The sequence below is a fragment of the Pleurodeles waltl genome, chromosome 6 (genome assembly GCF_031143425.1).
Source record: "Pleurodeles waltl isolate 20211129_DDA chromosome 6, aPleWal1.hap1.20221129, whole genome shotgun sequence".
NCBI lineage: Eukaryota > Metazoa > Chordata > Amphibia > Caudata > Salamandridae > Pleurodeles > Pleurodeles waltl.
Window position 1 is genome coordinate 1,448,861,470 of NC_090445.1, and position 144,179 is coordinate 1,449,005,648.

Here is a 144,179-nt window from a genome sequence, read left to right on the forward strand (position 1 = left end):
GTGGGCGCAAGAAAAGTTGTGCATCATTTATGATGCACCACTTTCTTGTGAATATGACCCTGAATATAAATCAAGGGGGAGAAATTGATGTTGCTACAATAAAATTACCCAAATAAAAATGTTTTGTTGTGTCCTGTCTTCACAATCTCTAAAATATTTACTGACTTAGTGCTTTTATTTTGGATTCAGATGGCCATAAATTGTAAGCCACAATGATAGAGATATCTCTGGCTAACTAGCTCTATGCTATGGACCAGTTATCAGTCGATCACGTTTATGCATTGTATACAGCCAGCAAAGAAAAAATCAGCAAGAAATCTAAGATGACCTGGTACTTCAGTACATCTCTTTACGCCCTCGTTCTCTTACATCTGGATGGTGGCATCGCCCTGTCCCATAAAACTCCATGATTGGCAGAGACATGTTTCATAAAGGCCCGGAAGAAATATGATCACATCCAAATTGATGGAAGAAACAGTCTTCCATTTCTGGCCCACACCAACTGCCAAAAACCAACTGCATTGTCTACTAAATTATCACAACATGCACTCTTTGCTTATATGGCGAACAAGCTCATCACATCAGATTGCTCGCAGAGACTGCAATAAGGGACTGGAATGAACAATAGTAAAAAAAAAAAAGAAAAAAAACAGCAGATTTTCTCCATCTATGCACCCCAGTTCTGGAATGCCATCAGGATTATCCTAATCCTCCTCCAATTTAGGAAAGAGCTGAAAACATTATCTCTTTATAGAACACTGCATAATGTTAATGACTCAGTAACAGTCCACTTCTGCTTTCAGAAACTAACTCTCAAATCACTTGTTGCTTGTTGACTGTATTTTTAGCCCTCATCTACAAATATCCTTTTGAAGAAATCGTAAATTGCAACAAATAACATGGAATGTACTAAAATGAATTTGGTAGAAGTGGTTGCAAGTTGGGCACCCTACTTCTACCGAATGCATTGCTATTTTGCAAACTGACCTATGTACTGATAGGTCAGTTCACAAAATACTGAATTATAGTGGGTTGTATTTCGATCTACCTTGTTCACATGCATAAGGCAGGTCGCATATTAAGAAATGGCTACAACGACAGGCATGGTGGCCTGCTGGGGTCAGCAGATCACTATGTTTATGATTGCTTTTTTCAAAGGCAGCCCATTTCCCTTAAAGGAAAATGGGATGCATTTAATATTTTAAAAATGAATATTACACAAACCTTTTAGGTCGCAGCCTATCAGACAGCACAGCTGTCTGGTTTGCTAAAGCCATCTTGGAGACATTCAGAAAGCTGGTGTAGGAATACATTCTGCCCGTTGCTTGTTCTGACTTTGTGGTCTGTAACTCACATTTTCTAGATACCATTTGCTGGCTTTATTTGTTTTAGGCTGTCCAGCTTGAGTTCATACCCTTCCTTGCCCAAACCCAATTTACAGTATCTTTCTGAGTGATCCCTTTCTTTAAACAGGCCTGTAAACCTTGTTCTTAGCTCCTCACATTTGCTGTGTATTCAATGACTAAGGTCAAATGTCAGGCACTGTCTTAGAGGGCCTTGTTTACTTTTTGTTCTCTGACTTCAAAGTGAGAGAATTATGTGGCAATCTTGCTGGCTACTGGGGGTAGGAAAGATTTTTTCTCGAGCACACAACAACATTTAAATGAACTGTGTAAGTATTTTGGAATATATGAGAATTAGGAACATAAATGAAGCACATTTTTGTTATTTCAGAAATGTTTTGGAAACACTTACTGAACAAAACAAATCATTACACTAGGTGATGCAGCCAGTCATTTTCCTTTAGTTTGATTCACTTGAATCACTTTTTTTCACTTGAAAAGATACAAACATACCAGATAAAAATACATAGATAAAGTAGACAGGAATATAAAACAAATCAACATAAATAGAACTGAGTGAAAATCAGTAGTATACATACTCTAAAATGTGATGAAACTTTAAAAGCATATAAACTCAAGCTTTCACATCAATGCAGTCTTTATCAGGGTGTCCTCTCTTTAACACCTAGGCCCAGATTTATACTTTTTGCCACAAAACTGCGCAAACGCAGTTTTGTGGCAAAAAGTACAGTGCCGGCTTGCACCATTCCACAGCGCCAGCCGGACAACATATTAAAGAAATGGTGCAAGCCGGCACTAAACTTGGTCTACAGTCCTAAAAAAGACCCTAGCCGGGTGGGTGTGGCAGAACGGAAGGAGGGGGTTGTGCATCAGAAAAATACACTAGCCTGATTAGAGGCATAAAAATGCCTCTAACCAGACTAGCGCAATTTCCTGGTGCACAACCACCAAAAACATGACTCCTGTCTTAGGAAAGTCATAAGTCATGCCCACCATCCCAATGGCCAGCAAAGAGGACAAGTGTCCCCTGGACAGGGCCTATTGCACCCTGTGCCATGCAGAGGGCCCAAAGTTAGGGCCCAGAATGGCAAAAAAAAAAAAAAAAAATACTTACCCTACTTACCTGGGATGGGTTACCCCATCCTCTGGTGTCCCTCTGGTGGGGATGCTGTTTAACCATGGAAATGGGTCCACAGGTCCTCTAGCACCTGGTCTGACACAGGTGTTAAATAATGGTGCAAAGCAAGCTTTGCACCATTATGTAGCCCCTCCTCCCACCTGTGCGTCATTTTAGGACAGGGGGATAAATATGGGGCTATGGAGATAGCACTTTCTTTTAGATGGAAATGCCTACGCAAGGTACATACACGCATCCAAAATATGGTGCAAACTCCTGTATTTTGACATTAAACGTGTCCCATGTCAAAATATAAATATGGAGTTAGGTTTGCGTCAAATTTGTGTAAAGAAATTAAGCAAATTTGGTGCAAACAGAGTATAAATATGGCTCATAATTTCTTCATCCAAATATACCAAAAAGCAGTTAAAAACCTAGCTATAGCACACACAACAGGGCCATAAGTGCTGGTTCTACAGACCCCCAGGGCAAAGTGGCCTCATTAAATCCCTGCAATTTACAAAGGGGTTTAGTCCAACGTGCCAGCTGTTCTTATAAGCTGCACAAAAAAGAGGACATGCTCAAAGTTCTCTTGAGTCGCACATCCCATAGGGCTAGTTCTGGACACTCTAGAATTGTCTTTACATTTGCCAACAGAAACAAGCAAAGGCTATGGGTCCTATTCTAAATTAAACATACAGTGCTCGTACAAATGGCTGGGAAACTGTATCGAGAAAATGTTCGAATTCAAAGGAGCATTTCACAGACAGAAAACTGTCAAACTTCCTGGGGGCACATTAGCTACCTTCGCACCTTGGACACAGTCACAATAAGCACTCTGAAGATTTAGGGGATCTGACCAATACATTCCCAAGCCTAGCTTAAAAATCCAGTTCTTTACATAATGGCACCAAGGGATTTTGTCACCATGTGAGCCATCCCATAATCCCATAAACCATTCCCTGTATAGCTCGAGTTCATCAATGGACCATACCCTTATCCAGTTCTGTAATGGCATTAGGGCAGTAATGTCCGCAATTAATATTATATTTAAATCTAAGCCAACAGGGAGAGTTGGCAAGCTCTGGGAATCTTAACTACCAGGTGATGCAATTTCCACACGATTTTGTCTGAGCACTGTATAGTTTTGTTAGTAAAACTGTATGTCTGTGCGAACATAATGGTAATTTCATTTGAAAATGGGTCTGTCTGTCATGGCGGTGTGGTACCTCTCCATGAATATGCAACTGTATGGCATTCTACTCTACTCTGCACCACTCCACGCCACTGCACTCTGCACCACTTCTCTCTAAGCCACTGCACTCTATGTCACTTCATGCTATGCCTCTCTACTCTACCCTGTACCACTCTGCTTCATGCCAATGCACCATGGACCACTGCACTCTTTGCCCTTGCACTCTGCACTACTCCAGTCGAGGCCACATCAATCTACTCTGCACAACTCCACTCTATGCCAATGTACTCTATGCCACTCTGCTACACTGCACTCTGAACCGCTGCACTCTATACAAATACACGCTACGCAAATTAACTTTACTCTGTAACACTTAACTCAATGTCCCTACCCTCTACACCAATGCACTGTATGCACTTCTAATCTACTCTGTACCACTACACTCTATTCCACTGCACTCTACACCACTTTACTCTACACCATTGTACCTATGCCACCCTAGGCAACTGCACTCTACCCTGCATCACTCTATTCTACTCTACTTCACTCTGCCCCACTCCACTCTATGCCTCTACACTCTTCACCACTCTACTCCACTCTGCACCACTCTTCCCCACTCCACTCTATGCTACTGCACTCTACGCCACTCTACTCTTAACAACTGCACTCTACACAACTGCACTTTAAGTCACTGCACTCTAGGTAATTGGACTCTGACATTCTACTCTGCAACACTGCACTCCATACTACTGAACTCTATGGCACTCTCCTCTGCACTACTCCACTCTATGACACTGCACTCTATGGCACTAAACTCTACTCTGCACTACTCCACACTATGCTACTATGCACTACTCCACTCTGCGCCAATGCACTTTACTGTACTGTACTGAGCTCTGCACTACTCCACTCTACATCACTATATTCTACTGCACTATACTCTACTCTGCGCTACTCCACTCTATGCCACTGCACTCTATGACACTATACTCTACTCTGCACTACTCCACTCTGCACCACTGCACTCTACGGCACTATACTCTACTCTGCACTACTTCACTCTATAGGACTCTACTACACCACTGCACTCTATCCTACTCGACTGCACTCTGCACCGCTGCACTCTATGCCAGTTAATTGCACTCTGCACCACTGCACTCTTCACCATTGCACTCTACTATGCACTACTATGCACTACTCTAATCTATGCCATTGTATTTTGCAACACAGCATTGAACACCACTGAATTTAATGCAACTGCACTCAATGCCCTGTATTATACACCACTATTCTTTGCAATACTCTATGCCAATGCACTCTACACCAGTCCGCTCTACTCTACGCCTCTCCAGTGTATGCAATTCTATGTGACCTCACACTATGCCACTCCAGTACATGACACTCTCTGCCACTCTACTCTACACGACTGTACTGCACTCTTTGACATTTCACTCTACAACACTCTATGCCATTAACTTTTAGCTGAACAGCAGCTACTCTGGTGTACAGCATGGCTAAAACACACTGGCAATGCCAACAGTTCTTGTATAGGCGAGACCTAGTGGCTTTGCCAATGTTATTTTAAGAGCACGCAGTGTCCAATGGATCAATGCCTACTCCTAAGAAATAATTTTGTCAATATTGACAAAGGGGATGGGGTCCCATGGTGAACCCTTACTGTTTGTGAATTTCCTGCCACTTCCTTTGTTATACAACTGGATTTTGGTCGCATTAGTACCTTTCTTAAGGAACCTGGACCTGGACCTTAACATGCCTCTTCTAAGTACTGATTCAGTATGTATTCCTAAACCGAAATTGCAATTCATAAATGTGTTACCGAATCACAGTTTGATTTTAGTAAATACAAAAATGCCATTTTGCAATTGTAAAAGCTCGAATTTTACAAATCAGAACGTTTTCGACCACAAAATGATTTGGACACGAGGGCTATGCTTGTGTTACACAAATATCACATATAGAAGTATTTTATATTTTGTCTGAGATGTCAGCTCTCTCCCACATTAGTCAAATTATGTAGATCAGATGAGGACATGTTCACTAGCACACAATATCCATACAGTGCAAGAGTGTGTGGAACTCAAATTCCCCTGCCAAAGTTGACACATCTTATATTTCCTGAAGTTGTGACTTAAGTGAACTTCATCCCCATTCTCTTGCGGGCAAAGAAAAGGTTTTATGGAGCGGATTGCCACACAAAAAACTCTGCATGCAAGATAGCTCTCCTGCTAAACATCGGTGTTTGCAGGAGTTTTCTCCCCCAAAACATACTTTTACTGATGTTTTTCACATGTTTATTACAAACCACAAAAAATGAGTAGGCACTTAAGCTTGCAAAGCTTTCCTTACGACCACAATGTCACTGGTTTCCTACCTTTCTTCTTTCTTACTCCTCCATGTTCTGCCTCACTTTCTCTTGGTGAAAGTCTTATAAGAAAAAATAAGTCATGGTTCACAAAATACATGCTAATTCCCATCATCTGCAAGTGCAATATACAATCTCAAACACCAAGTAAGCCCTTAAAGGGGTTAACGTTTATAGGAGAAAACGCAAATGGTGTTTATCATTTACAAACAAATAGTGAAATAAATAGAAAGACCAGAAAAGAGAAACATGAGAAAAGTAGCGTTGGGATTTTGAAATGTCCCCTGCGTAGCTCGCTGAGAATGTGTCCCTGCCTTGAGTTCATCAACCTAAACTTTGGATTTATGACCCTTAACTCAGCCGACAACTGTCATATGTCTGAGCTGGAGGCATTTTTGGAACACAAATTGAGGCCCTGAGCTGGGATCTGTGGTCTGAAGGGGCACTCTTTTTTCACCTTTTTTACACAACCGGACTACTATGGGCTCTCCAGGCTTTAAACGATCCACAGGAGTAGCGGTGATATAGTTTATAGTGGCAAGCCAGGCCTTTGTACCTGCCCATGCCAGGGAGACTCACCTACTGGCCTCTTCTACTTCTTAGGTGGAGCCTACAAGATAGCTCAAGTTGTCTGTTTGCTTAAGACCTGTTTTTAGCTTACCAAATCTCACAGTGGGCTTAAAGCCCACTGATTACTTACCATTGGTTTGAATTATTGTCACTCTCATTTGCTTCTTTTTTTGATGGGGTGAAATATTCATCTTGTGTCTGCTTCTGGACTGGAGCATAGCCTCTTTCCTTGTATCCTTCTACTGCTCACTTTTAGTTAACTACTTTTTTCTTTTTGCTTAAGCTCTCCATGAGTGTGCATGTGTTTTCCAGATGTCTCCCTCAGGAGTTCCTCTACCTCCATCGTGCTCTGTGTTGCTCTCTCTCGTCTGTGTGCTTTTCTCCCCCAATGCCACAGTGTTTTTATTTCTTTTTGCATAAACATTCCAGGAGTACATGTGGTTTCCATTTCTATCCCTTATGTGCGTCTATGTTCTTTCCACTTCAGTGTTTCTCTCTTTCATCTATGTGCTTCTCTTTCTCCATGCTGTCCTCTTTTATCTGCGTGTTTCTCTCCCCCAAACCAGATTCTGTGTTGTGCTCTCTGACCTGTGGTGTCCTCTCCCAGTTGTGTTCCTCCTGTCCTCTCTGTGCTACTTTTTCCCTCATTCCTCCACAATTAAAGTAAGAGCCAGCTGTGCCATTCCTCTGCTAGATGCATGTGCAGGTCAGTGGAATGAAATGACTGTCATCATTTTTTAAAAAGTTTTTTGATTTTGATGGAGCTGCAGAGTCCCGATGCTGTCCAGCAATGCTGTAAGCAAGTTGCAAAACCAACAGGTCCAAAAGGTGAGAACTACTGGCTTTAACAATGCTTCTTAAATTGGTTGCCTTTCCCCTGAAACCAATTCCTTCGCCCATCTGTGTGAAACATGGATGTCATGTGTCCATATTTAGGGAATGCATATGGAGTATGTGTGATATATGTGGCCATAATCAAAGTGGAATCTATTTTGTATTTGCAATAGCCAAGTGTTGCCCAAAGGGCAGGTTGGTAAGAGCCCTGATAGCAGATTTGAATTGCAGGACACCTCCAGGACTTTCCAGGAATCCTTTCTAATAAGACAGACTGTTGGGCGCAGAGGGGAGGAGGCAGAGAGCCCATTTCGAAGACTGCAGAGTTTCTCCTGCCCTTTCTTGGCCCGTTATTCACTGTAAGTGCTACCCCACACAGGTTAACAGGCAGTCAACTACCGCCTACAACTTTATTATAAAGATTAAATCATCAGACATGTGTCAAGAGGTCTCTACCAGAATCTGGGGTCCAACAACTGTGATCATTGCCAAGTTCTTCTGTTCTCCATGGTTGACACGTTCGGGCAAGAACCTGGGGTGTTTTGACAGTCTGCCAAAAAAGACATAGCCTAGGAGTCTGCCTTGAAGAAAGGAGATGACCAGCTGATGAGAAGAGACATTGGACATATCCTTTCACAAGAAAGATGCAAAGAAAAGTAGAACAGTGAAGAATATGGGAGAAGTGACAAACTGTTTTTGGTGATGTAGCCCTTGGATGACCTACACCACTAAGAACAATGGGTGAGGTCTGGCTCACCCAAGTGTCCCGGCAGCCTATGCTGTACTGTGGAAGTACCAGAGATTGAAGGGCTTTCATTGATCCTAAGATCAACAAAGTGCTCAATAGGTGACTCCGCTACAAAAAACTAGCATCCTGAAGGAAGAGGCACTGATCAACGTACTACCCCAGTCACCAGTTGCATCTAACTGAGCTGTGCAAGGAGGAAAGCAGCTCGTGTTCATGGATGAGGCCATCAGTCAACACCCTTATCACCCCTTCAACTGGGGACGGCTCCTAGATTTTTTTGAGGGCCTGCTGCTTTGGGCTGAGAAAGAATCCAAGGAGCAGGACTCAACAAACCTACAGCAGCATGACTGCCTCACAGACATTCTTCATGGCCGATACTACTGGTGCCTATGATTACATGAATGAGCATACCCTGGCATATCTATAGCAGACTGCAACCGGCATCGACTGGGCCTGGGAGAAGAATAGGGGAGTCCCACTCAGTGGGCCCTTCGCAGGATACACCACCTCAAGCAGTGAGATCACTGACTCATGATGAACTGCATAACCAGTGTGCCTGAAGCACAGCCATTGACTGAAAAGTATTGTGTCATTGTGACCCAGAGAGGGGTGGAAAAACAATTACAATTTTGGGGGGACTGAAGCAATAACTTTGGGGCAGAAGTGTTAACTAAGCAGCAGGAGCTCCCACAGACATTTCCCTTGAAGGGCTACGGGCCAATAAGCATTACCATTAAGACCTGTCCATAGGGAACTGAGTAGACTGTCCCACAGATTACCACGATTATTAGTTACTTTAGAGAAAAAAATGCTGTGTCCTCTGACAATTATGTACAGAAATTGCCTTGTGTGTCAGTGCTAAATAACGTTTCTTTTACAAACTAAAGTACTTGCTGGACAGTAGTGTAATACTGTCTAGAATTAGATATTCTATTGAGATCTGAGTCACTCACCACACACCACTTTTCCAAGGTTTAAATACTAAGGGGCAGATTTATAAAACCTAGTGCAGCGCCACTTTTCTTGTTCCCCTTAGCACCCCCGCCCTAATGCCACCATGTGTGTGCCATATTTAAAATATGGCTCACCATGGCAGTAGCCAGGGTGATTAGCATCATCATTTCTGACGCTAGTCTGGTGCTGTGCAGGATTAGTGTAAAAAATTATGACGCTAATCCTGCAAAGCACCGAGAGGCCCATTGAACACAAAGGGAGCCTCTTTTTAACGCCTGCACTTAGCAGGCGTTAAATAATGCAGATAAAAATGGCACAAAGGTATCTCATTGATTCTTTTGCAACATTTTTCTGGCGCCCCCTATGGTGCAGTCATAATGTGATGAAAGGGGTTACAAAGTGGTGCTATGCAAGCATTACTCCACTTTGTAAATATGGCACTGTGTTTTTGAATTTACAGCACCACATTAGCATAAAAAATTACACTAAGGTGGCGTTGGAATGGCGCTAGGCCACCATGAATCTGGGCGTAAAATTGTGTGTGGCTCAGTTTTCGGTTCAATAGTAAGGTTAAGCAAAAGAACAGCTTCAGTAAATAGCTGTGATAAACACACTCTTAACCCATTAATCCCTGACTGCTGTGGGACTGCTGAAAGAGTCCCCTCAAGTATTGCGAAAAACAACAAATAATTTTCAAAACCATCTTTCACTTATCCCATAGCCCATGTTTTTTTTGGCTTACAATCCAAACATAAACAGATGGCTATATTTAGACTATGTGTGAAATACTCCTTTTTCTCTTCAATAATTTTAAGGAGGCGGAATGTTTATTTTTGTGGCTTGCAACGCAGTGGGGAGTTTTCTCACTTTCTGAATCATATACTTGCCACCCGTGAATTTTCACTGGCCTGCAAGCATGCTGAAACCATTACACGGACGAAGCAGAAACAGGACTAAAAGGAGTGGAGGCGGATGACCAATTGTAGGAGGCGTCGGTCTTGTGCTGCCATATCTACACTGAAAATAGACCAGGTTACTGAGTTGCTGCTTGAAGAGCCTGAAGACCAAATCTAGACTTCTGGTCTCATAACTTACTGAAGTGTCTTCCTTTCAGAAGCAGGTTTCAGCGCCCAGCATTCAGTAAAAACGCATTGCTGGTCCAGACTCCTCAGTAAAGTATGTACTTTCCCCTTTACTCCTTTAAGACCTCCAACTCCCCACTATTGATTAGAAGATCTGTTTTATCTACTTGTTAGTTTTTTAAAGAGTGCCGTTTGTGCACAGAAAGGCTGGAATGTCAATGGAACTGCCAGACCTTCATTTTCCTGAATTGTGTTGCAGCAACACTGGGTAGGCCAGAGGGGCCAGGGGAGAGTCGCCACACAAGGACACTGGATCATTGAATCACTAAGTCTGGGCACTCATGTGAAGGGTCTGGAATCTGCTTAGAGTGCCATTTGGGATCCGATCTGTGGAAATGGAGCACTTCCTCCTCTCTGGCAACTATCTGGGCATATCACAGCATTTCTTAAGTCCATGGCTTCATAGAGCCCCTACAGATATCTAGGCCTCAAGAAGTCACCAATCATGACGTAGAAGGGGTAGTAGCTCCATGTCCTACTTAGGTCTCTGGGGTTGTGTGTGCTGGTGATGTTATCAGGGACTTTCTAAGACAGGATAAAGATTCTGGAAATGGGAAGCTTCCAGAGCCTGGAAAAGTAACTAAGATGTGGAGGTAAATTCACCATTGTGCATATGTTCGATATGCCCCCTGTAATTGGCAGGATCTCTGCCATTCACCCCATCCCCCCCCCCATGGAGGGCAGAATCTACTTAAAGTTGAGAGAGGAAAAGCTGCTCTTTCTTCTGATGTACCAGACAGCCAGAACGGAGGATAAAAAATATGTAGCTGAAAGGGTGAGATAGTCCTTGAAAGGCCTCCCATGAGCATCTCCATCTGCTGAATGTTTGTATATTGATGCTGAACCCTAGAAAGGGGGGCCTTATAGTACCCTGTTTTCTATTTACTAAGACGCTCCTCCACATCTCGTCCACGTGACTTGATCAGTAGCATCAAGTAAGAATTAATTTACCCCTCTTTTACCAGGAAAAGTACAGAGGGTTCCACTGATGCTCACTTGTCTATCTACTCACTTGGAGCGTGGGATAGTTTTGACTTACTTGGAGCTCAACATTCACCATTTGCTTACCCTGCCATTCACCCGGATATAGTGACTTTTAATGTTCAATCTACTCACCACTTTTATGCATCCTGCTCATTAATTTCTCCACAGACTTACCTCTAGTTCCTCCCCCTGTAGTCTTTGCCATCTCAGCTACTCCTCAGCTGCCATACTGCCCGGATCTTCATTTCAGGAAGCACTCCTTACTCTGAGGGAGGGGCAGAAGGGCAAAATGTCCACACAACAGCGTCTAACTCTGGGAAGAAGGAGTGCACTTTTCCAAACAGCGGTTGCCAAAGACATGAAGTTTCTGGTTTGCATAGTTGGGATGTACCTCTTTGCAACATATTGCAAAGATGTCTTCTCTTTCCTGGAATAATAACCCACAATGATCGGTATATGCACTCTGCAGGTTATCCCGTTGTTGCTAATTGTATTTTGTGCAAGCAAACGTTTTTCTACAGGCCATACACTGCTCAAAGTCATATGTAACTTCTCCCTCTCTACAGACCCATTCTCTTTGTATGGTAGGGTGGTACTCTTACTTACTCCATTCCACCCTAGGCTGAAGAAACCTGTATAACATCTGCTGGATGCAATATGCTTTCTATGGCTCTCAGAGAACACTGATATTTGTCTAGGCCATGAACTGCACTCTATAGAGGAGGTGGATCAAATGCTCCTGTCTGCCAAGTGTCAATTTCCTTGCATAGATCCCCTTACATCCACCTGTTCAATTTAGCAACCCGTCGGACCCATGGCTGTCACCTTTCTGCCTTGTTTAGGGTGGTACTCTTCATGGATATTTCCCTTACCTGTCCTGGGCAGGGAAACCAAACAGTGCCTCCCACAGTCATGGAGAAAACCTCTTGCACCATCTTTTTTTCTTTTTCAGATATTAGCCCCACTTTAGGGGCTTGTTTCAGAAAAAGAAAACAGAATGCAGACCTGGCAAAAAAAACTTAATGGTGCCCCATTGGGCATTCATCTTTATGAAAAGTGAATCTGCTGCACAGGCAGATTAACTTTTGGCAAAGAGAGGTGGAGATCTTTCTGTATGGTGAGCTGGCCTTCACGAGGAGACAGAGGCGAAGGCCTCCGCAGACATTGCAAAATGGCAGGCTACCTGCCAGGATCTAAAAGACTGTGCTACTAACACATAAAATTGCACAGTATTTGTGTAATTTTACCAAAGGATGTGGATGGATATTTTTTTAATACCAAATTAGAATTTAAACTCCTAAACAAAGACAATTGCTCCCCTGTGTTCAACTTAGGTAACAAAGTGCTTTGTAAATTAGGCTGTAAATCTTCATTATTTCCCGCATGCACAAACACCTGCTCCTTGATGTAAAATACCGATCCTGAAGTGGCATAGCAAGACTGACATGGACCTAACGTAAGCAAAGAGTAAGAACCTCCTAAAGTATTGTTAATTTGTAAAACACAGCCCTCATTGGGGCGCAGTGAGTCCTTCACAAACCTCGGCAGGTAATACCAGGTTTATATGTACATCACGTCTGTTAGGGTTGTGTAAATCGTCGCAAACACCAACAAATAACAATATAACTAGCTAAAATGAACAAGTTTTACAGTCACTAATTTTAACAGGAGTTGCTGTCTAGTTGAGACATCATGTGCTCTATGAGAGGTTCCCTTAAAAGGTTCTAGTTTAGGGATTAAAAACTCAGGAGAAACAGTTTTTATCCCACTTTTATTTAGGCAAGATCAATTTTATTTCTCCCCAGCGTCAAACTTAATCTGTTTTTTAAGGAGAACCCTTAGGGCAGTCACTCTCCTTACCAACTCAAGCCTATTTTATATAATGTTAGGTTATCAATACTTATTGATGCATAAGGAACATCTATTCCTTTCCTGGAAGAAGAGGAGGTTTAGACTTCGATGAGCTTGAGCCCCAATAAAGCACTTATTGCTTGAGACAAAGACAAGTACAACAACTTCCTCCTCTCTTGACGTCCACATTTTGATGGATCCCTGCCATCGACATGTGACTGCGAGATGAATGTTGTGTGGACAGGCAAAAGGTTACCAATGAACCTATGTGAAAATATGCAAACTCAGACTTTCTGAGAGCAAGGATGTAGGGCTGTGTGAGTGAGTGGTCATTCATTTCCACTGGTTAATATGTCAAAATATGACATCTGCTTGGGTTCTGTCAGCCTCATTCTTCATAACTCTCAAAGAAGTTCAACTGCTAGTGATGTTGGGTTTTGAATACCTGACAATGGGGCACAGATTGGTAGGGTTGTTGGTACCCACTGTTTTACTGATACCATAATTGTCCACAGCACAGCCCTGTTAGTTTTTGATGGGCAGATAGGTAGAGTCAAGGGCTCTCAGACAGACCTGAGAACCGTATCACACACCCTGGTTAACAATTGCAGGGCAAAGCCTGGATCATTTGCTAATATCACTAGTCTTGTGGGATGACAGAAACATTTAACAAAGACAATCGAAAGCTACCTTTTTCTTGGTGTTTGCAGCTATTTGTAACCCATAATCCAGTGTGAAGTGGTAGCTGTGGGCATGCACATTTTCACTTACAAACAGGGCCACTGTAATTATGTATATATGCAGCTTTTTACACATAATTAGGAATTTACCTCATGTGCCACATAATTCATCATCTGCTGCATAATCAACAGATTTTAACGAGAACAAATTTTTACTCTAGCTCAAACGGATCAAAAGTTACTAAAGACGTGGCAATGCACTTTGGAAGTCCCTTGGCAAAGGTTAACTGGTCATCTTTCAGTTGTTTATTTGTTTGTGAAACTGGTACTAATGAGGTGAAATATTTGCCAAGACAGTATTACCAAATGTAAACATTTCAAAACAATGAAGTAATACTATCAAAAAAATATGCTTCATAATGCCACGTATTTTGCTTTTTCTGAATGCATAATTTAGTCAACACCAGGCTGCATAATTTGGTGCTCACCTGCTGCATAATCCCAGTGCCCATGCTTATAAACAGGGCTTTAAATGGAAATCTAGAAGTGCAGTTTCTCACTATTTGTCAGGCACTCACCTAGTTCCATCCGCAGGTACGACACTGGAGCAAACATTGGACCTCCACTCCCTCACAATAAGATGCAGACCCATAGAATGGCACACCTAGATCTGCCGAAACAAAGATGCGGAAGGGGCAGGGACAATTTAATAAAAAGAACATGTGTTGTACAGGTTCAGCTCAGCGATGGTACAATTCTGCTTAACAGCATCATCACTCCTGGGTCCTTCTGGGTATGAGAAGGTGGACGTTTACGGGACCAACATCTCTGGTTTTGTGAGGACGCAATACACTGGGAATAACAAGAAGAGGCAATTACCATCAATACATCAACAAGTCTCTACACAACTTACAATGCAATGCTTCAATAATCAACACTTACAGATTTCTTCATAATCACAGCATAGAAGCAGGATAACCAGGTACCCGGGTGAGAATCTTCTGAGACTCTTGAGGAAGAACTTGAAATAATGATTTGGAACTCCTGGGGTAAAACTCAGGAGATAGATTGGAGTAACTAGCGCTCCCAAGGTTATACTCGGTACAAGAACTGGAGTCGGGGACACACCCAAGGGATAATAGAAACTAGGTTGCTCTAGGTACATATGTTGGAATTTTAACAAACTCTCAAGGTATGGTAGATACCAAAAGGGGACGGAATGACATGAGGCCAGCAAGTAATACCGAACGCATATAGGGCACAAGATAGAGTTGTGACACTATTTAGAGTATCAGTTTGCTTCTAAGAAGTGCAGGTACTCTCTTATTAAGTGTATTGCATCAGTGCTGAGAAGTGCAAGTACTCTCTCTTTCAAATGAAAGAAGTGCAGGTGCTCAGTTCCTGACAATTCCTGCCCATTTAAAGAATGGCTTATAAATACCCACTTTTTGAAACGCATACGGTCACCTGGCACATTTATTTTGTGACACACTACAGAAAAAAACATTTTTAAAACATATAAAAGTGGCCTTGACTTCCCCGCGACCAGGGCATGAATTTTTAGAACACATAAGGTATACTTAGAGTTAAAATACTTTATGGGCATTGCAGTTGGAGGAAGGGTGACGTCAAGGTAGCACTGGATGAATCCCGGGTTCCACCCCAGAAGCCTACAACAGCAGAAGTGACACTTGCTGGGAGAGGGCCACAAATTGGGGAGCGCGTGATTAAAAAGACCTTAACTTGGCAGCTGTCTTAATGAGGAGAGATGGCCCCACGGGAATCTCCTTCTGCCTGACCAGCAGCGCCATGGATCTGGCTCTGGGCTTCAGACACTCTATTGATGCTTCATATTCAGAACGCATGAATTATGCGACCGGGGCTAATTTGAATTCCTTCATTAGGCCGGGTTTGATTCCATCATCTCAGCGACATAAAAAGAAACAAAATACTGCAGCTCAGGGGCTTCGTCTGCATGCTGTTCTACAAGATGCACGAGGCTGGGCGATATTAGCTCCTTCCCCTGGCTGATCCCCTCACAAAGCCCGGGATCTGTGTCCGACAGGTTTTAGTGCAGGTTAAACATAGCCACAAAGTCCCTTCTTGAATGGAGGCCTGGGGCTGGGTGAAGGGGGCCCAAAGACGTTAAATGGGAAACTGATCCAAAAGAACCCAGCGTGGGGGGACCCCCTGCGGCCAGTCCCTGCCTTTCACAGGCCCTAGACTCCTCAGGAAAAACAGGCCAGAAACAAAGCGCACAAAGCCCGCGCTGGCACCCCCCTCAAGGGTCATGAGTGGGCTGCCATGGGGAAGAGACATCAAAAGGGCCGCAACAAGGAGGGATTGAGCGAGGACTCTCCCGCTGCACTGTCCCGGCTCTGCCAAGAGTGTGACGGAGGCCTAGGGAGGGATTCACAGTCTGGGGCATGGGAAGCGTAGGTAGTAGTTATGTTATCATTATAGCTTTTCAGCATTATTCAGGGCTAAATGTTCAAAATCATTTTATTAAGGCAAACAATTGGCCTTATAAACAAATCCACCTACGAAAAACAATATCAAAGTAAATAATAAGAAAATAACAAAAATTAAAAACTTTTGAGGTTCACAATCCACTTCAAAAAGCATCTCGCTGCAACAACAAGTTTCAAGGTGAATTGCCAGAGCTTTGTGCAGGAAATTTACATTTGTGAGACCATTACATTTATAACGGTGCAAGTAAGGCTTGCTGTCCATTCACAGTGACCACAGGTAAAACAAATGCAAATTTCAGGCAATTAACTCAGTTAGGCAGCCGCATAAGGTGCAGAAACGTAGGGAAATCGATATACCACACTTTTCTACCAATACCACAGTTTTAAGAGATGAGGTAATTCTACGACTGGTTAATACTAGCGAAAAGCTGGTGATAGTCAAGTGTGTCGGGTGTTATACGTGCAATTACCCCACCCCACCCCGTTTTGCACCTAAAAACTCAGCCTTAGAGTAATAATGACTGGTAGTTTTACCACATCTGGGTTTTACCTCAGGATTCATCACCATATCGCACGAGTCTTTTGGTGAAGAACAGATCCTTCATTTTGCTATCTTACTTCTACTTCCGAGCCACTGGTTCCTGTCGCACCACATCCAGTGTATTAGAACGTAAAGGACATTACATTGCCAAATTGAAGATTGAACACCGAAGGCCCTATTTAAGGAGAGGTTTGCATAAACTTACATAGTACACTGTCCGCTGTGCAATAAATACATTCTGTCTATCGGCACGTTGGTCTGGTTCTCGATTTCTACCGTGCACCGTTCATCCCCAGTCTATGGCACCTTATTGTCAGAATATCGTCTAACAGAAATATCATGTCCTGAATATTTTTTGCGAAAATATCCCCCACTGGAGTTCGTAATAGAAAATCTGTAATCCATGGGGAGATAATTTTGTAAACGAAATTTAGGATTGAATATTGAACGATATTTTTGAAAGTTATATTTTGTCATATAGTGTACCAATTACTTTGCATCACTGTTCTTGGAGTTTTATTGCTGTTTGTCATAAGGTAGGAGCAGTGCTTGATTTGTAAAAAATTAAGCGTCCAAACCAAAGGTATTACTCATTGGTACAGTGCAGCTGGCACTACAAATGTCACCTGAAACTGAAATTTTAAGTTTAAGTGTTACAATTGTTTTGAGATATATTAAATAGTTCAATGCTGCACTAAAAAACGCTGTTCAAATATACACTCACAGTGCCACCATGTAGTGATTTCTCCTACATATGTGCCAGTGTTTACAAAAATGTACTGGAGCTAAGCACCGTAAAGCCCCGGCACAAATTAAGCACTGGGTAGGAGTGCTGGTTTGTTTTAGGTAGAGCCAGAATGGGAAACAAAATCAGTTCTGGCACAAATATTCAAACCAAAACCTCAGTTCACTGTGTGACTGAGATTAGCAAGTGAGCCTGACTGTATCCAGTGAGTTTGTGGGAGGGGAAACTTATCTTCTAGGAACTTTTACTTTTTTTAGAAAATGGCGACAAATAGTGAATTCATTTTACAGCACATTTTTTCAAATTCATTAACTAAACACATTCGGGGCTAGTTCATGACAGGCCAATTAGTACTAAAAGCAGCTGCTTGGTTTGTATTCCACCAGAAAATATCATAATGCAGGAATGGCCAGCCACCCACGACTGCAGAGTCTGCTTTTCCAATTTCCCTTTTACCCCTGCCATTCAGTGTCCAAGGTGTCCTTCGGGAGTTTGAGCCACTGCCTTTGGCTTTGTGTGCTTGGAAGTGGGCCCTTATAGAACACTCACAGCTCCTGTTAAGGCTTTAGGTGGGCACCATGCTGAAGGGTTTCAGACCTGAAAGTAATAAATAAGCATTGGCAAAGCCAATAGGTCTTGCCTAAATGAGATTTATTGGTTTTGCTAATGCTTTTAGCGGTTTTGCAAATGGCTAAAAGTAATGTAAAAAGGCTGTATGACACAGCCAACATTGTCTGCATTATAACACTTTTTTATTTTCAGTTATGCTGCCCTGAAACTAACACTGCTATATAATATTGGCTAAAAAAAACAATGACAAAGCCAATAGATCTCGCATAAGCAAGACCTGCTTGGTATGGAAAGCCATATGGTAAGTTATAAGTATTTATATGGTGTTTACAACAGCTGAATCGCTAATGTTATAGGATAGAGAATGCCCTTGCCAAGGTGTTACTGTGTCCAGATTCAGAAGCATTTTAGGACCATACAAAAACTGTGAAAATGTGCCATATAAATTTGCTGAATGAAACATAAATTGTAGGTAGACAGAAAAGTCCAATAGGTTACAGATTATATTACACTGATGCTTTAGTTTATGTGTTACTTTGGGTGCAATGGTTAGAAACAAATCAATAAGGCACTTCTGACTGCTTGTTTAGTAGTAAAATATAGCAATAATCGGTGCTCAGTCGGTTTCCTAGAGTTCTTGGCCCCTGTGCCACTGCACCTTCTGCACCATCCAAATCATGACCCTAGGGCCTGCAAGGTAACTGTACCTGTGACCGCTTGTTCAGTGGCAACATATAGTAATAATTGGTGTTCAGTGGGTTTCCTAGAGCTTTTGGCCCTTATGCCGCTTCACCTTTTGCACTATCCAAATCATGACCCTAGTGCCTGGAAGGTAACTGCACTTGGGACTGTTTGTTCAGTGGCAACATATAGCAATAATCGGAGCTCGGTGGGTTTCCTAGAGCTTTTGGCCCCTGTACCAATGCACCTGCTGCACCATCAAAATCGTGGGCCCTACTTCCTGCAAGGTAGTTGCACTTGTGACTGCTTGGTCAGTGGTAACATAAAGCAATAATCGGTGCTCGGTGGGTTTCCTAGAGCTTTTGGCCCCTGTGTCACTGCACTTGCTGCAACATTCAAATTGTGGCCCCTAGTGCCTGCAAGGTAACTGCACTTGTGACCACTTGCCTAGTGGTAGCATAGAGCAATAATTGGTGTTCGGTGGGTTTCCTAGAGCTTTTGGCAACTGAGCCACTGCACCTGCTGTGCCATCCAATTCGTAGACCTAGTGCCTGCAGGGTAACTGCACTTGGGACTGTTTGTTCAGTGGCATCATATAGGAATAATCGGTGCTTGGTGGGTTTCCTAGAGCTTTTGGCCCCTGTGCCACTGCACCTGCTGCACCATCCAAATCATTGCCCTAGTGTGTGCAAGGTAACTGCGCTTGTGGCAGCTTGCCTAGTGGTCACATATTGCAATAATCGGTGTTTGGTGGGTTTCCTAGACCTTTTGGCCCCTGTGCTACTGCACGTCCTGCACCATCCAAATCATGGCCCTGGTGGCTGGCATGTAACATGAGGAAATCGTTAATCTCTAGTAATGTATGTGTTCTGAAAAAGCCACAGTTGCAGATGGAATACTTCATTATTATGTAGGTAAATAGACAGTGTAAATTGCCCAAGATCACCGTATGTTAGGCTGATGCTGAGGCTGAAATGAGGTTTTGTACTTTGTTCCTAAAAAGGCAGTTTCACAAATGAAATGGACTTAAAGAAGAAGAGTGTTGCAAAAAATGTGCAAGTGTTTTGTGCAGATGAAGAAAAATAAATCTTTTGAGATGGTTATGTCTAAAATAAAATAAAAAGGGGCATAAGCAGGCTCCAAGGAGGAAGGCAGCACTCCTCTTTCCTATAAAGGCTGTGCTTTGAAGTCAGCAGAAAGCAAAACAAAATAACCAGGCTCGCATGAAAACACAGCTTGACATTTGACCTTATTCTTTGAATGCCCAGAAAATGTGACAGATAAGAATGAGATTTAAATGCCTGTTGACAGAAAAGGAGTTTGTGGAAGGATTCAGTGAGCACAGCTTTCTCATTGGGCAGGATGAACTGAACCTGGAGAGTGTGAGTAACAAACCACAAAGACAATGGAAAGTGAGAGCATTGGCATCCCCAGGTCAACTTTCTGAAAGTCCCCGGTATGTCTTCTGATAGGTTGCAACCTAAAAACAGACATTGATATAGACCTCAGTCAGGCCCTGTTTTTATGCCCTTAACTTTAGATCCAGGAACACTGATTGATTTCTCAGCAACGACTGTAAACATCATTAAGGTTATCCAGGAGAGCAATGCAGTCTCTGTTTATATTTCAAGTTGTATTTCATCTTGCATTCCAAAAGACTATTTGCTTTCTTCAGATGTTATGTTTTTCTACCTTCATTTTTAAGCACCATTTGTCTTGTGTAGTGCAAACTGTCAAAAGAGTCACCTCAAGGTGTCTGGTTAAGCTCAGGTTATGAGTGGGTTTTCATGATGAGGCAAGATTGAGACCTAGGAACTGAGGCTCAAGGCAGTGCGAATTTCCCACAGTGCCTGTCACTGGGTCTTAAATGTAGACTGACTACATGCACTTCCAGTTCTTGGCTTCTCTGAATAGCGCATAGAGCCCTGATCGCATGTGTGCCAATTCAGACTGTACAAAAGTGTGTGAAGGTGGTCCACAGCTGTCAAAATATGAATAGCACCAAAGGAAAATAAAATGCTGGGCTAATAGGTGAGTGGGTGGTGTGTGTATGTGGTGATGGTGAAGTGGAGGAGATGAAAGGAATTATGTGCAGGAGAAAGGGAAACGGAAGGAGGTGTGGTGCCAGATATGCAAATTAATGATTTCAGAATTATGTTAGGAGTAAAAGGGTGTATCCAACAAAGTGAGCGATTGCAGAGGAATGCAAGACACAAAGGAGCTCAGGAGTGAGTGAGACCCTCCGAAGATCACTACCTCTTCTACAGATCTTAGTAATATTTAATTCATAGTCCCATGTTTTCAGAATTTAAACATTTTAAATTCTAATCATTCATAACATTATTACTCATTTATTTGATTCAGCTGTTATGTGCCTTTTTAGGCATATGTTCTTTGCAGCATGATCGGTAGCACACTTTGTGAAACGTAGCATTTTAGTTTACATGTTTTAAAAGATAAACCTACTAAATAGATCACCACTTCTTGGAAAGAATTTCTAGTTATGCTTCTTTGGCTACATCCCCGTTAGAGACCCTGCTCACTTTTTTAACCCTCTTAAAATCGTTGTTCTTGTGACATCCTTACAATGGCAAAAATGTTGGCATCATAACACATATGATTCAGTTGACACCAACTCACTGTGTAAGAACAATCACGTGTGTTGTATTGTATTCTAACATTTATATAGGGCCAGATTTACAAGAAACTGGCGCAGCACGGTCCTGCCCCAAAATTAGCAATGACGCACTGTGCCAGATTTGAAACGCAGGGATGCGCTCTATTTACAAGAATTTGGCTCACCCCTGCGTTTCCCCTGCACCGGCACTAAATTAAGCAGCCTGTGCCAACACAAGCATCCTTGCACCTTAGTGCAAGGGTGTCTGCGTTGAGGGGTGTGATTGTTTATGTGCAGGAAGGGACATCTTCCTACACATAAACAATCAATCATGGCATTTTGCTTCTTATATATGTGCTGCAGAATGCAGGACACATAGAAAAAGAAAAAAACGAGAAGGAATAAAAGTATTCCTCCTCGTTGTGCCATGCTAACGCCACCCCTGGGGTGGCAGTAGATTTTGGTGCTGCCTCAAATTTAATTTTCTTGTAAATCTGGGGCAGCATCAAAAGTAAGTGAGTGTTGTTGTGAAACACCAACTGCAACACCTATTGCACACCCCTCTGATGCAGAAAACTGCATTGGAGGGGCCCATATTTACAAGGTGGTATAAAGCCACAAAAAGTGGCGTTACACCTCCTTGTAAATATGCAGAAGTGGTTAGCGCTACCGGAACATCGCAAAAGTGACGCTCCGGTGGCACTAGGGCCTTGTGAATCTGTGCCATAGAGCTTACTACCCCCTTGTGGGGCACTGAAGCACTTGTGTACATGGGTAGCATGCTACATGTGTAGAGTTTGTAGTTGGGAGTGTGTTGTCTATGTTTTAATCCTATTTGGGAAGTGTTTCCATATTGTGCTTGATGACCACCAAGGTGTGCTTATTATGTCATGGGACTCAGAGCTTAGCAGTGTGATGAATAAAGGGGTGTGAGGTGCAGGCACGCAGTTTATGAGTTTCAGTAAGCCGACAGCTTTTATCAGCTTTGCAAGACCCTTTAGGTTACTTCTTGTAATCATAGTCCACTTAGAACACTGATACTCAAAGTACGGCCCGGGGGCCGCATGCGGCCCTCCTGACCTTTACATGCGGCCCCTGGTCAATAGCAGCAATGGGCTGCCATTTACCCAACTCAGCACTAGCATACAAAGATGTCACATAAACAGGCAATCATTTATTTAAAGGTTAACGAAGTAAAAGAAAGGGACACCTTCATTTTAAAGACATCTTGAAGCAAAAACTCACTTAAAATTTTAAAACGGGTCCTTTTATTTACAAGCAGAACCGTTTCACCTTAATAAATCAGATTATATATGTGCATTCAGAAGTATTTCTTTTTTAAAGTGATAGTTTCAAAAATGAATTTAGGAGCAATCACCCCCCACAATGAGACCAGTGAACTAAGACGCAAGCCAGTTGTTACGTGCACTCTTTGGTGGCCTGGGTTCTTATTATACATGAACACAATTATAGTTTATTAAACCAAACACCGGATAACGTTTTGTATGGTGCACATCCTGAAGTCGTGTATTTTAAGGCCCTCTTATATGTGAAAATGAACAAAAAGGAGGGCTATAGAAATAAAACAATTGACTAGAATCACACAATTTGGTTAAGTGGGGAAGCTGGGATTAATCCTAGGTTTTCTTGTTACACATTGTGCAGTTCAGCCACTAAATGTTTATGCTTTGCTTCCCCTACACCCTCCTTACCGACAACCCCCCTCTTCCTCCCACGCCGCCCCACAAGCCCCTCAATGCTGGCATGAATGTGGCCCTTGCTCACATCACAGACCAAAGATTTTGGCCCTTGGGAAAATATTTGTGAGTACCCATGACTTAGAAGGTTAAATAATGTGATGTGACTGGTAGAAGAAATTAAGAATACAGTAGCGTTTATCATGTATTCTTTGGCATTTGGCACCTTGAAGTTGATTACAAGTGAGACAAAATAAACTGAGATTTTTACAACCGACGGTCAGTACTGATTCCCCAAAGTGTGGTATTTACCAGGTTTTGGACAGTGCTTTGTGAGATTTCCGCTGGAATGAGAGACTAAATTTACTAAATAAATGCTTTGTACACCAAATTCTCCTTGTCTTAGTATTTCTAGGCATTCTTCACTTGATAAATTTCGGCACGTTTGACCTCCCGAAATATACCTGGGAAAATTGTGGAGGTGTGGTGATTAACGGGGGTTTGTGCACAGGTGTCAGAATTTCACAGCCCACTTGTAATCTGGACTATGACTATCCTTGATTTTTTAAACCACTACCCGTGTACTCTACCTGTATATTTCGTGGTTAGAGAAGTTCCAAACTCCATCTGTGAAGTAACAGAAAGTGAGAATATTTTGTAATGTACACAATTTGCAGTATTTGCAGAGTTTCTGAACTTCATCTGCAAAGGTCTTTTACCATATAAAAAATATAAACAAAAGGTTTTGCTAGAGAATTGTCTTGTAGAAAATAATTAGCAAAACAATTCTGCCGTGAAAGAGTCTATTTGCAGTATTTTGTTTCCAAACTTACTTTTAGCAGATCATTTCTCATGCAATATTTTTTTTTCATGAAGACTTTTTAACGTTTTTAATTAAATCTAAAAATCTTCAAAACGCACATTCGTTAACCTACTCAACTATGCTAACAACTAGCAGTGTCCAGAAGGGGATGCATTAAACTTCAGTAATAAGTTAAAAAAAGCACTGATAAATGTAAAGTGCTGGGATGTTATTGCAGGAACGTTGTAAGCTCCTTAAGAAAAATGTGATTCCGGATGTTGCCCAGGTTGCTCTCAAACACCTGATACACGTCCATTCTCACTACTGCCCTCCACTGCCCTCTTAAGTGAGACGAACGGCCTTGTTTCATCGCGGGTGGGTGAGCACAGGCCCACTTTGGTTAGAGGCTAAACGCCGAGGGGCCTTCCTCGGATACAGAAGTGCTTTAAATTGAAATATAGAAACGCTGTACTCCCTATTTAGAGTACTCGTTCGCCCCCTAGAAAAGCAGCTAGTCTCCCTTGCAAATTAAAGTGCAGGTATTCAGTAACGGGCAGTTCCTGCCCACTGATAGCATTGGATCAGTGTCCTTAAAAATTGTAAAGTGCCTCTCTGCAGGATTCATGGCTGTGCAAGGTGAGATTCAAACCCCGAGAGCTTCCTGGCAGCACCTCACCTTGAAAGAAACTGAGTGAGTGGACTTTGAACGTCCCTTGAAATTCACAAGAACCCCACCCCTCCAGGGAGCTGGTTCTGAGTGGTATTGACCGTCAGACTCCTTTCTCCTGAGAGCCGTTCACAAACTGAGACCTCCTTCTCCTGATATCCGAAGTCGTTCACGCCGTGAGAGACCCTTCTCCTGAGAACCATTCACACTCTGAGACCCCCCCCCCCCCCCCCACTTCTCCTGAGAGCTGTTCACATCCTGGCACCCCTTCTCCCGAGAGCCGTTCACACCCCGAGATTCTCTTCTCCCGAGACCCGTTCATACCCTGGGACCCCCTTCTCCTGAGAGCCGTTCATACCCCGAGACCCGCTTCTCCTGAGAGCCAGTCACACCCTGGAACCCCCTTCTCCTGAGAGCCCTTCACAACCTGAGACCTCCCTCTTCCAGAGAGGCCTTCACACTCTGAGACCCCCTTTTCCCGAGAGCCGTTAAACGCCCTGAGACCCCCTTCTCCTGATAGTCGTCCTCACCCTAAGACCTCCTTCTCCTGAAAGCCGTTCACATCCTGAGACTCTGTTCTCTTGAGAGCCGTTCAGACCCTGAGACCCCCTTCTCCCGAGAGTCGTTAAGACCCTGAGACCCCCTTCTCCCAAGATGGCGTTCAGACTCTGAGACCCACTTCTCCTGGGAACTATTCACACTCTGAGACTCCCTTCTCCTGAGAGCCGTTCACATCCTGAGACCCTGTTCTCTTGAGAGCCGTTCAGACCCTGGACCCCCTTCCCCCGAGAGGGGTTCAGACACTGAGACCCCCTTCTCCTGAGAGCCGTTCACACTTTGAGACACCCTTCTCCTGAGAGTCGTTCACACCGTGAGAGCCCCTGGTGATTACTGACCCTGTCCATTAAGGCAACGAACCCGGAGGGGCACCTGGCTTTGAGTGTCACTGACTCTCCGGACCCTCAAAGTTGCACGATCCTGGGAGCCACCAGCCTTAGGGCTGCCTGACTTCCATACCCGTCAAACATCGAAGGCGAGTGTCTTCGGAGCACTTACTCGAAGCATTTTTGACCTTCCGAGGCAAGAGCGCTGAGCGAACTTATAGTTACTCCGCCGGCACAGAGAGGTTTTGGAGCACTGGCCCTCAGTGCTCATGACAGCAGCATCCTTCAGTGAACGGACCCTCGGAGGTTTTTGGCCACGAGTGATCATCAGGGTGATTTGATTCTTAGTGCCCACGACATTGACAGCCAAGGGTGCCTGGACCCCGAAGCCCCTGACGGAATAGATACTCGCCCCCAGGCGCCTTTGACCCTGAAATCCGTGAGCTGAATAGGTCCTCTGCAGTTTATAGGTCGGAGTGAATATAACCTGAGATCCCCCTGAGTGAGTCTTCCTGAGATTGTGAAGAGTCTCTGAGGGGCAGTGTCTCATATTCGCGGAGACCCTTCCCGCCTCTCCCATCTCAGAGCACTGCACTTTCCAGCTCCCTGGCTGCGCTGGCCACTCACGGCCTGTGGTCGCAGAGGCCCCTTTGCCCCCTGCATTCCTTACATTTTGTGGCGGGACTGTGTTTTCCTCCCATCTCCCAGGATTGCTGCTGTAGATTTATGACTTGGGGCGAGGAAAGCTGTCCGGCCCAGGGATTTATCCCTGATTCATTTAGGCTATTCAATAGTTTACGAGTAACTCAGGAGGAGCCGACTCAGGCGCCCCGTAAATTATTTATTATCCTCGCATGAAATTTAGCAAAGCCGAATCCAGGAAATGATGTCTCCCTGGGGTGTTCGGGGCCACGCCCCCTCCCAGGACCGGCACCAGGCTCTGCTGCATTTTAATCTCTCTGATTTATTCGCTGCATCAAAATTTAAGAGCCGGGTCTCAGCTCTTGGCATCAATCACAAAGGAAGGAAGCTGCTTCGCCTCACAGCAAGAGAAGTGCGTGTGCCATCATCCAGTTCTCTCTTTACACAGTGTCCGAGGCTACTGCATGGCTGACCCCACACTGTACGCTGCTATTCAACTGTCTGTAGCATATATACGTTAGGCTGAGTGTTGGGAGGGGTGTTGTCTTGATCCTTTTTGGGAACTGTTTCCATGTTGTGCGTGATGATCACCGAGGTGAGGCTATGGAGTTATTGCAGTGCTTAGCTGTGTGATGAGTGAATAAGTGCCAGGTATTGACACTGCACAGCACCCCCCCTTGATCCCAGACAGTTTGCAAAGCTAAACCATACTCCAAAAACTACCCTCAAGGGGAAAAAATGGAACTCTGAAAGGATTTGTGGGGTGGATTGTTTGTTGCTTACAATACACCCAAAGAATACCCAGCATGGAATTAATGAATAGTTTTTAACATACAATACACTGTAGACATAACCGTGTCATACGATTCACATATTTGTATCCATTTATTTATACCAAACAGTGCATGAGAAATTGTGCATAGCTTACTTGTTCACATTGTTATTAAAAGGTTGATGAAGGATAGAATGACCTTGGGCAGTCTTTTGAAAAGTCCATGTTCTGTGCTATAGCTGATTTGATGTAAGGACGTTCATAATTCCATGGAATGGAGTGATTTATCCCAAAATTAATCCTCCCGTGTTATACCTCTTTAATTTGAATCCACGTTCTCATGTCCAGAAGGCTATCCTACGTGTGTTGACATGTTTTGGCAAAAGAAAAAAAACCGTAAACGCCTAAATGGCCTCGTCATGATGATCTCAATGACTTATAAATAAAAACGTGCATACACTTGGCTATTTGTAAGGATAAAAGGGCACAGCAGATGAGGACAAATTGCCATAATGATAGGACATACTTGGCACTACCATGCACAAACGGCAAAAGGGTGAGGGTGTGGAAGCCAGTAATATGGGCGTTACGGACATCAAGGGATTGAGCACCTCAAAGGTCCCACTACAGAGGCAAAGAATCCTAAGGCAGGTGAAGAAAATCATGGTTGTACCTGGTAATCTGGTGACTTAGTAACTACCCTACCGTCCATGAATCACAAAAGTAACCACAAGCACATCATTAAATCCATGGTTGTGGTGCATTTTACCACAACGTCACTCAGCTTAAATTAAAGACATTGGAGATAAAAGACTATGAGGCAGGAATGAATATAATAAGAAAGTGTTTACCAAGGGAAATAACTTTGAAGAGATTATTGGATACCGTTCAACCAAAAGGTATAAATGACAGACTGGAAATGTCATGGTTTCTATGAACTGACAAAACAAATTGTTTTGTGTGACTACTTGTGAACATTTTGCGGTCTAAGATATGTTGTATAGTAACAAATTTGCTACCTCTCATTTTGTCTGTACCACTACTGGACTAGTAAGCACTGGCATATCGCAAACATGAAAATCAAAGTTTTTTTTGGGGAGTTTTGTTGAGAGTAAGGGTTTACACCAGGACACACATTAGAATCAGTTAAAGATCAAGTCAGCAACAATATAGTTTTGCATTATGTTAGGGACAGTGTTGTCAACTTGTCATGTGTTTCTGTACATTCCTTAAGATGACTGGCACAATGGCTCGAATTCATATCTTATGAGTTCTCTTCTCAGAGCTTTCAAACTATTTTTTTACATTGCTTCTTACTAACTTACGAATGACATCAGAACTATTTTCAATCATCCCACTAACGTGGCACAAGTCAACACTTTAAGATGGCCAACTTAAGAAAGAATACAGTGTAAAAACTACCTTCTGTCATGAAGACAATGCTCAAACCCATCATATAGAATGAGTAGGGGGTTCTCCACTCCGTCACCTCTCACTGCAATGAGTACATTTATGAAAGGCATAATGCCGAAAACTGAAATTCAATGAGCTAGTGGTGACATCAGTTCATCATCTGTAGTATTTATACTTCACTAGCCATATTGTGTGGGCCAGAATGGTCGCAGATGACCTGCAAGTCACTAGTGTCAGATGCCACACCAAACAATAAGAAGTTATTGAGGGGGTTCCAGATGTCTCTGGCTCAGGACGTGAGAGGGAGAAGTTCTGCATAAAAGTTCTGTTTGCTCAGTACAATAGATTAAAGAATCAATTCAATGCTTATTCTTAAGGGACCCCCCGTGCCCCAAGCATGCAGCAGGTCTTTTTTTCAGTACTAATGCTAGCGCAGTATACCATCTATAAGGTGCTGGCACTTCCCATGCCCACCCAAGTATTACCAGTAGATGGCCATGAGGCAAACCATGTCCAATGATCTCTGATAAGGCCGCTATGATTTCATGCCAATAGCGCTGTATGTTAGCACACACTCATGCCAGATGGGAAAAAAAAACTCCAATTGCCCATGCCAGGCACAATCTGAGTTCTACTGAAGGCCACACCCTTGTAACATTTCTGGGATCTAATATGACTTAATTAATTGCTTAATCCTTGTTGTGAGTTCACATGCTAGTAGAGTAGGTAGGAACCTTCTGCTCAATAGGCCTTTATTTTATTTTTATGGTGCTTGCATACTTTTTTGAGACTTGAATTTTTATAGAGAGTTTTCCAATCGAAGGCCAACCAGTAAATGCCAGAGTAACACTAGTGATATGCTTTTGAACACTCCAAGATGGTGGTGGCCATTTAGACTAATCTCTGAACTGAATATTGGCTGGACAATGCTTTGATCATGTGACTTATGCTAGTTCCTAACATACATTAAAAAATATTAGAAGGCCCTGGTCAGAGAACAGGTGCTGCATCCATCTATCATTGTGCAGGCCAAAGGCAGTGTGCAATGAGGGTTGGCAGCCTGTGGGGTGTTGGTATCAGGGCCAACACCATACTGTGCACAGCTGAAGACCCTTTGCAGTTGGTGCTGGACAACAACTGGGTATTGGGCTCAGGTCAACCATGGCGGGTAGGGTGAAGGGCATCACCAGAGGTCAGACTCTTTATAGACCCTCTGCAGCAGAGGAAGGATTGGCTGTCTGCAGGGGGTTGGACCCAGGGACTAGCTGGAGGCCAAGGTTACAGTGATGTTTAGGGTGAGGTATGGTTTTAAGTTGGAGAAAAACAGAAATTAACTGAAAAGAATAAGGTGAACAGATGTTACAGTTCAGTGTTTAAATGAGATAAGGACTATCATTTAAGCCCCCCCAAAATATTGACATTCACCAGCTATAGTTTAGTCAACTAACAATAACTTGCACAACTGTCAGGCACTGCTTATGACTTGACACACCTGTTACGTTAAATGACATAATTGATGACATTACTGATGACATCTCAAATTACACCATTGATGACGTCACTGGCTGGAAAAGGGGAACAGTAGGTTTGTATTTGTGGTGGCTTAGATGAATGTCGTCAAAGATGAGGCCTATATTGAATTATTCTGTGATTGGTGGGAATAGATTGGAGCGATGCCATGGTTTGGGTTAATTTTGATCAATGTTGTGTGCCTGTGCTGAATATATGATTCATGCTATGTTTGAAGTAAAGATGTGTCTTTTTGATGGGTATGTTGATGTCTGTTGTTAAGAAATTAACAGTTGCAGTGAGGGGTGTGGTGTTGTTTAGTGGTGTTTTAGGAGTGCTGTTTGTGCAGTAAATAGTTGTGCTTGTACTGAGCTGACCGTAAATGACGCAGAAGCTTTCTGATGTTTGTTATCTTTAGGTGTGCTAGGTGAAATGTGTGTTGGACAGGTGATTCCCAGTAAAGGGTGGAGGTATAAGAATGCCATAGAAGTGGGGAGATGTTGATGTGATGGGATGTTGTGCTCACTTGTGATGACCAATCCCATTCTCCCATGATCTTCGACAATTTCTTGTTATGCTGAATCAGGCTACCACTAGGTTTACATGGTCTGTTTGTGGCAGGATGAAGTAGGGTATAAGATTCAAGGTTGGGTGCTAAGGGATGTGAACAGATTGAGGCGCTGCCATAAGGTAGCAGGGGAGGTGAGGTGACATTTAAGACATGAGTATACATGCTGGGTGTGAAGGAAAGAGGGGAGGGAAGGCACTTGGAGTATGGGATGGAAGGAGAAGTGGTGGGCAGGAGATTGTTAGTAGGGAAAACGGGTGTGTGTGTGTGTGGATGTCTGTGACAGGTAGGAGTGGAGTCAAGTGTTGCAGGGCAGAGATGAGTGGGAAGGGCATTTTAGCCAATGGGAAGAAGAGTGATGTGGTACAAAGAGTAAGGACACATTAGGTGGTGGGGAGTAGGGTGATGGGGAATGAAGAACAGGGTTGAAGTCGCATGGGGCTATGTGGGTGATGTTAATGGATGATTGAACAGAAAAGTAGTGTTTGGAGTGTATTGTGTTTGAGGGGAGACTTGGACGGGTCAGAGTTGGGGGTTACAGCATGTACGGTGAAAGGGAATCCTTGGGGTGATTATGTAGCCAGGTAGTAGGTGGTGGTGGTATGAGATTGAGAAAAGACGTGCAGTGGTGAAAAGAAGACAAGTGGTGGGGGGTGCTAGGGACAGTGGGGAAGTAGGTGTTTATGTAAGGAGGTAAAAAATTATTAATGGGAGTGTAGTGTGAAAAGGAATGAAATTGAATGTAGTGTTGATTCTTTGTAAAACAACCTGAATGTAAAAAGTAGGTTTTACAATTAGAGGTAAACTAATGTGGTTAACATGTATAGCCACTGAAAATTCAATATATTTGAGGTAACATAGATGACTATTACTTCTGCACGTGTAAATTGTACATAGACACACATTAACCTTTGTCCTGTGTCTTACCTCCTTCTTAAACCTAACCCTACATTTTCAATTCTTGCCTTTAAAGGGGAGATACCCCAATTGTGTGACACCTCCCAGCAATACTTTACCCGCGCCGTCTTCTTACACTGTTCCTTTCACCTTCACTTCCACCTTCCATTACTTTAATCCCAACTCTAATCCTACTCCTACGGCGTACTGGTATCTGGACATTTCATACCTTTTAGTTAAAAGAGGCCCTCTCCAATGATGGAGAGAACTTGAAGGATGCAGCAGGATGGCTTGCAGCATTCACATTACAGTTTTCCTCACCCCAGGTACTCAAAATGTACTAGTTTCTTTATCTGTTTTTAGCAGCAATTATTTGTTTCAATGTTATGTCGTGTCTTTTTGTTGGTATTTGCACAGCACAAGTCTGCAACTGGAGTGCAGCTCGGATAAATAAATGAGCCCCATTTCTTGAGCCAAAATGCTTCAGCCAATCCTGTTTCTAGGCCTCACCTAACAACAACCATAACCATAGCCATATACTTACACAAACCCATAAACCAATCCCATGACTAGCCCTTATGCCATAACTAATCATAACACCGTCCTTTACACTTTCTATAAGAAATTGGAATTTTTTGGGGATGTGCGACTGCCCATTTCAAGGAACAATCACAAACACTTTTCAGAGTGAAACCTTAAAGTCAGTAAAATAACCCAAGTTCAACACCTCAGTAGCACTGCCACAGAGTAGACAGGCTTAACTTAAGGCGATGTATGAAATATGTATGCAGAACCAAAACAGTAATAAAGTCGAAACACAAAAGAAATAAAAATCTCAAACCAACTTAGAAAAATGCAGGAAAATTTAATGAACATAATGACACCAAAACAACAAAAATCCAATAAAGGGAATCAGAGATATAATAAAAAATAGAAATAAAAAAAAACTTTGTTTATTGGGTTTTAACAAGTACAAAAAAAACAGTGTTGCAGTAAGGCACTTGTGTATATAAACGTCCCATAAAGTGCACCCTGGTCCTCATCACAACTAGTTTGACTGTACTCTTCCGTTATTCGTCCTCCTCACTCTACCTGCACCTTAGGGTATTGGAGTTCAACCCTACGGCTGCATCCCGATCTCCGTCACAGCACCACTCTCGTGATTTGGGTCCTTTCAGTCGATGGCCTTCACCACACTCTCCCATGGGCCCCAGACCCTGTCAAACTCACGGAGACAACCCACAGTCCTATAAATGGCCTCTTCTGCTTTCATGAAGACCTATTCTGACCTTGTAGGGATCCTTGTCCCTCTCCAGCAGTGCACTGTATCGTTCCTTGACACCATCAGCACCACATTGGTAAAGAGGAGCATGTACCTATACAGTGTTTTTCTCCCCCAGATGTTCAACATTACCAGCTGGTGGGATGAGTGTTATAGAGCAGTCCAGAGCAGAGGAGATCTTTCCTCGTACCACCTTCGGGTACTCCTTAATGCCGGGGCACACCCAGAGGACATGAACCAAAGATCCTCGCTGCCTCCACCCCTTGAGACATCGGTCATTGATCATCTTACACATCTTATATAATTTAGCTCTTATATAGTACGCCCTGTGAAGGACCTTAAGCTAAACCAGTCAAAATCCCACTGGAAGGCCACCTCCCAGGGGTATCTGCAAGCCTCCCTCCCACCATTGTCATTTAAGCTCCCCAGAGCTTGATCCCATTTGCTCCTGAGACCATCAATAGGGTTGAGCTACCCATAAGCAGAGTGGAGTATATCTATGAGTCTGCATGTTTATGGAGTGAGGCGTTCAATATTTGCTAGTCCAAAGGTGTGTCGTCCACAACATCCCTTAAGTGGTCCCCTTATCTCATATCCCAGCAGGATGTGCATTATCTGCACATAGTGAAGAAACTGTCTTTCTGTCAATTCAAAGTGTGCCTGCAATTCAGGGAACAGTATTATCTCACCATCCCATTAGATGTCACCCAGGTTTGAGATACCCAGAAAGTCAATTTTTTATGGAATTCTACCTGCTGCAGATGTGCCAGTACAGAAGGGTCCACAACGGTATCTTGAGCGTTGCCCAACCTTTTATCCCCAATATAGTCATTGCTCTGTGGCAAATCTTGACCACCAATGCAGTCCGTCCCAGCAATCAGGTGCACCACACGTCGCAAACTGTTTACTGGGGTATCCCCTCTGATCCATAGCCCAACTATCTGCGTAAGACAAAGGTTGTTGTTGAGTCACATATTCCCAGTCATTGGTAAGCAGCAACTGGTCCACCCAGTAATAAATCCTCAAGTTCCGTAAGGCCACACCGATCAGCTGGCTTTTGAGTAATGGTAGAGAGGGCGATCTGAGGCATACCACTGTCCCATAGTAGCTGTCTAATTACTACTTCTATGTCCCAGAATAAACTGTCCAGGATATCAAATGTGGTATTTTGCAGTACATATAAAAACTTGGGCAGGTAGGTGATCTTGTACAAGGCTGACAGGCCTAGCATGGACATAGGGAACTTTCACCAATGGTTCACCACTGCTTTATACTATGTCAGATCCCATTCTAGGTTTTCAGGGAGGAACACATCCCTCTTCATATGTATATACCCAGATACCTGAAGCTGGTTGACTCCCACTTAAGAAGATTCTCTCAGCAACTGGGTGGAGTCCATTCTGTCAGTGGGAATGTGATTTGTTACAGTTAACAGGAATCCCCACATATTCCCAAAAGATGTTTAGTATTTGAAGAATACAGGGGATGTAGACCTCTGGTTTGCTATATTTAGCAGCATGTCTTTAGCGTCCTCCCAGTCAGGGTCCCATCACAGGGCCCTGACCAGTGCATTACCTGATATCCACCTCACCAGGGGTTCTATCGCCACAGCAAATAAAATCGGGGACAAGGGGTTTGGGTGCCCCTGCTGAGCCGCAATCTTCCCATCTACAGGCCATAAACCTTACTCTGGCCAAAGGAACACACTATATTAGTCTGACCCATCCTCAGAATGACTGCCAAAGCACATCTTCTGCAAGATTGCCAGAAAGTATACAGCCACTCCACAGAGTCAAACGCCTTCTCGACATTGAGTGATAATAATACTGCTGGTTTCCCTATCTGGTCTTTGTGCATTTCTACACATCTTAATTTATGATGTGCCGACTTATATGTTAGAAAGCCAAACCGATCTGGGGGCTATTATGATATCCGCCACTCTCACTAATCTGTTCACCAGTACCTTTGCCAGAATCTTAGTTTCTATGTTGAGAAGAGAAATTTGCCTCTATGAAGCATAGTCTTCCGGCAGTTCCCCTCTTTTTGTGTAAGAATACTGTCTGCCTGTCCCAGGTACCTGGGTAAAATACCTCTCACCATGGCGTGCACGGAGGCCACAATCTGAGGCTTTACCCCTTCAAAGAATTCGGAAGTTAATCTATTTGGGCCAGGGGACTTTTCAGCTGGGACAGTGCTTCAGAAAGCTCGAAATCCATGATATGGCCTCCAACTCCTTACATTCCTACTCCTCCGATTGGGTAACTGGAAGGTCTCCAGTGAAATCTGTCAGTCCCACTGAATCTCTGTCAAATCTCAACAGGCATAGATCCCCCAGAAAAACGAATCTGCAAAGGCCTATGCAACCCCTGTGCTACTTCATGCTGCAATCCATGGGCTAAGAACTCCTGAACCAGGCCCACACGTGGTCGCTGTCATCTTGGAGCTTTGACAGAGTCAATCCTTGCTAAACCGAACCAGTGGAATTAAGGCTCGTCAGCCTCCCTCGAGACTCTGCTGACTGCTCTCCAGATCTCCGATGGCCATTGAGACCAGTCCTGGCCCAGGCGGTCAACGAGAACTATATCTGCAAGCAGTGTGGTACTGAAGCTCTGTTCTCACACAAACCCCTCCATTCATGTTCTGGAGACGTGTATTTTTTAAGATTTAAATGAAAATAGCACCACAATGGGTATAGCATCAATGGGAATCAATGGTTGTGGTAGACTGGAAACTAGACGCAAATTGAGGCCAGTTGCGATGGTTCTCTGGTCAGATACATCAAATGAACTGGTGTGGGTAAATGTTTGGAAGTCAAAAAGTTTGAAACATTTTGAAGTCCTGATCCAAAAAGGGACTTTGGGGGTCATTACGACCTCAGCGGTCTTTTCGCAAGACCGCTGAGGTGCCGCCGTGCTGAAGACCGCCAGTGGTGGTGGTCTTCCGCGCCACGTATTATGACCGCTGGCAGGCCGCCGTCCTTTTTCGTACGGTAAGCCGCCAGCAGCCATACTGGCGGACAGCGGGAAAGTGGAGGTTGCCCAACCTCCACCGCCATGTCAACAGAACACCGCCCACTCAATCACGTCCCATGATTCGGTGTGGCGGTGTTCTGGTGATGGTGTTCTGGTGGCGGAGCTGCCCCCATGGATCCCGTCCCCTCCCGGAGGACCAACGGACAAGGTAAGTTGATCGTCCATTAGTGAAGGGGGTGGGGGGATGTTGTGTGTTGTGTGCATGCATGGGGGTGTGCGTGTGAGAGTGTAGAGGGGGTGAGTGAGTGAGTGTATGCATGCGGGAGGGTGCTGTGTGTATGTGAAATGTGTGCGGGTCAGACGGTGTGCATGTCTGTTTGTATGTGTGCGGGTATGTGTTGTCGGGGTGTATGTGTGCGTGTAGGGGTGTGTATATGTGCATGTTGGGGGTGTGTGCGTGTAGGGGTGTGTATATGTGCATGTTCGGGGTCGGGGTGGGGCGGGGGGTTGTGCCACCTTTGGGGAGTGGCAGGGAGGTGGGGGTAAGATTTGTGGGGGGTAGCGGGGGTGGGGGAGACCCCTATCAGTGCCAGGGAAGGAATTCCCTGGCACTGATAGTGCCTACCGCCATGAATCTCATGGCGGCTCCCAACCACCCGAGATCCATGGCGGTATGCAGGGTCCTGATACCGTCGGCGGTCTAGTGACGACCACCGGGCTGGAGACCGCAATCTCCAGCCCAGCGGTCTTCACCGCCATGGCGGTCGGAATGGTGAAGTGGCGGATGACTGCGGCGGTAACCACCGTGGTCATAATTCAATTTTTTTTCTGCCGGCCTGTTCGCGGTCTTACCGCCGCTTTACCACCGACCGCCAGGCTCGTAATGACCCCCTTTGTCTTTTTGGTTTTTAAGAAAAATCTGTCCCCCAGGACAAATCAGTAATTTGTAGGTGCCACAGGAGGACTGCCAAACGAATACCTGCCCAGGTTAGTCTCACTGAAACCATGGTTACTTTGAGGTTTTTGCTTGAAAAAGTTCTTAAGTGCCAAAAGAGAAAGGAACTTTGTCCTTTTTTCGAGATAAGAGAGCTTTTCACTGGGACAAACATCAAATTCAATCTGGTGCCATGGTAATGCCGGTCGTGTACATTTTGCTGTAGGTGCCCTTGGTTTTGGGGCCCTGGAACAAACATTTTGAAAAGTTTCCATTTTTTCTGGTGGCCTCATAACCACAGGAATAAAATTCTAAGCCCTCCGGACCTCTGGGGATGGCACCTAGAGACTCCCTAGATTCCAGGCAGCAGCCACCAGAAAAGTCCAGTTCAAGACCCAGTTGCCACTGGTTTGCAGGATACTTCCAAGAAAAGGTTTCTTGCAGCTTGACGTGCCCCTGTGGCTATACAGGAGGTCAGTTAATTTACCTTTTGGGCTTACTTCCTTGTCCTGTGTGCAAGGCGGAGCTGGCCCTGTCTTTCAGGACTCTTCTCAAATTAGGTCCAGTCCTGCTCCATACTTTCACAGTTCTGGATAGTGTTCTCTCCAGGTGCCTGGGGGTGCCATATTTATTGCCTGGTAACAGCTAGTGGATGGAGGTGGTGGGGTACTCCCTAATCAATAAGGTGAAGGTTCCCAGACGCAACTAATATCTACATGTTCAGTAGTTCCTGTTTGCCTTTCTGCAAACAGTCACAAAATGCAAAATAACATGGCATTTTCAAGATGTCAAAAGTCTTCAACACTACTAAACTTGTACTCAGAGGGGTATGGGTGAGTAGGGGAGTGCACTTTGGGAATCACTTCTATCCCCCCACATCTAACACTGTAAGCCTGCTTGAAGCAGGCACACTTTACACAACAAATCCAAAGACAGAAATATGGGAGGACAGAAACAGGGCCTCTGAGCAACCCACCAGGGCATACAAAAGAATTGTCCTTGCATTCTGTTCTCTATTTCAAGTGTCCCAAAGTGTTACATGTGGCTCAAAAGACCTGTCAGGTAGCATAATACTCTGCAGAGTCAAAAAAAGTCCCAGAGCACAGTCCTGCATATTCCATTGAGATAACAGAAGTCATCTCTGCCCATTTAGGTCAGCCTATTGTGTGCTCCCAGGAGGAAATTCACACCTACTTCACATCTCTTGTTTAGCTGAGCACCAGGTGGGATTTGCTGGAGAGTTAATGTGAATTAGACTTCAGGAATGTCAGGCACAGAAAAGGTCACTTTTTAAAGGTTTTTTTCCTTAGTATTTATTATAAATCCTAATTCACAGTTGAATTAGATTTTTAATACCATTAAAAATGTCTGCTTAATTATTTTTTTAGCTGGTCCTATTCACAAGATACAGTATTAGTAGTTTACTCTCTACTCTGATTTTCTACATATGACAGCTACACCTGCCATAGTGAAAATAGCATTTTGTGTCTTGTCACTGTAGGGATATGGTAGTATTAGTTTTCTACCAATCCTACTTTAAAATCCCATGCGCACTGCTTGTGTGCTACAGGGCCTACCTACAGGTGAGTTAATTATATTTAAAATGGAAATATTTACTTTAAAAAGAGTTATTTTGACGTTTCTAAAGGGTTTACATAGGAGCAGTCAGGTTACGCAGGGTAGGCCTGAGGCTCAGGTTACGGAGGGTAGGCCTGAGGCCATGTTTGCACTGCCACTATAGAATATGTCATAATAGGTGTGCAAGGCAAACAATGACATTTGACTTCCAGGCCGTAGGCGCACTTTCTATGCCATACACTGGGGACTTACATACAAATGAAATGTTCCATCAGGAAGAAGCCAATGTACCCATGTAACCATGTTCAGGGGGGCAGATACTTTATTCCTGGTTGCCAGGCGTAAAGTGCACATAGTTCTAAAACCAGCAAAAATAGATTCCTGCAAAAGATGAAACATATGGAGTGACCAAAGAGAAGAGGCACATTTCCTGCACGTTCCCTTACACTGTAACCCTGAACAACGGCCATTAATTTAACCCACTTATCTAACCCCATCCCTTGCTTTTACCTCAACCTTTACCTTAACTTTTACCCATATCATAACCCTAGCATATTCACTACACCGGAGCAAAAAAAAGTAAGACAAATTTCACATTCTGATTTAATATAAATTTTGTCTGTGGAAGACAAGAGCATGCGATAAAGGCCCCACTGAGAGACATTTCATCCTTGAATAAGTAGAATGTTGGGATTTCATGAGACGTTTTGCAGGTATGCTCTTGGGTGAAAAAAAGTCAGGTAAGGTACTGGCAAATAGCATTTCAAGCTGAAATTCTGTTTTTTTGTATATTTGTAAAAGTTCCATGAAATGTAGAAAACAAATATGTAAATGCACAGCTTGGACTACATCATTCCTCACAAAATAGTATATGGTAACCATAACCGTAACCTCTGCACCTACCTGAAATCTAACTATAAACCTTTCCATAATTGCATCCATTAACCACCACAGGCCCATGAATGTTTTCATTACTTTTTAATACTTGTATATTCTGAATGAATATGCTCATTACCTCAACGTCAAACTTCCTTGAATTAGAAGGAGGTTCAGTGAATTCTAATCTTGAAAGCTCAGAAATCATCACCACTTATAGGAAAGGGAAAAGGGAAGATCCTAAGTCATATTGCCCAGTCAAATTCCTCATATAAGAGGAAAATGTATTAATAAAAATTATCCCACAGAACCTTAAAGATTGGAAAAGAAACACAAAAGATGGTAACTAGAGTTTAATTTGTATTGCCTATATTGTTTTAGAGCTGACAAAAGTGCTTAATTTGAGCTGGTAGTTACCAGTCTGACCCTTCGACATTCATTTTTCGAGCTGGTAGGGCCCACCGTCACTTATTTTTCCTTATGAGGCATTTCCTGAGAGCAGCAGAGGGGACAACATAGAAACAGGGAAGAAGCAAGAAGATGAAAAAACTGTCAACAAGGAAGCAAGCAGGAGCCTGCAAAACCAAGATAAAGGGGCAAGGAGTATCGAGTATTTTGAGCAGTGCTTTGGGCACTAGCACTTGTGTTACAAATTAAGCAGTGGGTGACAAACACCGGCCCAGCCGAATGCCTGGGTAGCTGAAACCTAAAAATGCCTAGTCTTGATCCATCTCACATCTATTATTTTCACTGTCCTAATCTTTCTGTCTGTTTATTAGTGGCAACCGTAGTGTAATTATGCAAAAATACAGCAAAATTAAGGAAGATTTTGCAGAATTACACAAGCAGTGCAACCCTCCATTTAGCACTATTTTCTTAGCGCAAAATGCATCTATTTGTCCCAAATGGACCCAAAGATGCATTTAGCGCTAAGAAAATAGACCTAAGTGCAACAGGACACTAAACAGCAGCAGCCAGTAGTCACTTGCACTCTTTATGTTATGTTGTTGTATTGCGCTCCTCAGTACATGATGCTGACACGTGCCAACCTCTTGAGGTAGGATCTTCTTTGTGGAGGACTTCTTCAGGACAATGCCCTAACTTTTTCAAAAAGTGTGATGAACCCGGTTTACCTTTTAGCGGTTTTCTACTTATGCAGTAGGATTTGCATATTGGTGGTCTTTTTTTTACCAGTGTGCTCTTCAAGTGTCAAAAAGATGATGGCCTGGTTTCATTTTCTTCAGGTAAAAAGGCATGGTTCCAATGTTTAAGGTACAGGACTGACATTGTTTGTTCCAGCATGTTCTCCAATAATGAAATCCCTGGCTGGGTGTATGTGTCATGCAGTACTAATTGCTGGTTTCTCTAGCTGACGTCATTCTGGTTGGCATGAATAACTGCTGGCCGGTGTAGCTTCACACTTAGGGGCTGATTACGGGTTTGGCGGTCTGAAAAAAACTCAACCTCCAAACTCCAGATGAGGAGACTGTCGTGGTACTAGGGATCTTGCCCCAGCCCCACTGCAAGTTTTCCACTGGGCTGACCGGCAGAAACCTAGGCTTCCGCCAATCAACCCAGTGGAAAACGTGTGGCGGCATTGGACTCAGCTCCACGTGGTGGCCCCATCTGACAGGGGGGCCCCCTAGTGCCCTCGGAATGCGCACTGGCTGCACAGGAGACAGTGCACATTTCGACAGTGCTGGGTAGGGGAGGTCCCTGCACTGCCCATGACAATGTCGTGGACAGAGCAGGGGCTCCTGTGCGGCCCCTAGCACTTGTTCTCCACCAGCCTTTGCATGGCATTCAGGCAGGCATGAAAAGGCTGGCAGAGAACAAGGTTATAATCAGCCAGGAAGCGCTGACTTCAGTGCTGCCGTGGCTGATTACAACCAAGACCGCTGCCAGTCAGTCTGGATCTGAGATCCTGGTGGAGATGGCAGTCTTTTGGCCGGTCTGCCTGCCAAACTTGTAATGTGGTGGTCGGACTGCCACAGCCATGGCGGTCGGTCCTCAGCCGCATGTCTGGCGGTCTTGAGACCACAAGTCTTGTAATAGGGCCCATAGTCTCAGATTTACTTGAGTGTCTTAGAATGATTAGTTCTAGAACTCCTGATCCAATTCAAGCAAGTGCTATATGTGGAAACTAGAACTGATATAATTGTTTATTGACCTCCATTCTTGCTCCTGAATTGTTCTAATACACCTTAAGTACTGCACGAGCTAAATTTGAATCCATTGTTTTCTGTAGAGCACCATAAATCCTAAGAGTGTGCAAAACGATTTTGTAAAATTCTCTTACACATTTCTCATACCTTTTTGCCAACATTCATCGAAGTTGATTGCACAAAAATATTGTGAATTTTTAAAGTCCATTCCTATCATTTGTATGCTTCATAAGCACTTTTGGAATTTTGGCACCTTTTACTGTTGTGGGATTCTCATTGGTCAGAGTCAATACAGACTTGTATTTGGTTGATTTGCATGTTGTCTAGATTTTGCATTGTTTAGGGACATCTAGCTGAGAACAAACATGTATGGCCTTGGCTTTGTACCTAAGGTGCTCCGAAAAAAGTCTTTAGGTTAACTATACATCTGACGAACAAAGAACCTTTATTGCCTGCTAGTGCGCCTGGTCCTTGGTAAGTAAACTTACAAGAGGACGCATATAGGCCGATGAACCTTTTGGATAGCATGGAGTATCCTAGTTATGTAGTAATCGATAAACATCAATTATCATGTAATCAGTCACTAACCATTTAGAGAATCATTAAGCATGAGACAATTATATCAACATTTCATGAATAACCACAACACAATTACACATTTTATCAATTTTATTTCCCTATTTGTTACAATACTAAATCATAAGGTTAATTTAATTTTATTTAATCATCTCAGAATTCAGCTCATTAGTGACCACCAATAACATAATCTAATTAGAACTTGAGAAATCATATGCTCTAGTATTTCAGCATAAGCTAACAAAGATTAATCTGTCAGCATTAACAGCAGAGTTCAGCAATCAGTTCGCCAATCATTTGTCACTGTCAATTGTCAGAAAAGGAAACCTTACCTAACCCAAATTAGCATTAGCATGTGGGACTTCATGCGAAAACAATTTAGAACACAAATTTAGAAAAAGTCTAGCTAAAAGGAAAACTTATCCAAACAGCGCAGTTGGTACCTAGAAAGAAAGGCACAAAGAAAACAGTCACATTGTCATAGCTAACCTACCCTCGGAATGGATCAGCAACAAAGTCAGTCTTCGTCTTCAGGTCATCAATCGATCAGCAACACTTCAGGCTCTCAAACGCATAAGCCCAATGACAGAATCTCGAATCGCGTCTTCTGACATCATCATCACTCTCCTCGCATCTGAAGTTTTAGCCCCTTGTCATAACTTTTTATTAAGGTTTTCCAGTCCATCCCCCTAATTCTTAATTGGTCAATTAATCACCAGTTATGACTCTATCCAGTAATATTATTTTTGCAAATCTATGAATTCTAATATTTCACCATTCTCAGTTGATTGATTGGTTCACTGTACGATGTCCTCATCATCCGGCTCATCAGGTATCGAAAATGTTGCATCTTCTTCTCCAGTCAGTGCCTCTATTGTTCGAGTCCTGTAAAAGTACATCAAGTCTGTCTTACACCAATTTAGTTACATTTTTAGTTCCATTATCTCCTGTTCATCTGTACATTGCAGAAAACTCTAGCAAAGCAGATTTTATTAACACAAGTGGTCAAGATTAGTTCAACACTTTGCTTTTCGACAGTGCGCTAATAATTCAGCTACTGTATGAGGCCTGGCAACTAGGCCACAACTTCGGCTAAGTTAACTCTACAATATAATGCAACACATAGGTTATACATCTCAATATGACATATTATTACATTATTATTGTTAATTTTCTATATTTTAGGCATTTTTAATCATTTTAGTACAAATTCGTAGAAACTGACTTGTCACTCTCCTTGGGCACACTTTCAAACGTGCACATTAATTTCTCTACGCTTAGTTTTCTCGTCAATCAAAACTCATAAACAATCATTAATAATTTCCTAATTAGCATATCTGCTTCAAGATACCCAAGAATCAATAAAATTGGACTTCTCCGGGGAACACTTTTACCTTGTATTATGCCCTATCAACTCAGCCTGGAAGAAATGCAAAAACATGTCTGTGCAATCCAAGGCTGTGCAATCCATTCCTGTTTGGCAAGGAGTCTGTGACCGACAAGAGGTAAGCCAAGCTTATCTAATGTCATGAGCTTTTGCACAGTACACTTGTTTGCACTGGCAAAAGTAAAATACCTTCTCCCACTGATCGACCATGCCAAGAAACAGGTATCCCCCCTAGGTACCCTAGTTCTGATCCTTTGGGAAAAAAGTAACACATCTGCTGACTTCTTTTGGTTTTCCCCACATGCAAACTTGTAGTATCTGAAACTTTGAAAATGCCTTAAAATACCTTTTAACAGAAAACAGAGAACAACATGACCGATCAATTTCCTGAAGAAGCAATACTAACAACCAATTATTTTGTCTCAGAGCAAGGAATAACCATATAGCACCTGTCTGGGTGTGGTGCACGGCAGGGTGCTCACTATATTAAAAATAGATAACGCATCTCAACTCCCTTACATTTTTCGGGCAATGTCTTTTGATTTCATGAGATTGATTGTATAAACTCTCCGTGCATTTTGGGATAAAGACAATCTCTTGATGAGGAAGAATAAAAGTTTGACCTGATGCAAAAGAAATAAACATACGAATAGCACAACTATTTTGTTCATTCATTTTAATACATTGCACATATTAACTTACAATAAACTGGTGAAGCACCACCTATGGTCACCACAAGTTCAAAACACCATCTGAATACCTGCCATAGTTAACTGCATTTTACTCTTTATTTCTGATTCCCAAAGGAAATCACATGCCTATTCTAAAATTACGAACACAAGTGGGGCTGTTCACAAACTGTATTATGCAGTATATTTAGTAGTACTGCTATAGTTCTACTAATGTACTGCAAAATATGCTATTGACAAAACTATGTGAGGAGGTTCCGCCTCCACCTCTCCTATCTTTCTGTATGCAGAGACCGTTTCCCCAACTGCAGGGTCTCTGCACACATACCTTTTGGTAGTAAATGGGAGAGGGGCGGAGGGAAATCACTGCAAAAGGGGAATACATACTTATTAAAGGGAGGGTTAGATGGAGAAGCAAGGAGGTGTTAATGAAGGGCTAGGAAGGGGTTAAGGGTGAAACATGAACCCACCCACAAAACGTTATGTAAATTGCTAGGGAAAAACTTCCATTCTAGAGTTATTACAGCCAGAAAGGACCTAAAACAATACATGTACTTCAACTCTGAGCTGGTGTTGGTCCAGCACCACCAATGATCGCTCACAAGTACTGCAACACCCTCCCATAGAAAATAATTAAGGACTTGAAATAAAACCTCATAGGAATTAATCTAAAACAATACATATCATTATTACTTGTTTAAAAATGTGATTGCATTTATTTTCTTAAAATAACACAAATAATTTATTTTAAAATATGTTATTAACCCTTTCAAATCTAAAAAATGATGTAACAATAATATTCATTTAAAAAGTAGTAAAGGCCCGATTTAGAACTTGGTTGGCAGAGGGGAATTCTCCATCGCAAATGTGACGGCTATCTCATCTGCCGTATTACGATCCCATTATATTCTATAGAGATCGTAGAATGGCAGACAAGATATTAGTCATGTTTGTGACTGAGTAGTCCATCTGTCAAATTCTAAATCAGGCCATAAGTTACTATTAATTAATTCTGTACATCACTTCTAATAATTTTAAATGCATAATACGTTTTTTTTCACGTTTGGGATTTTTTTTTCATTAAGCTTCAGAAAAACAATTTTATTTTAAATGTAATAAATTCAAAATGCTGAATTTTTATTAGAAGGTTAACAGGCCAATTTAGAGTTTGGCGGATGGGATTTTACTCTGTCAGGGTGAAGGAGTAAAGTGTCCCGAGCACAGGGCGCATCTGTCTGTAGCTTTGGCAATCGCCCCCATCAGGGTGGTTTCTGTCAATGCATTGTAACTTTGATGGATGACTCCTTCAACATGAAGGAGCCGCACAGCAAACTTACAATGTTTTTTATTTTCCAAAACAAAAACCCAAAGATGGAACAATGTCCCCTCACCATGGGAGTTTTCTCTGCCCCTTACCACCAAGTTTCACCTGGCAGTGATAGACTGTGTAAACTGGTCATGGGTTCACCTACTCTAAAATTTTGACGCTAATCCTACAAAGCACACTGAGGTTAAATTTTAATTAAAGGAGGTAAAAATGCAGCATAAATGGTGCAAAGAAATCTATTATATTTATTTGTACCGTTTTTTCAGTCCCCCTAATGGGGGAACGCCCCATTGCATACATTATGCCTTGTGCAGAAAATAATAATGTGGCGGAAGGGGTTACAAAGTGGTGCAATGCATACATTGCACCACTTTGTAAATGTAGTGCAGTGATTTTTGAAGCCTACCGCCACATTAGCAAAATGACAATGATGTGGCGCTAGAGCTTCTTAAATCTGGGCCTTAGTTGCTGATAGCATGCAGTTGCTCTTGTACTCTTTTCCTCAATGGGGAAGGCAGTACTCCCCACATAGTGTCACTGTGGCATACTAAATCATAAACCATGAAGCTCATATCTCATGTTATATTTTCAATGAGTCCTAGTTTCTTTTCAGAGTTCTTCCTGAATGTTGTTCTATGTGTTGCTATGTGTTGCTCATTTGCAAACGTTGCAGAGTGCACATTTGAAAAACACTTTCCATTAATCCTAATGTACAGTAGGTGCATCTTTCATAAATTCACCTTTCAGAAGGTTGCCTCTTGTAGATGGAGTTCTTCTTTCATCTGACATCTAGAGCCTATCTTGCTTGGTTACATATTTACACATTAGTGGCATCCGTTTTGACTGACAGTTATATGTGGGTGTCACTCTTACATCATTTTCCACACTTTTGTGTTTTTCCTCTGAAAACTATGTCTTATATTTTGTGGTTAATAAGTATTTTCTTGTCTTTTCTCAAGATCGATCAGGATACCCTTGTACTTTCAGTCTAATCAACATACTGTTTTTCTATTTCATTCAGGTCATAACTACTGCAGTTCTGTTTCACTTGTAGAAACATCGTAGTGAATGCTCCTTTTCAATGATGATAAATTGGGATTCTTTACATGTAAGATACTATTGCCTGTGTGGGTTTCCTAAATAAGCTAGTTTGCCAGCCACAATATACTATCCACTTAGGTCCAGATATCCAACCATAATGCCACAGATATCACTTGTGAAATTCAGAATCAGTGCATTATGATTCAATAGTTCAGCAAACTTACTTGCTGAATCTAGACCACAATTACAAATATGCCACCAAGTGGACCAGGGTCAAAACTGATTTGCATATGGCTGGTCCAAGCTGAGGGGGCATGGTGGGTAAAAGAATGGTGGGTTGGAATGCTACTCCAAGTGATTGGCACTGGTTAGACATATTGGAAGCATGCCTTTCATCACTTTTTGTGTGTTTGATGTAATGCCCTGAGTAGCCAAAGGAATGCCCAGATGTGGGTCCTATCTATGCTCACTGTGCCACTGGAACCAATCTGCAACTGACTGAAGAGCCCCAAACATGGCAGAACCAGTCTTGAGTTACTTGTGTTCCAGATCAGGGAGGACGTGGCTTTGGCATTTCAGTCAGGACTGGTCCTATTTGGAACAGTGTCAAGGCTAATTTGCATGTAGCTGGGACCAAACTGAGGTGGTTTGGTGGGCAAAGGAATGATGGCTGCTAACTCCTGTACACTTCGGTTTTGGGCACAAACCAACTTTAGATGACCAATGCAAGCTATGCATGACCTTCAGCTAGTGCAGTGGAAGCATGAGTGTAGGGTCTGGCTGGAGCCCAAGCCCTGTATTTGTATTTGGTATTTATAAAGCGCATTCCGGCAGTGGCATCGAAGTGCTAAGTACAAGAAGGGTAAGTGTCAGAGAAACCAAAAAGAACTCAAGAGAAGAAGACAATTAGCGAGGAAAGAGCCAAGTTTTTAGCAACCACCTGAAGGTCAAAAGGTTTTGTTCCTTCCTTATGGACAAAGGGAGTAAATTCCAGTATTTGGCAGCAGCTACTGTAAAGGCCTTATCTCCCCATCTAGTCCTACGAGGGACATAGATCATGTTTTGATCCTTTTGATCTAAGTTGCCGACTCGGCATATACAAATGTAGCCTCGAGGACAAATATTCAGATCCACGTCCATGCACAGACTTATAGGTCAGACATTGAGTTTTAAACATAATGCGCTTTGCAACCGGTAGCCAATGCAATTGTTTCAGGATACTACTAGCAGAAGCCGAGCAAGGGAGATCTAATATGAAGCGAGCAGCAGTGTTTTGAATCAACTGGAGCTTCTTAAGAGAAGAATTGTTCAGATTGAGCAACAAGGCATTACAGTAATCTAATTTGGAAATTACTAATGCCAAAATGACTGTAACTCTCCACTCCATCTGTAAGTAAGGAAAAATCTTTTTCAGAGTTTTCAAAATCCAAAAACTAGATTTAGTAATGGAGTTCACTTGGGACTTAAAAGAAAGACAATTGTCAAAAATAACGCCTACATTTCTGGTTGAGGTAATAGGGGCAGGAAGCTTGCCACACTCCAGATGCCACCAGTGGCAGTTCCATAACTCCTTGCCGGAGCCAAAGCACAAACCTTCGGTTTTGTCACCATTCAGCTTAAGCCAATTCAGGCTCATCCCCCTGATGACTTCTCGCATACAATTATTGAAGCGATCTGCCACTTCCTCCCAATTTTTAGAAACTGGAATGATCAATTGAGTATCATCCACATAGGAGGTGGGCATAAAGCCAAACAAGCAAATTAGTCTGGCTAAAGGAGTGACATACAAATTGAATAAGGTGGGGCTAAGTGAGGAGCCTTGTGGGACACCGCATAGCAAATAATATGCTGGTGCCCTAAAATCTCCACAACTCATCGTAATAGGTCTTTCTCTCAGAAAAGATTCCAAAATCTTTAATGCTGTATCTCTAATCCCTACTTGATGGAGATGAGATACCATAATCTGTGGCGAGATGGTGTCAAAAGCAGCAGATAAGTCCAATAGGACTAACATAGCTCCTTGCCCCTGATCCACCAATCTACGAATAGTGTCAGAAGTGGTAATGAGTGCAGATTCAGTGCTATGGGTCTTTGTAAAACCATGTTGAGAGGGATCTAAGCCTCCCGAATTATGAAGAAAGTTGGCTAGTTCATTATTGATATGCGTCTCAAAAATGTTATCCTGAACAGGGAGTAGAGAAATAGGCCGCAGATTGCTTAAATCATGTACTACTGCGTCAGGTTTCTTTTTCAGGGGAACCACCGCGCTTCCCTCCAAGAAGGAAGAAAAACTCCTGTGGTTAAAACTTCCCAAAAAAACGGCGCAAGGTCTACAGAGTCTAATTCAGGAACCTGCTGTAGGATATGTGGGGGGCAAAGATCACTGGGGGAACCTGACTTAGGGCCAGATGTAGCAAACGTTTGCGACTCGCAAACGGGCCGATTCGCAATTTGCGACAGTGCAAAATCGGAAATGGGATGCAAAAAGCCCATTTCCGACTCGCAAAAAGCGATGGGACCCGTTTGCGAGTCGCATCCGTTGCGACCCCCTTTTGCGACCCGCAATTTGCGAGTCGCAACCCATATGCAATTGCAACTCGCAAATTGCGACTAGTCGCAAAAAACCCAGTTTGCATGTCCCATTTACCACTAACTCAGAGCAGGTGGTAACCATTACCAAAGTATAAAAGGAGACCCAGAAGGCATCTGGGTTACTCAAGATGGCGGACATATACCTGATAGCAGTGAGGAGGAGAGTCTACGCAGCCCAGCAGAGGAGGAGGAGGGGCCACAGACAGGAGAAGATATATAGAACAAGGCAGACCCTTTTCCAGCAAACTGAAGAGGAGATCTATGATAAATACCGCCTTAGCAGCGCTGCCATTCTAGAATTGATAGAATTACTAAAACCACATCTAGAACACAAGACTCTGCGTGGCTGCGCCATCCCTACGCATGTGCAAGTACTATGCGCACTGCACCTCTTGGCCTCAGGGAGCTATCAGGGGGTCATTGCCGTGGCAGGTGGGGTATCCCAAAGTGCAGTGTCAAGGTTCCTCAGGGCATTCCTAGATGCCTTAGTAGCGCACAGGTCTCAGTTCATATACTTACCAAGGAATGAGGCAGAAATTAACAGCACCAAGCTGGACTTTTACCGGATTGCCCACTTCCCCCATGTCATTGGATGTGTAGATGGGACACACATTCAAATATGCCCCCCGCTAATCTGGAACATATTTTCCGCAACAGAAAGTGTACCCACTCACTCAACATACAGGTTGTTTGTGATGCCCATTCTGTCATCACGGACATCGTAGCTAAGTTTCCAGGCAGTACCCATGACTTATACATTTTTAGACATAGTGGGATACATCAACGCCTGGAACGTGGGGAATTTGGAGACGGATACCTCCTAGGTAGAGCCACAGACACTTGCAGACATACACACAGGTCACTGTGCACGACTATCTGGACTTACTAACAGTGTACTTTTGTGCCCAACAGGTGACAGTGCATATGCTCTAAGGCATTGGATCATGACTCCGTTTTTAACCCCAAGTAATGAATCAGAGAGGCAATACAACAGTGCGCATAAGAGGACCAGGAACCTCATAGAGCGCACCTTCGGACTCCTGAAGGCAAGATTCCGATGCCTCCACCGCAGCGGAGGCGCCCTCCAATACACCCCCATTACCGCCTTCAAAATTGTGGTCGCATGCGCCATCCTCCACAACATAGCCAACCGACGTGGGCTACCTCTCACCCCTGCAGACCCAGATCCTGATGAGGAAGAGCAAGAACAACCACACCGCCATCATGGGGATAGGAGTCTAGCTAATCAAGGCAGACTGAGACGGGAACACATTGCAACGCAATATTTTGGACGGTACGTGTAAACTCCCACCATACTCACCCATTAACCAAACACTCATTTTGTTAAGTGGAAGAAAAATAACTGTTTTAATAATGTAATGAATGAACTATATACAAGATGAAATTGTCCATGGGCAGGGAAATGCCAACCACTCATGTGGCACATTAACGCCATGTGCCACATTTGTTTTTCCGGGCTGTTGACTAACTTCTCCTGCCCCTCCTGCCAGCCTGGCTGGTCCCTGCCGCGTCTATGGTGCTCTGCCTCCCACTCCTTAGCATCCTACTGTCAGTGGCAGATACACTGCTCACTGTGGAGCCCTCTTCACTATCTTGGGGTGTTTCCCCGGTGGCCCTCGACATCTCACGTGTCTCCATTAGTTCTATTATATGTGTGAGACGTCCCAGGTCCCTGGCAACATCCCCAGCAAAATGACCCATCTCAATTTGCAGGCCAACTGTCCTCCTCGACAGGCCTGTTGTGTTGATGGCTAGCCTGCCGATTGATGTGGCCATCCTGTCCAGTCTTAACATAATCTGGCGATCTCTGCGCCGCCCAGCCTCTGCCTGGCCCAGCAGTCCGGCCGCCAGTTCCCTGATGGCAGAGGCAATGTCCCCAGTGTTCTGGCACATCAGGTCCATCCGTCTGTTGAGGTGCTGCATGCTTGCATGGTTGTGTCTTACAATGCGGTGCAGCACCCCACTAATCCTGCCCAATATTGTGTTCTGCAGGCGCTGCCCCGCAGCAGATGTGCCTCACTGCTGGTTGGTGGACGAATCCGGGATCCAGACGCTCTTGCCCTGCGACGCCTGCGCAGTGGTGGCTGCCCTGTCCTCGCACCTGTATCCTCCCTGGCTGTTGCTGGGGCAGCTCCTGGCGTTGTTGTTGCAGCAGGCGTTACCACTGCAGGAATGCTGCTGACTGTGCATGTGGGGGTGCTGGAGGGTCCTGGGGTGTCCTCCTGGGCATGGGTGCTTGGGGTGTAGGGGGTGTCTTGCTGGAGACCTGTGGGACATGGGGAACACACTGTCAGTGTCTAGTATCTATTGCACAATTCCTAATAAACATTTGCCTATGCACTGCCTATTGGACTACATTTCCCATAATGCATCATTCTGGCTTTTTCTACCCTGAAATGGAGCTAATTTGGTTGTGCATGCACCTGTGTACATGGTGGGTGGGGTATGACATTGATAGGGGTACAGGCTTATCACATGGTACTCACCGGTTGATGTGCTGGGCTCTGAGGTGTCCAGGTCCCCAAATCCACACACTGCCTCCGGCTCAAAGGTTTTCTCAATCCTGTCTTCAAGGGGTGTGGGTGGTGGCACAGATGATGGTCCCCCTCCAGTGCCTCTCATCTCCCGGAGCCTTTCTGCCACCCTCTCCTTGGTCCGGGAGTGGAGGTCATACCACCTCTTCTTTATGTCCTCAATTGTCCTGTGGCTCACCCCCAGGGAATTAATTTTCTCTTGCATTTCCTGGCAGATTTTCTTTTTTGTGGCCTCAGGAACAGTGAGGGCTGCTCTCCCAAAGAGCTCATCATGGTGCTGACAGCATTCTTCAGTCAGCACCTCAAGCTCCCTCTCAGAGAATTTAATTTTCCTTTTTCGGGGGGTTCCCTCCATGGCTGCTGCTGCTTGCTCAGTGTGAAGACTGGCAGTTGTAAAAGGGTGTGGTCCAGCCTCCTCCCAGGTGTATTTGTTAACTTCCTGGCTGTGATGTCATCATCATGTGCCAGGAAGTGTTTCCAGAGTGTTTTGGTGTGCTTTCTGGAGTGTTCTGCTGCACCTGCAAGCAATTTTGAGGGTACTCGCAATTTGCGACACCCACTCGCTAATTGCGAGTTTGTTTTTTGCACACTCGCAAACAGCGACCTCGCAATCTGCGGACTCGCACACAGCGTTGCGAGTCCGGCTGCGAGTCGCTAAATCGGACCGGTTTATTTCCTGGCATACCAAATTGCGAGTCGCATTTTGCGAGTCGCATTGACTCGCAAAATGCGACTCGCAATTTTTATTTTTCCTACATCTGGCCCTTAATTCCCAACATAATCTCTTTAATCCTTTCAGGAAGTAATGAATGAAAATTTGTTAACAAAGGACGACCTGTATCTAAAGTGCTATTAGAGATATCAAAAGAGCAACATGGCCCTTCAGAATGGCTAAAGCTCGAGTGAATTTGTAGAACTTTATTTTCAAAGAAAGTTGCCACCTTAATACAAAATTCTTGTGAATTTTCCCGCTCCGGGGGAGTAGGAGGAGCCGTCAAGGAGCGTACCACTTTAAAAAGTTCTCTAGGGGCACTTAATGCCTCCTTAATCTTTTGGGTTAAGTACTCAGGTTTAGCTTTAGTACTCGCAACTTTGTAAGCTCTCAGGACAACTCTTAGCTTATCTTTCTCAGCCGAGTTAGGATCGAACTTCCATCTCCGTTCTTATTGGTGTTATTTTCTTTGTAGTTGCTTGAGGTCCTTAGTAAACCAAGGGCATCTGTTTTTCTTATTTTCTGAAGAGACAGAGGTCTTAAGTGGGGCAAGTTGATTGATTGCAATATTTATTCCATAATTAAAACTGTCTGTAGTTGACAGAGAGAGACTTTTGGCGGCTGCCCAACCTGCGACTAGAGCCGGGCCTAAATGTTGTTTATTAATACGGTTCCAGTGTCTAACAGATTTCCCATTAGACCTAATGTGCTGAGAAGAATAAACCTTCATAAACCGGAAGGTTAGAAGATGATGGTCTGTCCAATCAAGCGGGTATTTATCAACGTCATCTGATCCTCAGGACGGGCAAAGATCCCATCTAACAAATGGTCTGCTATGTGAGTAGCTGTTTTGACTTTCAATTACCAATCCAAGACTGTCATAAAACTTAAAAATTCCTCAATATGTGGTTTCTGGCTGTCGTCAAAATGAAGATTGAAATTCCCTAAAATAATGCCTTTAGTAGACATGGCTAGAGGTTCAATTAAATTTGGCCAATACTACAGGAAGTTGGAGTAGGGGCCAGGTGGCCGATAGACCAAAAGTCCTTCAAATAATATGGAATTTTTTGCACTCAAGTTTCGACGTGTGGCCACTGTCTGCAGAGCATGCCCTTTAGCTATGTTCAGCAGGAGCTGGCTGCAGCACCTTGCCTCTGGTCAGGCCTTGTGCCCAACATTACGTGAGCAACTAACCCTGGCTGCACATGGCCTATGCAACCGTTCCCAGGTGCTTAACTCTGCTGTGCATAGCCTCAGTCATGTGCCGGCAGGGGTGGATGCAGAGTCCAGTTTCTGCCCAGGCCCTGCACTCAACTATTCACAGCAGGCCATGCACCTTACTCTCTGTAGTAGGCCAACCCTAGCTGAACACCAACTATGGATGTGCATATCAGTGGGTTGGCTTTGGGGAATGGATTGAGGCCACGCACTGCTCTTAACCTGCTGTATGGAGCCAACCTACATGTGTGGCCGCATGCACACTCCAATTTTTTTTTTTTTTTTTTTTACAGGATTCACAAATTGTGTGATGAATTCACTAATCCTGTGGCCCAAGACAGTCCGTGAGACCCAAATAAAGTCCATGATTCATGCACCTGACATAAGATACAAAAATCATGCAATACAAAAAAACTTTTATACCTATTTAACTTCTACAGGTCTCTTTGAGACATACCTTATGGGCCTGTAGTTCTGGGAATTACCTTGACCACTAATGCCCCTTTTCCTTTAATTGATCCAAACACAGTGCTTGATACCCTGTGGTGAGTAATCATGGCCACGATAGATGGGAAAAAATGCTCCCTAGTCGAAAGGTGAATTTTTATTTTTTGAAACTGGATTTTCAAATCTTCCATGGGCTCATGAATCAGCAGAGTATTCTTGAATTAATGGTCTAGATATCTCTAAAACTTAACCTCTTCAAGCCGACAAGGGAACATTTTTAAATGCTAATTTTTCCGACATTTCTGCATGGATTTACACCAAGTAAAAGCATTTCCTTGCCAGGTTTGGTGTAATTCCATTCAACCTTTTTTGTGCACCAAGAAGCAAATAATCCTTTGAGAATTAAAATGTGAAATGTCATTTTTGGGATCCCTCATATTATTAGGCCTCTGCTTCATGGACCACCACAAATCCTGCCATGTCGAACTCAAAGTGGATGGACTTCTTTGACAAGTTTTATACAGATTATTTAAATGGTGCTAAAGTTATTAAGAAAACATAAATGCCTTTTCAATGAAAAGTCTGACTTAACTATAACTGCAGTGGCTCCATCTCTGCCTCTGTAAGTAACAAAAGAAAGATATTGCAATGTTCTAGGAAAGAAGTAGATGATTTACTGAAATAAGAAGCTGACATTATGACAGATTTAGTATATTTTCTAAAAAAAAACTGTTTTTTGAGGATTTAGGACCTTGTTATTAGGGGTCTAATAATTACGTTGGGGTCAGTAACAGTGGTTAGTGACCACGTTGGAATTTAGCATTTTTTGATTCTACTGTGATACCTCACTTCTTAGCCCCTTAAGGTACATCTGGTAATAGTCCAGATTTTCCACACCCTTTTAGTCATAGTAGCAGTAATGGTGGGATTGGGGAAAATCCAGCCTCATTTGCAGGCTATTTGTAAAGAGGGCAAAATAAATTTGTTTTTGGGGCGTCCGATACTGTGAGACAAAATGAGTAATCTCCAATATTTCAAGCTGATGTGCACAGATTTATGCCTATTTTAAATTTCATCACCTGTCATTGAAAAACAAGGTTGCCATCTGCAGGCCTGTAAAGGCTCTTGAGGGCAGTCTATATAGTTCAACATTTTAATGCTTATAACTAATCTTGATGTAGCTGATGTCCGGACATACTGAAGAACATCCGAACAGAACCTTGGGTAAAATAATCAGTCTATTACTGTGGACTAAGATCTCTTCTACACTAGTGCACACAGTACTAGTATATAAACTTGCAGGACTGGCTAAAAACAGCTTTAGCTCTACGGATGGCCTCACTCATGTCCTCAATTAAAAAAAAAACTCTATGAAGTAGAGAGAAATCGATTTTAGCTCAGCCCCATTCAGTCCTCTTCAGCCATTGCTTTTGTTTGTTTTTCACTGTTTCCTGGGTCAAGGCCATGGCATTTCATTGATGGTTATATTGTACTATTTGTGTCCCAGTTAGGATTAGTTGATCTGGCATCAAGTAGTCCTTTTGTAAAACAGCAGGTGCAGCATGAACTATAACTTGTAATTGTGAGAAAGTGTATATTCTTTTAAATATTTACTTTTCTGGCCCAGTGACATTTTAATTACTGATTTGTCACTTTTTTCTTTAGAAAGTGTGTACTGTTTCTATGGCTCATAAAGATACAGTGGTACTAATTTCCATTGCACATTCACTTTTTAGGTTGAGCGTAATTGTAGGACCTCTTGTATACTTTTAAGTATACTTGTTCTGTGGGCTTACAGCTATTTAATTTGTTAGTTTCAGTGTCACTTAAAAATCCTTGCTTGCTAGTGGTCAGTCATGCCTCTTTGTCCCCCCTTCTTCTGTGTGGGAGCAGGGACCAACTACTGTATAATCACACTTTGTCCTGTTTATCTGGTCTGTAGGGGACTCTTTTCAAATTTGTGCCCTGCTCCTGTCCAGGGAAGCTTCCCTTTTAATTTGCAGAGCCTTCTTTCGCTGAGCTTACTGTGAACAAAGCTATAAATCAGGCTGTTATCTTGGTCATATCTGGCCCTTGTAGGCTCTCTGCTCAGAGCTGTCTGGCTCCGCCCTAAATTTTTTACCAAGTGTGCTTTTCTGTGTGCCTTTAGCACACATATAGGAACACTTAGGAAAAAGCGGGAAGGATCGCTTGTAATTGCCTATAGCCTAGGCACCCAGTTGTACCAGGGCTCCGCAATCCTTAGAGACAGTGCCCAATTCTGCTCCATACTTGGATCCCCATCACAGCTCTGTCAGTGAACCTCAGTTCACACACTCGAAGCCCTCAGCCGTGCCAGTGCCAGGAACCCCAGCACCTCAGTTGTTGCACTCAGTACACTCTGCTGCTCCAGTACTGGGACCTCGGGTGCTGCTCCATCAGTGCACCTCGGTTCACAAACTCCAAGCCCTCAGCCATGCTAGTGCCAGGCACCCCGCACACGCTGTCTGCCAGAGCGTCACAGTTCTTGCAGTCATTACATTCTGCTGCTCCAGTACTGGTACCTTGGGTGCAGCTCCATTAGTCTATGGGGGTGATTCTAACCTTGGCGGGAACCAAGCGGCCGCCATGCGGCCGCAATAACGCGGCCCCCATTCCAACATTCCCGCTGGGCCGGCGGGAATGAGGCCGCAACACAGGAGCCGGCGGTGTTGCGGCTGTGCGACGGGTGCAGTTGCACCCATCGCGCTTTTCACTGTCTGCCATGCAGACAGTGAAAAGCAGGCCTGGGCCCTGTTAGGGGGCCCCTGCACTGCCCATGCCAGTGGCCCCAGGACACCCCTTACCGCCAGCCTCTTCCTGGCGGTGTAAACCGCCAGAAACAGGCTGGCGGTAAGGGGGTCATAATCCCCAGGGCAGCGCTGCCCTGGCGGATTATCACCGCCGGGGGAAAATCGGTGGGACACCGCCGGCCCGGCGGTGCGACCGCGGCTGTACTGCCGCGGTCGGAATAGGGAATGAAGCACCGCCAGCCTGTTGGCGGTGCTTCCGTCATTCTTGCCCTGGCGGTCCAAGACCGCCAGGGTCAGAATGACCCCCTATGTCAGTTCATACAGTTCAAGCCCTCAGCCATGCCAGTGCCAGGAACCCCACACATGCTGTCTGCCAGAGCACCTCAGGGCTTCACACTCTGTTGTTCCAATACTGGGACCGCAGGCGCAGCTCCATCGGTGCACTGCAGTTCACACACTCCAAGCCTCTCAACCGTGCCCATGCCAGGACCCCACACACGCTGTCTGCCAGAGCACCTCAGTTCTGGCAGTCACTACACACTGCTGTTCCACTACTGGTACCTCGGGCGCAGCTTCATCAGTGCACTTCAGTTCACACACTCCAAGCCCCTCCGCCTTGCCTATGCCAGAACCCCACACACCCTATCTGTCAGAGCACCTCAGGTCTTAAAATCAGTACATACTGCTGTTCCAGTACTGAGACCTCGGGAACAGTTCCATCAGTGCACCTCAGTTCACATGCTCCAAGCACCACAGCCGTGCCCATGCCAGGACCCCACACACGCTGTCTTCCAGAGCAGTTCTTGCAGTCACTACACACTGCTGTTCCAGTACTGGTACCTCGGGTGCAGCTCCATCAGTGCTCCTCAGTTCACACACTCCAAGCCCCTCAGCCGTCCCCTTGCCAGAACCCCACACACCCTGTCTGCCAGAACACCTCAGTTCTTACAGTCAGTACGCACTGCTGTTCTAGTACTGGGACCTGGGGCACAGTTCCATCAGTGCAACTCAGTTCACACACTCCAACCCCCTCAGCTGTGCCTGTACCAGAACCCCACACATGCTGTCTGCCAGAGCACCTCAGTTCTTACAGTCAGTAAACATTGCTGTTCCAGTACTGGGACCTCGGGCGCAGCTCCATCAGTGCATCTCAGTTCACACACTTCAAACCCTCAGCTGTGCCCGTACCAGAACCCCACAAACACCGCCTGCCAGAGTATCTCAGTTCTTACAGTCAGTACACTCTGCTGTTCCAGTACTAGGACCTTGGACGCAGCTTCATCAGTGCACCTCAAGTCGACCCCAGCGAGGCCACTTACTTTCCTATACTGGGACCCCCCTCACATACAGTTCCATTACAGCAGCTCAATTCTAATATTCAATCCCACTGCCGAGTCAATACTGGACCCAAAAGAGCAAAACACAGCTCAGCCAGTGCTCCTCAAGTCTAACATCCAACGCCACTGTTGATGGGAACCACGACAGCTCCACCAGAATCCATCAATTCTAACATTTAGTGTACATTTCTTCTCAGTACTAAGGCTCATACACACGCCATTCAGGATTCCTCGCTTCTGTGGTTCAGAGGCAATGCCTCTCCCATACTGGGCCCCACTCCCAGCTTCAACAGGGCACCTCCACGTTAACACTTGTCACGCCAATTCTAGGTTCCACACATAGCTCCATTAACGTACCTCACTTCAGACCTTTTGTTCCTGTTACTATTCCCGTACTGCAGCCCACATAACTCTGTCAGTGCACCTCAACCCTAACCTGCAGCGCCCCATTATTCCAATACCAAGAATTGCACAGCGCTCCATTTCTCATTGCTCACCCGCTGCCTTTCTATTATTCCAGCACTTAGCCGCGACACAGCTCTGTCTATACCCCCAATCCTGATCCAAAGCTGCCCAACATTGCTGTATTGAGGTTCACATACAACTCTGCTAATGCACCTCCTGCTGTTCTGCAGTGCCCCCTGCTGTTCCACACTCTGACTTCTGTTTGAGGACGTGGGGGAGCCAACTAAATCTATTCTTAGCTGCCATCTTTATTTGGGAGGGTCTATTTTGCCTATCTTACTCCGTTCTTTCCTTTTCTCTGTTTACTCTCAATGTTTTCTTTCTCCCCCACTTTTCTCTTTTCAGCTCTTATTTCATTCAACTGTTCATTTCTACTCCTCTCCCTTTTTTTATTTCCCTCTTCCTTTTGCTACCTGCTCTTTCAGACTCTCAAAAACTTGGCTATTTCTTTCCATGTCTCATTTCTCTCTTTTTCCTTCATCGGGTGTTCCTTCTCTCGCTATTTTTTTCTCTTTGCTTCATTCTTTTTTTGTCTTTTTTATTTGTTCTTTTATTTGACTTTGTATGCGTCCTTTCACTTTTTCTAGATCTTTCTTCCTTCCTTTCTCTGGTGTTTTTCTTATCTTTATCTGTCAATTCACGTTTTACTATACTTTTTCCTATTTATATGTGGAAGTCACAAGTTTCTTGTCAGGACTCGAAGTGTCAAAGTGGTTTTCCCATTCTGTGTCTCTGACAAATGTGTCAGACATACATGCCCTGGTTCTTTCGCTGCTTGTTTCTTTCACCATCTCTCTTTTTTCTCTAATGTTCATTTTTCTCTTTCTTTTCACACTTCTTTCAATATGTTTTCTTCTTTATCTTTCATTTGCTTTCTTTCTTCCTTCCCTTTTTCTTTTGTCTCACATGTTTGCTCTATTTATTCTCTTAGTTGTGTTTTAATTTTCTCATTCTTTCTTTCCCTTCTTTCTTTTATTTCTTTGCGACCCCTTCTCTTTCTTCCTTTTGTCTGTTGTATTTCTTTCACTACTCCTTTTCTGCCCCATCCGCTTTCTCTCCTGAGGCCTAGTTATTAATGGAGCAAACGGTGCAGTGGCACCGGGGGCCCAGAGACCTGTGGACCTCACTCAACTCTAATTACTGCTGTATTTTCTACCGAAATTACAGTCAACCATTTTCCTTTCTTACTCCAGGGCCCATGACACCATTACAATGCCACTTGTCCTCACCATCTGTCCTGACTCCCTCTTTCCTTTCACCCTCCAATCAGCCCCAAATTATATTTTTGTTATGGTGTTTTGAGCATTAAACTCTCATGCCAAAAGTTTATTTCTGATAAAGGTTTAAATGATAATTGTATTTGTTTTAAGATAGAGGAAGCAGGTAAATGGAAGTGCTTTCATTAAATGTTGGCCAACTGGAATTATACGGCAGGAAAAAAATGGAATTATGCGGCAGGGTTGAACAATTTATGTTGCAAGAAAAGTCCAGTTATGAATTTACAACTAGCTCTAACCCAAGAAAATGCAAGACCTATTGCATTGCAAATGCTTGCTGACATTGCACTCATTAAAACATGTATTTAAACCTATTGCTTTTTTGTTCACAAGCGCTTTCTTAAAGAAAACAAATACACTGACCGTTTGCTAAAAATATCTACCATACAATATTTTACTCTACATGCCTTTCAAGTTAACTACCAACAAGTTTCATCTTTTGTTTGCGGGCACAGCTTACTTCTGCTAATGCACCCTGGACAACAAAAGGGCCTTGCTTAGAGGTAATATGTTATTGAAGCTTCATTTCATTCTAGTACAGCAAGGGACAACACAAACAAAGATGTCTAAATATTATAAAACACTTTCCCTACCAAAAAGGCAAGACCTATTACCTGTGCCAGAGCTTTTTGACAATAGATTCTGTATGTTTTGTAATACCATGGAAGGGGCAGTATATGAGAATAATCATGACAAACTAGCTTCTGGCATATATGTCATGGCATTAATATCGTTTACAAAAATACCTCCCCACTGGGTGCAGGTTTTCTATTATTGATTTCAATGAGGATTGTTTTGCAAATGCTATTTAGGACATAATATGTTTGCCACATTATATGTAGGCTTCGACATTCTGGTACCATACCATGCCATGGAGGTTAAACCTTTTCTTTGCTTCCCAGAATAGCTGTCCTTAGTATTGTGAATAGTGACAGGCACTGGCAGTGACACCAAGAGTTTTCTTTGATATACCTGCTTCCATTTTAGTCTCTGCAGTAATTTGACAGATACACGGACCAATTGCTTTACCAACAGCATAGATAGTGCAGGCTCAAACCAAAATAAACTGCATAATTACCTTATTTATGATTTGAGATGTAGGAATCACACTTGACATTTTAAACTAACATTATTTTCCTCACTAATTCATATGAATGGCAAAATAAATGGATGAAGTACGTATTTTTGATTAACATTAACATACAATGTTTTTGAATATATTATATATAAAATTTAACAATTGTTTGTAGTGAAGGAGTTAGGATAGTCTTTTAAACATTATATTGTTTAATAATTTATTGAGTTCAAATGGTACCTAAGACCAACACAACATATATTTCCTTCCACTAATGTTGGCGGGATCAGTTAAAATAGTAATTGTGAACAAGCCCGTCCCCAAATACATATTTTTTTCCACAATCTTGATGGGGTTGGTGCAAGGACAGTACGTCTAATCCCCAAAATATATATACTTTCCCCCTTGTTTGTGGGACTGATGTTAAAATAGTAAATTAGACCCCACACAATGTATGTACTTTCAACCATCTTGAGGGAAATAGAGTTACAATAGTAATGTTTTCCCCACCCAAAATGTGCACTTTCTCCAAAGTGTGAGGGACTAGAGTTCAATCATATAATCTTCTACCTCCCTTAGCATTTCTTTTCCTTGATGTTGGTGGGTTATTACTGAAGAATGACCCACAAATAGAATACTAAATTGAACCCACAAAAAGGTATGCAAATCAGTCTGGTTTTGGAGTAGAATAGTAAATCATACCCCTTAGTGTATGTGCTTTATCCAATACTTGTGGGTTTGAAATTAAAATAGTATATTGGACTGGCCTCAAAATAAGCACTTTCTCTAATGTTTGAGGGACTAGAGTTGGAATATTAAATCTGACACCTCAAAAAGTGCAGTTTCCTCAGTCCTGGGGGAGTTTATGTTACATTTGTAAATCTAACTCCTTAAAATATAAGCACATTATCTAATATTTGTGGGATTAGAGTTTGACTAGTAAATTTATTGCCCCCCCCCAAAAGGTATCTACTTTACCGAGCGTTTGTGGGACTGGAGTTAGAATATTAAACCTGCTAACCTTTTCCCCACAATATGTGTTCACTTTCTCCAAACTCAATGGGCTTTTGAGCTAGAATAGCAAATCACACTCCTCCATACTCGCATTTTCCTTAATGTTTTGTGGCACTGGAGTTAGAAATCTGACCCTAAAATTGATTTGGACACTCTCTAATTTTGGTGGTATTTGAGTTACAATTGTTAAGCTGACCCCTATATTATTTGTACTTTCCCAGTTTTAATTGGGGGGGAGTTAGAATAGTAAACCATCCCTCCAGCAAAACATATAGGGCTTCATTTCGAGTTTGGAGGACGGGAAAGCCTGTCTGCCAAACTCCCGAGAGGGTGGGCACTGCCTTTATTGCGATCACCCCACCGGACCTATTAGAAGTTTCCTGCTAGGTTGGCGGGCAGAAACCTCTGTGTCCTCCGGCCTAGCTGAAAACAGGCTACAGCATTGTCTCTGGCTCGTAATGGAGCCGGCGGCAATGCTGTAGTCCACAGGATGCACCAGCACCCTCACAATAATGACTGTCTACAAGGGAGACAGTGAACATTACGACGGTGCTGGGCAGGTGGGCCCTGCACTGCCCATGCCAAGTGAATGGGGAGTGCAGGGGCCCCCTGTGGCCTCTTGCACCTGTTCTCCACCGGCCTTTTCATGGCTGTTTTACCGCCATGAAAAGGCAGGTGGAGAACGAGGTTGTAATCCGCTGCCCAGTGCTGCCCTGGTGGATTACGATCGCTACCACTGCCAGGCCGACGGTCCGACTGCCAGGGTCTTAATGTAGCAGTTGGACCATCACAACAGCGGCGGTCCTGACTGCCACCGCGAGGCTGGCAGTACGAAGACAGCCAGCCTCGTAATCAGGCCCATAGTTTCTCTAATTATTGTAGAACTGGAGTTATAATAGTAAATATGATCCATCCCAACATTTGCAATTGTCACATTGTTTGTGGAATTTGTAGTCATTATACTATTCCAGACTCACAAAAAATTGTGTATTTTGCCAGTTTTTGTGGGACTGGAGTACAAAAAATAAACAAACCACCCACATATACACACTTTTACAATGTTAGAACAGTAAATAGCCGCATATATTTTTTCACCAGTGTGTCTCAGATTCTGGATAGTATATTAAGTTTGACTAACTCACATTTTACAGTTACTTTACATTTAGCTGTGGGCCATGTTAGTGGAATTTAAAAGCATAAAAAATTGTTCATATGTAAAATAGTACGATTTAATATAACTGAACAAAGAAAGTGTATTTGTTTTTAACAGTTATAATTAATATATCTAAAATGAAGGATATCATGTTTATATGGAAATAATATGTTGTTCTTTGTAAACAGTAATACATTGACAATTGTTATATATGATTAATTAATAAAAATGAAAATGACATATTACATTTCCCATAACAGTTAGAATTTTATTAACATAAAATAATATTGAAATTAACACACACAAACACAGCAAACCTATTAATTGTAATTCTAATGTAATAAAAATAAAAATATGAGTAGTCAAGTATTCATTTTTAAAAACATTCTATTAGGCATGATCATATTATAATAAGAAGTTGGAAAATAATAAATGTGTGTATATAACCAATCATATTATTAACAGGTTAAGTTTGATTTTTAAGGTTTTGTGCAAATATACATGTTTATACAATTTTCTGTACAATAAAAATTTTCAATTAAGTTTAAAACTAACATTTTTACAGTGATATTAATAGAGGAAAAAGCAGTTTTACTTTGACTTCAATGCATTTGTAGACTTTTTTGAATTTGTTGCCGTCATTTTGTTCCACATTAACTCCATTGTAAGGTCTTTTTTCATCTCACTACACAGCAGACATTGAACATGGAGGCTGCAGGTTTCTGTTTCACTAGCTCAGGTAAGATAATCGAAAATGTATATTTGAATGCAATTATTGTAAAATGAATCAGTTATGGCCTTAATTACCTGATCATTGTGTTTTTTTGTTTAGAACATATGAGTTATTATTAATTGATTTATATATTGTTTGTGTAAGGCAAATTTGTATGTATTTGTAGTCGAGGAAGATAAATAGGCCTGTAGACCCCAGTTGGGAAGTAAAATACAGCTACTGACAGCTATAATTGGAGCTCATTTAGTCCCTCACACCCCAGTCCCCAGTTCTCTTACCCTTTTTCACCATTGGTAGCTATGCCCCTGAGCTGAAGAGCAAACAGCCGTACACAAATGATATCTTTGTAGGCGCCTAATGATAAATGTGGGTCATTCTTCAGTAATGTACCTTTGTAAACTACATAGGACTTTAAACTGAACACTCTGCTTAATGGGAGCCCAATGAAGCTACTGAAGCAATGGGTTTGCAAGAGTAAATCAGAGGGTTACAGCCACCAGTAAAAGTTGTGATGTTTTGTATCACCTGCAATCTCTTTAACATGCTCACAATATGTGCACACTTTCCCATCCCTATGAAATGGTGCTGCAAAAAATGTGTATGCCTCCTATTTTAACGCATCGCTGCTACGCACCCTGAGGGTGCCTCTCCTCTACTGTGCAGATTGACATGCATTCCCTCCCCATGCACTGGTTGAGTATGGTGGCTAACTTTCATTTCCAGTGCTCTGCCCCATGGTCCAAGGAACCTTCCACTCTGCTATGCACTGCTCCACTTCACTCTATGCCACTCATTCCTTCCTTGTGCACTGTCCTGTTTCAGTGGGTCTTCTTGCCAAACACATGCTGGTACATGATTCCAATGTCTCTCTGCTGGACTACCTCAGGGTAAGCGGTGCCAGTCACTCACCTGGATGCATTCCTCCAGTGCTGTCAGTACGTACCAAACCTCATAATTTATTGCTCTAGTGGAGTGTGTGCCGCTGTCCCTTGTGTACAGCTCTCTGTGGTGACTGCTTCTTCCACTGCAGTGGGTGTCTTACCTTCCATATGCCACAATCCAGCATAATGTACTACTCTAGTGCCATTCCTAGCTTATCTTGGAGAAGGCTCCGGATAGTGGGATACGGTGCAGGTCGATTTATTTGTGACAAATAGGTAATGTCAGTAAGTGGGTGTAGTTTTGTTAGACTAAGTGCGCCAGGACCCTTGCAGTTCCAGGCGGACCTAAGAGAAATATTACGTAACATGTTGGGAGGTGTTAAGGTGTGGTCATTAAAAGTTATGATGTAATTGAGTAGTGTGTGATAGTCGGTTGAGTAATAAAGATGTCTACTCTGAAGCTCCATTTGTAGTGTGTTCTTTTGCATGCTCCCGGACTGGGAAGAATGCTACAATTGGCAACAAGTAGGTGATATATACCCCACAGAAGCAAGGCTGCTCTGCCTGAGTGTTTGCAATGATACAGCAAACTGCTTGTGCGTGTCCTGTTCACCCAAATCGGTACGAAGCAATTTGAAGCTTACGTGTGTGGAGTCAAAGCCCCGCTCCAGCCCTTGTCCGTCCCTCAAAGAAGTGGAAGGCTCTGCAAAGGTGAGTGTTTGAAAGGCCCACCAGAATCTATTGGTAAGGCTGAAAGAAGAAAGACTGTGGTGGACCATAACACATAGCCGTCATGAATACAAAGCAAAAAGCTAAAGGCAATGACAACCAGGTACGATGCAAAAAACACAAACGCGACACTGACCAAGTGCGACAAACTGAATCATTACTCACCATCAAGAAAGAAGACAACGATCTATGACCTCAGCTCAGGCGAGACAACTTAAGTGACAGCAAGTGGCCTGTGCTTACAGAAGTTGCAAATCCGGGTGAACAGTGTCAGCCATCTGAAGAGCATACACTCTTGTCGGCAGTAGAAAAGAGTGAGAAATATGATGCAGCTGTGTTTCTGAAACCACCTCTACCATTTGACACAGCTAAGAAAAATAATATTAGCACCAAGTGGACTTCATGGATAGAGAAGTTTGATGACTTCATATTTGCCCTAGAGGAAGTAGATGATAAGAAAATCATTAAGTATTTAAAGAACGGCAACAGAGTAAAATAAGTATAGAAGAAAATCTCACAGACTGATACAATATTGTACCGTCAGATCAAAGAAGCATTGAATACCAAGTTCAGTACGATGCTGAATGTTGACTATGAAAGGTACATTTTCAATCAAGCGAGACAGCAAGCTGGTGAAACGATGGATGAGTTTAATGAAAGACTGAATGTGCTCATCAAACACTGCAAGTTTTGTGAATTTAACAATGAAGAGGCCATACGCCCTAAGAGTCATCGATGGTTGCCTGTCAGACTCTTTCAGAAGACACATGTTGAGAGAGACACTCAGTTTAGAAAAAATACTAACAGCTGAAAGAGCCAATGAAAGAGCAGACTGACAAGCTGATGATATGGAAGCAGGAACAGTGAAAAATGAATCAGCATTGACGCACCTGACTTCATCAGCCTGGAGCTCGATCCGCAATGTGTGTGACCCCAAGGTCCTGACGACTCCTGCACCGACTCCGGAACCAACACCACAACGTCAGCGACACCGCTCTCTGGAGCTCACCGCGAGGATCACGATGCCTTGCAAATCCAAGGTACTGTTTGTGGTGCTTCCTGACACCGTAGCTGGCCCACAACGCCGCGGCCGGCATGAACTGTTGCTTTTGTTGGTCACGACGCCGTGATAGCCCCAGGTGGAGCTATCGATTTCAAGGAACTGTATTTTTTAGTAAATCTTGCAGAGTTCATATTTTTATTAATGTATGTTAGATTTTTATTGTATTTGGTCTTGTTTCATATAGATAAATATTGGCTATTTTTCTAAAACTGGTGTGGTGTCTGTTTGTAGTGTTTTCACATATTACTGTGTGTTATGTGCAAATGCTTTACACATTGCTTCTGAGATAACCCTGACTGCTCGTGCAAAGCTACCAAGGGGGTGAGCAGGGGTATTCTGAGTGGGTATCTCCCTTATCCTGACTAGAGTGAGGGTCCCTACTTGGACAGGGTGCAAACCGACTGCCAACTAGAGACCCCATTTCTAACAGTCATGAAAAGTGAGCACAGGTACCAAGTAGGTATCGTTTGCAAGTCAAAGTCATCAAAGAAGTAAAAATTGTATTTCAGATGTAGGATTTCAGATCTCCATGAAGGTGAATATACAGCCACAGAACAGGCATGCAAAGGTTGTGGAAAAGAAAATCACTTTATAATGGTTTGCAAAGTGAAAGAGAAACCAAATATATCACAGCAAGATGAGAAAATGGACATTAGAGAACTTCTCGAAGTGTTTTCATCACTCCCACAGGGCCAAAAAGCAACACCAGTTATGACAAGTAGAAACCAGACCAAGTCGATCATCATCAAGCTCGTCCTGCAAAGGCTCTTCAAGTGCCAGTGAAAAAGATGGGTGTGTGATGATGATGTTGACTAAAAGACTTCAGGAGCATGTTGGTTTAACTGTGTGCAAGGAAAAACACAAGACGAAGATAGATCATCAAATGAAACAAACAAGTTCCTTTGGACTCTGCCTTAGGATTACAATAAAGGTCAATGGTTGCCCCATAAACTTCGTCATAGACAGTGGTGCGAAGAGTTAACATCATGCCTTTTGAGAAGTTTAATAACTGGTCTTCTGTGCCATGCCTCAATCCATCAAACACAAAGGTATACATGTGGGCTTCTGCTAAACCGTTACAAATTCAAGGGTCATTCACAGTGACAATGCGATACTAAACATGTCCATGCAAGTGCCGATTCACATGCTTCAAGGAACTTCGTCCACTGCATGCCTAATCAGTTTTGTCACTGCTGCTGGCATGGGACTGATATCTCTCAATTAGATCCTACATACTCAGTTCGAAATTGTGAGTCAGTTTCCAATGTTGTTTCATGGCCTAGAAAGGTTCAAGACAATGAAAGTGCAACTTCACATTAACAGGGGCTTTCACCCTGTTGCCCAGTGGCACCACAGAATTGCCTTTCATTTGCAAGAAGCTGTTAAAAAAGAACTGAAAATGTTCTTGAAGCATGACATCATTGAGCATTCTACCGGTCCTACGTCATGGGTTTTACCCATAGTGGTGGTGATAAAACGTACAGTGGAAGCGCAGTGCGCATCTATGTTAATATGCGCCAGGTCAACTAAACAATTGAGAGAAAGACATCCTGATCCACACATAGCGGACATGATCATCCAACTAAATAGTGCCAAAGTCTTTGCTCATTTTGACTTGAATAAGGGATACCACCAGCTTGAGCAGGAAGAGAACTGCAGGTACATCGCTACTTTTTTGACTCATGTCGGTTTGTTCAGATACAAAAGTTTGAGTTTTGGAGTGTCATCAGCTGCAGAAATATTTCAGGATGCCATACATCGAATAATTGAACCTGTCATGCATGCTCTTAACTACAATAATGATGTAATAGTGTTTGGAGCAACACAAGAGGAGAATGACAAAGCTTTCACACTTGCGCCAATCGCTTGCTGGTGCTGGTCTTAATTTGAACACAGCAAAGTGAGAGTTTCATAAAAACAACCTTAAATTATTTGGTCTCATATTCTCTAACGAGGGAATGACTCCTAACCCAGATAAAGTGCAAGGACTGTCAGTTACATGCCCCCCACAAGATGTCATCATGGTGCGTCCCTTCTTGGGCGTGGCCAGTTATTGCTCAAGGTGCATTTGTGACTTTGCTATAGTGAGTGCTCTATTGATGGAGTTGACAAAACTAAATGTCCCTTTTCAGTGGTCTGCTGAATGTGATCAGAATTTCAAAAAAATTAAGCATGTGATTGAAAACGCAACTGAGATGGCCTATTTTAAACCCAGGTTACATACTGAAATCACTGTGGATGTGAGCCTGGTGGGCCTGGAGGCAATCCTTGCTCAACATAATGGTCACTAAAACGCTCAAAGACACATTGTGACCTATGCCAGTCGAAGACTGTCTGATACAGAAAGCGCCTATTCTCAGTTGGAGAAGAAGAGTCTGGCTATAGAGTGGGCCTGCAAACATTTTCTGGTGTTTCTATATAGAAAAGGTTTTACCATCATTACAGACCACTAAGTGCTGCTCAATATCTTTTGGAACATGAAAGCAAGATACTCCCATGCATTGAGAGGTGAAGGTTGTGACTGTAAGAGTAAGACTATGGCCCTCATTACAACCTTGGCGGTCGGACAAGGCCGACCGCCAAGGTTGTACCGCCAGTCGGCTGCCCATGCGGCCGGAAACCCGCCGGCCGCATTTGGACATCCCCGCCGGCCCAGCGGGGATGTCAGCCATAACATTGCAGCCGGCTCCTAATGGAGCCGGCAGCAATGTGGCGGTTCGGCGGGTGCAGCACCACCCATCGCGCTTTTCACTGTCTGCCAGGCAGACAGTAAAAATCGCGAGAGGGCTGTGCCTGGGGCCCCGCAACTCCCCTTCCCGCCAGCCTTTCCATGGGGGTCTCTACCACCATGGACAGGCTGGCGGGAAGGGGAGTCAAAATCCCCAGGAAAGCGATGCAAGCAGCGCTGCCCTGGCGGATTCAAACCGCTGGGACAACCATGGCGGAAAACCGCCAGTCCCGGCAGTGTGACAGCGGCGCTATCGCTGCGGTCAAAATATGGCGATTTGTACTGCCAGCCTGTTGGCGGTACAATTGCCACTTCAACCCTGGCAGTCTTTGACCACCACGTTGTAATGAGGGCCTATGTGATTGTACACAAGCTGGGAAAAGATAGAAACCCTGCTAATTACTTTTTCACAGGTACTTCTACACACACAGTTTGACATCATAAACAGCGGAAGAGCACATTCATTTCATTGTGAGGTCCAGCACGCCGGCAGCCTTATTTAACGAGCAGATTATTGCTGCTACTAATGCAGATAAGAACATGCTCATTCTTAAAGACATCTCTACTCAATCATGTAAGAAGAGTATTCAGCCTTTGGTTGACGCTATTGAATTTCAGAAATTCAAAAATGTACAGGATGAACTGTCTCTGGCCAAGGAAGGAATTGTATTGAGAGACTCAAGAATAGTCATACCGGAGAGCCAAAGACATCTAGTCAGCGAACTAGCCCATGAAGGACATTGTGGCACTGTAGCTGCCAAGAGGGCCCTAAGATGTTGAGCATGTGCCTGCGCCTATGCGAGCGAGTTGAGAAGGAACTAAAGGACTGCTATCTTTGCAACTGCCTTTTCATAGAGGTGACACAACACCCACTAACAATGCCTGACCTTCCCACGTAGGCTTAGGAAAGTGTTGCAGTTGATTTCTTTGGGCCGTTGGGTTTTGGACCTTATCTCATGGTAGTTATTAAGGAGTATTCAAGCCACCCTTTTATGGAGCAATTGTCATCAACTACCCATGACAAGGTCATTGAGCAGCTGGACAACATTTTTGCAGCGTGGGGGATCCCCACCATTCTCAAATCTGACAATGGCCCACTCTTCAATAGGTGAGAATCCAAAGAGTTTCTAGTCAAACTAAACATCAAGCATCAAAAGAGTACACTTCTGTGGCCACAAGTCAATGGTGTTGTTGAACGATTCATGAGTACCTTCAAGAGGGTAATTCAACAAGCATCGTTGAAGGGAATTGAGCTGAATCAAGCCCTGTGTCAAGCCCTCCTTGCTTATCAATCAACTCCTCACTTCACAACTGGTGAGAGTCCTGCCACCTTGCTATTTGGGAGAGCCATCTGAACCAAATTGCCACGGGGACAGTGGACCCATCCTTGAATGCTAATAAGGTTTGTGTTCTGGACACTTCTTGAAACTGCAACATGAAAACATATGCTGATCTGCTTCGATGATCTCAGTCTTCAATGAAGGTGACTGGGTCCTGGTCAAGCAGAAACAAAAGTGGAAAACAGACACTCCATTTGCCGTCGTTTCTCTGAGGGTGGTGACATGCAAATGACACATGGTGACAGCAATTCATCCCAGAAACTTCATCACACAGGACTTGTCATATTTTAAGCACTTACCTCAACAATAGTCAGCTCCTGCAATTATGGATGGGGCAACTCCGTCTGACAGTCCAGATCAAGCAACAGAATCTGTGCCGTTGGTGCATGACCAGAGTGCATCTCAACTATCTCATACCGCCCGATTTGGCCGACTAGTCCGAGTGCCTTGATGACTCATTGTAGAGATATGAAACAAATTTTGCGGGTACTTTTTAATTTAACAAGGAGTGAGAAGCAATGTTGTGAGACTAGGTGCACTAAGACCCTTGTGTTCTGGGCAGACCTCAGAGAGAGATCGCATAACTTGTTGGAAGGTGTCTTTTACATGCTTCCAGGCTGGGGAAGACACTACAGTGGATAGTCTATGTTTTTGATCCTACGTTTTTACAAAAGATGTGTTATCCTGCTCCCACGCATCCGGAGCCAGTTCTCCCATGCACTTCTGCACTGCAGTTCATTCCCTCTGTCGCCCCATGCATTTCAGTGTGACTAATGCAGCTCAAGTGCGTCCTTTAGATGCCTCTTGCCTCTCATTCCTCCCCCATGCTCTGCTTCTATACAATATGCCCCCAGTAACTCTGGTACTTGTACTCTGCACCCGTGCAGCAAAAGGTTCACCTCACCTATGCCCTGCTCTTCTTCTCTCAGTTGGTGCAGTTCCTTCCCTGCACTTCTCAAATGTATGCATTCCTCCACTGCCTATGCACTGCTCACATGCAGTGTGCACATCTGCCCATGGACAGCTTCTGGGTAATGGGGCAAATCCCTTCCCCCATCTATTTCTGAAATGCATAGCCTGTCTCGGACCCCTCCCCATGCACTGCTGCCAGGCATTCTGCTGCTGCTATCCTCTCACATGTTGTTGGAGAACCCTGCATACTTCTCCTGTACGGTAGAAGCCTGTCTCTGTCACATACTTCTACTGGGGAGTTCTAGATTCTCCTCCCAGTGAACTGCTTGTTTGCAGTGGCAGAATCTAATCCACTTGTTGCTAGTACCTTGCTGTGCTAGCTTTTCCTTCCTCTTCTGCAGTGTCAGCCTTCTATTTCCAAGCACTGATCCTTACAGTGGTAGCATCTCTCCCCACATGCACTGCTCCCTTGAAATGGCAGCCTCCACCTCCCCTGTCTACTGCTCCCCTGGAGTGGTTTCCTCTACACATGTACTTCTATGTGATGGTGGCCTTTACTCCCTAATAAACACCTGTGTAGTGGTAGCCTCTACTCCCCCATAAACTCCTGTGCAATGCTATCCTCTACTTCCCAATGAAAGCGTGTGTAATGGTAGCATCTACTCCTCTTTAAATTCCCATGTAATGGTAGCGTCTACTACTCTCCAATAAACTCTGTGTAATGGTAGCCTTCTCTCCTCGTGAAATCCGCCATGGCAGTCAGTCAATCGGTCAGCTCCTCGTGAAATCCGCCATGGCAGTCAGAGAGTCGGTCAGTCAGGCCGAAGTGAGTTTATTGGGACTATAGTCCATTAAACTATTCCATACATAAGAAACAAGCATGGATAGCATCATTAACACAAAATAATGTTTTTAAGTGCACAGATACAGGATATAAATACATTAAAATATAGACAAATAAAAACATCAAATAAATTAAACCACATTAATATATTTTTCTATAGTCTGTAAAAAATTCCCAACTGCAGTTATTACCTCTAGCGAGTCCATTGAACATAAGAACTTTGACACTGTCTGGTGTGTTTTGATATTGTGTTTCATTATCATGGGCTTTAAATATCCATGCCTTAATCCAGGATAAAACCAATAACCCAATAAAATGTGCACACTAGTACTTTCCACATGTATACCATACTAGCAGCATCCACAAATCCTATCTGTTGTGCTGGGTGACTTCATCCCATCCAATATTGAGTTAAAACTAGGGCTGAGCAGAACGCGCAGAGTTTTACACTGTGAAATTCTGAGGAGTTACAAGAAAACGTGACGAAATTCTGCGGAGTTCTGCAAACTGGTGGGAATCAGCACTGGTGCTGTTCACACTGATTTTTTGAGCTGGAAGCTCATTCCGTGCTGAAAAATCAGCGCGAACGACACTACGCAGCTCATCAGAAGGTGCTGCTGCTCAAGTTGGTTTTCCTGCCTCTCTCGCAGATTCTCTAGTCGAGCTGCAGCTTTCTCGCAGCAAACGGTCACTGCTGCTTGTGACAGTTCGCAGAGAGAAAATCTCACCAGGTGCCCTCCCAGCACCTGAAAATCCCACTAGGGAACACCAGTTCTCACTTGCTAACTCACCGTTGGCCAGCCGCACGCAAGAAAAAACTCGACTATGTGCCTGGAACTCCACATTAGGCTTAACGCAGAGTGCCCAAAATGTCTCCAACTCTGCCGGCGGAGCAGAGTTTATCTCCCAGTCTTAGTAAATACCCATTCTATATTTCAAAATAGTGTTTCATAATCAGGGGTCAGGCAAACCTAAATAATAGAGGTACACATCCGCATTGTACCATGACTCAACCAATGAGTGACCAAACTTTTCGAGCATAAATTACTCAACCATGCTCCCTAGACAAAATCTCCACTTTCATGTTCAAAGCCATCCAGAACATTTTCTTCTGTAGATATAAAGTGAGAGAAATAAAGAGAGCAGAGTAATAAATGTCCTTAATGTCACTATTACACTCGCAGTCCACGACAATTTACTTTTTAAATGCTCATTAAAAAAATAGAAAATGTTGTCATTTCAATCTTTTGGCCCTAGACTCATGAAAGTAAAACACCAGGAGACAAGTTTGAATTCTGTCATTATTTGAACCATTGACGACTGAGGAATGCTCAAAACTCGTTTGAGACACTAGTCTTTCAACTAGTTCCAGTCATGAAAAAATCTGATGTAAAAGGTTTCTGTATCGTGAAAAAATGTGATTTCTAGTGTAAATGTGAATAGAAAGTAAGACCCAGATACTCTATGGTGCGACTTTTCAACCCTTTCCTTGTTAATAAATCATTTATATTTCCTCTTTTGACGACCAATTATCAACGTCTTAGTTTGTCCATGTTAATCACCAGTCTTTTCTTATCTCGTTATTCAGGGAAAGCTTCCAAGTTATTTGTGATCGCTGGCAGTCGTACCCTAAACCCCATATGAACTCCAGTGGTAGCCTCGCCTCCAATTGTCCTGCTCCCGTGCAGTGGTAGCCTATCGTCCCTGTGCAGCAACATCTGGTTCTCATGCCAGGGTACCCTCGTCTTCCCAGGTTCTCATCCAGTACACGTGTACTGCTCCATTGCAGTGGTAGCCTCTCCTTCCCTGTGTACTCCCCCCTGTAGTGGCAGCCTTCACACAACCCACGAACACTCCTGTAATGTCGGCTCCTACACCCCCACTGCTCTCGTGCAGTATTATCCTATTGCCTCCCACATCAGAAGTAGCCTCTCCACCCATATGCACTGCTCTCGCGCAGTGGTACCCTAACAACCCCCCGTGCAGAGGCAGTCTCTCCATCCACAAGTACTGCTCTCCTGCAATAGTAGCCTCTCCCTCCACCTTCAAGGGTTCTGCTCCTTTGCAGTGGGATACCCATCCCCTTTGTACTTCTCCCGCGCAATGGTACCCTAACGTCCCCCCCCCCCCCCCACTCCTCCACCACCACTCCCCCGTGCACAGGTCCATCCACAGGTTCTGTTGTCGTGTGGCGGTAGTCTCCCCTCCAGAGGTACTGTTCCCGAACAGTGGTAGCCCCGCGTGTACTGCTCCGCTTTCGCCACTGCCCCTTTCCCTGTGCTGCTCAAGGACAGTGAAGGGCTCGCCCAGTGCCTCCCTCTTCGGCATGCAGCGTTCCGGTAAGTGCCTTGCCCCCCCGCAGCGTGCACTGACATGGCCCCGTCCACCTATTATCAGACGCATATTAGTGCCTGAGCCCTCTACCTCCCACTCACTGATCCTGTGCCAGCCGACGCTCCTCCCTCGCAGTCAGGGCGGGGTGGGGGTCTGCCCTGCATCGGAGGAGGTCCTCTACTCTCCCCGCAGGTCCCCGAGCTTCAGTCTCTGTATACAAGCAGGAGAGTGTCCCGTGAGGACCCTGGACAGCCCCAGACGCTGCCCTTAACCAATAGAGAAGTTTCGACAAGGTCGAATAGCACTTGGGAAGAAACGGTAACTCCGAAACCATCAGTAGGAACCGCGAAACTGCACATGGTAAGGTGGGAGTTACAGCACCACGGAATCAACAGAATCACAAGGACGAGAAGAGGTCCAAAACACACGGCAGGAGAACCAGCGAGGAGCCCTACAACAATCCAGAAACTCACGAACCTCCTACAGGAAGCAAACACCCCAAAGCCAGGGCCATCCCTGACCACAGAGGGGTTCACGCACTCTGGAGCTAGTGGCTGTCAGCTACAACAGGAGAAGAGGAGCCCCATAAACAGGAGAGAATCCCAGGGTACCCCAGAACCGCAGGGAACTTGATAAATCGAGGCAAAGCCCGACCTACGCTGGATCACAGGGAACGGATCCCGGAGGCACAGAAGATACCAGGGAAAGCTCTGTGCTCCAGAACTTGTAGAGCATCCCGGCGAACTTCAAAACTCCAGAGCACAGAATCGATCACTGCGCCACATGACAAGCAGGAGGACCCTTGATGCCTGAGAGCATTGCATCGGCTTAGATCAGCAGAAGGGGCCACAAAAACCGGGGCCTCGTTCATCAACCCTGGACACAGCACCCCAAAACAAGCACAGGAATTGTGGGCCCCGTGGAGTCACCATTAAACCCCAGAACCAGTGGAAAAACTCCACAGATGAGGAACGTATTGCAGTCTGCCAATACCCCAGCCAGAACTGCTCGCAGATCTCCTTAGTCCAATATCCCCTCAAGATTATCCCGGGAGCAGGAGGGAACCGGAGACCAGCGAAGCAACTTGACATTTATCTTTGAGACTCGCGGTCCCCGGCCTCTCTCACCCAGCAGCATTGCTGCAATCTGGTACAGGAGCTCCTTGGAGACACAGGGGAGGCACGGGGCATCCCCTCTGGAAAGAGTACCCGAAGAGCTGTGACACCTCACCGGACAGACTGGGTCCTCTGACCCCACCTGGCACTGCTGCCCGCCCCTTACTGTTCACTGTCCATCTCGGGTACTTTAATTTACTCCGTGCGCACCCATGCTTCCCCCCACTCCTCGCCTCCTGCTCCCGATCCTTGTGCTCCTCGGCGGGGGATGCACGCGAGCGTCAGGGTCCCTCCTTGATCTGCCCCCCGGGGGCACCGCTCCGGACACCGTCTCCCTCCACATGATGAAGCTTTACCAGAAGTACCAGCGTGAGGGAAACCGCCCGAGGGACGGGAACACCGTGCGCAGCTTCCGCGCAGTGCCGGGTAAGAGAGGGGGGAGGCGGGACACTGGCAGTAGGTGAGACCCTCCAAGAGGTGCGCCCTTGAGAGGCGCTCCGTATTATCAAATGGGCCCCTGGAGACGAGGGGCAAAAGGGGGTGTGGGGGGGGGGGGGGCAGAGGGGCCTCACAGGGAGCTACAGCCCCTGCAGATGCGCACAGCATGGCTCCTGCAGAGGCGCACCGACTACACGTAATGGGTGTCGGAGGAGTTGGGTGACCTCGGGCAAGAGGCAGAACCACACTGAGTACCTGGAAGAGGTTATCATACCGTCCATTGGGCCCCGCCAGGAGTGGGGTGACCCCGGGCAAGAGGTAGAACCACACTGAGTACCTGGAAGAGGTTATCATACCGTCCATTGGGCCCGGGCAAGAGATAGAACCACACTGAGTACCTGGGAGAGGTTATCATACCGTCCATTGGGCCCCGCCAGGAGTGGGGTGACCCCGGGCAAGAGATAGAACCACACTGAGTACCTGGGAGAGGTTATCATACCGTCCATTGGGCCCCGCCAGGAGTGGGGTGACCCCGGGCAAGAGATAGAACCACACTGAGTACCTGGGAGAGGTTATCATCCGTCCAGTGGGCCCCGCCAGGAGTGGGGTGACCCCGGGCAAGAGATAGAACCACACTGAGTACCTGGGAGAGGTTATCATACCGTCCATTGGGCCCCGCCAGGAGTGGGGTGACCCCGGGAAAGAGATAGAACCACACTGGGTACCTGGAGGAGGTTATCATCCGTTCCAGTGGGCCAGGCCAGGAGTGGGGTGACCCCGGGCAACAGATAGAACCACACTGAGTACCTGGAAGAGGTTATCATACCGTCCATTGGGCCCCGCCAGGAGTGGGGTGACCCCGGGCACGAGATAGAACCACACTGAGTACCTGGGAGAGGTTATCATACCGTCCATTGGGCCCCGCCAGGAGTGGGGTGACCCCGGGCAAGAGATAGAACCACACTGAGTACCTGGGAGAGGTTATCATCCGTCCAGTGGGCCCCGCCAGGAGTGGGGTGACCCCGGGAAAGAGATAGAACCACACTGGGTACCTGGAAGAGGTTATCATACCGTCCAGTGGGCCCCGCCAGGAGTGGGGTGACCCCGGGAAAGAGATAGAACCACACTGGGTACCTGGAGGAGGTTATCATCCGTTCCAGGGGGACAGGCCAGGAGTGGGGTGACCCCGGGCAAGAGATAGAACCACACTGAATACCTGGAAGAGTTTATCACCCGGTCCAGTGGGCCCAACCAGGGGTGCGGTGACCCCAGGCAATAAACCTGACACCGGGTTGGGGGTTGGCGATCGGACCTTTGGGATATGGGTACCAGGAAAGGCGCTGCAGCAAATGAAGGAGTGGGGTGGAGACCTTTGTCTAAAGACAGGACCCACAGGAGAGGTTACTACCCTGGAAAGTGCCTCATCCATTGCCTACCAATTAAGAGAAAGAGGTATATGCCTCCGGGGGAATGCGGGACCTCTTGTAAGCGCAGCGTCTCTCTCCCCTGCAAAGGACGGGTCCGAGGAAGAGAGGTGGCGCTGCTGAACTGACCCTACATGGGTGGCACTCGTAGCGAGGCTCTCTTCCCCATGCACATAATTTGACCCCAGGAGAGTGCAGCCCCTGTGTAAATAGGGACGCCACTCCCCGCAGAAGCACAACGCCTTTAATTGGGGCCCCGAAAGGAGAGATGTGATTCAAGACGATAGGACGGTCTCCAGAGGTGAGGTTGTACGTCAGATATATGGTGAAGAGAGGGCGGGACGCATCCCACGACAAAGAATACCCCTGCAGAAAATGACCTCGGAGCCTGGAAAATTAAAACCACTTGCTCCCCACCTACCACAAAAGAGGGGGTGTACAGATGCAAGTACTGGGAGAGGATAGACGCTGTAACCAGACACGGGTGGCAGCAGAGCAGGCCCACGGTGTGACAGGGTTTAGAGTACAAGCAGTGATGAAGGCTATGGATGCCTAGAAGGGACTGTAGGCGCTTGTGTTGCGTTAGGGGGCAGAATTCGGTGGTGACGCAGGGGGTTGGAACACAGAGTGAAAGACGTGACTCCGGTTCTGTGCTGTGCCTCTGGCTCTGGGCTGTGTGCTACATGACGTTTTGCTGAGTTAATCTTACACGTTTTTACCGGTGTAAGGTGTCGGGAGTGGGATGTGAAAAATGTGTATGTTTTGTACTGCACACACCGTGAAACCGAAGCACTTTTAGGCGCTGAGGTGAGTTTGTGGTTTGGCTTTAGTTTTTTTTTAGGGGCGCTAAGATTTAGAAGAATGAAGTACACACTGCAGGACAATATAACTCAAACTAACACAATTAAACACTATATTGTACAATTTAATGGAACACGCTTCGGCGTACGGCACTCCCCGGCACATGAGCACGACACAATGCAAGTAACTGCTGAAGAATAAAGTGTATTACAAACCTTTGTGATATAAAGCATTTGATGAGATATAGTAACAAAAATTAAGTACATTTTAAAACACGAGCGTATACGATATTACAAGTCACCAAAACGCGCTATCGGGTAATAGAATATAATCACACGTCTTTCACTCTGTGTTCGGCTGACAGGTGTAACTTGCGTACTTTGCTATTTAATAAAATAAATAGGAAAACAAAGTTTGAAATAGAGGGATAGTGTCTGTGATTGCTGGCTACCTTTGAGAGATGTTTATCTACCCCTGTGAATCTGAGGTCCGCTGAGGTAGTGAAATAATTCTGAGCTCTAACGTAGCATCAATACATCTAAAAAATGGCGTTCCCTGATTAGCAGATACGTCTCCTGCACGTGCGTTCATTCAGGGGTGATGTCATACAGTAAGAGGTACAGAAGTGCTCTATAGTGTGTGGGGATGAAATAAGGAATGCATAATTTCTGCTGTGCGTGGCTCGGTTTATCCCGTTTTAAGGTCTTATGACTATGTTATAGAAACATGAAATACAGATCAACGACGTTTGCACCATTTTTATTATTAGCACTTTTGAGTAGGGAATAGAACAAACGGTATTTGTACCAGGACAAACGCGGTAAAACATATACACGTTATATTTTCTTTCTTTGCACAATATAGTTAGAAAATACGTGTTTTCCATTTTTCGAATGTGAATGACTGGGCCATGGTGCAAAGCAGTTTATTTTTTTTATCAGATAAGTAGGGAAAACAATGCAAAACGAGTTTTCCCAATTTCTTCTCGAATTTCTTTGTCAGGTTGTCCAATTCCTGTAAGCTGTTCTGTGCGCAAAAATGTGCGTCACATGCGTTCAAAAAGTGTTCCTCAAACTCATGTTTTCGTTTTTGCCCTGTCGCACAGACCTTTATGTGATCTGAACTGGAACATAGGCTCTGTATTCTGTTTCGCATTACACAAACAGAAAGGTAGTGTAAAATGGTCCAGCCTTGTTTTTATTTTTTACCGTTGCAACGTTTCTATCACAAGGACCCTTGCTAGTTAGTTTCTGGGTATGGATAGCGCCTGTTACCCATGGTTTCCTTCTTGTGAGAACCAGGTGGTTGTTGGCCACTGATACTCCACCCAGGTCGGTCAACTGTTGAATCTTCATGGACTGGCCGTCGAGGGCTTTTGTCCCTCGTCTTTGTGGAAGCACCGAGACTTGTATTTGAGTTTTTAGAGATGAGCCCCAGAGAGTGCCCGCCTGGCTGCTTTTTTATTCCATGGCCAGAGCACTGTGCACACAGAAATGAGAGCGGAATGGTGCAGAGGCGGTTATGGGCTATTTGTACACGTCATACCGCGCTTCTTCAAATCCTGGCGGTGGATCGCTGATAAAATGGTGTTTAAAAGCTGTCTGAACCAGAGATTTCTATCGATGATGCAGCAGATGCACACAGCCCAGGTGTCTTAGGGGCCCACTGTACCTTCCCAATGGCTTCTTATTTCTACTCAGCCGCAGGAAATGGGGCTCTCATTAGGGCCCAAGTATCCGCTGTTACGTCACAGTTAACGTCCCCCTGTTCTGTCATAAGGCAGAACTTGCTTGTAGATGCCTAAAGGACACATTATAGCAGAAGCTCTGTCAGAGGCTTAAACTTCCATCTTTCAGGAGCCCCATATTCAGCCAGAGTGCTGTGAATCTCGGTGAGATGTGGAAGACTCAGGGCGCCCTTGACACATCCTGCTGGAGGGCTCCAACATTTTACGTTACATCACTGAGATCCGCCATAACACAAAGGGCATATTTCAGAAAAGTGGTGCTGCACGCGGTGCAGCGCCACTTTTGTGGTGCCCATTAGCACACCCTACTGTCACCATGTGTGCGCCGTATTTAAAATAGGGAGCACAATAGGCCACGGTAGGGGGCAATAGCGTGATTTTTATTGACACTATTGATGTACTCTGCAGGAGTAGCGCCAATATTTTGGTACTACTCTTGCAGAGTGCATAGGAGCCCATTGAATTTAATGGTATGCCCCCTATTAACGCCTGCTCTGAGCAGGCGTTTAAGGTGCTGAAAAAATGGTGCAAGGAAATCTGTTAGATTTCCTTGTGCCATTTTTCAGCCCCCCATAACGGGGGAATGCCCAACTTGCATACATTATGCCTGACATAGGCATAATGTAGTGCAAAGGGTTACAAAGTGGTGCAGTGCATGCAGTGCACCACTTTGTAAATATGGCGTGGCGTTTTTGGCCTTCTAATGCCACATTAGTGTAAAAAAATGATGACGCTATTGTGGCGTTAGAATGGCGCTAGGGGCTCTTAAATGCCCCCAAATGTCTGACGTTCATCAGTCTGTGTTGCAGCGGAAAATGATGAACCCCTCAACGAAATGTTTAGTTTGACATCCTCAGAGCCAAGTTAAGGCCTTGAACAGAGGGGGGAAGGCAGTGGGACGCGGTAGGTGGGTTCATGATAAGTTGGGGACCCTCTGCTCTGCTAGCATCGTGGCAGCCTACATTATGCTCTTGTAACAGGTGTCTCAACCCAGTGGTGTAACTAAACTTAAGCCACCCCCACCCCCCCACCCAGCACCTCCAGACTTATTCAGGAGCTCTCTGGCCTGGTTACAGTGCTGAGAAGACCCCCTGGAGCTCGCTCCGTTGCACTGGGGGGGGGCCTTTGTTACGCCACTGTCTAAACCACTCTTAGCATCCCTGCTCACAGGGCTGCTAGGGGAAGGGGAACTTTATGCCAACTATGGCCGCAATAATTTAGGAAGAGGTGGAGAGTAAAATCGACGAGCACAAACTTTAATTCAGAAAATGCTTTGTCAATGGCATTTAGGATATTCAAATAATAAAAATCCTATTTCTAAGAGATGCAGGACTGTATTACTTGTTAAGGAGGACCAAGCAGGTGTTTGTCATTGAGAGCTTTATATTGCATGTTTGTATTGGTTTTTGCCCTTCTTCTGACACAGCTGACCCGTCGGAAAGGACCACACATAGTCCTCTCACGGATTTCACATTCTGCAGTGTCCATTGGTAACCCAATATTCAGGGCTGGACTGGGAACCCAAAGCAGCCCTGGAATAGTTTGTCTGACCAGCTCCCATAGGGTGCACAGCAAGCAAGCATGACCACTAAAATGGGGCAAGTAAAATCCCCTGCTCCTAAGAAAATTTGGTAAAATGGTAAAAACAGTGTATTCCACAACACGTTTTTCATTAGGAATTCAATTGTATTAGTTTTTAAAGCATAGCAAGTGATGACATTACAGTGCACCAGGATACAGCAATCTAGATTGGGGCTTTTCTATGATTCCCTCACAACCACCCTCTAACCCTCTAACAGTGCCTCTCATTTCTCTCTAGCCCCTCACTCACATGTATTTCATTTGTTTTAGAGGGCTTTTCTTACCAGCGTAGGGTGTTGGAGCACTTGACATCACACACACACACACAAAGACAATGAATCATAGTGTGAAAATCAGTGTATTGAAAATGTTACATAAGACAAAGGGCACTACAAGGTTTAGGATTCACATGTCATCCATACTGTTTGGCATTTTTTCTAAGAGTGCTTAGTGTGAGGAAGCATAAACTCAAACGTAACACAGTGGTTAGGGTTGATTTACTACTAACAATTTATTTTTACACAAACAAACCCTTTTTAGCAAAATGAGGATATTCAAAGACTGGGAAAAACTTAACTTTCTAACCTGTACCATGCAGTGTGCATGCAGCTGTTTAATAGCAGTTCATAATTCACTGTGCTACATTATGATTGTAACTTATGAACTGCACAGTAACAAAAGGAGTTCTGTGACAAAAGCATTATCGCCCAAAGCACTGCACATACAATACTGTTCTGTAATCTGCATGGCACATGTTCTTTTCAGAAGGCATTTTAACACACTGCGCTACCTTAGATGAGTCAAAACTGGCACTATATAAAACTCTGATCTCTCTCTAGCAGGTACATTAATCAGCAGAGTCATCCTGGCAATTTTATTGCTATAAAACCAGCCCCCCAGTAACAAAACCAGCCACTTGAGGAACAATACTGGCCCTCCACCCTTCCAGCCTCCAGCGGAAATACCCGATGCCCGGTCAGGCCAATCCAGCCTTGACAATATTGAGAGGTCACAAGAGCCCTCCCAGTTTACCTCTAGTCCAAGCCATGCTATATACTGTGTCCCAATACTGACACATGCATTGCGATCAGCACCATCTTGCTCTTCAGTGGGCTTTAGAAGTGCGCGCCTTGTTTTCCCAGGTCAGAAGCTCCCCCTCTCCCTTTTAGCTGTGTCACTCTCCGTCTCGTTTCTAAGGTGGATAGTGCTCATTCATTGCAACCTACACCCATCTCAACATAGTTAAACAGTTTCGTTCCATGGCCCATAATGCTCCTCTGCATCTACATATTACATCCACGGTCTGTATCGCTCCTTCAAATTGGCAGGTTCTCTGTATGGCCTATAGTGGTACCCCACATCTCCATGTTCTCTCCATGACGTTGAATGTTCCTCAGCATTTACAGTTTCAGTTTTCTGTTCTTCCTGACCTGTAGTGCTGTAAAGCTCAACTCTACATGTAGGTTTTCTCAGTGGTCACTGACAGACCTGTCCATCTACAAGTTGTCTCCATGGCCTGTAGTGGTTCTCTCTGTATGCAGACCCGTTTCATGGTCTTTACATGTCCTTTCTAACTATAAGTTCTTATCCATGGTTGGTATGGGTCTTCCGTATCTACTGGCTCTCTCCAAGGCTTGGCGTGTTCCCTGTATCTATATATTCTCACCATGACCTGGAATGCTCCTCTGCATACAGGTTCTCTACAGGTTTTCTTTTCTTCATGACCTGTAGTACTGTAAATACCCAACTCTACTAGTAGTTTCTCTCAGTCTACAAGTTCTCCCCAAGGCCTGGAGTGTTCTCTGTATCTACAGGTTCTGCTCACGGTCTGTAGTTGTCCTCTCCATATAAATACCCGCTTCATGAACTTTAAAGGTCCTCTCTAGCCAAAGGTTCTTCTCCATGGTCGGTATTTTCACATTACTTCCGATCTTGGCTGTGAAATTTAGGTGTTGCAAATCCTGCACTAACTTCCCAGCCTGTTGTCCATCCGGCTGGATGATTAGCGGGTCACACCCGGAAGACAGTAAACACACCCTCCTGTTTTTTGGGCTCCGAGATCACAAGCTTGAGCTTTTCATTTGTCTTCTTTCTTCTGTCAGGCGAAATCTATCTCATTGTCGCACCAGGACTTCCTAATATGGTGCTTGGAAAAATTCTGGTATCGCTGTAAGAATTTGATAATTCTTCAGAAAATCTGTAGGAAATAAATATACAATGTTCCTTTAAATAACTGATGAAATAGACTATTTTTACAGCTCCTTATCCCGGGATAACCTATTTCAAAGCACCACAGGCAGCAAACCCACTACAGTCAGCAAAAGGAATAAAACATGCATGAAAGCACGTTACATGCACACAAAGAACCTGATAACAATGAGGGCACCCTGAACAGGCGGCCGTGGGGACTGCAGTAGCCATAGAGGAACGGGAAGCATAGCATGGAGTGGCCAAGCACAGACACACAGAAATAAGAAATGATCCTGAGGGAACTGTGCAGACACATATGAGATGAAATAAAACAGCCACAAATTCACTTTGTAGAGTAGCATTCTGGGCCCCAGAGCGAAAAAAAACATAAAAATGCAGGCGGAAATTTACTCCTCCACCTGAACTCATTTTTACAATTATTTCCAATTCACCATCTTTTTTGTTAATATGCCTGGTACGTTCTTTCATGTGGAGAAGTCCTTGCAGGGGGATTGGCCACCCTGGACAAATGCACATTTTTTCCTCCATGGGTGAAAAATATTTCTGGTGGTGAAAGCTCTTCCTCTACACCTCACCATAAGATCTGGAAGTAGGGAAGGTACTGGAGCTCCCCCCTCTCAAATGAATATTCTGGAGTTCAGAAGGTGCCTGGGCAAAAAAGATGCCTTTAAATTTTGTTTTGATCTTATCCCATATACTGTGCTTTGAAAGGCAGATGTCAAGTATCAAGGTGTGTCTTCTGATAAAATGCTGCTTATTCTTTTATCATTTAGATTATTTTCTTTCTCTGACTTCAAATCAGAGGATTTTGTAAAGTCAACTAGCTGACAGTCCTGCTGGGGTACAGGGTGTTTAAAAAGAAAAACTGTAGGATATCAGTTTTTTTCTAACACACCATTTAAATATCTGTAAATGAACTGCACATATATTTCAAAACACAACAGCAGATAGAAAAGCACTAATGAACCCCATCTTTTTATAATTCTGAAGTACGATGGAAACAAAGATTTTAAGAGGCTCAAAACAAATCAAAACACTTAACCTGGTGAGGCACAAATGATAAATATTGGGTGTAACCTGATTTCCACGTTTGTGCAGTCTATAGTTTTATCACTAAAACTGTAGTCAATTCAAATTTTGTTGCCATTTCAGTGAAGAATGTGCTGTCTGTAAATGACAGTGCACTATTATAACATGCTTTTGTAATAAACACAGCACTGTGCTCTAAAATGCACCACATACTACACCTACCACTCTCCAACTGAATTGGTGTGGCTTATTCTCCATATTTGTTCTTTGTATGACGCTTAGATTTGTCAAAATCCCTAGGATGTCAATACCAAGTTTTGGTGTGGTTGGCTTCCCATCCCGGATTGGTGATTTGGAGCAAATTGTTGACCATTTGCAGGGTGAAAAAGTGTTGGATTAAAGTTTGTGAATGCCGATTTCATCCATGTTATTGGACATTCCCAGATTTCCAGATCAGACCACGCCTGGTATACCAATTACCCACACCATGAGTGGGAATTACTACTACAGATTTATCCACACTTGTGTGGAAAAATCTGCAGAAGAAATGGATTTAAAAAAAACATTTGTGATTTCTCAACAGGTGCAAAAAGGGAATTTTCAATCCTCAACTTAAGTTGAAAGCCAAAATTTCCTTTACAAATAGGGCCCACAGTGAATAATCATTAAGTACAGAAAACAAGAGAAGCTAACCTAAAAATGAGGCATCAGTAGACACACATAAGAGAAACAAAACATCAGAGGGATCACTATAGACACACACATAGAATCCAAAAAAGACATGCAGAAGGAATACAACACCAATGGGGTTATTAATACAAGCACACATAAGAAGGAAAAACAGTGGCACCTTATACAGACTATAGAGAAAATGAAACAAACTTGGGAGTTCCTTGGAGACTTACAGGGAGAATGCAACCTCCTTATGGTTACCCAACACAGAAGATATAAGAGTAAAAGAACAATAGAAGCACCAGTAGAGTTACACAAAAAGTAAAAACAGAAAAAGAAAAAAGGCATCTAATACAGGCATGCCGAAGGAGTAAAACACCAACGTAGGTAGCAGAACATGAATAAACGTGAATAAAAAGGGACATCGTAAGGATTTGGGGATCCCTGGGCCATAGGTAATAATGAGGGTTTGTCGGAACTTTTTAAAATTTAAGATCCAGTTTACAGTTCTTACATGCCCTGTATGGCCAGGTGCTAAGAATGCACAGGCCCACTCGCCCAAATGCTAAATATGTTTATCTTATATTTAGGGGATAGGGGCAGGTGTTTTATTAATGTAGTAATACAGCAGCAGCTCGCTAATAATACTGCAAATAATCTCTGTGGCACCATTCGATTTCTCACATTTGAGGTTCTGTTTTGCTCTCAAAAAGTTATTTTATAGATGTTGCATGAAACATAAACACTTGATTTATCTGCTAAATGTCTGTATAGGACTCACACATCACTCACATGAAAAATAAATTAAAGGAAAATGGTATTTAAAACAAAGGGCCAGATTTATAAGAAACTGGCACAACGCGGTGCTGCAGCAAACTTAGCAGCACCATGCTGCACCAGTTTTGAAACGCAGGGATGCGCTGTATTTACAAGAGTAAAGCCCATCCTTACATTTCACCCTGCACTGGGGGTAAATTAAGCAGCCTGTGCCAAAGCAGGCATCCTTAGAGGGGTGTCTGGGTTGAATGGTATGATTGTTTATGTGCAGGATGGTGTCCCTTCCTGCACATAAGCAATCATCCATGGCATTTTGCTTTTTCTATGTGTGCTGCAGAATTCAGCATGCATAGAAAAAGCAAAAAACAAGGATGAATAAAAGTATTCCTCCTCGTTGTGCCATACTAACACCACCGCTAGTGTGGCGTTAGATTTTGGCGCTGCCTCAGATTTACAAATTCTTGTAAATCTGGGGCAGCGTCAAAAGCAATGGGTGTTACGGTGGAATGCCTACTGCAACTCCCATTTCACGCCCCTCTGGCACAGAAAACTGCATCGGAGAGGCCAATATTTACAAGGAGATGTAAAGCTACAAAAAGTGGCCTTACACTCCTTGTTAATATGGAGAAGTGGTTAGTGCCTCTGGAGCGTCGCAAAAAGTGACTCTCCGGTGGCGATAGGGCCTTGTAAATCTGGCCCAAAGTGTTTAAGAATGATTCAGAGTCATCAGAGCAAGACTCTCTGCACACCAGAGCTGGCTTTATCAGGGGCCCCCCTGAAATTGCTGGGGCCCTTGGTCAAAGCCCACTAATGCCTTAAAACGTCTCTGGAATAAAACAACTCAGGAGCCGCCCACTTCAGACAGCAGGGGGACAAAAAACAACATAGAAGGCTTTGAAAGAGGCACAATTGGGGTATACAATAGGGAGTCACATACATAACATATAAGGAATAAAACAGCAACGAGGTGGCCCTGGTTTAATCACACAGAGAACAACATATCATAAAGGCCCCCAGTATAGTCAAACAGAGGAAACAACACAACCTCTGAAGGAACTAGAACAGCTACTCACATAGCCAGCAAAATAACCACAGAGCCACCCAGCACTGACTCACTGGAAGCAGTAATAGCAAAAATTTACTCAGAACAGACATCACAAGGAACAGTTCAGCCACAGAGGTATACAGTGCAGTCACAAACCGGTTACAAAACAGCCACAGAGGGTTTCTGCATAATCACAAACAGGGAACAATACAACCATGGAGCCAACCAATAAATATAGCCTCTCTCCCTCACACCAAGCACACATACTTCACAAGCACACACATCAAATAGATGCAAGCGTGATATTATCAATACTGTAGGCTCTATGCACAAACCTACATGAAAAATACAACACAAACGGAGGCAGTGGTATAGAAATGCACAGCAAACACATTAACATATAGATACCCCGTGAAAATAACAATGAAACGAAACAGCCCTCGATGCACCAGTACAGAAACACGTGGGGTGGTGGTACTGGAACTCAAAGAAGTGGTTATGGAATAACTTTTTGTGATTTAATGTGTTTTAAACCCGATGTCTTTGCTGACAGCTTATTATTGTCACCGAATTACCCAATTCTGTCTCTACTTGAGATTTTTGCTTTAAGATGTGTATGAGTATTATAGCAACGGAACTAGTGAAATGTGTATTTTATAAGCACATTAACAAGCTTTGCTATGTAGATTTTGTGTGCAGTTTTCTCTAGCATGAACTTGACCCGAAGGCATTAGAGCATTTTACAACAGAAGAAGGTTAGTTACACATGTATTAATTTATTGATCGGAATCACAAGAGGTTGAGGGGAGGCTAGGATTCGAACCTGGTTTCCCACTTCCAAAGTCCACAGCTTTAGTGTAGACAGAAGCTTCTTACTTCCCTTTTACCTTCATAGGTAGATGGCCATGTCATGGCAAATAAAGGAAAGAGAAGAGTTTTTACCATCCCTTTTGTTTGCCAGAGAACGACTTCACCCAGAAGTGAGGTTTGTAAAAAAAAGCCAGAGGTGTGGTATGTCATACAACCACTAATGGTATTGACCTACAGTGCAATGAAGCCGACACCTGCACAAGCAAATGCACCACATTTAAACACACTGCCAGTGGCACCTACACACAGACACACCTCTGGGTTAGGCAAATATCCAGCATCACCTTCACGCACACTGCTAGCATCAGCTGCAGGAGCTGTACTGACACCACCTTCATTAAGGACTAGGAACACCATCTCTGTATCTATCAGGACCACCTCAAACCTGCTCCAGAGCTAAAGACGCCCCGTTTCAATCTCTGAAAGAACACACCATGAAGCAGTAACAGTCCCCTTCTGCTCCCAGACCACAGCTTCAACTGCAATCACGCATTGACTGTATCTTTGCCTTTGACCCTGTACAGAGCTCCACGGCCTTGTGGATACTTTTGCTGTGAACAATACTACACACATATGTGTAGACAGGCACAGGTTTTAGGATAAGCAAACTCGGCTGGCTGTGTTTTTTTCCACAAACCCAGGAAATCCGTTGGACTTTGAACTTTGCTTCACACATTAACCCAGACAGAAAGAATAATCAATTTAAGACAAATGGAGGCTAAAAAACCCACCATGGTTAAGATAAGCACAAAATAGTGTATGACCTGAACATAAAGGAAGCTCTCCACGGATTTGTTTTACTGAAAATCTTTTATCACTCTATTTCAACATTGTTATATCTATGTTTACCGCTGCTGACCAGTTTTGAGGTCGAAGTAGGATGAGGCCTAACGTGATGCTATTTTAAATAACGACTAATTGGTTTACATTCGCATTTGGTTTTGTGACTGGCTCAATACGTACATTTGAATTTAAAGATATGATTGGCACAGTACAACTTTTTAACATAAAAACGCTACCTCCAGGACATCTCCGGACTCATGCCTGCCCTGGAGCAGAGCATTCAGTGAACGAGAGAAGGGCTAATTACAAGCCGCTCCATGTTTCACAGTGCTGGTGGTAGCTGCATGCACTTGAAGGAGGGTACATAGATCTCCCTGCTGGTGAGTATAGTGAGTGACTTCACCCGCCTCAAGGATAATGTCTGGGAGACCCATGGGACCCCTTTTGCCCTCTACAGAGATCTACCCTCAAGGGGTGCACTGAAGTGTGCCGCCTCTTTGTGGCGCTCTGACAATGCACCAGCAAAGGAAATAATTACCTCTGTGCCCCAAGTCTGTAATAGGGCATGGGCACAAAGGTAAAATGAGTTCCTTATTTGCATGGGGTCATGCCCCCATGCTAATGAAGCAATGCCCTCTCTCTCAAGATAGTGCCAGTGCTATATGTGCACCGACACTATTAGTATTACAAAAGGGACCACACAAGCATCTGTGGCTGGATCTGTAATTCCATAATGACATCAGGGCACACAAAGTAGGTTCAGATGTCCTTTGCTCCCCGGTTCACTATGGATAATATGGCCCCTGGTTAGGATAAAACTTCTTGTACTTAACATCTGATTACGGCACATTGATTATGACTGATTAAACATGCGTGAACGATCTGGATTTGATGAATTTACATGCATTTTACAATCGTAGATAAGAAACCTATAAGTTACACTGTAACATGATTAGGAACATATGTTGCCCATTAGGGGGTTATTTAGATTCCAGCCATAGGGATATAAGTCATGTTACGCAGGCATTACCAACATTTAAAATACACCATTTTTATTTGCGTAATATTGGGAAATAAAATTACTACCTTATGCTTCATAGCATAAGTGACGTCATTAACAACAACATTTTACCACAAACTCTCACAAATTATGCAAACAGCCAGAATGCAAGAATTTGTTGCTCGTGCCACTTGCATTTTTCACACTTTATATTTACAGCGAAACATGTCCTTAAATCGAAAATTGACATGAAGATACATTTCATGCTAAAATATAGCACTAAATAACATATTTCCGGTTCACCTAGTTACACATAATCTTCCTGAAATTTTACACACTTATGCAAAAGCAAATTGTGTGAATTTCACTCACCACAGTGTAAAATAATATTCACCATTGTTTTATCACTAGTGAAAATTATGAGAAGAGAGCAGATTGTGTGTAGCCCATTTTGTACCCTAACACTAACACCCAGCTTTTAGCCCACTACTGAAGTTGCTGAAGTCTGGGGTTGCCAAATAGCAAGATTGCCTGTCCTTGACTCCACTTCATGTCTCTTTCTATCATCGTACTATTTTCTCTTTCTCTGTAGCTCATTTCCGTCCCTACTTTTTCTCTTTGTCACTGTTTTTCAATCTTTCTCCTTCTTTCTTCCTTTTTTGTCTTCTCTCTCTTACTTTGGGTCAAAGCCTGATGATAAGTATGCCTTTTTCTGTAACAATTAGCACTGATGGGCTCCACTATTAATCACCACACACTACTGGTCCTAATTATGAGCCAGTTTACGTTGCTCTTGCACCATGCAACATGGTGCATGAGAGATGCAAACATTGCATGTGACTTATGAAGCTGCACAAGGTCACTTTGCATGGCTCTGAGTGGCTCCATAAATCTGGAGTAAGGCAACGCAATGCAAATCGCTATGTTGCCTTACTCTACACTGGGAAGGCGTTCCATGGGCATTGAATGGGTGTTCCCATGCTACTCCCATGTTTTTTTACGTATTCCCAGGTTTGTCAGAACTGCTAGACCTAGAAATGCATCAAAACTATATGCTTTCTCAGGTGAGGCGTAACAAGGAGCAACATCTTTATTTGTCCATGTCACTTCCTCTTCATATGTCTGCTGCAGAATGCATACATAGAAAGAGGGATATGCTTCTCTGGATTATTTTTGTGCAGGAAGGTATTCCTTCCTGCACAAAAACAATCCTGCATGCAACATAGGTACCCTTGCACCATGGTACAAGGTTGCCTGCATTGGTGCTAGGCTGCCATAAGGGCACAAGCGCAGGGGAAAAGGCAGAAGTGCACCGTATTGCCTTAAATATAGCTCATTCCTGCCTTTTCCCTGTGATGTTGTGTAGGGCAGCAAGGTGACTTGCTGTGCTACACTGCATCACATTCTCATAAATAGGCCTCTGAGTACTGCCAATATTGTGTCAAGGATCCAGAGTTTTACATAGTGACTTTAGGATGTTTATTCCGACAATTGGTTTAGCTGAGAGGAGGTAGAATACTCTGGCAAGACAAAGGGCCTTGTAGATATATTTTTCTAGTGTTAAATACATTAATTTGTATCTTCAACCATTATATAGGCACCTCATTTACTTATTGACAATGCAGATGTCGATTTTGTAGACATTTCTGGAGCTGCAGCATCTTACATTAAATTGGCATGTGCTGCTGTCCCCATCCCTACCTTGTCTGCAGTCTTGTGTTTTGCTTTTATGTTCCTACTGTAAGGCCCACAGCAGGGCCCTCTAAACTGTCCATTAGTGTTAAGGGGAAGCTCCTTTGGGGCGCAGAGTGGATACATATATAAGCAACATAACAGCTACTGGGCCACATAAGCTTAAAAGGAAAGGCATGCACATCATCTCAATACAATCTAATTCGGGTTACTTCTTCCTCTGCAAGTTTGTAAAACTATGTTCGAGGGAAACAAATATGAACCCCAGAACAAGTGCAAATAATGACAATACAAAGAATATTCAAAGGCCAACCTACCAAAGCCAGACTTGGAAAATTACTGATGAAGTTCTTGGAAAAAACACAGCATTAACATAAGGCAAAGCCGACGCAAGTGAATGTTGGCTCAATAGTGCAATTCTAAGACTCCAGTTATAAAGCCTATTATATGAACACGTTACATTTATGGGGGATATTCCATAACATTGCTGTCCAGTCCTCATAACATATTATCATTGTTAGTCTTAAAATAAAGCATAACGCCACAATTTGATTTATTTAGCTGGACTGCACATTATTTAAATCTCAAATTGTTTTTCTCCATTTCAATTATTTGTTTGAAATTAATGTGGAAAGAATGCTAACATATTTTTAAAGTATTCTTATAGACATGAAACCGTCCTTTCTACTTGTGCTAGCTACATATGAATATTCCCAAAATTTTCGAATTTATTCCCATTTTAAATGTCTTGAGGCCAATTCACAAAGATATGGAAGAGTGCGTAAAAGTCTACCACAGGAGTACTACTTTACATACTCCCAAATGCCCTTGACAATGGGTCTCCTAGGGTTTTGCTCCTGTGCTCCTGCTAAAAACCATCACATATAAAATGGGGTTGGGCCCATATAAAGCTGGAACAAGGCTGGACAACACAACAAATGTATACAAGAAAAGGGTGGACTTTCCCGCTAGTTTCAAAGCTACTTCAATGGATGAAGGCTGTATGATTCAGTCCACCCCCTGCAAATAAATTGGCAAGCAACTTTTTAATAAAGCAATTGTCATGTATTTTATATATACATTCAGCAACCATAGAGTAGGGTACAGCATTCAGGTATCACTACATTATTAACAAACGGTACTAACAATAGGGGAAGGCAAAAAAGCCAGGAAATCGAGAGTCAATATTAATGTGAAATAGTGCTCCCCTCTAAACACCAGTGGCGATTAGGTGATAACCAATACGAATACAGAAATTACATTAAAAAATGAGATTACACAAACTCCAATAATGACCACCAAAGCAATCTCCCAGGACACCAGCCCAAAATATTTAGTAGTTTGGCAATTTATTTGCTGGGCCTGACAGAATCATCCAGTCTACACCAACTGAATTACTTTTGAAACTCACGGGTAAGCCCCCCCACCTCTTTTTTTTGTTCTTGTGTACACCCGCTAAAAACAAAGCAGAGAAGCACTTCAGGGAACATCCGTGAGGGATTCTCACCTCTTTGAAGTCTGAATGCACCAATAAACAGGTGAAAGTTAGGCAGAGAAGAAGATGTAATTCATTTCACATGTAACTTTTGTTGTAACTTTTGATCTGTTTGAGTTAGAAATAGCATGCGGTTTGATAAAATCAGCTGGATCTTTGGCAGCTGATCTGTTTAAAAAAAAATCTAAACTTAGGCACAGACAGTAGGAGATTATAAAATATATGTGACATATATGTGACTATAAGTAGGTCTAGGAGAAAATAATTTATGATCTCTTTAAAAAATCGTTACTTTATTAAAGAATGAAGCTAGAGAAAAAAAAACAACTGTGCCAGTGTGCACACTTTAATACCAAAAGCTGACAGAGGCACATAAAACGTGTAAAATAGTGGACAGAAAGCAAACTGATAGAGCAATAGGTTGGTCATTTTGTTTACCCTTGTGACAAAGTTGTATTTTTCAGTACCTCGGGAATGCTTGTGCAGTCACTCTCAGGTGTGAAGGCAAACATATGATATTTTCGAAACATATAACATTTTACTTGAAGGCAGGTCCCTTTGCGGTAAGGGATTATGGACTTGAATTTGGGGTACAGCACCATCTGTATGACAACTCGCTATTCAAGAGATACAAAACGTAACTCATTTTACTTTGTATGCCTCTGAAAAAATAATTCTCACCAGTTTAGTATTGGCAGTAGATATGAGAATACAGTTTTCTTGTTTCATGCAATATTCATAACGAATGGGACATACCAAATATTATCCCCTTTGATCATATGTGGATCTTTTGTAACTAATGTTAGTTGTCTGCATTTTTTAATTCATTTTTCATGAATATTGCATTTATGCTTAAATTATGCACATGCTAGGACATTAATCTTGCAGCTAATTATTAAACATTTAATGAGCGTTCCCCTTGTCAGTCTGCTAAAGCTTCTTCTTTCCCAATTAATTCACAGAAACAGTGGACCAGCGTGTTGTGTACCGGTACAATCTATCTTCCCTGCAGGAATCAGAGATGGTACTCACAGCGACATTCCACTTCTTCTTTGACAAAGGCCTGCGGCCCAACGAAGTCCTCTGCAAACGCTCCAAAAAGCCCTCCTGCCGCCTGCTTCATGCGTCCCAGTCACCAAGGCTCAGCATTGCCTTTCAAAGGCTTTCCCCAACTTCAGGCCCGGGTTTTACGCAGTTGAACATGACCTTGATGCCACAGCGAAGAGGAACATGGCATATGAAAGACATTACTCCCATTATCAAAGACAGCAAAAAACATGGTGAGCTCCAGCTACTTGCAGAGCTGGATTTCAGTGACAGCTCCATAAGTGTCAACCACCAGGCGGTCACGCACATGCCATACATTATGGTCTATGCCAACGACCTGGCCATCTCTGAACCCAACAGTGTGTCTTTAACTCTACAGAGATATGACCCTTTCCCATCTAGTGGGGGAGATCCTAACCACCCCCCCAACACTTCATCAGACACGCGAGTGAGACGCGAAGCCTACGCCGAGGGTGCGATACATGATAATGAATTACCTGAGGTGAACATAAATCACTACAGCAAACATGACCTGTGGGAAAGCGCCTACCAGTCCCTCAAGCCTAGAACTTCACGTAGAGAACGGAAGAAAAAGGGCCATGAAACTACAGAGCCACGAAGGAAAACAGGAATCTTACATTTTGACGACAAAACGATGAAGAAAGCAAGGCGGAGACAATGGAACGAGCCCCGATTCTGCTCAAGACGTTACTTGAAAGTAGACTTTGCAGACATTGGATGGAGTGAGTGGGTCCTGTCGCCCAAGTCCTTTGATGCCTACTACTGTTCTGGGGTTTGTGAGTTCCCGATGCCGAAGGTAAGAACTGTTCTACACGTGCATAATGCACGCACACAGCATAAAAACACACACAACTCTTGCAGGCGTACACACACACACACACTCTTACTTCACAATACCTTATTCTGGAATACCAAGAGTTTACTCCATGCAGTGTAGGACTGTGTCTCCCATTGATCGGGCACCAGGCACCCTTAGTTAATGAATGAGCAACAGAAACTGTCTAACAACTTAACTGATAACTCAGGTAGGAGTATTAATCATGATAAAATGAAGCAAATATCCTTGAAAAATGTACTAACGTGTTATCAGTAATGTCAATAGACTGTCTAGTGCTGCAGTGGTTAGAGGTAATATTCTTGGGTCAGCAGGGCTGTGGTGCATTATCAGGGAAAGGTTTCCGTGCTGCTCAGAGAGAAAGAGTGACAACTGCAACGCCACTCAGAGGAAACTCCCATGGCATTGAAATCATTTAAAGCCTGGGATGAATCCAATGAAGAATGCTGTGCCAAACAAGCTCACTCGCTCACTCCTCCAAGTGGGCCGGTCACAATGTAGATATGTTACAGAACAGAAGATGGAACCACAAAGAAAAGAAGACACAGTGAGACACGAATATGATACGAGGCTCAGTGTGCAAAGTGTAGGAGGTGATGGGATGGAAGTGGTGCAGTATGATTAATGTGAGACATGATGTGAGTGCAGAGGGTGCAATCTGTTTGCGTTGGATGTCTTCTATGGGTCAGTAGGAGTGCTGTTTGGTGGAATGAAAGTGTGATGTTTGTGTGGTGTAGTGTGAGTACAGTGCGTTGCAGTCGGAGTGTTGTGGGGTGCAACGCGTGAATATTCTAGGGCACAACGTGAGAGTGATTTGTGTGATGTGTGGTAGAAATTCTTCAAAACAGCATTTCCTGACACCACACCACCTTTCCATCTTCTGTCACTTCAGAAAGATTTATTCAGTCAGCTTATACCCGTATAAGGAAAATAAGAAAACAACATACCTGCACTGTACATCTCTCTAGCCATACCTTATCGCTAAAGTATGTTAAAAACCTCGCCCTGTACATTTCCCTTCAGAACCCTCCACAGAGCATCAGCTGCAGCTCCCTAGCCGTCCTCCCCATCCTAACGTCACCAGGCAACAGCTTATTGCCCCAGGCTGCCTCAAGGCAGCCACCCTTGCAAGTGATATCAAAGACAGTTTCATCCCACTCCACACACCTCCATTCAAGCATGCACAATGACGACGACGCTAATCACCACCATAGGATCAGAGATATGAAAACACAAGCTCATAAAGAGAGCCGAGACCGTGCTGTCTTTTCCCAAAATAAAGATCACGCCACCCATCTAAACACTGACCATGTGAATCATATGACAGAAGGCATTTAGCAGTATGAACAGAATCTTTAAAATAAATTCAAAAAGAGAACATTCCTTTACATTTTGAAGTGCTTTCTTTCAATATTTGATTGTAAATCTGCATTGAGTGACAGGTATTACAATTCCTAATTTATAAATATACACTTACATGGATCACCTTCACAGTGTTGTCATTATGGAGCCAAGAGGTAATTATATATATTTTTCGCGGTACACTACATAAATGATCAATAATATTATATTTTGAGCAACGTATAGTTTATTTGAAGTATAGAAATGACAAAGCACACTCTTAACGGATGAATTCCCTGGAACTCCCATGATTTGCCATTGAGGAAAGAAAAAATAGGTAAGAACAAAAATGAAAAAGATAACGCCCAAAATGAGGTAAAAAGAATTCCTGTAAACTGTATTCCTTAAAGGAACACATCAGCTTTGTTCTCATAGGGCAAAGTGAAACGTAAGGCACGAGAACACTAAAGATATATTACAATATCTTTGGAGCTAACAAAACTATTTCCGAAAAAGAAAAGATAAAATTAGGTAACTATATAAACTATTAAGACAATAAAAGAGCTTACTTTCAGGTTACAGATTATCTAAGAGACAGACCTATGGAGTTCGTCTCAGCTTAAGTCCAAAGTAATATTTTTCTTTTGTTTGTTCTGCTTTTAATTTAACCCGGGGTTTCAATGAAAGACGAAGAAAATAAATTTTGCCTTTGAATATTGTCCATGTTGTGTCGTACACCATGTCTCTCCAGGATCCCATCAGTCATTTGCAGCCACTCAGAGTACCAATTGCCCTTCACACTGCCTTTCCATCTTCAGCATCGCTCAGTTACCCTCTAACTCCGATGCTCACATAATTACTCACTAAAAGCAACTAACAACATGCATATAGCCTTACGTAATACAGCCATCCCCAGTAATTCACAGTACGTCTCAGTACTATTCGCTGTCAGCAAAACAAAACACTAGCAATGCTCGCATAAATCCGCTCTTACAATTTTCAAACATCAACATAGACAATCATTCAAACGCCACTCTTCCTCAGCCAGACAGAACATCAATCACCCAGAGTAGATCTTGATATCGCTGTCATCACTATTTATCCTCAGCTATGCAAAAAATCACTCACCCTCAACCACTCACATCAGGCCAAACACTCCCATCCATATCCAGGCGCAACACTAAGACTCAGCCACTCATAACAAAGACAGTCCAGCTTCTGCTCAGTCATTCACAATACTTTATTAACCTCAGCTGGCCACCACCCCTTTTTCTGTAAACTGTCCAAAACATCACTCAAAAATCCCCAAACCAGCGATTCGCTAGATGTCATACTCTTAGTCACTCACACCCTCATCCATAACATCAATCCATCCTAGCAAATCCCATCTCCACACCGACTAATCTGCAATCAATCACACTAGTCACCAATAATGAGTGATCACATCACTCATTAGCAACAATTAAACCACTCACACATAGTGACTCGCAGACATACTCCCCTGCAATTCATTCAACCATTCACCCTATGCCATTCACTCAGGGCCCAAACTATGTCAACCTCCATCGTAACGCATAACCCGCAGCCATCTGCAACACCATTCATGTACTCACTCGCAACCACTAACAACACTATTGACCTAAATCCCCATGCAGCATAAGCCACATACATCACCGCCTAATTAAAATGATCCACAGAGCCATTGACCACTGTGTGCCACACAACACACCACTCTTTCACCATTATGAACTACAACACTGCCAATGATCCACTTTGTGCACAGGTCACTTTACAACCATCCACAGACTACTTTTTACATTATTTGTTCAGCAGTCACCACAAACAAGTCCAACTTATACCAATCACGTTCTGGTAGACTGTGAAGGGACCAAGAAAAGTTGAGCGGACATGAAAAAGTAGAATGGGCGACACTGCAAAATAGTATATCTTGCACTCATTAAAATTGTATCTGTTCATATAGATTATAGTAGCATATAAAACGCCTTATACGCATATTATTTTATCTTTATATCCTAAGTAATGTAATGTCATAGAATCATCACGTAAGACTCATGATAAGACTCATTTTCATTTTTGATTGCCTACACCAATGGCTCGTTAGTTTTATTTTTAACAGTTTTTATTGGGTGACTGAGAAAGATGTTACCACACAAAAATGTTACACAAACACACGTATCCTGCTATTTGCTGAAGCTTGACAAAGTCTACCTTAAATTCTTCATAAAAGCTCCTGGAAGCAATTGTCAAGTAAATGGTATGCCACATTTCATTTCACTCACAGTGACGTAACTACGAACCACTAATAACATGTCCTTATTGCAATGTGCTCATGAAAAATGCCGTGATACATCATCATCCTTGTGACCCCTACTGACGTGAAGGCTGGGTACTCGGACTGAGGTGGGAAGCTCAACTTCCAAAGAATCTCTGATTCTTCTGGGCAGACAGGTTGAGAAGACAAGTCCTAGCCCAGGTGATGCGATGTGACAGCTAACATCAGGTACACTATAACACCAACGACATCACACACAATGAAAGAACACATTTCAGTCAGAGCTGTTGGTACCTTGAAAAAAGTAGCAGTTACAAAAAAGAAACAGATATATGTAGCTTGTGTGGTTCTAGAGATATGACTTCAAACGTAATATTTAGAAGAGAATGACTTAAGATAAAAGCTATTGCATTCATTTTGCTTGGGCACGTTACACCAGCTCTCTGAAAGAATTGCATTACTGTGTCTTCTTGCGTACAGAAAAATGTAATTCTTTTTTTAAAAAACCTACGGACGGTCAGCCGGGAAATACTGTATATACAGAGGCACTGGTGGGATCTATCTATCAGGGTTTTCCTAGACATACTAGTGGGTTCTGCCATAGTGTAGTGAGACATAAATCCTATATAGTTAAAATAAACTAGAATAAAACAGTTTATTTGGTAAACAGGAGTTTCTGGAAATTCTACTTTTCGTTTTTTGTTACCTGCCAGTGCCTAAGAGCTTGTGGTGGCTCACAGTTTTCTCGTTGAGTTGGGTTAATAGATGAACAAATAGTCCATTATCAGGACAATGGCGAGTTATGACTGACACATTTCCCCCCCGTGGATACCTCACTGGTGGACCAATTAAAGGTCAGAGTTCGATATTTGTTTCTGATGTCTGCTGTTCCAGGACTACTTCAAATCAAAGCAGAGAAGCTGTCTTCAGACACTCTCATAGTACTTTGAAGGGAGGTATTGGGGCAAAGCCCCGGAGCACAAGGTGTACAGTGTGCGCAGTGGTTCAGGGGAGTGCCAGGGAGTGCAGGGTCTTTGGCTGATGGAGGTAAGCATGCTCTCAGGACAAGGTCATACTGGCATGGAGATTTTGGCCTCTCTGGGCCACATTAGCGTAAAAAAGATGAAGCTACTGTGTCCCAAGAAGGCGCTTGGCCCTCTTAAATCTCGGTCTAAGTCTTTACAACTTGTACCAGTCTGATATACGATGATAAAAATATGGTTCCAGCCAGAAGACAGACACTTTCAAACTAGCAGAATTTAAAAAATGTTGACAATGGCAGGAGCAGCAATACATATTCAGTGATAAATACTGCATGCAGGCAACCCGCTCACTGGAATCCCAGGAATTCATAACACAGACACACTACACATGCTCAGATAAAAGGAAAGATTCTGTTATGTTGAATAAAAACTAATTTAATCACAGGGGCACAGTAAAAGGATTGCAGTCTTAACTATGAAAGCTTCCACATACTCAGTGTCACTCCATCGTCAGATCCCGTTTTGTCCCAAGAGATAAAAACAGGAAGACTACCATAAATCATTCTTGACCTCAGCTCTATGTAGCATCTTAGTAGACTCTGGGTTAGTGATCATCTGGTTAAAGTGAACATGCATAGGAAAGAGTGGGAAAATGTAGAGTGGAATAGTTGTAACAAATATCTGATGATTCTTCTCTAAACCTTTAAACATTACACATTCCAGATAATAAATACCTACTTTACCTCACAATCTCTTCTCTTCAACAACAAACATAAAATAACTGAATGAATGAAAGTGTACTTATATTAAACAATCCCTACCACAAAACAATTCTATGAACTGCTATGTAAACTCTAAGTAGCAGGTCTCTAGTTTGAAACAAACACGAAACCCAAAGTGTGATCGCCTTTGGAACTAAATGCCTCTCTATCACAAAAACTTGGCTACAGATTCTTGACACCAATATCATCCTATCTAGCACAGTGTGAGGGAACTAATCTAATCTGACAGAGCATGGTTGTATTTTGCAGTTGTATCATATATAAAATATAGTCTGGTTTAAATATAGTGCCCCAAATATTATTTATAAAAATATCACACCATTGGGTTTGGATTTTCTTTTTTAAGTCAACTGAGGAGTTATTTTTGTAAGCAATCTTTATGACTAGATACTTCTGTCAACTAATATTTTAACTACTGTGGTCTGGTACCATACCAAGAATACAGACTCTTGTAAAGTGAGGGTACCTGAGAGTCTTAAAAATCACAACTGAGGCTACTAACCATGCACTTCATTCTGCCCTGCACTTACTTTGAGTCTTTAGCTATTATGTAGCCCATCCACACACACCTTCACTATTATATACTGTCCCACATTAAATCCATCTCCCGGATCCATTAATTTGTTTTGTCCTGCACAGACCTGCAGAACAACGGTTAAATAATCCTGCTGCTCTAAGACCGAATTTTGTGGACAGACCCTCCCATCTTTACAACACTTAAAAAAAGCAGACCGTGTAGCACAGTGAGTTATGTTCTTGAGGTTTGTGTGTGATGTGCAACAAAATAATCAAGACAGAAATGCAGTACGTTACATTGTGTAATAGTAACACCTGTGATCTACAGTGCAATAGCAAACACTCAATGATAGCTAGTACCATATCATCATCAAATTATTAATGTGATTATATTAATGAGGATAACAACACTATTGTTTTATTATTGTTATTATTATTATTATCATTAATATTATTATTATCCATAGGCGTTATTGCAATGTACCCAGAATAGCGGGTATCTGCCACTTTCTGAACAATGTTTGCATTTTCAAAACTCTAAACCCACCTCAAGAGACTTTTCTAATTACTGATGACAGACATAGTCAGGTAAAAATATCACACCTTTGCTGAAAAACCTATGGATCAGGGATGTTATGCAATTGGATACTTGTAGATCTAATAACCAATAAGGCAAGCTACTTATGATGAGATACAACATTTAAGAGCATATATTGACCACTGAGGCCTATACCTTTTATTAGTGTGGACCAAACGTTCACTATTGTGATCTTTCTGCATCCTTTAAGTGTATTGTGGTCTAATTAGGCAGTCAACTCCACAATGAATGGAGAATGGGGAGGAAGTTGCTATCTTGGTCCCATTGTCTAAGGCGGATGGTCAGTAGTTTGAAGAACATCCCTCTCTTTGTGATGGTATATTCTAAGTTATGAGGGTATTTTCATTGTGATTGAAAATTCACTTTTAACCCCAATTATAAAAATATATATATATAAAAAATAACACCACACGTTAGCAATCAACTTACTTGCAATCCCCAATGACTTCTAAGGATCTATGCACAATTTCATGTGCACATGTCCACAATATAGAACTTTACACCTGCAGTTCATTCTCTACAGATCCTATAACAAAGTGGATTCTCAAAACTCTGTCCAAGTGTTAGCACAAGCATTCATCCTCTGAAGTTTCCAATCAACAACGGTATGCTTTAGGTAATTATGGAATCCCTTGCTCCTAGGATTTAGAATAAGGGGGAAGGAGTCATGAAGATCTTGGAACAATACAAAACCACTCGGCAATCCGATCGGATGTCCACAGCAGAAAATTGGCACATCACTCATAAACTCAGAACCAACACTAGTGCCCCAATTACAGGGGGATCCAGCATGTCAACAGGCACAATCCACTTAATCGTAATAATCAGGGGCTTAAAACAAACTACAAGCCCCTGGACCAGGACGGCTTTACCTAAAAACCCAACTGCTGAAAATTGCAGTTTACAATCCCTTAATGAACTCAAAAGTTTACTTTTAACCCTTGTATCTTTATTTATTTTTGCAAATGAAACCCTCATACGTTTGTGTTAAAGACCTTAGTGAGGACAAGAGAGACAGAAAAGGCAAACTAGAGAGCATATAACAAATAAGGGAAGTTGGTGCACTTGTGCAGACTGGGACAGAGTGCCCTTTTACATATAAAGGGCTGCCCTCAGGACACCCTGAACCTGCGACTGCCCTGAGGACAGGTATTAGTAAAAGGCAGACCACCTTCTTGAAACAGCCACTCTATCTTTCTCTGTTGAGGTAGTCAATCAATCAATCAATCAGTAAATTTATAAAGCGCGCTATGTACCCGTTAGGGTTTCAAGCCGCTGAGGGGGGGGGGGTAGCTGCTATCGGTCGAATAGCCATGTCTTGAGGAGTCTCCTGAAGGTGAGGAGGTCCCGGGTCTGGCGCAGGGAGGTGGGGAGTGAGTTCCAGGTCTTGGCGGCGAGGTAGGAGAAGGATCTGCCGCCGGCGGTCTTGCGCTGGATTCGGGGAACAATGGCGAGGGAAAGGTTGGCAGAGCGGAGTTGGCGTGAGGGGACGTAGAAGTTGAGTCTGTTGTTCAGGTAGGCGGGTCCGGCGTTGTGTAGAGCTTTGTGCGCGTGGGTGAGAAGTTTATAGGTGATCCTCTTGTCCACGGGGAGCCAGTGGAGGTCCTTCAGGTGGTGGGAGATGTGGCATCGGCGGGGTATGTCGAGGATCAAGCAGGCAGATGCGTTCTGGATGCGTTGGAGAATTACTAGTACTAGTACTAGCCTAAACTTCAAAGGAGGAGACAGAGGTCCCTTTGCAGGTGGTTGCTGTGAGTGACTGCACCCACCTGTTGGAGGAAGTCTGTGGGGGACTCTATAGGACTCCCTTTCACCCTTCAGGCAGATGGGTTTGTGTGTGTGCAGTGACTATCTTGCAACTTCATGGGGAGCACACTTCACCTGATTACCTCTTTGACTCCACTGCCACTTCCTTAATAGGCCGGGGGAGCAGAGGCAAAGTATTTCCCTCATTTGCTTGGGCCTATGCCCACATGCAAATGAGGGAACATCCTCTTAAGATAATGATGGCACTTTATATGTCGTTTCCATACCTGAATTGCAGAAGCATCTGCTGCCCCTTCTGTAATAGAACAGCACTCAGGGACACTGCCTGATGTGCCCCAGGGCACTGTCAGTAATATAGGCCTGGGTGAGCAGAAAGGAAGAGACACGCTAAAGGGAATGATGAACACGCCTTGTGCAGCACAGAAGTCATATCAGACTGAGAGACAGTGCCCTGTGAGCAGCCGGCCTTAGGATCTGACTCCAGGTAGGGTAGTGTGGAAAGAGCTTCAGAGATGAACATCCTTACCTTACATTTAACACACAGATGGCCTGGATTAAGGAAGAATGGCATCAGACTTCCTCTGATTTCTGGTAAAAAGTGCTTTATGACCATGGAGACGAAACCGTCAGCGGGATTTCCTCGTGCTCTGGCCAGCCAGTAGGTCCTACAAAGCCTATGTGCAATTAAATACTAACTCGGTAAAGATAAAAAAAAAAACTCTGAATCTCTGTCTGGTCAGCAAGCACACTTGCCTTTTTCACTCTTCATAAACTTTACGCCCTCTAGGGCAAAAAAATGAACCTTCTTTATGCCACTTGGACGTACATATACACGCCACAAAGAATGCATTCTGAACAGTCCCTCGTGACACGTGTATAAAGGCCCCCTTGCAGTATTGCCTGGGGTTATTGAAAAGGTGGCAGCTCAGCCAGGGCCTCCTGACTCCCGGGCAGCTGCCAGTGGTAGAGAGGCCTGCCTGGAGCGATGAACATCATCCCCTTTGTTTGGAGGAGGTCTTTGATGGTTTCATGTCCGGTTCACTGCAGCGTGCGCACGCCTGCCTGACATGTCACTCACAGCCTCCGAGAAAAAAACACGAGCTGCGTGGGCTGCTATTTCACACCCAGACAAACCAGGCAAAAAATCAAACAAAAGCAATAAAGATACAGTTACTGTTATGTGTATGCCAAGCGTGGTTTGAGTCTGGGGGGGTAATGAATATCTGAATATTTTGCATTGTACGCAATTGACCCTTTTCACAAGAAAATATAACTTAACATTTTTTCCATGAAGTGGCATTTAGGCATTGTTGCCAGTATGCCTGGAAAGGAGCCATGACAGGTTGGTAAGTGTACTTCTGTCAAGTGATACCTCCCACGGGGTATTTTCCGGGTGCAGAATTCTACATCACTTATTATTTCACACGGGGGAATGGAACCCACTCTTCAAACACACCTTTTTTGTCTCTACATCGAAAAATATTTTCCCTGTGGAGAAAGTCGCTCTCTTACATCCCCACCATATGTAGTTGTTGTCCATTCCACTTCCCATACTGGGAGTTATTTCAGTCTTAAGCAAGAATAACTTTATGACAATTTCCACTGTGGGAAAGGGCAGGATCACAGCTTGAACTTTCCCAAATTTACAGGACAAACGACCTTAGGGTGTTTCATGCTCCTGGAATGTCTCCTTCCCATTCTTGGGTGGAATCATTTGTGAATACTTTGCTGGTGTAAATGGAGGTACTTCTGCAATAAATGTACACTAATGGCTGAAAATACCTTGCTGAAGAGAGCCCTGAGACCTCTTCAAATACAAGTGCATGGATACAGATCCACAATCAAAGCTCAGAAAAGAAAGACTGATGTCCCGAAACATCCTAGTGGTGTCCTGGTATCAGCATTTTTGATGTCTAAGACACACAGATCCCATCCCATAAAAAGTCACAGTGTGCCAAGGTGTAGCAATCATAGTCCAGGAGCACACATCATATGCGAGGTACAGCCATAACCCCCCAACTCCCCTTCACCCCCACACACACACTCAAGCACAAACATACACAGGTCTTGTCTCACAAACATACATAGTTCTTGTCTATCCTACAAACCTTCTTGAAAACAGCTTTTTATAACAAGTGGCCTTTAATCCAAGTGACAGCAGTGAAACAGATGCCATTTCCTGTTATAGACAGTGTCCGATTCAGTATCACTAGATAAGCACTTCAGACAGCAAAGTGTATTGATTAATTCTGGACACCGTAGCTTCCGTCTGTCATGGTAGAAAGGAGTCTTTGCCAATACTGTTCATTTAGGAACTCTGGCCTTATTAGAACCTCTAAGGAAAAAATAAAACTAAGCCCTACAGTTTAAGGGTTCGTCACCATGTCTCAGGGTAGCTTTTCTGATTCTTGGCACTTGCCCCCGACCTCTTGACCTTTGCCTTTGAAGAGATATCACCCATAAACTTCTTATCAATGTGTGCCATTTTGAATCTCAACCCCAATGGGCACTGCCCATAAAAATGATGATCACCAAAAATAAATAATAAATAGTGACCAGGAAAATTGTTCAATTTCTAGTCCAATTATTTTTTTATTTTTAAGCTGCTAAAACTCAAGGTGTTATACATGCAGTGCACGTATTTTAGGCTGAAGTTCATCATTATCAATTATAAAAAATAAATACAAAAGTTCATTTGGTGTAGTTTAAAAAAAAAGTATTTCAAATGGTTTTGTTGAAGTAGGAAAAAGCACAGCAGATTAGAGAGAAACGTATTATCACTTAGCTACAGGTTAACTCAAAGGTCCTACATTTAAAGTTGCTAAATACAAAGAACATGAAAATACTCAGCGAGTATGAGCTAAGAATTACTAAACAAAACGTCGTTTTTTATTCTATTGTAATATACTTATCATTCATAACTTCTCATTCAATTCAGTGTTTTGATGTATTATTCTGGCTGCATCTAATCAGATCCCAATTAACACCTCTCGTTCCATGACACCAGATACTTATCTGCCCTTGGGGAATTCCAAGTAAGTGCCCTTAAATATTCAGAGCATGACTCGATCATTTGTCATATTTTAGATGAAAATCGAGTCGTCTTTAAACACCTCTGATTGTAGTGCTTTCTTGAAGTAAAATCTATCTTGTTAATGGTGCAGAAATCTCCTTTGTTAGGAATACTCACTAACGCAGAAGGACATTTGTGCTTGTTCATAATTCATGTCCATCATCAGAATGGTTTATAGATATTTCACAATCTTGGCAGTTTCTCATATATTTTTGGGATTTCTGATTCAGCAGAGTCCTGGTGTTTAGCCAGTGTGAAGTAGTCTAGACTATGAATTCTTTACGAACAACTGATATTAGATAACAGAAAAGATAAACTCTGTTGAGATGGTCAGGGAACTTTGCAGTGTGCTATGTTCATGGGTGCCTGTGCCTGTAGGACCTCAACATTTATTTATGTTGACGTTGATGAGTTGACTCTTATGTTGTGTGGCATCGTTGAACAGTTATATACCTTTGATGTAATGTTGTGCCTTGAAGGTGTGGTACAGATACATTAACAAGTTCTGAATAGATTGAGATTTATGCATGCATGTAGAGCGAGTTATGCCTTAGTGGTGGCAACACTTGCAGCTGCAACTTTCAGGAGAGTGTCAGGAAGTCTGTCCAACAAGATCTGTTGGGTACTTCAAATTATAAATATATTGAGGTAAGATCGAATAGATGAATAGTTTGGTAAATGGTAAGTGCTATTGAGGGTACTAGGGTAATTGATTAAAATCTTACATGATTTCTGTTGGATGAGCATGAATGTTTTGTCACATATTTCGTATTTGTTTGTGTTCGGTGTTGTTGGGAGGAATATATAAGGTGTCTAAAAGACTTGTCTGCATTATGCTAGGTCTATGTCCGATGTTTCATGCAATGTTTTCTGTAGAACATTTGGGTGTCGCGTAAAAGCAGTTAAAAAGAGAAAAACTACACAAACTTCACTTCCAATCATAGATACATTGATTAAGTGGCAAAAAAAGATGGTACATTGAAAAATAAGTTGGTGTGGTGTTCAGTCTTTTAAGGAGAGGAACAGGGTAGTTGAGATTTATGTATTTTTCTACCGTGATATTCTCACCTGAGGCTTACCTAAACTGCAGAGTACAGAAACAGTTTCCATCCTCTTCCAACTCTTCATTTTCAATTATTTAATTTAACATTTGGTAGTATATGCTTTTCCAGGCACTATCACAGGTTTAGGTGCCCTGATATCAAACATGGCACGGCTCCTTCATGAACCAATTTTGTCTGAAAGGTTGTCCACACCAAATAGGAATCTGCCCTACAAGTGTATGAAATAGCCACAATATGTGCACATGATCAATGGTGGGCCTCTACTCAAGAAATACATTTCTTGACATGAAAGATAAAAGTACTTTTGGTAAATTTTAAGTGTAAACTTTTTAAATTGTCAAATTGATTGAAACAGAGAGCTTTGAAAGTAAGTGTCTATTTGACTTAGGAAACAGCTCAATCCAGCTCCACATTTCACCCTTTCAAGCATGAATGTGCTGTTTTTATAAAAATGTCCCTAAACCCCCCACCTTTGTCAGCATTATGATTCCAATCTCTCCACTTTCTAGTACACAACCACTGAGCATGAGCATGCTACACATCCTATATGATCAATACTACTCCGAAAAGGTATCTTATAAGACTCTAGCAAAAGAACAACTAATGACACATCTTGTACCAAAAATGTAAATAGGTCTAACATAATAATATGTTATATGAAACTGTTGAGTCGTTGGCTTGCCTATTATTACTGTCATGCTCATTCCTCATCACAAAACTCTATGTTCAAAGCCACAATCACCACTCGGGTTTATACACTGCATCGTACCTAATTAGTTATCATCACTACTGACCTGTTAAAAATACTTTTCTTTCAGAATTGTCATATCTTTTGTTGAAAAATAGATCATTAAACTAAAGCAAATAGATGACTTCGCTAAGGTGAAATATTCGAGTGGTTATGGAAGTGCCAAGATAAATCACGAAACCTCCTCTGTAAAAGTTATGGATTTCCTTCAGGAGTCATAAAACTTTACTGTTGGCAGAACATTTCCATAAGTCTTAAAATGTCTTCAGTCATCTAACTAAAATCCCCATTTAAGCTGTGCTTATTGATATGTGCTTTGTTTTCATTGAGCATAAATTACACAATATAAGTGTGAGAATTTGCTGTCGTATATTTTACTCAAGCACATTTGTTAAGTAACTCCAGTAGCTTCTCCTTAAAGAAAGCAAATATATTTTTGCCTTTCAAGTTAGACTTCTCTTAGCCTTTTTAGTTTTGTAGCAAACCTGTAGAAAAAGAGACAGCGGTCTTGCTTTACCACCACACGAGCGAGCGTAGTTCACAATGAAGGACCATAATGGAGAATATTTCAGACCTGCCCGGGACTCTTCAGAGTAAATTTTGATACATCTGATATCCACTGCTTTGGCCTGAGACATTACAGACAACTACAATTACATATTTACAATTCCTTATTTGTCAATAACATAAACCATGAGAGGGCATGTGTATCATAAGAATAATAGCAAATATTAGCTTAGGGAAGTATTAGCAATGTAAACAGATAGTAAATTCACAAACTACAATATGTATTGTTTTTCAGTACTGCAAAATGTGCTACAAAGTCTAGGTTTTGCCTCTACTTAAATGTGCAGACATCTCTGTCCAGACTGCAGTCTCCACGCATTTAAGTATAGGTTTTAGCAGTAAATGTGGGAGGGACATGATGGGGGAGGGACAAAATAACTACCGAAGAAGGTGGGGTTATGGAGGAGCAAGAGGGGGATTTGGGAGGGATTTAGGGAGGAATGCCACCCACCCGTACCAATTGCATTACTCTAGGGATGGAGACATGTTATTTACACTTTTACAATGAGTTTACTCTGAGTTTGTGAATACCAGACGTATTAAACTTGCTACAAAGTGTAAACTTACTCAAAAGTGTAGCATACCTTTGTGAATCAGTCCCAAAGCATTTTAGTAAGTGCTGACCAACGTCTGCATATCTTTCTCTGCTGTTCTGCTGGAAATGTAAACTCCCTACTTCTTCTGGGTGAGGATCTGGACTGTCCCGGAACTTACTGTATACAGAGATTCCTTACTTGATTTACTAAGGAGGCCGAATGTGGCTACTATTCCATGAGTTAAATATGTGTCAAAGTGGTTTCGTACCCTGGGACTGGGAAGCTTCTGGAAGAACCCACATAATTTGGAAAAATCTCATAAGACTACTCTGAAAACAGCTTATTGGTCCTGTGTAAGAAATAATTCTATCTGTTGTAAATCTTATGGTCGGTTGACCAATTTATTTATTGATTTTAAGTGGTACCCCCAGTATGAACCATATTTAGATCTTATACCGGATCTACTGGGGAAGGGCCTTTATGCACGCTTTCGCTTTGGGAGTCTCCCATTGCTGTCCCTATCAAAAAGCTGGGGATCTACTTTACTCTCTGATCTTTGACCAGTTTGTCATGGTAGTCCAGAAACTGTAGAACATTTTGGGGGTCATTCCAAGCGCCCGCCCGCCAAGCGGGAACCGCCGGAAGACCGTAGGTTTCCCACTGGGCTGGCGGGCGACCGCCAAAAGGCCGCCCGCCAGCCCAGTGGGAAACACCCTTCTACGAGGAAGCCGGCTCCGAATGGAGCCGGCGGAGTGGAAGGTGTGCGACGGGTGCAGTAGCACCCGTCGCGAATTTCAGTGTCTGCTAAGCAGACACTGAAATTCAAAGTGGGGCCCTCTTACGGGGGCCCCTGCAGTGCCCATGCCATTGGCATGGGCACTTCAGGGGCCCCCAAGGGCCCCACGACACCCCTCACCGCCATCCTGTTCCTGGCGGTCGAAACCGCCAGGAACAGGATGGCGGTGAGGGGGTCGGAATCCCCCATGGCGGCGCAGCAAGCTGTGCCACCATGGGGGATTCCTCAGGGCAGCGGAAAACCGTCGGGACACCGCCGGTTTTCCGTTTCTGACCGCGGCCATACCGCCGCGGTCAGAATGCCCTTAGGAGCACCGCCAGCCTGTTGGCGGTGCTCCCGCCGACCCCGGCCCTGGCGGTCAAGGACCGCCGGGGTCGGAATCACCCCCTTTATGTTCTTCTGTCCTGCATATTCCTTGCCACTGTCAAAATGGATTCGTGTAATCTGCCGAGATATGTGTCTGAGCCAGTGTTGTACAGCTATAGGAATTTTAAAAAGTGATACTTCCAATTTTTTAATTCTTGCAGTTAGCAAGTTTCTTGTGGCCACTTGGCATATACAAAGTCGTTTTTTAAATAATCTTTTATGAATTAATATTAGGTTTATAAGTATTTTAATGTCATGAAGCCTAAGATTGTATTTTATTAGTTTATGCTTTTAAATTTTGTATAAGTTTAAATTTCGAATTAATTGTATTTGATGCTTTGATGGTTATGACGACCGAATAAAGCTTGCTGTTACTGAGTCTAAACTCCCTAATTCTCTTAAACCTCCCCTTAGGTGATGGTAAGTGCAACTTTCATGGAGTTGATGTATAGAGTTCATGTGCAGGTGGCTCAGCTGATAAAGCATCGCCTGAAAATCCAGAAAGTTCCCACTGAGTAACAAAAGCCTCGGGTTGTTTTTGTACACCATTTCCCATTAGAAACGTGATAGATGCCTTTTCACCTCCCACTTAAGACATCAGGCCAGAGCATGAGAAGATATAATTGTATAAAATAATGAAAATAATGGTGCTTACACTGTATTTGTGACAGGATACAATAAAACACCTTTACATGACATTGTTAAATATGAGGAATGGCGAATATCAATAGTCGTAACTTATACTCATATATTGAGTAAGCAATCAAACACATTAAGAGGTCTACAGACAAAGTTCCTAGAATGAAATCATTTGTGTGTATCTATTTAATGTTACCGCTCCATGGAGCAGGGATCACAGGTCGTAGGACATGTTTGGTGAGAACTAGTGCTATATATGGCATCCTTTGATGTATGATGGACAGCTGTGGGATGGCATTTGAAGCCCTGTATGGTAAGAACATGGGTTTAGTAAACAGATTTCTCTGGAGTCAATGAAATTAAAGTGTCCTGTGAACCCTGCCACAAACAACATGACAAAGAATGTATTCATTCATTACTGTTGATTGTCATTCAGCTTCTGAACCTCATCGTGCTCCTCTAATTTCGGATAATCTGGTTTATAATTTTTGTTCAGAACATAATATAATAATATAATATGTTCCTTCTCTTTACAGATTGTTCGACCATCAAATCATGCCACGATTCAAAGCATTGTAAAGACAGTGGGGATTATCCCCGGGATCCCGGAGCCCTGCTGTGTCCCTGATAAAATGAACTCTCTGAGTGTCCTCTTCTTGGATGAGAGCAGGAATGTGGTTTTGAAGGTGTATCCGAATATGTCAGTCGAGACCTGTGCATGCCGATAGACTAAGCAGATCCCCATCCCACGCACACTGAGAGCACAGTAGAGGATCAAGTGATACCACTGCAAGCCCTCCGCACTGTGCCAGCTCCTATTGGATTCCATTGCTACTCACAAATTGTCCATTGGTTATTGTGCTGCATAACATCTACTTGTATTGATTCTCGAAACAGGGAACAATATACTCTCTGATTCAGAGGATATTGACAATAGACCTAGCCATGATTACAGTAGACCTATAAAAGCGTGCCCACTACAACAAGAGTTTATTACTAAGCATCATTTAAAACTACAGGCCTACCACATTCTGTCCCCCACTTTAGCCATTTATGCAATGCATAGTCCAAACCGCATAAACCATCAGATATTATACACTACCAGTAATGCACAATAGAACACCCACTCACACTAAGGCAATCTTGTCCACTTTCACATAAATCCTTGTGTACCACTCTCATCATAGTCATAGAACAACTCATCTCCTACTTAGAGCACACTCACATCAGCCACAGCACAATGTTCTCTCTCTCCCACAACAGCCACAGTATGACACCCATAACTGCTAACGTTGTGGCCACACCACAATGGGTATTCACACTAGTAGAGCCACAGCAGAAAGGGTCAGGGTATTAAGCTTTCTTGTCGTCACCAGTGTCCGATTCACAAAATCAAGCCCATTTGTGACTGAAAAAATGCCTTTTTGGAGGTAAAAACATCAAATTGGGATTCAGGAGCACGTTACTAAATTGCAAATTGTGTTTGTGGCCAGGTATTGATTCAGTATCTGGAATTGGCGTCCCTTCAAAATACTATATCGGAATGGTATGTAGTAATGTTTCGTAACTGGATTCTGGTTCCAAAACATTTATAATTTACAGACTTCAAACCTGCCAAAAAAATTATTTTTAAATGCAGTCCTGTTTCCTTTAATGGAAACAGGCTGGATTTAACGGACAATATTGATTTAGTAAAAAGCAGTCACAGACATGGTGGTCTGCTAACCCAAGCAGACCACCTTCCCTGTGATGGCAATTATTTCTAGTAGGTCACAAATTGCGACCTATCTCATTAATATTCACGAGGCAGGTCAATTTGTAACCTTCTAGGGACTCTAATTAAACATTTCATTGGTTAGGAATAGTGATGTTCTAATTGTGATTCAGAGAAAATTCCCAGTGTTAATACATCTGGTCCTAGGTCTTCACCACAGCAGAGTTCACTTCCCTTACAGCTAGGGACACCCACTCTTGTCGGGATCAGAACAGAGTAGCTGGGTCCCTACTTTTAGAAGAGTCTCTGTACACCATTCTTTCATTTTACTTATGAGTCTGATGCGCTAGGGATTCTAGATCACGCAAATAAAAGGCAGCATTGAGCCTTTGCTACTTGGCACCCAGGGTGACTCTACGGCTCAGTGCAGTCTATATATTGTTGCAGGAAAACACAACAGGAAATGGCTTCAAAGATTACTTTTTTATGGTTTATTTCGTTGTGTATTATCACGATAACCATTGCAATTCAAAATTCCTATTGCTTTCAGAAGATGAATTCACAAGTCTAAGGTCTCACGTGAGACAATAACATTTACTGATTTTTGATGTTTTCCCCGTTACCTCTCCTAATTCAATAATTTTCTGTAGCAACAATTTAATTGGGCAGTTATATAAATAAGCACAGTAGACCGTGAAATGCGATGGCCATCGTGAATATGCCCAGATAAGGGAAATTCTGATTAATCTGAAAATGTATGGCAAATTTATTTCTAGATTGTTCTGTAGTGTTTAATTTAAAAAAAAAAAAACACACACACAAACTAAGAAACAATACTTCTTTTGTCACGTGCAAATGTAGTATGTGAAAGCTTCTGGATTGAAAACGCTCTAGCAAATACCCTCACCCTCAATAGAAGAAGTACAGCCCAGTCACACTGCAAACTAGACCTGTCACAAACTTTTGTGGGGGCACAGGGCAGGCCCCAGGGTCTTGAAGGGACCCCTTTCTGATACGTAAGGACCTTTTTCAAAAAGAGAGCAAAGTCCTATGGCATATTTCGGGGCATCTCAAGTACATAGTGCCATCTAGTGGCAATTGGTCTTACTTCACAACATTATATGTACTAGGCCTGCTTTTCCAACATATACATACAAGTAGCAGTGACCATGCGGCCATCGAGCTAACAATCATGGTCGCCCTTCTGTCAGCCCTAGTGCAGATCAGAAACAGAATAGACACTTTGACAGAAACAGAAGACTAACAGAACAGATGGATTAAACGGCAATTCTAACAGTAAGGGTTAGGTTAAACGCACACAGACCAGGCACAACATACAATTACACTGCAAGTCTCATTAACAAGCTAAAGAAACACTAAATAGACAATAATAGTGAAGTAACAGATAGCTCAGTCATGGGGACGCAGCAGGAGCCTTTCACACATAGATGGACATAGCATTGGCAGCGTCAGCACAAGCGAAAGGACAGGCCCAGCGAGGCCGGCAATAGGACATGCTTCACACACAAAAAGCAGAAATAACATGAGTAGTAGGGACACAACAGGATCCTCCACTTAATGAAAAGTCATAGCACAAACAGTGGTTGAGCACGGACTACAAGAACAGCGCAGTGAGAATGCGCAGTCCACGAACAAACAACACACATTCAGCATGAACAGCGAGAGCAGAAAGTGTTGTCCCCATAAGGAGAGATAAAGGGTGGCAGGTGACTGAGCAAGTTTTATCCAACAGCCGCGGTTGGAACAGGGGAAGTTTAATCTATACACAGAATAGATTGAGAAGTTACAAGGACAGGAAAGGCAGTGGCTAACACAATGTGATGGGCACCCCTTTCAGAATGTGATGAGGGTTCCCCTGAGCCTCCAATATCTCACAGAAATTCATTGGCTGTGGCCTGAATGGGGGCTTCCCGTCCATAGAAAGGACTAAGCACAGAAAATGTCAGTGAATCCTTCAGCCCTATATCCAAAGCCTGCAGCATAGAAAGTTACAGTGCAAGCCTCATTCTCAGTGTCCAGTCACCTGTCTCACTCTAGCTGAGGAGGTGGGGCGGCTGATCTCGTAGTAGATAACGGTCTAGATCAGGGGTCTTCAAACTGGGGGCGTGCTCCCTAGGGGGGGCCTCAAGTGATCCAACTGGGCGATCCAGGCTCTGGCTAAAAGAAAGATGATGAAGATAATTGTGCTTTGTTTTAAGCAGAAAAAATGTTTTTTACATTTGTAAAAAGGTAACAGATCTTAACTGCAATGTTAAATAAGTCTAGACTTATTTAAACATTGCCAACTTAATAGTACAATTATGTAAAATTCTGAAGGGGGGCGATTTTTTTTTTCCCACTGGGGGCGCAGCATTAATAGTTTGAACACCACTGGTCTAGATGATGCTGATGATGAAAAGTCTGCCACATCTTTCTTGTGGGTTGTATGTCACTAGGTGAACATTGTTAGTCCACAAAAACGATTAACTCCACATCAGCTTAACATAACATGAAGTGGTAGTCGATGCAAAAATTTGTCTTGTGATGTATCACGTGTTATTATGACCTCCCCCTTCTTGTGTGAATTGAATAGCAACACTCAAAATCTATGCACTGTTTCAAAAATCTTTGACACTACGCATTTAACCCCTCTACCTTCTGATATTATATATATTTTTATAATAGCACGCAATAAATTAAATATTTTTAAATACTAAAATAAACTAACAAAGATGTCTATTTTTGTACATAAACAGAGAACCTGGACACGGAGCCAGACTTGCATATTTTAGTAGATGGTGACAGCTCAGGAGTTAAAATAGTTGCTGTAGCTATTTCTGCTTAATCTAATGAGAAGATAATTAAATCTTGTCAGGGCTTTCTCAGCCTGCTATCCACACAGCCTTAAGTAAGGGTTTTTCTGTAAGCACAGTGATCATGTCTGTAGTATTAATGCCATCACTGCAAGGGAATACATTTGAAGATGAGCAGTTTGCGTGAAAAGACCGGGAATTATTTGGGGTAAAATGCCCCCCCTCTGCATAATCTGCAAGTTTGTCTCAGTTCTTTATTCCCCCCCCATTTTAGCTGTCGGAATTTAATGCTGGCAATTATCACAGTAATGATCATCCATCTTTAAATGCAAAAAAATGTCCGGCCACCCAGTTACCTGACATTTTATTGCTCATGACATCAGCAAAATAAGTACTATTCCGTTTTGTCAGAATGAGCATCTTCTGTCAGTGCTCTGAGATTTGGTGATTTATCATTGGTTCATTTATTGTTTCCTAATTTAACACTGAGAAGTCACTTTATGTGAACATGCAACAGAGAAAATGCAGTTAATGGATACTTGCCACTCAAAGATCAGAGCAAATGGTATAAAATGCATGAACCTGTTTCTAACACAAGCGTATGCAAAAAGACAGCAATGGTTCCTTTTGCATTGAACAGTATCTGCTTCCTGACCATTTTATTTTCCAATTTTATTCTGCAGTCCGTCTGCTCCTCAGGGTTGGACTTGCTTCTCCGCGGTCTCTTCCACACTTTCACGCATTCAGCAGCCATCCTTGCTGCTGCTGCTTGCCTGTAGAAAGGCTGTTTTCATGCACACAGTGCCTACTACTTTTGTTTATAAAGAAATGTACATTACTTCTAACTTTCTAGACTCCAAGATGTGCAATTACTGAACTCCAGGTTGTACAATTGCTATAAATAAAAAATCATTGCAAGATATTCATCCTCAAAGCTCATGCTTTACAGTACTCTGAGAACTTTACAACTAAAACAACTACCCATTCATAGCAGGCTGTGGTATGCTCAGACTGGTTTGGTCAGTTAAAATGCTCTACCTCCCTGCCATGCCTGAGTTCTTCCATTATGTTATCAACCTAAAGGAAGTGCACTCCCGTTCACATATAAATGTATTAAACGCGCCCACCACATCAGCAGCACAGGGGCCAAGGTTACACTCATTTGTTCATGCCTGGCTTCATCTTTCATAATATTAGAAGGTTCGCACCTTTGCCAGTGTTGGAAAATAAAGTTGCAATGGTAAATTTCTCAGGAAGATTTTTGTATTGTCTCTCCGCTTTTAAAAAGCACAGACTTCATTTTTGCTAACATCTGGTTCAAAGATTTCTATCTGTTCATTTTTAAACATCGTCTCAACTCCTTTTTTTCGCAAAAAGTGTTAATAATTGTAATATGAATATTTATGTATTTCTCGTAGTTCTAAAATGTTTATCACTTAAATATGTTTGTAAAACTATATTTATATTGTAGTAACTGATTAAAAGGTATTTGTAGAAAATATTTTTTTTCTCCTTTTCAAGCATAAAAATATATTACACTTGAACTTGGTTTTACCACAGCATACACCACGTATTTTGTTCTCTGGTCTCACTTCTCAGAACAGCCCACTGGGCCGACCAGGTTGACAGCTGATTCTCATATCCATAAGTATCAATGCATGATCGGGTACTGGACGGATATCTATGAAAGACTAACGCCATCATTATGAGTTTGGCAGGCGGCACAAGCCGCCTGCGGAACTCATCCTGCCGGAAGACCGCCAGTACGGTCATGACCCCGCCGGCCGTATTATGCGTTCACCGCAAGGCCGGCGGGCGAAAATAATGGCATGGGCAGTGCAGGGGTTTAGAGATTCTCTAAATAGGGTCCCCCTGCCCAGCATCCTTGAAATGCACTGTTTGCTGTGCAGGCAGTGTACATTTCAAGAGTGCGGGTGCACCCTGCATGCGGCAGCATTGCCGCTAGCTCAATTATGAGCTGGGTACAATGCTGCCGCACCTTTCCCACAGGGCTGACCAGCAGAAATGTGGTCAACCCAGTGGGCACGTTGTAATGGGGCCAGAGTGGGGCCCACCAGTAACGTGGCAATGTCCTCATCTGGCAGACAGATATTTCCATATGCCAAACTCCTAATGACCCCCTAAGTCCCAGTAAGGAACATATGAGTAAAAAAAGGTAAGTGAAGGCAAGGGGTGAAAGCACCACTCCAAATGTGAGGGTTGAAAGACCTACTCAGTCCATAGATCTATTTGTTTCTGTAACCTTGTTGGTACAGCAGATGGACAGAAGAAGCAGAAGATTGTCAGTCCTAGATGACCAGCAGGGGAGGTTTTAAGTCATTATCCACCACATAAAGATCATACTTATTCTTCACTATGACTAATCAGAGTAAGAAGAGATTCTTTAAATAGGGTGAGTAGAATCAGGTATCACTCCTGAATGTATACTCTTTTAAAAGATGAAGAAGAACACTTTTCGGATGCAGGAGCTGTGCGAATATTTTTATTGATGCAGATCTTAATGCTAATGTATGGAATGGTCCTTGTATCGATTTGCACACCATGTGCTCGATTACAGATAGGGCACACTTTTCCTGTTTGCACCACAACACACCTTTAAGCAGGTGCTCTGGGTGCAAACAGGGAAAGTGCACCCTTTTATGTTGAATGTGCTACCCCCAGGGCAGCGCATTCAAAAGAAATACAGCACAGCTGTTTTAAAGCTGCTCCGTATTTCTCCGTACAAGTGGCAACCCACCTGCACTTTTAAGAGGGGTTAGAGTTCACCCTTCAGGCAGGTGCAGTGAGTTACTGAACTTCCCTGCAAGAGGAGGATCCTGCTAGAGTTCTGTGTTTAGGAGATGCACTAAATTGCATCACTTTTTATTGGTGCACTTTCAGTGCACCCCCTAAAGATATGTTTGTCTCTGTGCCCAGTTGGTAATGGCAGGCGCAGAGGCACAGAGATTCCCTCATTTGCATGGGGCCATGCAAATGAGGGAACGCCCCTAATGATAGTGTTAGTGCTACATATGCACCAGCATTATCTGTAATACAAAAGGGGCTGCACAAGCGTTTACAGCCCCTTCTGTAATACCAAATACCAAAGTGCCCCCAGGGCGCACAAAGAAGGCGTAAACGCCCATTGTGCCCCCGAGGCGCTTCTGCAATGGGCCCCCATCTATCTAAAGAAAGATCTGTAAGCAATCAGCACAAGTGAGTGAGTGTGGCAAGACAACCTTTATCACAGCTTCAGCATTTACACTGATGTCCAACAGAACGCAAATATCAACTCTTTTGATTTGGGGTGCTACAATTGCCCTAACCCAACTTCCCATCACGTTATTTCAGCTGACCAATTATAGTTTGGATTTTGCAAAAAAGAGAATTTCCTTTCCATCTCTGCCATGAAAGGTGATAGATTGACCATGGCAGATGCATATCTTCTTGAGATGCAGTATTTTTGCTTTTTTAAAGTGCATGTGGTATAACACTGCAATTTGGATGCAGGGCTTTTTCAGCGTTTTATTGTTATACTTTCCAGTAATCGGTTCTGACTCAGTTTCCATTTTTACTCCAAGTACTAGAAACTCCTGGACTAAGCGGAGCTCCTTAATGCTGTTGGCAGAGACTGGAATGGCTCTCTGTGTATTGAAGGTAATCTGACTACCAGGGAGTGTTGGTAGATCTTGACTTCTGAACTAAATATCACTTGTCATTAAGTAGAGCTGTGAACTATGCGGTTTGTTCCCTAATCGTTACTGATGGTGGAGTGAAATCTGCTAGAGGAAAATATATTAAAATGATTAAGTAATTAAATCTACTTGTGATAGACTCTCATAAATAATACATGAAACCGACAATGTGAATTAAGCAGTTCAATGAAAAAAAAACACAAACTACTGTGGTAATGTCACAGGGAATTTCAATTATATTATTTTTTGAAATATTCAAATGATGTGATATCAGTTAGCTCCAGGAGGATAGTCATCAAAGGTTTCAGGAAGAAAACCTCATTTCTTTAGGGGGGATAAAAAAAACAATGTAGTACTAAGAAGAACAAAATAATTTATTTACGACGTTATTCTACGACAAGCAGAACAGAAAGGCTGTAATAACAATAATAATAAAGATAATAACAACAACAACAACAATAATAATAATAATAATAACAATAACAACAGTCATAATAATAAAAAGACGAAAAACAACAAAGCAACAATAATAATAAAACCAACAACAATAATAATACTACTAATAATAATGACAAGAATAATAGCAATAGCGATACAACTACTACTACTCCTAATAATAATAATAAGTACTTTCATTGCATGATTAATAAAAACTTTTTCAATTTAACGTTTAGATGTTGAAAAGAGTAAAATCAATTTAAAAAAGAGATTTTTACCTAAAACTATGGTTATCCAAAGTGTACAGATATCATAAAGTGACGGTGCTACTGTGCTAAGTTTACTGGGTCAGGAACTGTTAAACCAGGCAATAAGTGCTGACAGAATCACATAATGTAAGCAGTCAATTTTTCTAACAAACCCCAATCTTACATTGTATAGTCATTGCCCACTTGTAAAAGGCTGCACTTCATCTTCTCTCCAATGTGGCCTTTATCAAATGAGAGAATATTGACAGAAACTTGACAAGCCTGACATTCAAGATTGTATTTTGTGGATTCTTGGTTGCTCTAACAGCTTGTCTACAGGCCTGAACACTCAGGAGGTTACATGAGTAACATCTGCGATGCTCAAGTAGTACAGGAAATTAACATATGATTTGTAGTAGACTCTCCTGCTCCTTTTCACAGAGTCAGCAATTTGTTTCTAGAAGTTGAATTTGCCATTTCGATAGGAGATCCAGTATTGGGAGCTCTTCATAGCGAAATGCTAGAAATCTATTTTCATTTATTTTGGTTATTTGCTCCCAAACGGGGCTGTTTCTCCTGAATATCATATGATAATAAAATCATCCATGCCTGAGAATGCTGTGACCAGGTGTCCTTATTAACAATTGTGCCCATAGCCCAGGCATTCACGTTCACCACTTTCCAGAATTCTCTCTGGCTTACTCCCAAGTTCATACTTCACGGAGCAAAGACCGTCCAAAAAAGCTTCTATGAATTGGACATGGGTGGCTTTACCTCGAGCCGACTTCAATTTGCTCCACATTAAACTGTTGGGTGTATCTGGTGGAGCCATCCTGATCTTATAACAAAACTTGAGAATTGTGCTTTTTTTGCTGCAGAGGGCCAAACTCGAGGACCTGAGCAGGCGATGCTGACTTTGGAGGGAAAAGACTCCGTCATAAAGTTTTGTAATCAATACTCTCAGTTGCTTGGCCTCTTTACCCAACATGATTTCACTTCCATAAGGCAGAGTTGATAAAACCTTTGCCTGAATAACCTGCAGGACCTGGACTATGTTGGGACCAGACATCTTTTTCGCTAGGGTTGATAAAGCAAACTGGAGTGCATGTGCCTTGTTTTGTATTGATGCCTTCCGTTTCTTAAAGGGCCCTTTTGCATCTAGCTGGATCTCAATCTCAAGATATTTATATTCTAGGACATTCTTCATGCTAGTTCCACCCATATGCCACACACTTGTATTTTTTTGCCTTCTGCCGAAGAAAATAATATTTTTTTAAAAAGATTTACCCACAGTTTATATCACACTGTGTAGAGGAAAGGAGAATTTAGTAACCTCTATGGGAGAGGTCCTGAGAAACGGATGTGTGTGATTTTTCCTTGTCTAGTTCTCCTGTGAGATGTGATGAAAATCTTGACGATCAAGGGAGCCAAGACCTTCCCTGTTTTAGGCCACCTGTACTGGGAATTTTCCTTGACAGAGTGCCACCATCTCCTAATTTCATCTGCAACCAGGTTCCTGTGGTGTGCAATATTAACCAAAACAGCCCCATCAGCACACCACAGGCTTTTAACTTCTCCCATAGTCTGTTTCTGGATATTCGATGAAAAGCTGCCTTAAAGTCATTAAAGCATGTATAACGGGTTGAGCCTGTCCGAGAGGTGTGGTCCTTTAACAAGGAGATTGCCATCAAATTTGTTTGACAGCCCCAATTTTCGGTGGAATTCCATTTGATTGAAGTAGAAGAGGTTGTTGTTGTTGGCCCAGAATTCAAGATAGCATAACAATAACGTTGCAAAATGTTTAGTTTTGATGTGAATCTGAGCATCTAGACAGCAAGTCTTTATTTTTGTTGAGCTCCCGTTTTTATAAATTGGGTAGATTATTAAACCCCTCCAAGACTCGGAAATTTCTTCATCCTGCATGATGTGTTTGGATAGCACAATGAGCCTACTGGCCAATAATGTGGGTTCTTTTTAAAACAGGCCTAAGGTAGCCCATTTTGGCCAGACGCATAGTCTGTGTGTTATTTCGTTATGACCTTCTCTATGTCTTCACTGGAAAGTTTAAAGTAACTGACGTCGTTTTGAGGTGTTAAGCTTCTGCCATTTGAGGTGTTGATTATACAGCAGGTTGACACCTATGGCTTGACACCTATGGGTTGAAAGGCTGACTGCAGTGCCTTCTTGTGGACTTCGGGTGGCAGTATCAATTTTTGTATCCTGTGTATCCTGACAACACTGATTTGAACTCACTTTGATCATCTTCTGAAGCCGATCCTGGGGGACCGAAAAGTGATTTGTTAAATAAGATATCCAGGTCTGCTTACTGATATTTGCTTTGTTACCTTTCCATAACCCTCCCCTCAAGAAAATAGAATAGGTGTCCAAGACTCAACCTATTCCTTTCCGCCCTTGAGTGTTATTACCCTCCCATCAAGATTTTGGCTCACCCTTAAATACCTTGGGACACAGGTCTCGACTGGAGCAGAGGGTGGATGAACAGAGATGGATAAAGAACGTTATTGTCTCTTTACTCTGTTCATTTTACTTTACTTTGCTCTCAAAATCTCTCACTGGGTAGTTCACTAGTGAATCACTTTCGTTTTTTTCTCATCACTTGTATGAATGTTATTAACTGTCTGTGTTTAATCCTAGTTATATTCAAAGGCCAATGACCGAATGTGTATATGTAAACAAAAAACATGCAGATTTGCAAACCACAAGTTCACTATTAAGAAATCTTGGCACCATCTAATAGATGTTTTTGTTACCCAACTCAATGGTACTCATTTTATCAATCCCTGAAAGATCAAAGGCAGCAGCAGCCCAGCCACATAGCCAAAGGGGCCACCCTCTGTCACCTTTTTTCAGAGAGGAGTGTCTGTCAGTCCTGGCAAAGGCCATCCTAACAGACACTCTTCTTGTTCAGGCAGCCGGAAGCTAGACATGGGCTAAATGCTCAAGCTCCGGGCTGCCTGAGATGGACTTTGCCAGGCTGATGATTTCATAGCCCGGTGTGTGTGACCTCATCAGTCTGGTAAAAGTGCCTTAAGGCCCTCTCCCTCGTGACAAGGGGGAGTGCCATTGATTTCCTCAGAACTGGGCACTTTTAAGCCCTGAAGTGCCAAGGACTGAGTATCAATCAGTGACACCATGTCACAGAGTGAGGTGGGGTCAGCAGTCACCACTGACCCCATCCTACTCTGTGACAAGTTGGACTGCTGCCTTCTCTCACTAGCTGACCTAAGATCAGTCAATGAGAGAAGGCAGCAGTACCAAACCTTCTGGGACCTCCGCGGCTTTCCTGTCCAGGAGCTGCAGGACAGGTAGTTTATGTTTTTGAATGTTTGGTGCATGTATGTATGTATAAATGTATGTATTTGTTGTGAATGAGTATTGTGAATGTGTGCGTTTGAGCATTTGTGAATGCATGGGTGTGAGTGAGTGAGTGTGTGTGTACATGTGTGCATGTGTGGCCTGCCCGGCCCCCTTCTTGCAAAATTACTGGCCGCCACCAATGAAAGGGTGAGTGGACCCACGTGGATTTGATTAAACCCTACGCCTTGAGGTCAAATACAGATCACGTCACTGGATCCATTAGTCAACTGAACCTATAGACTCAGCTAACTAAACTCTTTTCAGTTGTCACTAGGAATGTCTATATTTTCTTGTACAGCACCGGTACACAATATTTCACTCAAGAAAGAAGAGACTAACAGTCCTTACAGCCTGGCTTCATTGTGGAATGCCTCTTGGTCGATTGCGCTATACCGGATTAACCCACCTACATTCCCTGTTAACAAAGCAGAAAGCCCACAAATATTGTAATGTAACTATCTTGGAAAGATCTCTCCAAGGGGTACACCCCTGGTTTGATGTATTCCAGCATAATGACTAGTATCGCAGCAGGCTGTGCCAGGAATTGTCTCTCCCACATACCGTTTAAGTAAAATCTAAATTTATATACAACAAATCTTTAAGGAAGAAGCATCTTGATCATAGGAAACTGTCATAAAAGAATGTTTGTGTGTAACATATCTAAGTATGTGGGGGAGTAATTGTGGCCTAACAGCTAGAGCTGATGACCTTGGAATGGGGAAAACAGTGTGAAATCCAGATTTCGGCTCAACATTCTGTGATTCAGGGCAAATCATTTAAACTTCCTATGTCTAGAAACAAATAAAATGTCTGGGTGTCATGTCAATCACTCAAATGTTTTGGACCAACTTCACACTATAAAAAACTGCAAAAATAAACACAAATGTGGGAGAGCTTTATTAAAGGAAACGCAGAATACCTCCTCCACCTACCGTTGCGGGAAGTATGATGTTCAGAGTGTGATGGATCGATTTCAATCATATGCATTATTAGTGATTCTAAGTTACCCCACGATGTAATGTAAACTCCTGTATAGTGCTCCCCAGAGAATAATCTACCTATTGAATATTGTCTGTACTTAGGTTCCACCTTACATCACTAGAAAAGTTACGTTGTGCAACCACTCATGATAAAATGGTGGGTAATAATACTTGTACACTCATCTTCAATCAGGTCTTGAAAAAACAGAATCTTATACAGTCTTACACTGACATGTACTGACATCTACCCATTAGCATTTAATGTTTGATGATGTGGAAGACCGTCTCATCCAACACTACTCAGACAAAACAATTGTTTCTGAAGGATTAAGATTGGCATTCTTGCGTCTTTGAAAAAATTTGAACTACACACACAGGGGGACATATACTGTGCCAGAAACCAAGAGGTCATGGGCCTGTGAGTACAGGTACCTTACAGTAAATGTAGGCGTGCAAATGGCTTGTTTTACTACTGTAAATACATGTTTTGTATTAAGAATATGTGGCTTGCTCACATGAGAAAATACTTTAGCATGGCATAACTTTATGTGTCAGTAGGTATTACATATGTGGTTAGGGAGGTAGTGTTTCACAGCACAGTTACCTTAGAAAATAGATGAATACTGACAAACGTGCCAGTAAACAGGTATTTTCTAATACTTTGCACAGCAGTTTCCTCTTGGACTACAGTCAGAGGTTTACTCCTTTCAAGTCTAGAAGTAAATCCATGTCCAGGATGGCAATACATATAGAGCACTCCATGCATTAACAGACTGTAGAGAAGTTCTGTCTCCACAGTGTAAAATATTTTTCCCACAGAGGTCCACAATAAGTGCCTCAGATCCTCTCTGTGGCCATGAGGATTGAGTTGGGCAAGGCAATGGACATGCAACAAGAAGGAGTGCTTCATGAACAATACCTAACATTATATACACTTTTACCTGCATAATATATCAACCCATATTTTTTGCAAAAAGGCCAAAAGGAAAGCAATGGCTACTGCATGCAAGTTGGCCTCCAGGCCACTTTACCCTCTGGTCATATCCCATAAAGCAAGCCCAATGGGACTAAAAGAGATGATAGCCAATCCTTGCAGAAGGAACACTTTTTGTCTAATAGTGAATCCATCTCACACCTCAGGTGTCTTCCTCACAGGGGCTAACCGAGATCAGGAACTAACTGGGGCTGGTTGTCCTGGCCCATTTCCATCTCAGTAGTTTTTCCTCTAAGAGGCTTACTCTGGATCTGATCCTCTCCCAGAACAGGACTCAACAAAACTGCTGCACTCAACCAGGGAGCTACTCTGGTTAGAGAAGAGGCCCCATGCTCCTTTTATTGTAACCATACTTGCAACTGGGCACAAATATTTTGCCTGGTTTCTGGGCTAATCTCCATCTCTCTTGCAGAGAGGTAATGGTCTAGTAGGTCATAAATGTATGCACACCAAAACTGCCCAGGGAAAGACTGTAACTGATGGAGCTCTCCAGGCAGTTGGCAGATCACATTGCTCTTTGTGTTTGTGAGAACTGAGTGATCTGGAGGAGAGATGCAGGTGAATGGAGCTGAATGGACGAACAGAGTCTCATCTTTAGAATTTACACTGCACGAATGGATCCACACAGGGGGACTTCATAGGTGGATGATCATACAGATATCAGATTATTAAATGAAAATCTGCTTTATTAAACATATGACGACATACACTAGTAAAGCTAACATAAATATTGAAAAAAACAGGAGTTGTAGAAATAACTTCAATATAGTTAGCCTTCCAAAGGGTACAGAATAACACTGTCAAGTGTTTTAGAGAATGGATTACAAAATCACTAAAGCATTCTTCTACATCTCATTTAAATCTTAAGAGTGACAAGATCAGAGGAATACTTGACAGAAACCAACCGATTTATCAAACATTATCTTTAAATTATTTCATTATCAATACTTACTAAAAATTCTTAACTAATGAAATGTAAATCAGAGAAAATGAACTGATAAGAAAGATAATCTTTTCCACTCACTTTCAAGAAACTCACCACATTAACTTTAAAAAGGATTTCTTGATTCATGCTAAAGTATGTCAAAACAATATAAAATGTGTCCACTGTAGCTGGCAACCATGGACATCTATGGGCTCGAATAACATTAGCCAGTTTGATAAGCTTGTACAATTAAATTGTGAATTCCCAAATTCATTGGATGATTGACCAATCCGATTACTCTAATAAGCATTCATTCTACGTTAATATCCAAGAAGATTTTAGCAAAACCCTAATAATTGAACAGTGTTTGATTCATTTTCCTATTATATCTTCTTCTTGGTCATCTCATTATTTGTTGTTATAGAACAACATAAAAGATTATATATCTCTGAGTTCTTGGCATAAAATTAACCATGGCCGCCTTCAACTGGTGCCAGGAGAGATAAAACACCATGATGCATGCCATTTTACATGGATTATAAAGAATAGACCCCTAAAATGATTTATATGCTTGCCCAGTAATAATCACTTTTGTTCATGCCAAAACTAGGTACATCAACAGAGCAGTACAATATCAGAGTGAAAAATATATGAATGGAAAGTGAACAGAACCTTAGAGTCCGAAAGTTTAGTCTAAGAAGAATGTTATCTCCCCAGAAAGGGGAGTATGCAATGAAGAGAGAAGGCACTGAACAAGGTTTTCTTTTTTGTATCTGTCCTCATCTAGCCCTCCGGCTCACCAGGTATCCTCCTAGGGGCCTTTTCATCAAGATCAATCGGCCTCGAAGCAAGTTATCCGTTTCAGGCACCCCTCTGGAGACAACCAAGTCTCTAGCTCTTTGCCTTTGATGGGTCTCCCCAAGAGCCTTTGAAACCAGAAGGTGGAATAATCATAGGACCTCACAGATTGTTCCTTTCCTGCCACCTCTTTAATGGAGCCCAGAACTAAATTTTCTTACTTTTCTTACTTTCCTTCTTTGTAGAGCCTAAGTCCAAAGTCATATTATACATCAATGCTTCACTTAATAAGCGTAGGGAGGAAGTGCTAACCCACTTCCTACATATCTCCCTCCGGCCAGCAGCAACATGAAAAAAAAGTTATTTAGCGTGGTTCCTATTCAATCATCCTGAGTCAGGGAGACATCCAAAAATAACCACTGAAAGGCTTACCTGACACAAGATCGATAGGATACTCTTAATTATTTCCCCTGCCTCTTTCCAAAATCGAAATAGCTGAGGGCACTCCCAAAACACATGCCCGTCATCTGTTGAGGCCAAGCCACACTTCTTACAAGTAATCGAGCTGCCTTGTGCGCATTTGGATAGATTCTCTGGGGTCCAGAAGACTCTGTGAATTGAAAACAAATGATTCCTTCTTAAATGGGCAGGTTTAACTATGGAGTACAAAAGGGTTGTAGATACTTGCCATAGTTCTTTAATCTGTGATCCTGGGAGGCGTTCTCTCCAAATCTCCTCTGGCAAATTGAACTCTCCATCTATGACTTCCATCAAATACCATCTTGCCAGATCTTTCTTCCAAGGTTTACATTGGTGGAGTAGCTCTTCTACCCTGTTTAAGTCACCTATTCCCTGCTTCACACTGTTCCCTCAGCTTGCTATCTGGAGATACTTGAATCTAGATAACGTGGCCTCTCCCGCTGCATCCAAATCTTCAAACAGAATCAACTTTCCGACCTTGAACAGTTGCTCCAACACCCTAGGCCTGCCTCTCTCAATGGCTTAGCCAAAACATCTCTAGTCCAGGTCGGTGAGCCCGGGGAATCCCAGGTGGGAGCATGTTGAGTATAGTATGGCCAATTACTAGCTTTCCTTATTGCAAACCACTGCTTTGCAGCGTCCTGCATAATTTTAAACCTAACTTTCTTAAAATATTTGGGATTCCCAAATTTGTACAAAAAATTGCCCTGCATTCCATGATTAGTCTTCACCATCTCTCTCAAAATTAATGCCAACTCTGTGGCCCCGTGCCATTCATTACCCCAGCCATATTTTTCATGAAGAGTGCCCAGGCATAGAGATGGAGACCAGGGATCGCTATCCCCCCCTTTCTCCTTCTTCCTCCTCAGTTTCTTTCATGAGATGCGTACACCTTTAGATGAAGCTGCTGATTTTACCCTGCAATTTATTCAACCATTCTTTGTTAAACTTTAAAAGGATCGCATTAAAGATGAACAGGAGTTTAGGTAGTATAATAATTTTAACCAAGTTCGCCCTTCCTATAATTGTAAGAGGGAGGTTTGACCAACTTTCATTAGCTTACATGAATCTCTCATAATTCTCCAAAAGTTAAATTCCGCTTACTTTGTTATGTCCTGAGTTATCATGACCCCTAAATATTTGATCTCACTCTTAATTGGGATATTCTTGGTCTGCATGTTCCACGCAATAATTTCAGTTTTTTCCCTATTGACTTTATACCCCACAATCCGGCCAAACTCAATCGTCTGTTCCTCTAAGATTGGTAATGTTTGTTGCAAATTTGTGGTGTATATCATCAAATCATCTGCATAAAAAGCTACCTTCCTACACCATCCCCCACAAATAAATGGGGTTATCCTCTGATCTCTTCTGATAATACAGGCAAGGGGCTCTATATACAAATGAAATAACAACGGAGACAGTGGACAGCCCTGCCTAGTTCCTCTTTCGATTTTAAAAGGGCGCGTTAATGAACCATTAACCAGAACTTTAGCAACCGGGTCATGATAAATCCTCTGCAGTACCTTTATAAACTTCTCTCCTAAGTAAAAAATTTGACAAAGAGTATCCAGGTACACCTAGTTAACCCTATCAAAGGCCTTGGTGGCGTCGACTGGAATAAGAGCTAATGGTTTCTTACAAATATGAGCTAAATCTACTGATGCTATTAAGTTATGAGTCAGTTCGTGCAAATACCTATTTTTTAAAAAGCCTTTTTGATCGCCCTTTATAAGCTTATCTAAGACCCTCCCCAGCCTTTCTGCCAGAAGTTTCGTAAAGATTTTATAATCACAGTTTAACAAAGAAATCGGTCTGTATGAATCACAACTTCAAGGATCTTTCCCTGGCTTTAGGATTAGAGTAATATTAGCCTCCTTCCAGGAGGGAGGTAATGGACCACCTTCCTCCAGAATATTATTACATAAGTCCACTAGATACCTAAGGATGCTACCCATTAATGCTCTATATACTTCGAAAGGTAGGCCGTCTGGGCCAGGCGCCTTCCCTGACTTAACTGAGTGCATAACCCGCTCTATTTCAACCTTACATATCTGTTCATTTAAACCCTTATTATCTTCCCCCTCAAAGGCCAGCAAGTCAAGGTCTTTTAGCCAATGTTTCACTGACTCAGGTGATATTATCAAGTTCTCTGAATAAAGCTCCTTGTAATAATCCCGGATAACCTCCCTGATCTCCCTAGTACTACTACAGACCTCGCCTGGTCTCCTACCATAGATCTCTCCTACCTTATTCCTAACCTGATTCGTCCTTATTTTCCAGGCCAGTAATTTCCCACAATTTTCTCCATGTTCAAACTGTGCAAGCTTACTAGCTTCAAACCTTGCTTTTTTCCTGTTATCAACTATAGCTACCAAATCCTGCCTTAGATCGCGACACTGCCTCTTTAGTTCTTCAGCCTGCTCTCCTTTAGAGTCCAAGGCTATCAACTCTTGCTCTGTGTGGTCTACCTGCTGTTCTAAGCATGTAGTCTCTTCTTTGTAGGCCTTCCTTTTAATAGAAGAAGCTCTTATCAGCCTTCCTCTCAGGAAGGCCTTGAAGGTATCCCAAACTATGGCCGGTGATGCTGAACCGGAGTTTATATTAAAAAACTCATCTACATCAGTTCTTAAATCTGCAACTAAATTCTCATCCAATAATAGACTCCTATCTAACGTCCACCTACTCTGAGAGACCCTCTTCTGCAGCCGAATGTCTACGCTTACTGCAGAATGGTCCGACATATGAGCCGCAACATGTACTACCTCCTTGACCTGGTCCCTCAATCTTCCATCTACTAAAGTATAGTCTATCCTAGACTGATGCCTATATTTTTTATTATGATATGTATACGCACGTTTTTGACCCATCTTCTCTCTCCAAATATCATGTAACCCTAACTGAGACATCATCGCTAATACTTTAGACTGCATCTTTTCGTTAATTTTTGCCCTATTACCTGAAGACCTATCTAGATTATAATTCAATACTACATTAAAGTCCCCCGCAATTATGGGGTCGGGATACTGAAGCACATGATGGAAGAGGTCCAACAAAGGTGAAGGGTCATCTCTATTAGGTCCATAATAGCCTACTATAGTAAAGACCTGCTCAAACACTGACAGCCTTCTGATTGCCCACCTACCCGCCTTATCCACTGGTCCACCCTGGAAGGAGACATTGGGGTGACCTCTAACTAAAATGGCCACTCCTTTACTCCCCCACCGCCTGGGTAGTACTTAAAAACTGTTGAAGCCATCTACATGAACTAAATAATTCTGTGCATTCTTCGCTAGACAGGTACGTCTCGTGCAAGAATATAACATTCGCACAGGTGCCTCTGAAATACTGCATCAACCTTCTCTTCCTACTTTTAACTCTTAAGCCATTAACATTCCAGGATAATAGTTTTAACTCGTTAATTCCTGCTGTCTATATGCCATATTCAAGTGCGACTGATAGGGCTCCCTATGTTGTGCAGATGCACTACTAGATGAGGACATTCTTTTTTTCTTTTCTCCATTTTTGAATTTTTCCCCCTCTGCTCCCCACCCAGTGCTCAACCCTTCCACCTCCCCTATCCCTAACTCCACAACCTCTGCCCCTACCCCTAAATACCTGGGAAAACCCAATCCTATCTCTCTAACTGGGCGATATATCTCGCCCCAGGAGGCCTGCCACTGGCCATTCTTACAGTATAAAACAAGAGAAAAGAAAACACAGCAGAGTCTTGTCCTATCCTACTAGTGAACTTCGCTGAGAGTTTTGATTAGGTCATCCACTTCCAATCCTTAAAGTTGTACATTTTGTTTTTAGCCATGACTCTCAGGGAAGCTGGTAACTTCAATTGGGCCATAGCCCCCGAACCTTTCAAAGCTTCGATCCTTCTTCCCGGCTCCCATTGTCTGTTCAAGGTTACAATTGACAGATTCGACCTAATTTCAATTCTGACCCCTTCGACTGCTAACGGCTTCTGTTTCAGTGCTTCTACCAAAATACGCTCTTTAAGCGCATACGTATGAAAGTTAACCAATATTTTCCTGGGCTTATCCCTATTTGGGATTTTCCTATATGGATCCCTATGCACTCTTTGGATATCTCTCGCAATATCTTCTGCTGTGCCTGCAATCTGCACACCATGCTTAATTAATCGTGTCACGAGGCCTTTCAAGTCACTTCCTTCCATCCCTTCTGGAACCCTTAGGAGCCTCAGGTTGCATCTTCTTTGATTCTTCTCCAAAGACTCAAGTTTTGATAAAGCATTCTCTTTGTTACATTTCAACCTCTGAATCTCAACCTTATTTACTTCCATTGCTGACTTCATCTCCCCCACCTGTTCCTCCAAGCCAACGGTCCTCCCAGCTAGATCATAAATTTTTTCCCCAAGGGTCTCGCATAGGCCTCTCATCTCCTTTTGGTTATTAATAAAAGTATCAAAACCTCCCTTAACCTCCAAGGATAGGGCTCTTAACATTCCTGCAATTGAGTAGTTGGGATGTTCCTCCCCATCAGACCCCCACTGTTGCATGTCCTCGTCTCTGAGGGGTGTCCTAATCCACGCCCGGGGGAGAGACTCTGGGGCTGAGGACCTTGACTCAGTGTCTCACCTCTTCAGTGTCCCCCTCGGGTCTGAGGTCCACCTTCTCTGTCTCCAAGATTTGAACTTCTCCACTAAGCCTCTTCCTCACAAGGCGATCTAGCGAGAGACCCCGGGGAAGACCTCTGCTCACCATTTGCTCACTCTCCACATTCTCTAGTGGCTGAAATCTATTAGAGCTACAAAGGGCATGAGAGACTTGCCTGCCCCTTTCACACTTGCCGACTTCCGAGGCTCCTTTCCCTCCGTGCACTGACTGCACTATCTGTGCTGTTTGTTGCATTAAGTCTGGTTTTTCCATACCCTGGTGCTGGATCCTAAATGAAAGTCACTGAACAAGGTTACTTATAAATGAAACAGTCAAAGATGTGATTATGGTACTGGTCTGGTTGGCAATAGCCATAGAATGTGTTCTGCAAAAGGACCTACCTTGTTCCAATACAGTTGGTGCTGTGATCAAATAAAAAGCTGACGATGTATATAGCAAAGTACTGACATCTGTACTAATATGCTGCACCACTGGATTCAAGTAAGTCTGGCTGATGAGGAGTGATGTCCCGAAACTGGTCCCACGATGCTTGTTTCTGGTCCAAGAAGGACCTTGCTTGACAGTTCGGGCTGGACTGTTCCCATGGGGAGCAGAGTCAAAACTGATTTCTCTTCATGTAGATGGAGGTTGTTCAATGCTATTGACTTACCCTATAAATGGGCTTAGGTCATTTACCATGCAAAATTTTATCAGCAAACTTTGCGTAAGAAACTCATAGAGATTTTTATTGGAGCAAGACAAGGAGCAAGAAAGGAAAAGAACCCAGGCCTTTTTCACATTGGGGAAACACCCTTCTAGGCACTCGTATTAGTGGCTGCTGATGCATTTAATGTACATATGTGAAAAATGGTGCAGAAAAATAACTGTTCCAGACATGTTAAGCAATGCGAACAACAGCCAATCACATAAAAATAAGAATCTGTGTTTCTGTTAAAGCCCTTTCTACATACACACCTATGTCTCATATGGGCATAGCGCCTGCCAAAGCTCAGTGAAGCAATTTTTGCCATCATTATTGAAGAATCCCCTTCTGTCATCTCAAAGCATCTATGGAAAATGATCCTTTTTGTGCCTGCTGCAGTTCAATCAGTAATGTAATACAAAGAGAAGACTGAGGCCCAGTTTCTGAAAGGTGTCACAGAACGCAGCGCTGCAGCCAAAAAATGCTGTGCTGCGTTCCATGACAGGGAGAGGGCAAGAGAACACTTTATTCACAGAGGTATGGCTCTCTCCTCCCCGCTTGCTAGTGCCAGTGCTGATTTCAACTGCTGTGTGCAAAGCACTCACCTTAGCCCCACAGTGCTAAGGTGGATGCCTGAGTCTACCATAGGTTTTGTACAAGAAGGGTATCCTTCAAGTTCAATATACTATGGCTAGACAAGTGAAAAAACTGTTCCAACTTTGTATGTGTCGGAGAAGAAAGGAGAAATGAAACAATTTCTCCTTTTTATGCCTGCTTTTAAGCGGCATTAATTTTTGGTACTAAACCCTGTCTACTAATGTTAGTCACAAGGACATGGGTGGTTGAATAGGAAAGTAATGCAAAGCAGCATTTTGTGCTGCTTTTCATTACTTTTTGGGACTTTCCGGTAATAGAGCAAGTTTTGCACTGAAAAGTGAATCTGAAAAAAACATTTGGCATTGGTCGGCGTCACTTTTGTGATGCTAACCCAGCGCAAAATGTTTGAGAATCTCCCTCTAGGTGTAATGAGGATTACTACAAGTAATCCAGGCTACGAGATAAGATTCAAGCAGTTATGGATGGAGCAGGGCTGCAGATGACCAGGGGCATTGAATTAATCACAATCAAACATGTAAAGTCTTTCAGTACGACCCTAGAGTACACATGTTGCTTACCAGTGAAAAGGGATGCGCATCTTCCAAGATTTTATTACCTTGAGTTTCCAAAAGTGCAACAACCTCCGGGATGCCATTTTGAATAGTGGTTGTATAGACTAATCAAAGACAGAGGCCCTCATTATGAATACAGCGGGAAAGACCGCAACTCCGGTGTTGGCGGCAACTACAGTCAGGCGGTCTGGGCCGCCAAATAATGAAGCACATGAAAAACAGGAGGCCTGAAAAACACCCACCGCCTGAAGAGGAGTGTCGACAACGACGGAGGAGGCTGCCCAAAGGCCGACGGAAAGGCCTTACCCGCTTAACAAATAATGAAGCACTAGACCGCCATTCCAGAGCAAGAGGTACTTACCTGACAAGCCCAAGACAACCTGCCCTAAGTACCCACATGTGCACAACACCCCCCCCACAATGAAATGAGGAACCACGGATCCAGAGTGTGCCAACACCAACACTGGCCACACAAACTTTAATAAAGCTCCAGGAGCAAATTGTCCACATTAGGCCAATGGTCAGTCCAAATAAAAAAGGCCGATGGGCCCAAATGGCCCGAACTTGACTCCCACATGTGCACATGGTACTCCACCATAAAGGGACATCAATGGGGCAGCCAGGCACCTCAGGGAACAGGGGCAGGGGGTGGCAGGGGTGGGGACTTACATCTGGGAGGTGGGGCTTGGGATTACATTTGGGAGGTGGAGAGGGTTGGGTTTAGCCTTGGAAGGTGGGGGAGTGGGCTTGGACTGGAGGACGGCAAATGTACCTGGGCCAGCACCTAGGTTGTAATTTGAGCACAGCATGTTAAGCTCTAATTCTGCCTTTCAGGTTCCCCTGGGAAGATGTCAACCCCCATACCTGAGCAAAGGCCTGTGGTCTGCGTTAGCATCTGTATCAAAGCATTCAGCAATCAGCATACAGTTGTGGTTCCCTGGCTGGAATCTCCCGCTAACGTGTAAGGGACAAGGAAGTGTTTATATAATAACACAGCTGATGTTCTGAGAAAATGTCCCTGCGTAAGGATGTGTATTTTCTACGAATGTTGGAGACTAAACTTCTACCATGTTCACCGGCAATGTACCGACCTGCAGCCTTGAATGAAGCACAGAGTGATCAAGAATGTCTTGTTTGAGAACAGAGTGCTGGCCTAGGCAAAAACAGTTAGATAGATGAAAATAAAACAAGACTGTGTAGGAAGTTGGCTCTGTATGTGCTATTTCAAAGTAAGGAATAGCATGCACAGAGTCCAAGGGTTCCCCTTAGAGGTAAAATAGTGGTAAAAATAGATAATACTAATGCTCTATTTTGTGGTAGTGTGGTCGAGCAGTAGGCTTACCCAAGGAGTAGTGTTAAGCATTTGTTGTACATACACATAGACAATAAATGAGGTACACACACTTAGAGACAAATCCAGCCAATAGGTTTTGAATAGAAAAATATCTTTTCTTAGTTTATTTTAAGAACCACAGGTTCAAATTTAACATGTAATATCTTATTTGAAAGGTATTTCAGGTAAGTACATTAGGAACTTCAAATCATAAAAATTGCATGTATACTTTTCAAGTTATTGACAAATAGCTGTTTTAAAAGTGGACACAGTGCAATTTTCACAGTTCCTGGGGGAGGTAAGTTTTTGTTAGTTTTACCAGGTAAGTAAGACACTTACAGGGTTCAGTTCTTGGTCCAAGGTAGCCCACCGTTGGGGGTTCAGAGCAACCCCAAAGTCACCACACCAGCAGCTCAGGGCCGGTCAGGTGCAGAGTTCAAAGTGGTGCCCAAAACACATAGGCTAGAATGGAGAGAAGGGGGTGCCCCGGTTCCGGTCTGCTTGCAGGTAAGTACCCGCGTCTTCGGAGGGCAGACCAGGGGGGTTTTGTAGGGCACCGGGGGGGACACAAGCCCACACAGAAATTTCACCCTCAGCAGCGCGGGGGCGGCCGGGTGCAGTGTAGAAACAAGCGTCGGGTTCGCAATGTTAGTCTTATGAGAGATCTCGGGATCTCTTCAGCGCTGCAGGCAGGCAAGGGGGGGGTTCCTCGGGGAAACCTCCACTTGGGCAAGGGAGAGGGACTCCTGGGGGTCACTTCTCCAGTGAAAGTCCGGTCCTTCGGGTCCTGGGGGCTGCGGGTGCAGGGTCTCTCCCAGGCGTCGGGACTTTGGATTCAAAGAGTCGCGGTCAGGGGAAGCCTCGGGATTCCCTCTGCAGGCGGCGCTGTGGGGGCTCAGGGGGGACAGGTTTTGGTACTCACAGTATCAGAGTAGTCCTGGGGTCCCTCCTGAGGTGTTGGATCTCCACCAGCCGAGTCGGGGTCGCCGGGTGCAGTGTTGCAAGTCTCACGCTTCTTGCGGGGAGCTTGCAGGGTTCTTTCAAGGCTGCTGGAAACAAAGTTGCAGCCTTTCTTGGAGCAGGTCCGCTGTCCTCGGGAGTTTCTTGTCTTTTCGAAGCCGGGGCAGTCCTCAGAGGATGTCGAGGTCGCTGGTCCCTTTGGAAGGCGTCGCTGGAGCAGGATCTTTGGAAGGCAGGAGACAGGCCGGTGAGTTTCTGGAGCCAAGGCAGTTGTCGTCTTCTGGTCTTCCGCTGCAGGGGTTTTCAGCTAGGCAGTCCTTCTTCTTGTAGTTGCAGGAATCTAATTTTCTAGGGTTCAGGGTAGCCCTTAAATACTAAATTTAAGGGCGTGTTTAGGTCTGGGGGGTTAGTAGCCAATGGCTACTAGCCCTGAGGGTGGGTACACCCTCTTTGTGCCTCCTCCCAAGGGGAGGGGGTCACAATCCTAACCCTATTGGGGGAATCCTCCATCTGCAAGATGGAGGATTTCTAAAAGTTAGAGTCACTTCAGCTCAGGACACCTTAGGGGCTGTCCTGACTGGCCAGTGACTCCTCCTTGTTTTTCTCATTATCTTCTCCGGCCTTGCCGCCAAAAGTGGGGCCTGGCCGGAGGGGGCGGGCAACTCCACTAGCTGGAGTGTCCTGCTGGGTTGGCACAAAGGAGGTGAGCCTTTGAGGCTCACCGCCAGGTGTGACAATTCCTGCCTGGGGGAGGTGTTAGCATCTCCACCCAGTGCAGGCTTTGTTACTGGCCTCAGAGTGACAAAGGCACTCTCCCCATGGGGCCAGCAACATGTCTCGGTTTGTGGCAGGCTGCTAAAACTAGTCAGCCTACACAGATAGTCGGTTAAGTTTCAGGGGGCACCTCTAAGGTGCCCTCTGGGGTGTATTTTACAATAAAATGTACACTGGCATCAGTGTGCATTTATTGTGCTGAGAAGTTTGATACCAAACTTCCCAGTTTTCAGTGTAGCCATTATGGTGCTGTGGAGTTCGTGTTTGACAAACTCCCAGACCATATACTCTTATGGCTACCCTGCACTTACAATGTCTAAGGTTTTGTTTAGACACTGTAGGGGTACCATGCTCATGCACTGGTACCCTCACCTATGGTATAGTGCACCCTGCCTTAGGGCTGTAAGGCCTGCTAGAGGGGTGTCTTACCTATACTGCATAGGCAGTGAGAGGCTGGCATGGCACCCTGAGGGGAGTGCCATGTCGACTTACTCGTTTTGTCCTCACTAGCACACACAAGCTGGCAAGCAGTGTGTCTGTGCTGGGTGAGAGGTCTCCAGGGTGGCATAAGACATGCTGCAGCCCTTAGAGACCTTCCTTGGCATCAGGGCCCTTGGTACTAGGAGTACCAGTTACAAGGGACTTATCTGGATGCCAGGGTCTGCCAATTGTGGATACAAAAGTACAGGTTAGGGAAAGAACACTGGTGCTGGGGCCTGGTTAGCAGGCCTCAGCACACTTTCAATTGTAAACATAGCATCAGCAAAGGCAAAAAGTCAGGGGGCAACCATGCCAAGGAGGCATTTCCTTACACAACCCCCCCCCAAACGAAAGAGGATGAGACTAACCTTTCCCAAGAGAGTCTTCATTTTCTAAGTGGAAGAACCTGGAAAGGCCATCTGCATTGGCATGGGCAGTCCCAGGTCTGTGTTCCACTATAAAGTCCATTCCCTGTAGGGAGATGGACCACCTCAACAGTTTAGGATTTTCACCTTTCATTTGCATCAGCCATTTGAGAGGTCTGTGGTCAGTTTGAACTAGGAAGTGAGTCCCAAAGAGGTATGGTCTCAGCTTCTTCAGGGACCAAACCACAGCAAAGGCCTCCCTCTCAATGGCACTCCAACGCTGCTCCCTGGGGAGTAACCTCCTGCTAATGAAAGCAACAGGCTGGTCAAGGCCATCATCATTTGTTTGGGATAAAACTGCCCCTATCCCATGTTCAGAGGCATCAGTCTGCACAATGAACTGCTTAGAATAATCTGGAGCTTTGAGAACTGGTGCTGAGCACATTGCTTGTTTCAGGGTGTCAAAGGCCTGTTGGCATTCCACAGTCCAGTTCACTTTCTTGGGCATTTTCTTGGAGGTGAGTTCAGTGAGGGCTGTCACAATGGATCCATATCCCTTCACAAACCTCCTGTAATACCCAGTCAAGCCAAGGAATGCCTTGACTTGAGTCTGGGTTTTTGGAGCTACCCAGTCCAGAATAGTCTGGATCTTGGGTTGGAGTGGCTGAACTTGGCCTCCACCTACAAGGTGTCCCAAGTAAACCACAGTTCCCTGCCCTATCTGGCATTTGGATGCCTTGATAGAGAGGCCTGCAGATTGCAGAGCCTTCAAAACCTTCTTCAGGTGGACCAGGTGATCCTGCCAGGTGGAGCTAAAGACAGCAATATCATCAAGATAAGCTGTGCTAAAGGACTCCAAGCCAGCAAGGACTTGATTCACCAACCTTTGGAAGGTGGCAGGGGCATTCTTTAAACCAAAGGGCATAACAGTAAACTGATAATGCCCATCAGGTGTGGAGAATGCTGTTTTCTCTTTTGCTCCAGGTGCCATTTTTATTTGCCAGTACCCTGCTGTCAAGTCAAAGGTACTTAGGAATTTGGCAGCACCTAATTTGTCTATGAGCTCATCAGCTCTTGGAATTGGATGAGCATCTGTCTTGGTGACAGAATTGAGCCCTCTGTAGTCCACACAAAACCTCATCTCTTTCTTTCCATCTTTGGTGTGAGGTTTGGGGACTAAGACCACTGGGCTAGCCCAGGGGCTGTCAGAGCGCTCAATTACTCCCAATTCCAGCATCTTGTGGACTTCCACCTTGATGCTTTCCTTAACATGGTCAGATTGTCTAAAGATTTTATTCTTGACAGGCATGCTGTCTCCTGTGTCCACATCATGGGTACACAGATGTGTCTGACCAGGGGTTAAGGAGAAGAGTTCAGGAAACTGTTGTAGGACTCTCCTACAATCAGCTTGCTGTTGGCCAGAGAGGGTGTCTGAGTAGATCACTCCATCTACTGTGCCATCTTTTGGGTCTGATGACAGAAGATCAGGGAGAGGTTCACTCTCTGCCTCCTGATCCTCATCTGTTACCATCAACAGATTCACATCAGCCCTGTCATGGAAGAGCTTAAGGCGGTTCACATGGATCACCCTCTTGGGGCTCCTGCTTGTGCCCAGGTCCACCAGGTAGGTGACCTGACTCTTCCTTTCTAGTACTGGGTAAGGGCCACTCCATTTGTCCTGGAGTGCCCTGGGAGCCACAGGCTCCAGAACCCAGACTTTCTGCCCTGGTTGGAACTCAACCAGTGCAGCCTTTTGGTCATACCAAAACTTCTTGAGCTGTTGGCTGGCCTCAAGGTTTTTGGTTGCCTTTTCCATGTACTCTGCCATTCTAGAGCGAAGGCCAAGTACATAGTCCACTATGTCTTGTTTAGGCTCATGGAGAGGTCTCTCCCAGCCTTCTTTAACAAGAGCAAGTGGTCCCCTTACAGGATGACCAAACAGAAGTTCAAAGGGTGAGAATCCTACTCCCTTCTGTGGCACCTCTCTGTAAGCGAAAAGCAGACATGGCAAGAGGACATCCCATCTCCTTTTGAGTTTTTCTGGGAGCCCCATGATCATGCCCTTTAATGTCTTGTTGAATCTCTCAACTAAGCCATTAGTTTGTGGATGGTATGGTGTAGTGAATTTATAAGTCACCCCACACTCATTCCACATGTGCTTTAGGTATGCTGACATGAAGTTGGTACCTCTGTCAGACACCACCTCCTTAGGGAAACCCACTCTGGTAAAGATACCAATGAGGGCCTTGGCTACTGCAGGGGCAGTAGTCGACCTAAGGGGAATAGCTTCAGGATACCTGGTAGCATGATCCACTACTACCAGGATATACATATTTCCTGAGGCTGTGGGAGGTTCTAGTGGACCAACTATGTCCACACCCACTCTTTCAAAGGGAACCCCCACCACTGGAAGTGGAATGAGGGGGGCCTTTGGATGCCCACCTGTCTTACCACTGGCTTGACAGGTGGGGCAGGAGAGGCAAAACTCCTTAACCATGTTGGACATATTGGGCCAGTAGAAGTGGTTGACTAACCTCTCCCACGTCTTGGTTTGTCCCATATGTCCAGCAAGGGGAATGTCATGGGCCAATGTTAGGATGAACTTCCTGAACAGCTGAGGCACTACCACTCTCCTAGTGGCACCAGGTTTGGGGTCTCTGGCCTCAGTGTACAGGAGTCCATCTTCCCAATAGACCCTATGTGTTCCATTTTTCTTGCCTTTGGACTCTTCAGCAGCTTGCTGCCTAAGGCCTTCAAGAGAGGGACAGGTTTCTTGTCCCTTACACAGCTCCTCCCTTGAGGGTCCCCCTGGGCCTAAGAGCTCAACCTGGTAAGGTTCAAGCTCCAAAGGCTCAGTTCCCTCAGAGGGCAGAACTTCTTCCTGAGAAGAGAGGTTCCCTTTCTTTTGCTGTGTTGTAGTTGGTTTCCCAACTGATTTTCCTGTTCTCTTGGTAGGCTGGGCCATTCTTCCAGACTCCAGCTCTACTTGTTCACCCTGTGCCTTGCATTGTGCTCTTGTTTTCACACACACCAGTTCAGGGATACCCAGCATTGCTGCATGGGTTTTTAGTTCTACCTCAGCCCATGCTGAGGCCTCCAGGTCATTTCCAAGCAGACAGTCCACTGGGATATTTGAGGAGACCACCACCTGTTTCAGGCCATTGACCCCTCCCCATTCTAAAGTAACCATTGCCATGGGATGTACTTTTCTCTGATTGTCAGCGTTGGTGACTGTGTACGTTTTTCCAGTCAGGTATTGGCCAGGGGAAACCAGTTTCTCTGTCACCATGGTGACACTGGCACCTGTATCCCTCAGGCCCTCTATTCTAGTCCCATTAATTAAGAGTTGCTGTCTGTATTTTTGCATGTTAGGCGGCCAGACAGCTAGTGTGGCTAAATCCACCCCACCCTCAGAAACTAGAGTAGCTTCAGTGTGGACCCTGATTTGCTCTGGGCACACTGTTGATCCCACTTGGAGACTAGCCATACCAGTGTTACCTGGATGGGAGTTTGGAGTGGAACCTTTCTTGGGACAGGCCTTGTCTCCAGTTTGGTGTCCATGCTGTTTACAGCTATGACACCAGGCCTTTTTGGGATCAAAGTTTTTACCCTTGTACCCATTGTTTTGTGAAGAGGCTCTGGGCCCACCCTCCTGTGCAGGTTTTTGGGGGCCTGTAGAAGACTCTTTACTATTTTTAGTTTTGGTTGTCTCATCACCCTTCCCCTGGGGAGTCTTTGTGACCCCTTTCTTTTGGTCACCCCCTGTTGAAGTCTTGGACACCCTTGTCTTGACCCAATGGTCCGCCTTCTTTCCCAATTCTTGGGGAGAAATTGGTCCTAGGTCTACCAGATGCTGATGCAGTTTATCATTGAAACAATTACTTAACAGGTGTTCTTTCACAAATAAATTGTACAGCCCATCATAATTACTTACACCACTGCCTTGAATCCAACCATCTAGTGTTTTCACTGAGTAGTCTACAAAGTCAACCCAGGTCTGGCTCGAGGATTTTTGAGCCCCCCTGAATCTAATCCTATACTCCTCAGTGGAGAATCCAAAGCCCTCAATCAGGGTACCCTTCATGAGGTCATAAGAGTCTGCATCTTGTCCAGAGAGTGTGAGGAGTCTATCCCTACACTTTCCTGTGAACATTTCCCAAAGGAGAGCACCCCAGTGAGATCTGTTCACTTTTCTGGTTACACAAGCCCTCTCAAAAGCTGTGAACCATTTGGTGATGTCATCACCATCTTCATATTTAGTTACAATCCCTTTAGGGATTTTCAACATGTCAGGAGAATCTCTGACCCTATTTATGTTGCTGCCACCATTGATGGGTCCTAGGCCCATCTCTTGTCTTTCCCTCTCTATGGCTAGGATCTGTCTTTCCAAAGCCAATCTTTTGGCCATCCTGGCTAACTGGATGTCCTCTTCACTGGGGCTATCCTCAGTGATTTCAGAGGTGTTGGTCTCTCCTGTGAGGGAACCAGCATCTCTGACTATTATTTTAGGAGTCAGGGTTTGAGGGACCCTGTTCTCCCTAGATAGGACTGGTAGGGGGGAATTTTCCTCCAAGTCACTATCCTCTTCCTCTGAGTTGCCACCCTCAGAGGGGTTGGCCTTTTCAAACTCTGCCAAAAGCTCCTGGAGCTGTATTTTGGTAGGTTTGGGGCCCATTGTTATTTTCTTTATTTTACAGAGTGACCTTAGCTCCCTCATTTTAAGATGGAGGTAAGGTGTGGTGTCGAGTTCCACCACAGTCACATCTGTGCTAGACATTTTGCTTCTAAAAGTTGGAATACTTTTTAAGAATCTACAACTGGTTCTAGAATCTAATTCAAACTTTTACAAATTTTTAAACTCTAAAAGAAATGCTAAACAGGATCTAACACAAGGCCCTAGCAGGTCTTTTAAGAATTTAGAAAACTTTTCAAATTGCAAAAATCAATTTCTAATGACAATTTTGGAATTTGTCGTGTGATCAGGTATTGGCTGAGTAGTCCAGCAAATGCAAAGTCTTGTACCCCACCGCTGATCCACCAATGTAGGAAGTTGGCTCTGTATGTGCTATTTCAAAGTAAGGAATAGCATGCACAGAGTCCAAGGGTTCCCCTTAGAGGTAAAATAGTGGTAAAAATAGATAATACTAATGCTCTATTTTGTGGTAGTGTGGTCGAGCAGTAGGCTTACCCAAGGAGTAGTGTTAAGCATTTGTTGTACATACACATAGACAATAAATGAGGTACACACACTTAGAGACAAATCGAGCCAATAGGTTTTGTATAGAAAAATATCTTTTCTTAGTTTATTTTAAGAACCACAGGTTCAAATTTAACATGTAATATCTTATTTGAAAGGTATTTCAGGTAAGTACATTAGGAACTTCAAATCATAAAAATTGCATGTATACTTTTCAAGTTATTGACAAATAGCTGTTTTAAAAGTGGACACAGTGCAATTTTCACAGTTCCTGGGGGAGGTAAGTTTTTGTTAGTTTTACCAGGTAAGTAAGACACTTACAGGGTTCAGTTCTTGGTCCAAGGTAGCCCACCGTTGGGGGTTCAGAGCAACCCCAAAGTCACCACACCAGCAGCTCAGGGCCGGTCAGGTGCAGAGTTCAAAGTGGTGCCCAAAACACATAGGCTAGAATGGAGAGAAGGGGGTGCCCCGGTTCCGGTCTGCTTGCAGGTAAGTACCCGCGTCTTCGGAGGGCAGACCAGGGGGGTTTTGTAGGGCACCGGGGGGGACACAAGCCCACACAGAAATTTCACCCTCAGCAGCGCGGGGGCGGCCGGGTGCAGTGTAGAAACAAGCGTCGGGTTCGCAATGTTAGTCTTATGAGAGATCTCGGGATCTCTTCAGCGCTGCAGGCAGGCAAGGGGGGGGTTCCTCGGGGAAACCTCCACTTGGGCAAGGGAGAGGGACTCCTGGGGGTCACTTCTCCAGTGAAAGTCCGGTCCTTCGGGTCCTGGGGGCTGCGGGTGCAGGGTCTCTCCCAGGCGTCGGGACTTTGGATTCAAAGAGTCGCGGTCAGGGGAAGCCTCGGGATTCCCTCTGCAGGCGGCGCTGTGGGGGCTCAGGGGGGACAGGTTTTGGTACTCACAGTATCAGAGTAGTCCTGGGGTCCCTCCTGAGGTGTTGGATCTCCACCAGCCGAGTCGGGGTCGCCGGGTGCAGTGTTGCAAGTCTCACGCTTCTTGCGGGGAGCTTGCAGGGTTCTTTCAAGGCTGCTGGAAACAAAGTTGCAGCCTTTCTTGGAGCAGGTCCGCTGTCCTCGGGAGTTTCTTGTCTTTTCGAAGCCGGGGCAGTCCTCAGAGGATGTCGAGGTCGCTGGTCCCTTTGGAAGGCGTCG

At 43.5% G+C, this 144,179-nt stretch overlaps 1 protein-coding gene across 1 annotated transcript; it reads left to right on the forward strand.

Annotated features, from left to right (window-relative positions):
• Nucleotides 1-74,400: 74,400 nt before the first annotated feature.
• On the forward strand, nucleotides 74,401-116,985 carry GDF10 (growth differentiation factor 10). The gene is made up of 3 exons (XM_069240897.1): nucleotides 74,401-75,846; nucleotides 93,948-94,849; nucleotides 111,494-116,985. Exons 1-3 carry the CDS (start codon nucleotides 75,633-75,635, stop codon nucleotides 111,683-111,685), a joined length of 1,308 nt encoding a protein of 435 aa, XP_069096998.1. The 5' UTR covers nucleotides 74,401-75,632; the 3' UTR covers nucleotides 111,686-116,985.
• The last annotated feature ends 27,194 nt before the right edge of the window (nucleotides 116,986-144,179 follow it).

Coding starts and splice junctions, on each gene's coding strand:
- GDF10 (XM_069240897.1), top strand. CDS start 75,633: ATGCTTCCCCCCACTCCTCGCCTCCTGCTCCCGATCCTTGTGCTCCTC. Junction 75,847..93,947: donor CAGCTTCCGCGCAGTGCCGG/GTAAGAGAGGGG, acceptor ATTAATTCACAG/AAACAGTGGACCAGCGTGTT. Junction 94,850..111,493: donor GTGAGTTCCCGATGCCGAAG/GTAAGAACTGTT, acceptor TTCTCTTTACAG/ATTGTTCGACCATCAAATCA.